General features: G+C 44.4%; 2 protein-coding genes across 5 annotated transcripts; one reads left to right on the top strand and one right to left on the bottom strand.

Moving 5' to 3' along the window:
• Window positions 1–8,077: 8,077 nt before the first annotated feature.
• MTCH1 (mitochondrial carrier 1) lies at window positions 8,078–59,829 on the bottom strand. Of its 4 annotated transcripts, XM_035121425.2 has the most exons (13): window positions 59,609–59,829; window positions 58,875–58,959; window positions 56,731–56,837; window positions 55,035–55,112; window positions 53,924–53,981; window positions 53,013–53,064; window positions 51,480–51,539; window positions 50,621–50,714; window positions 48,810–48,857; window positions 47,560–47,627; window positions 46,839–46,914; window positions 34,188–45,836; window positions 8,078–11,520 (listed from the first exon to the last, which is right to left on the bottom strand). In XM_035121425.2, exons 1-12 carry the CDS (start codon window positions 59,780–59,782, stop codon window positions 45,765–45,767), a joined length of 972 nt encoding a protein of 323 aa, XP_034977316.1. In that variant the 5' UTR covers window positions 59,783–59,829; the 3' UTR covers window positions 8,078–11,520; window positions 34,188–45,764. The 4 variants fall into 4 exon arrangements, with proteins under 4 accessions (XP_034977316.1, XP_034977315.2, XP_060133007.1 ...); XM_035121424.2 differs by lacking the exons at window positions 8,078–11,520; window positions 34,188–45,836 and having other exon boundaries at window positions 45,960–46,914; XM_060277024.1 differs by lacking the exons at window positions 8,078–11,520; window positions 34,188–45,836 and having other exon boundaries at window positions 46,816–47,450.
• A 3,340-nt stretch (window positions 59,830–63,169) lies between these two features.
• Window positions 63,170–91,613, top strand: FGD2 (FYVE, RhoGEF and PH domain containing 2). Its single transcript, XM_060277022.1, has 16 exons — window positions 63,170–63,428; window positions 70,014–70,335; window positions 72,590–72,670; window positions 73,779–73,927; window positions 74,656–74,812; window positions 76,038–76,176; window positions 81,005–81,063; window positions 81,165–81,311; window positions 83,987–84,079; window positions 84,993–85,072; window positions 85,164–85,194; window positions 85,892–85,984; window positions 87,378–87,512; window positions 87,784–87,930; window positions 89,453–89,596; window positions 90,454–91,613. The coding sequence occupies exons 1-16, from the start codon at window positions 63,364–63,366 to the stop codon at window positions 90,664–90,666; spliced, it is 2,055 nt and encodes a 684-aa protein (XP_060133005.1). The 5' UTR covers window positions 63,170–63,363; the 3' UTR covers window positions 90,667–91,613.
• Window positions 91,614–109,658: the final 18,045 nt, after the last annotated feature.

Here is a 109,658-nt window from a genome sequence, read left to right as displayed (position 1 = left end):
TTTAGCCCCCTCTTTCCACCATTGTCTCCACTGCTTCTACCACCTGACAGGGACATAGGAAACTATAAACCAAATCAGCTTATTGGTCCATCTAGCTCAGTATCGTTTACACTGACTGGCATCGGCTCTCCAGAGCTCCAGATTTTGGGGGGCATTCCCAGCACTACCTGGAGATGTGCTGGGATTGAATTTGGGGCCTCCTGTGTGCAAACCAGGTGCTCTACCACTGAGCTATGGCCCTTGCACTTCAGAGGACTTCATCATAAACTTTATTGCACTAGCCAAAGGCCATGGCATCATTCACAAAGGGAACAAATAGAAAAGCAACAATAACCACAAAAACCATAAAAACATCAGGCACTGCAGATACAATAAACCACCATCATGTCTCCTAAGAATTATTTGTTGCATACGATAGAATAGCAAGGGGCTCTCAGGTAGAATGTGCCAGCTTAAATGTCTGAATCACCTTTGCAATTGGCCGCTATTTTATCTAGTTCTTTTCTACTTCAGAGGACTTGTTTGACTAGGCCTGCTTGCATATCAGAGATATGTATTAGACTGGACCCCCCACGATAGCTGCATTTTGAGTTTTGCACATGTGTCTTGGTAGCGTGCTGCATTCATTCCTGTTTCTGTTGCATGGAACCAGGGCAGGTTCCTCTTCTCTTCAGCTGGCCCCCCTCTTGTGTTTTTTCAAAGCACAACCAGGTGCCAAAGATACCAGAGATCTGCTGACAGACCCACCCAGGAAAGATTCTGAGCAGCCCACACCTTCAGGCAGCAGCCCTTTTTTGCCTTTCTGTTTTCCATGATTGAGTACCCCTGTTCTGATAAGCCTTCTCCTTTGATGGCTGCCTCATAAGAATATTTGCTCCCGATTTCCATTCTCCTATGCTACTTGTGATTTGTTTCTTTATCTTGCTGTGTTTGGGGTGCGTGAAAGACAAAGGTGAAAGTCTCCCCCTCTTTCTTGCTCCCCCTGACCACTGTGGCCATTCTGGTTAGATTAGAAACATAGGAAGCTGCCCTTTATCAGGTCAAGTCACCTTGCCCAGAATTGTGACTGGCAATGGTCCGCAGACAGAAGTATTTCCTATCACCTGCTAACTGATTCTTTAAAAAAAGGAAAAGAGAGGAGATGCCAGGATACAGCCTGAAATTTTCTGCATGCAAAGCATGTCATGTACTCTAAGGTCCCTCTCAATAAAAAGGCCTGGAGAGTCCATTCTAACAGAGCTCTTACTTCTTGGCATCTAGCTTCAGGTGTGATTGTATGGTTCTTTGTGGGTGTGTAAATGAAGGAGGAGAGATCATTTGTATGAGTCTGATTCACAAAGCCATTTTTATCAGTTGCTACAACTGGATGAAACACGATGGTGTGATATGCCTCTTGGAGCTCAGCTAATAAGTGACTGAGCTTTCGTATCATGTGACTGTTGTACAATACGCAAAAGTATATTGCTTGATAACTGACTAGCACAGGCATCCCCAAACTGCGGCCCTCCAGATGTTTTGGACTACAATTCCCATCTTCCCCAACCACTGGTCCTGTTAGCTAGGGATCATGGGAGTTGTAGGCCAAAACATCTGGAGGGCCGCAGTTTGGGGATGCCTGGACTAGCATCTCAGCCAGGTATGTGAATATGCCTTCAACTTGTCACCAAGTTCAACCTGAAACTACTTGACAATACTGGAATGCTATAGTATGCATGTTTGGTTGGGTGACTATTCCACTCATTTCAACTGAGCTCACTTTCTGAGTAACTGGGCTTAGAACTGCGACTCTGCATCCTACCTAAAGGTGTGCATAGCTACAGGGGTACGGAGAGCAACTTAGGCTGACATAGCTACCGGAGCCAGTCTTTGCTTAGTCTGGCCCACAGTATTTGCAGCTCCTTAAAGCAGAGGTGGTGAACCTGTGAATTTTCAGATGTCGCTGGACTCCAACTCCCATCAGCCCCAGGCAACGTAGTAAACTTTGCAGGATTCGAACTTGTACATCAGAATTTGTGCCCAGTTCACTGCATCTTTGCTACTTCCCTGGGTGGAATCCAGTGTAGTGCTAATGTCCTCATCCTGTTAGCACAAGGATTTCCACTTGCATAATGGGATTTCACCCCCTCTTCTACCTGTGTGCCCCCTGTTCTGGGGCTTCTCCGGACCCTCCGCAGCAGTTTTGAGGAGGGTGTGGGACATGCATGGGGAGAAGAGCGGGAAAGTAAGAATCCTAGTGCTGATGGAACGAGGCAGTTGGGGCCACACCACCTCCAAGGATCTGCGATCATGGCCTGGTTCATAGGAGTGAGAGACCAAGAGACAAAGACTACATCAGTTCACTGCTTTCCTGCAATTCTGCAGGCAGTGAACTGTACCACTGTCTCCAATCTGAGAGAAATAAGGCAAAGTTCTCCAGTATCCAGGTGGAGCTGGCCCTTTCCAGTTGTATCTAAGGAAGACCTAGCAAGGCAGGCTTGGGGAACCTGTGGTCCCACAACTCCCCCCAATCCCAGCCAGTATGGCTGATGTTCAGAGATGTGGCAAGCTGTAGTCCACGACATCTGGAGGATCATGGGTGAGGTCCCTTCTCTTAGCAATGGCTGACTCCTAGTTTGAAGGAATAACTGAAACATTGCACACCCCAGTTCTTTCATACAGGTCTGGCAGAGATCAGCTCATCAGTTTTGCCTTGCCTGTTGGCCACATTCCATGCCACCCAGCAAAACAAGGTGTGTTGGTTCCCAAAACACCTTGTGGGGCGGCTGCAGTATTTTAGATGGATTTCTCAAATTAGGGATATATTTAAAGTGAGAGGCCAACCGCACACCTTGTCAAACCAGATGATACTGGCTCTAGCCAATGAAGAACGGAGACCAAATTGCTGGACAATTAGGTTCATTGCATGCCACATCCAGGCATTCTTTCCCCCTTCTGTATTGCTGAATGGTCCTTGCATATACTAACCTCATCATGACAAGCCACAGCTGGCCTAGCTAAGATGCAGTTGAAGGTGCTACTTGAAATGGAGGTCAGCAAATGTGGTGTTCTTTGCTAACAAGAGTTGTGAAGACGGGATGAATTTTGAAATGGCGCAATGAAGTAACATTGTGGGGGGTGTCTTTTAATGCACCTGGAAAATCCTGCTAATAATAATAAATGTTCTTCTAAAAACCATTGGTCTGGAAAATGCACTGTTTTTGCTGGGTGGTTGCTAGATTCTCTTGCGGATACATTGCTAGAGCCGTTTTGAAAAGGAGGGTTTGAACTAGGGAGCAAGTGGAGTTGCCTGCCCTGCTGAAGGCACCTGAGAAGGGGAGAGTAGCTCGTCTACTAGGGCAAGTGACTCAACAGGTGTATAGGCCACAGATCAATGGATGCTATGTAGCCTTTCCCACATGAACTAGCATCCTGGCCTCAGAGAAATGGGATAGTCAGGATTTCCTTACTGAAAAATATAGACTTGGGACCATCTTTCCATCATTTGATCAGTTGAGAGGTAAGGAATGCATGAACACTTAATCCTATTCTGCACCCAAGCAGAAAGGAAGAAGTCAGAAATCCTGTTCACACTTACTGTATATGGGAATAAGTCTCATTAAACACAGTGGGACTTGCTTCTTAGTAAACACGCAGAGGATCGTGCTGCCACTCAAAGTATAAAGTGTGTTTCTTAGTTTTGGCTGAACTTTACACGAGAAGAAGGAGTATAGCATCTAGATCAAGGGAAGTAACTGTACCACTGGTCAGACCTCACCTGGAGTACTGTGTCCAGTTCTGGGCACCACAGTTCAAGAAGGATACGGACAAGCTGGAACGTGTCCAGAAGAGGGCAACCAAAATTATCAAAGGCCTGGAAACGATGCCTTATGAGGAACGGCTTAGGGAGCTGTGTATGTTTAGCCTGGAGAAGAGAAGGTTAAGGGGTGATATGATAGCCATGTTCAAATATATAAAAGGATGTCATATAGAGGAGGGAGAAAGGTTGTTTTCTGCTGCTCCAGAGAAGTGGGCACGGAGCAATGGATTCAAACTACAAGAAAGAAGATTCCACCTAAACATTAGAAACATTAGTAAGAGCTGTTTGACAGGGGAATTTGCTGCCAAGGAGTGTGGTGGATGGAGGTCTTTAAGCGGAGGCTTGACAGCTATCTGTCAGGAATGCTTTGATGGTGTTTCCTGCTCAGCAGGGGGTTGGACTGGATGGCCCTTGTGGTCTCTTCCAACTCTATGATTCTATGATTCTAAGTAATTACTGTTGCAGAAGTGCAAAAGCTACAAAGTTAGGGAAATTTCAGTGGTTATTATAATGCTTAAACAATAGTGAAACTGTGGCATCGGCGCACTCTAAATTGCATCGAACAACGGTGTTGAATGCTAACACAACTTGTGCACTCTTGTGTCATTATGGTTTGCATGGCATTTCAGCAAAACCATGCCCCAAATGGGCATTTCCTGAGTTTAGAGTCTGGTTAATTTTCCATTAAAGTAGTGCTTCTTTCACTAATATCTGCACAGTAATGCACCAGTTGCATAATGACGAGCGAAGGTTTTTTGAGGTCACATATTCCCACCCGCTGTTCTAACTTCTAGCCAGTAGATGGCACTGATGAAGGTTGACGGTTTTTAAAAGGAAGAGGAAAAGCAACACATACTCTTGAGCAGCACCGAACAGACACCAAGCCTGTTTCTGGCACGGATCTACAGAGACTTTAACTTCTTTAATTAATCAGGAAACTCACTTGTATTTAAGCATCAAATCAAAAGTAATGCCATCTCACACTTGTGCTCCCGCAAGCTGAAAGGAGTGTAATCTTGATGGTTAATTCAAACTGTTGGGATAATAGGATTTAAGACCTACTGATCCTTCTCTTCTGTAATAACCATTAAACAACACACGCACACACCTAAAAGTGGGTTGTGCTGTGAGTATGGCATGTGCTGAAATGATCAGTCTGCCATGTGTGCTTTAGTTGAATGCTGAACAGATGCGTTCAACATGCAAATTTGGACACGTGGATTACAAATACATAGGCTACCTTTGCCTTCCCCCCTTTTTTATTCTGTAGAGCTATTGCACACTTGCATGACTGCTACTGGTGATGACTGGTTAATGGTCTGCTAGGCATCACCAATACAGTGATTAAAACGGGGGACGGGACGGGACTTGTGGCCTACTATGTGTTGGGCTCCAACTCCCATCAGACCCAGGCATGGCCAGTGGCCAGGGATGATGGGAACTGGAGTTGCAGCAATAGGGTTGCCATAGATCCAGAATTTCCTGGACATATCTGGAATGCTGCAGTCAGCAGCAGTCTCTGAGCGGAAATCAGGAAAGTGTCTGGGGAAATCCGTATGGCAGCCCATGTTGGCAGTGCTCCCCCCCCCGTTTTCTCCATAAAAATAGCTCAAAAAAGCACACACACCCCCAAAAGCTCAACAACTTTTGGGCAAAACTTTAAAAAGCTCAACAACTTTTCTGTCCAGATTTTTACGGTTTGAAATATGGCAACCCTACACAACAACATCCAAAGAGATATCAGGCACAAGCTAATGGCTTTTAAAAGATATCTCAAATACCTTTTGCTTTTCTCTTCCCATTCAATATATACACCATATTTGGGTGTAACAATAAATCATCATTATTACTATATCTGCCCTGAATCATCCACTAATGTGGCCAAAAGGAGAATTTTGGATGTTTTCACATCTATTTTAACAAGGGTAGGGAACCTGTGGCTCTTTATATATTGTCAACCTCAACTCGTTGGCCATGGTGGCTGGTGCTGGAGATGTAGGCCAGCAACCTCTGGAGGGCACCAGGCTGGGGAAGGCTGCTGCAATATTTTGAAAGGAAACCCCAGGCATATATATATATATGTGTTTATTGACCTAAGGCTTTCGACACTGTAAATCGCAATGCCCTGTGGACTGTCCTTCTGAAAATTGGCTGCCCAGATAAATTTGTAAGCATCATTCGGCTCCTCCATGATAATATGGAGCAACAATTGCAGATAACAATGGTTCTCAAAGTGAACCATTCACAGTGGGATCAGCTGTTAAACAGGGTTGTGTTATTGCCCCAATTCTATTCATTATTTTCATTGCCATGATCCTATACTTTGTCGACTGGAAACTCCCCACTGGAGTAGAAATCATATATCGAACAGATGGAAAGCTCTTCAATCTGAGCAGGCTGAAAGCAAAAAGTAAGGTTACCGTAACTTCCGTCATAGAGCTTCAGTATGCTGATGACAATGTAGTGTGCGCACGCTCAGAGGATGACCTCCAAACCATCCTAAATATCTTTGCAGACACTTACGAGAAGTTTGGCCTATCACTCAACATCCAAAAAACCAAAGTGCTGCACCAACAAGTACAAAATAACCCCTCTGCAGGGCCACAGATCAAACTCAGTGGTGTAACATTGGAAAATGTTGATCACTTCTCCTACCTAGGCAGTTACCTTTCCACAAGGGCCAACATTGATGCCGAAATCCAGCATCGCCTGAGCTCTGCGAGTGCGGCTTTCTCCCGATTGAAGTGCAGAGTGTTTGAGGACCGGGACATTCACAGGGAAACCAAAATGCTTGTTTACAAAGCTATTGTACTACCAACCTTACTATATGCTTGTGAAACATGGACCACTTATAAACGCCATCTCCAACTCCTCGAAAGATTCCACCAACGGTATCTCTGAAAATTTTTACACATCACTTGGGAAGACAGGCGAACTAATATCAGTGAACTGGAAGAAGCAAAGATCACCAGTGTTGAAGCAATGATTCTTCAACATCAACTTTGTTGGACTGGTCATGTTGTGCGGATGCCTGATGATCGTCTTCCAAAGCAACTACTGTATTCTATTCCGAACTTAAAAATGGAAAGTGTAATGCTGGTGGAAAAGAGGTTTAAAGACTGTCTCAAGGCAAATCTTAAAAAATGTAGTATAAACACTGACAACTGGGAAACCCTGGCCTGCGAGCGCTCCAGTTGGAGAACAGCCTTTAGCAAAGGTGTTATGGGCTTTGAAGACACTCGAACTCAGGATGCAAGGGAGAAACGTGCTAAGAGGAAGGCACGCTTGGCAAATCCACACCGTGATCAACTCCCGCCTGGAAACCAATGTCCCCACTGTGGAAGGACGTGTGGATCCAGAATTGGCCTCCACACTCACTTACGGACCCATTGTTAAAACCATGTTTATGGAAGACAATCTTACTCGGCTACGAGTGATCGCCAAAGAAGAAGACCACCAGAACACTAGTCAATACAGGCTGAGAGGGTTGAAGCAGAGAAGCATATTAAAGCTGCTTTAATCACAACATCAGCCTGTCTGGTTCAGTAGAGCCAGTGGCTTACTCTCAAAGTCCTGGGGGCAAGGTCTTTTTCAGCACTTCCACCCGAGGTTCTTTTTTCACTGGAAGCGTCACAGGGGTCAGCAACCTTTTTCAGCCGGTCCACCGTCCCGTAAACCATTCCCGGACCGTCCACAGGCCAGATTGAGAAGGCGATTGGGCCGCATCTGGTCCCCGGCCCTTAGGTTGCCTACCCCTGCGTCAGGGGTTGAGCCCAGGAACTTTTGCATGCAAAGATTCTACTGGTGAATGTTGGCTTTCTCCCTACAACTCCCATCAGCCCCAGACAACATGATGGGAGTTATAGTCCAAAACGTCCAGAGGGCACCAGGTTATTGAAGGCTGCACTACAGTTCAAATGCTGTTGCATGGATCCATTTTTTAAAAGGGTGCTTGTGGTTTTTCTGGAGTCAGATCACTGCTCTTTTCAAGATTTTGAAACACTTGAGATGGACAATGTGAAAAGCAGGTGCCACATTGTTTGTTTCAGATGAGCCATGAGTCTGGTCATGCTCCCCAATGTAGGAACAGCTGATCCCAGCTTCTTGAGCAAGGCCATTCTTGCTTAGCTCTGACTTAGATTAAAAACAAATAAAAGAAAAAAAACACCTGTGGAGTCATCCTAGAAGAACATTTTTATTAGGTGCATCTCAAGATCATCTAACTTCTTCCGTGTTTCTCATATTATAAGACATGTCTTATATTTATTTTTTCCTCAAAAAAACACACTATGGCTTATTTTCAGGGGATGTCTTATATTTTTCCTCCTCCTCCTTCCATGGCCGGTATTGCTGCTGTGCCTATCACTATGTCTTATTTTCGGGGTATGGCTTATATTCCTTGAATGCTTAAAAATCCTGCTATGGCTTATTTTATGGGTATGTCTTAAAATATGAGAAACAGGGTTGTCTCAAATTGCAGTAATCCTCCATGACCTAGAGCAGGGATGGGAAACCTAAAGCCCCCTAATATTGTTGCTTCAGCCCCAGAAAACATGACCAGTTACCATGGATGATCCTAAAGCTTCTGGAGGGCTACAGGTTCCTCGGCTTTGGCCTAGAGAAGTCAGGGAAATTTTGAGGGGGGAAATGTGAAATCCGGTGAATTTCAAAATATTCATTTTTCGAACTCCAAATCTTGACTTATAAATGCAGATCTTAGATCCTGATGTCAGATTTTGAAATCCAAATACCAGTATGTATTTCAACTCCCCCCCTCTGCACATTTCAAATTTTCCTAAAAACCTTTCCCCCCCCTTCATTGGATTGTTTTAAGTATCCACCGCACTACCTGCTACTGGATGTCAAATGGCGATGCCAAAACCCAAAAGTTTACTCAATAACCTGCCAAAATGCAGAGAGAGGAACTTTTGACATTTTTATTTAAATAAAAACATTAAGTTAAGGGGCGAAACCCTTAAACTTACATTGCTACAATGCCTCTGTATGGCACAACAAGCGCTCAAAAGTCTCCTCTGGGCTCATGGTTGATGGTGATAAAAGCTACTTAAAAATCTAGTGAGGTTATATAGATCAAGCACAAGAGCTGCAGAAGCGGCAAACCCCTCCTGCAACTGCGGATTGCAGGCAAATGAGAGGGAGCTGGCAGCCCCACCCTCGCTTGCCCTGCTGGCTGTGGGCATTGATGACTCCCGTTTTGCCTAAACTTGCCTCTCCCGAGAGTTGCAGGATGGGACAGCTAACACTCTTTATCTGCAGCCATGTTGCTATAGCAGCTGAAGCTGTCAAACACAAGCCCTTTTGTTAGCATTCATGGACCAGCTCCAAGCTACCCCTCCCTTCTCTCTGTCAGAGGCTTCACAAGTCTCTGAATTACACATTCTGCGGATAGGAAGGGTGAAGCTCCAGGGAGGCAGGATTGCGTGCAGCTGGGGTTTCAGCCCCCCCCCTCGCTATGGTGACTACCAATGGTGAGGTGCTTGCATGCGGCCCGGCACCAGTGAATTACCCATTTGCATACATTTAGCAGGAGAGGGTGCTACGTTCGTAGGTCACCGCTTCTGAAGCTCAGAGTCCCTTTATGGATTTTCATGACTCACGAAACAGCTTCTGCAAGCTCCATGTCACTTTGATAAGAGCTGAACTGTTGGCATAAGGTGCTGGGTATCTACAGAAAGTCTGAGGCGAGTGTTGATCTAGCCACAGACAGCACACAAAGCCGGCCACGCACTCCAACGGCAGCAAAACCAATGAGAAGTTCAAAAAGGCTCCATTCTGAATTCCTACATCTCTCACTTCCTCCTCCTCCTCTCCCCCAAGCGATGCAAAAATGCAAAGGTTTATATTACACTTGGCATTTGTCCTAGAAATTTATTGTCATATGGGTGGCTGTATTCAAACTGGATTGGCCTGGCTGGGTCCGACCAAGAGACCATCCTGTCCAGTGTCTTGTCTGTGGCACCAGCAAGATCTGGATGTGTATCAGCAAAAGGCACCCATAGCAACTGCTGTTAGCCAACCTGATTTTACCACACTTAACTGGATTGTTGCAGTGCATTCATTGTGGTGCTGTCTTGGAAGGAAAAATTAAAAAACCCTCAGTTGGTACAAAATAGGGCAGCACAATTAATAACGGGGATCCATAGATTTGGCTGTTTTTCTCCAATGTTCAAAGACCTTCACTAGCTATGAATGCGTTTCCAGGAAAACTTCAAGCTGTTGGTTCTTGCACAAGGGCTGCTTGCTTCCATACAATCCTGCCCATGCATTAAGCCTGTGGTGAACATGTGGTCTTCATGGTATCATTTGACTCCAACTCCCATCAGCCCCAGCCTGCATGGCCAATCATCAGGGATGATGGGAGCTGTAGATCAGAAACATTAGGAGACCCAAACAATCCTTCTCCCTAGGTCTCTGTTTCAACTGCAACTTGAAGCAGGAGGTTTCAATCAGGAGTCACAGTGATATGTAACAAGAGTTGGCCAGAGTTTCTTGTGCTCTATTTGTATGCCTCTGTCCTGGTTCTGAGCACTGTAGTTCCTGGTTTCCTATTAGTTATTCCTTTGGCATCATCGGGGAATCAAAAAATGAAGGCATAGAACAATATACAATCTTTAAGAGTTCCGTAATTCGCAACTCACCTATTTTAAAACATAACATAAAATGTAAGGCAAATACAATATACTTCGGCTTGTGTCCTGCTTGATGTGAGGAAAAGCTCTATGGCCAGAGGCCCAAGAGGCATGGAACAGTTTTCATCAGCTAAGATTGGGGTGCCAGTCGTGATCCCTCCTGGAGAGTTATAGTTTTGCTACAGTTACCAATGATCTGGTAAACTGCAGCTAGTACAAAGCACAACTGCTAGGCTGCTGGCTAATGTGGAAACTGAATTTGAGACCAGAAAAAAGAGAAATTGAAACTGCCAGAATTGTCTATCTTCCATGCAGGTAGGACAGGAATGAGGGAAAGTTAGTTCAGTTAGATCTACTGGTGATTTGCAGTTGATCATCCAGGAAATACTGACCCTCAATTGTCTTAACATCATTCCACTATAGGCTTGTGGCCCTCGGAAGGAAATGTGACCTTTGGGCAGAAGAAAGTTCTCCACTCACTCCTGTGGAAAAGGGAAGGAGGGAAAGCAGCACGTGAAGGACCCTCAAAAGGAAAACTCATGGTGTGCTTTGTAAGAAACAAGTTCCTGAACATAATGAGGGCCCCCTGTCATGAAAGGAGAAACCATTCTGAAGTTGAGTGCATCAAACTGTTCCTAAGGCAGATTTGCTGCTCCTTAAGGAAGGCAATAGACTGTATAGTTATCACCTGAACTGGGATGTAATCCCTCCCACAAACTATACAACCTACTACCTCACCTCCACGGGGCAGGACAGAGGATGTCCCAGAATTTCCAGCAGCTGTGGGAGCATGGGCCCGGTGCCAAAGGGGGCAAAAGCGATATTCTTCACGGCAGATGAGGGTGGATCTGAAAGGGTGAGATGACCTGACTGTCTCCTTAGGAAAGACAGTAGATTGTATAGTTAGCTCAGAGGGAGAATATGGCTCCACAACTATTCAATCTACTACCTCAGCCTCAAGGACAGCATCGTTTTGTTGATGATCCCGAATGGCAAACTCGATGGCGAAGCAATGGCAGAGGAGAACGGCGATGGTCTGGAGGCTTCAGGAAGAGGGAGCTGGTGAAGTGCAGCCTGCAGAAAGAAGAGACAAAGAAACATGAGCGCAATGTGGGGGCCTCTTGCAACCACTTTGAGGCTGTTCCTCCTTTGCTTGCCTTCCCCCAGTTCAGCTGTGTGTTTGGCAAAAACATTGGATATGTCGTTTGAAGCACATGTAAAACCCACTACCCAATATGCAGCAAAAGACATAACATGCATGAATCTATGGTATTTTACCTATCATCTATCTATCTATCTATCTATCTATCTATCTATCTATCTATCATCTATCTATCTATCTATCTATCTATCATCTATCTATCTATCTATCTATCTATCTATCTATCTATCTATCTATCTATCTATCTCTATCTATCTATCATCTATCTATCTATCTATCTATCTATCTATCTATCTATCTATCTATCTATCTATCTATCTATTCTACCCTGCCCACCTGGCTGCGTTTCCCCAGCCACTCTGGACGGCTACTGATGGGTGTTATGCAATGAAAATAACAACGGTAAATTAAAATCACTGTGCAGACAGGACTATAATCCTCATCCTTATTTATTTATGAATTAAAATACAGTTGGAACAGACCAGTGCTTTTTTCTGGGGGCATGCAGGGGTACGCATACCCCTAAACATCATATGAATCTTTGTACTTTTGTCCATTTGCTGTAATTATTCCCCCCAATTTGAACTATAAAATGGTGGTTCTTCTTGAGTCAAAATGAGAGTACCCCTAAACATTTTTTTAAAGAAAAAAAAAGCACTGGAACAGACCCATAAGCCAGCTAACGATATCTTTAAAAAGCAAAACATTCAACACTCCTCACAACTAAAACAAGATAAATTCCTAGGCAAAAGGAGATACAGACATAATTTAAAACATAACAACAGCTAATAAATCATATAATGAATGAAACCTAGACTTTGCCGCTTGCTGAAAGCTGAGCTATGAAGACCCCACACTAGCTTCCTGAGGGAAGTCATTCCAAAGTTAGGCGCCATGTTAGTATCAGTCTAATATGAATGGTAACCTGTGGTTTTCCATATGTTGCTGCATTACGGAGTCCAATAACCTGTGAGGGGGCCACAGCCCCCTTGCCTCGGAACATGCAATATATTGGTATCCTGTTAATTTTTTTATTCCAGGTGCACCAATCTCTTCCATCCCACCAGCTAATCATTGTCTAAAAACAACAAAGTTTCTCTATTAACTTGTCTTCTGGCCAAAATGTTACCACAGGGATTAGTCTTCATTGAGCATTAGTATGTGTTTGTTTTTTCTTTGTTTGTTTGTTTTTATAGAAAGGCAGGAAATATTCTGCAGGCAGAATGGCCTTTGTGCTTGGTCTCACCAGTTCAAGAAGTAGGGTTCGTGTAACATTGCTGTCAGACAAATTCAAGATAGCCTGTTTTGCGGATGAGAAAAAGTTGTGTGTGATAAAGAGCTTTTCCCCCCTTCCTTCCTTTCAAAAAAGAAGTATGACTCATTAAACATGGCACAAGTGCAGCGCAAATCTACCTTTAGCAATGGCTGCGCAAATCCTCTTTAGGGTTGCCATCTGTTCATTCTCATTTTTAAAGCTTAACCTCAATACTAGGTCAATTTTATATATGTTATATATTTATATGGGATTAATATTCTAGAGAATTATCTATCCTAATCCCTTTATTTTGGAGCTGTGAGACTACCACTCCCAGCAAGCAATGCTCTAGATCTAGGAGACTACAGTTCCCAGTCGACAACGTTATATAAAGCAAGGAGCGACAAGGGAAGCAAAGTGTCGCAATAACTTGCATTGCCCCTCATAGCAACAGCTAGAAGCTGATCCAGGAAACTTGGTTTTCTATTTTTAGTATTACAATAGGGGACAGAGGCGCCAACTGTAACAAGTACCCCGCCTTAACTGAGACTGTGCAAGCGCAGTTGAAAAGAGCTGTTATGAGGAAGAAAACACAAAGTAACTAAATAAGACCATCCGAAAGACACACAAGAGGGCATTGAACCTGCGATCAGAGCCAGACGTTTTGCGGTGGCGGGTAGGGAACATAAATTAAGTCAACATAAAACTGCAGAAGCATAAATATAAGTAATGTAATGTGTCTACAGTATTTAATTGAATCTTTTTTTTAAAGCCCCAGTAAAATTAAATAGTTAATAGGCACTCGGCATTTATTATCTCCATGCCTTTACACTCCTTGGACGGAACACTGGAACACTGGAAATCAAAACTGCATTTACTTAGTATTGTGCTAGTAAACAGAATATACTTGTCCACATTATTGTTATTTAAATGAGATCTCCAAAAGGGCTAGAGACTTACTAAAAAAAATGTTTTCGGAGCATGGGAAAAACTTTATTGTTCCACCAAGCCAACCTTTCTGACATGTGGTTTCAGTGTTTTAAAACGACTGCTTTTATTCTAATTTTTAAATGTAGCTTCTTTTTAATGTTTATTTTTTAATCAGCATTTTAAATAAACTTCTTAGAACGTCTTGCAAACCACTTAGAGGACTTGTGCTCCAGTAAACAGTATGCATGGATAAATAAAAGATACATAAAAATGATGAAAGGTGGATGTTCAGGAACAACCCTGCAATATTTTTGAGAAAGATTGTCCTTCCACAACCCTGCCTTCTAGCAATGCCCTCCTTATAGCAATGCACCTGCTGTAACCTTGAAATTATGACATAAAAGCTCCATTTCCATTCCTCTGATGGCTGCTACCTTGTACAGCACAGGATGGGTAGGAACTATGGTTGTGCGGGGTGGGGGTGGGGGAAAAGGCAAATCCAGCAGCTAAAAGAAAGTGATTTTGTTTTGCTTTATGGCCAATTGCCAGAAAAGCAGGCAACAAGGCTGGTCCCCTGCCCACCCTTCTAAAATTATTATTTCCTACTTGTTTTAGGCACACACAACTTGATGAGGGAGGAAGGGGTCCAGGAGAGCAAATGCAAGAATAATCCCAAACACTGTGTGCGCGCGTGTTGTGATAAAAATAGTGAACATCTGGCAGGAAAGAAATTCATGGTATGGACAAGGGAAATTCAAAACCCCACCCCTAATACCCAAGTAATGTACCATATATTCCGGCGTATAAGATGACTGGGTGTATAAGACACCCCCCCCCCCAACTTTTCCAGTTAAAATATAGTGTTTGGGATATACTCGCCGTATAAGAAATACGACCCGGCCTATAAGACGACCCCCGACGTTTGAGAAGATTTTCCTGGGTTAAAAAGTAACGTTATACGCAGAAATATACAGGTCTTTATTTGGCAAAGTTTAACATTCTGTACAGAAACAAGAGCTCCTCAGAATGCTGGTATCACCGCCTCCCTCTCTGTGTAGATTTTAGAGGAAATATCTGCTCCAATCTCCAGAAAGAGCATAGACCAAAACAGAATGTTGTTCTCTGCTCCCCCCCCCCTCCACACGGTCACAGCCAAAAAGTTCAAGCAGTATAACACAGCAGGGGGGGGGAGCAATATGGTTTGCAAAGACTATTCATTGTACAGACTGGGATGGTTCTCAAGATGTCATGGTTGTTTCTTTTTTAAAAAAAACCATCCATAGCAAGAAATCAGGTGCTTTGAATGCTGGTTTCATGCACATTTCTGGGGGGTGGGGGTGGGGACGGGCGGGAGAGATGCCACAGCTGTGCTTTCCCTATGGCTTGGTATCAAAGCAGCATTGTCCATGACCAGCATATCTGATCAAATGTCTTAGAATCTGAGCGTTCGCAATGCCAGAAAATGAAAAGTCTGAAAGTAGTTAAGGCAGCAATTTAGAATGCAAACAAACTTGAGCCATTGTGAAATCCTAAGCTCACTTCAAAACCGAAAAATGTTTTAGGAGACGTTTCTTAAAGCTTCAGGTGCTGCTCTGGTTTATTAAGAGAGTCTGTCAAACTGGGGGTGGGGGGTGGGGAACAAAGAACAAAATAGCTCTTTTAAAAGAGGACGCTGCTTTCAGCTTTTGTGTAGTCACAGTCCGGAGAGGCGCTGCCAAAACGATCCGGGGACATTTCCCAGAGAGAAAATTTGTGCCAGTCTCTCCTAAAATCTTTTCAGTCCCGCACAGTGATAGCTAAATTGGGAGACAACCAACCTGAAAGAAAAGAACTGCATTAAGTCAGCTGTCTGCATTCCTACAAAATGGCTGACAGTCAGCCATTTTGTCATTTAGATTTGCCTATGGAAGGCTGCAGCGGTTTGATATCCAAATTGTGTAATTGATTTTTTTAGAGAGCAGGAAAATGAAAAGGAACGAATATTTTTTAAAGTCACCCAAACTTTCAAAACATTGCAGTATTACTATTTGCACCCAGAGTACTTTCTAATCTAGACTTGGAACGATTTTATTTAAAGCACACGGTAGCATCTTAGCCGTCATGGGCTGTCTTCTGTGTGTGCCCAGTTGAAGTACCCGGATTATTTTAATTTTTTTTTTTTTTTGCTTTCAGTTAGTTTGCCAAATGCCAAGCTCAATCCTTTATGGCAAGAATGAAAGTCCAAATGACAGGGAAGCAACAAAGCGCCTGTAAAACATTCAGGAACTTTCTACTGAACAAAACAAAACCCCATTTTTATATATAAGAACTTTACTTAAAATTTGCATCCACTTCAGGGCCGTCTTAAGCATACCTGGCGCCCTGGCACCGTGGTGCGAAGATCCCTCCGGTGCCCCCCCACCCCGTTTCCCAGCGCCTGCAGCGCCGCGCCCCCTGGTGGCCCAGCGCCCTGCGCCACCCAGCCCTGCCATAGGACCGGCCCTCATCCACTTTATGCCCTGTTTAAAAGCAACTGACAGCCATAATCTGAAAACCGAAATGATTGCAAAATGCATACAGATAAAGAGATCCGGCAGTCATTAATCCACAAGCAGAAAGGCAGCAAAGATCAGCACACAACGTGTACAGCTGTAAAATAAGGTCTAGGTGCTGTAGGATAGCAGATTCTAATCTGAAAGTGACAAAGCAATATTTTGTCGGGATGATATGGAATTGGGGGAACAACTCCCATCTCTTGCGTGGGCGCAATGAGTGCCAATGCCGTCTGTTAAGAGTTTGGGTATAATCTTCGACACCTCCCTTTCTATGGAGGTGCAAGTTGCAGCTATAACAAAGGCGGCATTTTTTCATCTATGCCAAGCTAAGCAGTTGGCTCCTTACCTCTCTCACCCTGACCTAGCCACTGTGATCCACGTGACGGTCACCTCCAGGCTTGGTTATTGTAACTCACTCTATGTGGGGCTGCCCTTGAGACTGACCCAGAAACTCCAGCAGGTGGGGAATGCCGCGGTGAGACTCCTTACGGGGTCCTCGTTGCGGGATCGCATTCACCCGGTGCTATACCAGCTGCACTGGCTCCCGGTGGAGTACAGGATCAGGTTTAAGGTGCTGGTTTTAACTTTTAAAGCCCTATATGGCCTAGGACCTTCATACCTACAGGACTGCCTCTCCTGGTATGACCCACGGAGGACCTTACGGTCTTCAAATAAAAACATCTTGGAGATCCTGGGCCACAGGGAGGTTAGGCTGGCCTCGACCAGAGCCAGGGCTTTTTCGGCCGTGGCCCCAATCTGGTGGAACGCTCTGTCACAAGAGACTAGGGCCCTGCGGGACTTGACATCTTTCCACAGGGCCTGAAAGACAGAACTGTTCCACCAGGCCTTTGGCCAAGGCACAGTTTGACCCCCTCTCTCCTTCTGTTATCCTCATAGATTGGACTCTAGCCCAATGGTTGCCATTAATTTGATTTGAATTGATTTTAGAATGTATTTTAATTAATTGACTGTGTGATTTTATGCACACTGTGCTATTTTTACATGTTGTTAGCCGCTCTGAGCCTGGCTTTGGCTGGGGAGGGAGGAATATAAATAAATTGTTGTTGTTGTTGTTGCTGCAATGGACAATGGACTGGGGTGAGTATTGGCCTTGCAGTGGGTTATAGGGATGGAGGAGAAATTCAATTCAATTTGCATTTAATAGTGAATCTACCTAATTTGCAATTTCTGAGACAATATGCAATCCGAAACAAGCATCCTTTGAAATTCGCTCTGAATTTTGCAATGCAATACTCTAGCCAAGGAATGCGTGCACAAATCCATACACTGTGGTAAAGTGTGCATTAAAATAGGCACACATCAGTGAAAACTGCATGCAAAAATGCATTACATTAGAGGGAATATATCCATTTGCCAAATTGTGCATATTACACAAAATTGCATACAGAAATTAGGAGAATTTTTACACTAAAATGCTGGTGACTTTTCATGAGGATTTTTGAAAAACAACAGCAACAAACTGATGTGGAAATGTGAAGAACTCAGGTTAAGCTTGAAAAAAAATCCGAAACTGAAAGATACCAAAAACTAACAGATTTACCCATTTCTATGCTGATGACTTTTTTTAAAAAAAATAATTTTCAGCAGGGGAGGAAATAAAAATGAAGACCTGGCCATCCACACCCCTGCATGTGTTTGTTTGTTTGTTTGCTTGCATGCATTTATTTAACATGGTCATCAGCTGCCTTGATAGTCTTTTTGAAGCAGAAGGAGTGGTCTTCCTGGATGAGTGTCCATCTTCCACTTTTAGAAAGGCTTTATGAGTATTCCTGGGCTAGAAGGAGATACACATTGAATTAAACTAAACCAAGCCTTTATAGGAAGTGCACAACATGCTAAGGTTCTCATTCATTTCACTCAGCACCAGGGATGCCACAGGCACATTCCATATGGCAATAGCATGAGAAATGAGGGTAGTGTCAGGGGGAAGAACAGCAGTTCCCCAGCAACAAAGTTTTGCAATCTGGGAAAATGCAATGAGTGACATCTTACTCAGAGCAGATCCATTGAAATCAGTGGACAAGTTAGGTATAAGACTGACTTAAGCCCATTTAATTCAATAGGCCACCTCCAAATTTGATACCACCCAGTATCACTGCAACAGAAGCACTATCTGGAGGGAAGACTTCTGGTTCACAACAATAAGCAGGTGACGATTGCACATATAGAGTTGAAACCGAGGCTGGTCCTACTCAGAGCAGACCCACTGAAATTAATGAGCATGGCCAACTTAGGTTCATTAATTTCAATGGGTCTTCTCTTAGTAAACTTTAGTTGGCTACAATCCATATTGCACTAATAAATGAAACTTGGAAATGCCCTTAGAATGGCCCATTGCCATTCACACTTCGGAGAGGGGAAATATTTTCCTAACTCCGCAGGCAGCTCAACAGATTATTCAATGGCTTGACACCTCAATTCTTTAGACAAACTATGCAACTCATGCTATGCTTTAAAAATAGGAACAGCGCAAGTGAGAAATTCCCCCTTCTTTTGCTTCAGCTGTAATTCAAATTGGAGGTTAATGTGACGTTTGTAAAAACGACTCATATCAGAAACAATCACTGTATTAAGGAATATAGCAGCTGAGTTTACTGATTTACAGTGAAGTCCTGTATGTGTCTATTCAGTTCAATGCTGCTTGCTTCAGATAAGTGGGTATAGGCAGTGCTGGATTTACGTATAAGCTAAGCAAGCTATAGCTTAGGGCCCCACTTTCTTGGGGGCGCCCAAAAAAATTAAAGGGAAAAAACCACCTGGGTGTACATTTCCAAAATATAAGATAAAAAACAAATAAAATAAAACCTACATACAGTTAAAGCTTAATAATTATTTCACTATTAATATACTTCTTCTTAATTGTATTTATGTTCAACAATTACTTTGATAAAATACATATTTTGTTATGTGCAAATGGCTTTAGATACCTAATAGGTCCATAAATTACCATATAGCATATATTCAACATAAAAAACAGTGACAATTTGTTGTTGACAAAGGACAGCTGGACATATAAAGGGCCCCATTACCTTCAGTAGCTTAGGGCCTCATCAAACCTAAATCCGGCCCTGGTTATAGGTCTGCAGCTCTAAATATATTGTCACAACTTCCTTAATTACCTTCAACGGTTTTCACCATGATTACAAATTTCCATATCACTTTAACTCTTCCTGCATTGTGCTTATGATTTTACTAACTCTTCATCAGTCATGTACAAAATATTTATAAATGTAAACACAACACACATCATAGCTGCAAATTAGACCCACTCTATATACCACATACCATCCTTAATTTACTTTATTAAGTAGTTTCCCTTTCAAGAGAGTCTTTAGAATATAACTCTCATGGCACCAATATGGTTTCAGCATGCTAGATACCATATAGTGAGATAAAGTACAGTATTTTATTATTTTTACTTTTTAAACTACGAACTAGCAACCTTGATTGAAAGAGTAGCTCATAAAGTAGCTTTCTATACATTGTATCACATTTTGGAATATTTCTGGCAAACTGAAAAGTTGAGCAAAGGTACTTTTTGTTAAGCTTACACTGTGTACCTGCACCTCATAATTCAAAGCTGCTCTTATCTGGAAAACCATATTGTACTGTGACTGTCATCCTCGACTCCAACATCCTCCGACTTCCCAATCTGATGGCCTCCATATATTTCGGACTACAATTCCCATCAATCCCAGCCAGCACAGCCATGGGGTGATGGGAGTTGTAGTCCAAAACTTCTGGAGGGAACCAGGCTGAGGAGGGCTGTTCTAGCCTATTTCCTGCCATGTTTGTAGTTACTCATCTATTGTATAGAAATCCATTGTCCATATATAAAAAGGGGAAAGGCATTTCCTCTATTCCATTAAGCATTTCAAAAATGACTGTCTAATAACAGAATTGTAGTTATTGCCATTTTTTTAATGAATCCATTGTGATCTTTTAAATTTGCTTAAAGAGAGAGAAACTATATAGATAGACAGATAGATGGAAACATATAGATGTAAATACATTGCTGCTGCTAGTCTCAAGTTATCCAGTCCTTTAAAGTTTAAAACCTTTACATTAGGCATTCATAAAATAGTCATGGACCACATTCTTCTCTAGTACCGGTACCTGCTCTTTGCTACTATTGAACAGATATACATTCCTTAACAGACTCTCTACACCGAATTGTAGAGAGATGCTTCAAAATGAGACCAAGGTCTTTCCAACTGTTCTTCATATTCTCCTTGCATGACCTGTCATGGATTCCCACAATTTATTTTGGGACACACACCTATTTCTACAATATTTTTTTCTTACGTTGCTAGGTCTACTTTCCCTATAAACAACCAATAAATCATGGGCCCTTAGAAACCACCACAGTGCTTTTTTTTTTTTAAAAAAATAGTTTTCCCTGGGTGATAACATTTTTGAGAAAAAGTAGATATAGATAAATTGATAGATGCAGACCAACAATAGAACGACCATCAGCACCCCCCAAAAAAATACGGAATTCCATTTTCAGAAATGAAATAAGTTAAACCCTACCCTGTAGAATGGATAAGCACATTGCCCAACCACATATAATTGTTTACAATCCTAGCACATAACAGCAACTGATACAAGAAACATACAAGACCGACCGTTTCCCTTTCATACTGCGAACAAACCTTTCCAGCTGGTTCTAGGCACAGTCACACATTCCTGGCTGTACCGAGTACTGTTACACCGATAACACAAGAGCTCATTTTGGCAACCCAGCCTATTTGCAACACTCGGCACACGCCAAAACTACCCACGTGTGCCTCCAACTCTGATATAATTCCAAACTGGCTTTCTCGGTTTTTGTTACAGATGGTGCCATGCAGAGATGAGAGAGCTAGGTCCTAACATGGCCGAAGATAGCCAGAGAGCCACGTCCCAGCCTCTTCGCTTCCCCTTCCTGACGGAAGATACGTTGGCCAGGCGGCAGCCATTTTGCACGCCTCAAAAGAGGGAGACAAAAAACGAAAGGGAGGGGAGAGGAGAGGAGAGGGAGGCCAGGATATGAGTGTGTGTTTCGAGTTTAAAAAAATAGAGAACATCAAAGCTCCATGGAGACACACCTTCCTTTCCTGCTATTTGAACAGAGGAGCTAAGCCTAAAAAGACCAGCTTCTGAGGTTTCTAACATGCTATTGCTCCTGAAGTTTGAATCTGCTGATCTTAAAGGAGAAACACGCCTTTCCTAGGACTAGCCTACTCCTGGCACAAGTAGAAACATGACTCAGCTTATATGCCTTAGCCAAAAAAAAGGGGGGGGAATTCTTCAGGAAAATTCCCAATGGGAAGAAAGCAGGGTAATGGAAACCACCTGGCAGTGTCAAAATTTCCTGACCGGTGGAAAGCTCTGCAAATATTTCAATAAAAGCACAGTTAGGGTTCCCTCAGCAGAAGGTCTTTGGCCAGATGGACAGCACTGACTCTAGATGGCTCCTCATGCTACTTGGAAGAGGGCTTGCAAGGGAAAATCCAGTTTCATTTTAGGACCACATCATCTTTCATCAATACCTGCAGTAGTAGTAATTCATGGTTGAGCATAACTGAATTGTAGCTTGAATGTGAACACCATATCTTAACTGCTAGTGTATTCTGATGCTACAGTCTTTAGCATGCCATTCGAAGTACCGGTATCTACAATTCTATAATACAATATTGAAAGGCAATTTCTATGTGGAGAGTTGAAATCCCCATGTTGATCTTACTATGCCCAAATGGATGGATAAGATCAGTGAGATGGCACAAAACCAGTGAGGGCAGTGCCAACCTCTCATGCTTAGTTAGGACCCTATCCATGAAATGTTTCATTCCCACTACATTTTACTACTAGGAATACCAGACAAACCAGCTATCTGAAAAAGCTCAAAGCTTTATATAGAATATAATTGCCACTGGACGTGTTAAGTCCTCTAATTGTCCACTCCAAATCCAGATCATGGGGCAGAATGGGAAGCCTTTTTCATCCTGCTGACTGCATACCCTCGTGGGCAACTTTCAAAGGGCGGTGGGCCTGCGGTGAATGGGTCCAGAGTGGGCAGGGCAATGGATGGGACTCTTAGCTTTGCACAATAGGCTGCATTCCAGCCACACAAAACTCAGAGGTTCTGCAGACACTCCCTCCCACTTCCACATTTCTCCATCCTCCATCCAGACTAGCAAGAGGTGTTGTCAAAGTTCAAGGACACATTCCAGCCAGGCAAAAGCTCTCAAGAAGGATGTGTAGGGTGTGGCCTTTGGAGAGTCCTGAGAACCAGGAAGAAAGGCGTGGAGGTCAGTTTGAAGGTGGTAATCAATATGAAGCTTATGTTGTTATGGCTAAGTAATTCTTCAGAAATATTTGTGAAAGAAAGCAAATAACCAAGTTCTGATGATTGCGTAATACATGATTTTCCTTCACAACAGAAAAAGAATGAAGAAGAACTGACAAGGAGAAAGATGTTTCATTAACAGCTTATAGTTCCCCTAGAAGAGCTCAAAACTCCTACATATTGTAAGTTACAATGAACTGAAGGGCAAAATTCAGAACCATTCTTGTTTGTTGCCAGTAACTGCAAATTAAAGGCTAAATACTGGAATTAATAGAAATGTTGACCTCATAAGGTATCTGAGAGGCTATTTCTCATCCAAGATATACGAAATACTAATGGGAATTGAGCCAAAGAATCCTTATTCCTCTGCCGTTCTAGTCACATTGTTACATAAGACTAGTTGCACCAGAGTATGGAAGGGAGATGTGCTTCGCATTGAAACCCGTGTAATGTAGGTTGACGGCATCTGCATCTAGCTGCACATCCAATTTATGCATCTGGTTCACAATCCAAAAGAAATATATCCACACATGGAAGATCCTTCTACATGCTGATCTCCTCCTTGGATTTTGAGTGCTTTCAGATAGGAAAAAGCCTACAAGTTGCAATTCTGAACGCTCACTGAATATATATTTGTAAGAAAAGGCCGTAATATAACTGAATGCAAACTCAGATAAAAATATTTGCTGTCTGTTATGTCAAAGGTACTACATGCTATTGAAAATTAAAATAATTTGGTAGAAATTGGAAGTGAAATCACACAAATCTATATTTTATGCATATCCAGTTGGACTTCAAATAAGCGATGGATTTTTGGACAAATATTGTTTTAAAAACTAAAGATATTGTTGTATATAAGTTGTATATAAGTTACCATCAGGGCTGAAGCTATATGTCATGAAAAAGCATACTGTTTTGGTGAGAAACTTATTGGTAATAGCCTCGATTTTGCTGGCAAAATATTGAAGGCTGGGGGAGCTTTTGCCAACAATAGTGAAACAAAGATAGAATGTATAGCAGATTATGTTAATGAACAAGTGGACATATTTAAAATGTTTATAGGAAGGAACAAACCACATAGCAATCTCATAAATGGACTGGTGATGACCCTTTTATTGTTTGGCATGCCATTAGAGCTGATAAGAATGCTTTGACAGTAATTTGAGAATAGTGGAGCAACATTTGTAATATTTCACATGATGCTTTTATCAAATGCAAATATGAAGGCATGGTCTGTTAGTTCTCTGGAAGGCAATTCTTTCAAACCACCTTATTTAGCTGTCTTATTTATTTAGTTATTTACTTCTGCTGCTAAGGCCAGAGACATCCTTGTATAGTTAATGGCAGATTTATTATAAATGAAGAGGTGCTTGCTCTGGGTGTAATCTTTTTTTTTTATCATAGTGGTGTGACAGCAGAGCACAGATTAACTCTTAGTGAGAGTTATTCAGTAGGGCCAGGTGCCAGACATAAGATATAATGGTCCAGAGTTAGAAATGTTTCAAAGCTTGGTGCTTGGCAGAATGGGGTAGGGTGGCACTCTAGGACCAAATATCTAGTGTAAATGTTTGGGATCAAATGTAGGTTCAAATGTTACTCTGGAAGCAAGCAACTGGAAACACAGACTACTATGCCCCTCCATGGAATGAGCCAAAGCAGAAAGAAGGGGGGGGGGACAGGTGACAGGGGTGCATAAATCAGCTGCACACCGTTTTCCAGAGATGATCAAGTTATATTGGTCTCTTTTTGGGAAAAGCCAGTTAGACTTAGTTGGTGGCATCAGTTATATGGTTCATCTAGCATTCAGCAGTGAGTCAAGCCTTATAAGCAACGGTCAAGAGATGATAAGCTGAGCTGCTTTCTTAGCACATCCCAAGGAAATTTGCTGAAATCCAACCTCATAAGCCAAAGTCTGTTCAGTTAATAGCAAGGATCAGGACAGGTCATTGTGTAAAAGCTACACAAAGCACTGAAGGGAACTTAGTTCCCAGCCGGGTATGTTAGGAAGACCATGGATAGAGAGATTCAAGGCATATCTGTCTTGTTTTAATTCAGTTAGTCTCTAAAGGTTATATCCTAGATCAGGACATGCCCTGTGGCGCCTCTTCATTATTTTCAATTTCCCACCGAAAGAATAATCTCTAAGCTGCACACTTAATAGTATCTTCCCCTGCTGCAAGTACATTAACCAGGTGGATGGTGGGCCTAGTTTGAAGACTGGCATACTCACTGTGCATGAGTGGGGCATCAGTGGTAGAAGGGCATGCATGCTGCATGCTTTAGGAATGACTATTAATCTCTGTGCAGAACACATGCATAATACAACCAAATTACACAGCAGCTGCTCTGATTCCAAGGACTCCACTGCATCCCAAATTCTGTTTCCTTCAAATGAAGCTAGAGGTGGCCTGCTCCTCTTTAAGGAAAAGGGCCATTTTCAAAAGATCATAAAGAGAGTTGGAGGTGCAGGGCCTCTGTGGCTACACTTCCCCCAGGTATAAACGGCAATTGGAGACACCCCAGTTAAAGGAGCAAGACATGACTGGGCATTATGATGCGCAAGTCACTCCTGTATATATATGTTGGACATATTAAATTTGTGAATTTTAACTGTGTGAACTGCATAGCATGGGATAGATTGACAGATTGCAAGGCAACACTCTCCATTTCCTTTCCCCACATAAATGCACCATGGGAAATACACATCTATGCATAATTTCAAACTAAACAAGTCCTCTAGGTATATCAGAAATGAAATGAAATGTTATCAAAATCTTAAAAAGGATAGGGCCCTACTATAGACCACCTTGGGTTATAGATCACATGGGCAGCACACTGGAAGTCCAGCTAGGGCATGAGAGGAGATTATGGCCGCTTGAGAAAAGGACAAACTCTGTCATAGTATCTCTTCTATTCAGCACATTTTGAGAAACCAAAGCAATTGATTTAAGAGGCTGTTTACATAGACCTGTTAGCATTAGAGACATGGGAATAGGCAGAAATAAATATGTACATAAGGATGCACAAACAAAAGGAAACAGTCAAGCATCAGTGAGACAGACCACATAGAAATGCTCCCACCTGCTTTGATAAGTGAGATAGGTTTTCAATCGAGGACCTGATCCTTACTTATTATGGCAAGTTTAAGGTAAGATATGGGGATTTAGAGCATAACCAGCACTTTGCACTCCAGTGAAATATTCAGCTTATCACATTTACTTTAAATTGTGCCACAAAGGGTACATGAAAAACCAAATAAAAGACAGGGCACCCTGGTGATAATATGGTACACATTAAATACAGTGAAATAATGTTGGCAAGCGAAATATATATGTTGCAAAAGTACAGGCTGATGATAATGCATTACATACAATACTCCACTCATGATATTGCCTTTGATGTACAGTCTGACTCCCTTGTATTCACAAATAGGGATGGAATGATCTGTCGATTTTGGTTCTCTCACTTTCTTATTTTTCCATTTTTAAATGCTCTTCTCCACATTTTGTGGTTGATTATACATATTTTTAATTCTTATGAAAATTCATCAGCACCTTTGTGCAAATTTCCCCAATAAACATATTTTATATGCAGTTTTGACTGCATACAGTCATACCTCATGTTGCATCCGCTTCAGGTTATGTGTTTTCGTGTTGTGTCCTGTGGCAACCCGGAAGTACTGGAATAGGTTAATTCTGGGTTTCGCCACTCGTGCATGCGCAGAAGCACTAAATCGCACCGCGTGTGTGTGCAGACGTGGCGCTTCAGCTTGCATCAGTTCCGTGTTACAGATGGGCCTCTGGAACGGAGTATATACAGTATATCCACTGTATATACATTTCTTGCAAGCAATTTTCTCCAATATAATGCATTTGTGTGTGTGTTATTTTAACCAATATATTCATTTTTACGCAACCTTCCCCTAACATATGCATTTACTTAAGCATTGGTTGCCGAACTGCGAAGCAAAATTTGGGTAAGTGTGAATTTTGCAGGATAGCTGTGTTTTGGTTTGCATTGTTTTGGAAAGTGCACATTTGATAGATTTGGCTTCAAATAAGACCTAAACCAAATTTATCCTCCATCCTATTCACAAGTCCATTTCAGCATTACAGCAGATAGCTACCCCCTATGTCCTTCCTCTGCACCCTAAGGACAGTTTGAGCATCCTAGGAGCTCAGTCCTTGACACAATCACCAAATTAAATGTTATTGTACTAGATTTGCCTGGTAGATGAGAATGAACCAGATAACTCTGCTTGTCTTACTCAGCATAGCATTGCACTTTAGTTGTGGTGGATGGTTCAAGCCAATATTTGCACTCATGCCCAGCTAAAGTGAATTAATAGGACTAGGCTGGCTAAGCACAGCCGAGGATGCTTCAGCTATACAATTTCCTGTCCCAATGCCAAAGGCTAAAGAGATGATCAATGGTGCATTGCACACCTATGATTAAAAAGAAGGCCCACACTTATTTAGAGTGGAGCAAAGAATAACAAAAGTGTGCAGAAATAATACAAGATTAGTGGTGTGCAATGAAACTTTTTTCTTACTTCATCCCTATTATTAAACCAGGCTTTCATTTCATTTGTTAAAATCACAATCTTTTATAATGTATTCATTGCACCTACATTTGTTTCATTGTTCTATTTGTTTCCATTATACTGTTTTCTTAAAAAGAAAGAAAGAAAATGATAACAACTTTTTTTACACCAGTGGCAACAACAGTGCTAATTTCTAAGGCTTTTCTGGAGGGGTGAGTGCACTATTTTATTTACCCAGAATCCTCTGGGTGTTTCATTGCTCTGGGACATTATTGGGATAACCGCTGTAGCTCAGTGGTAGAACATCTGACTTGCATGCAGAAGATCCCAGGTTCAACCCCCAGAGTCTCCAGAGACCCCCTGCCTGAAACTCTGAAGAGCCACTGCCAGTCATTGCAGACAATACTGAACTAGATGGATTAATAACTTGGTGTAACACAGCTTCCTATGTTCCTAGATGGCAATTGCTCCAAAATCTTGCTTCTCCTACTGAGAGTTGCTATCCCCATGGAATGCTTTGGGATCCCACACTAGGGACATTTTGAGTAAATGAAATGGCAGCAGCCCAAAGGGGCTCTGGTGCCACCATGAGAGAGACGTGTAAGCCCTTCTCCCAAGTGGCACAGATGGGTGCAAATTGAATGAATGGGACTCCCAAGTATACCCATTCATTCTTCTTTGTGTTGATTTCAGAATGAATGGGAATTGAACTGAACAAGCCCTCATTTTCTTCCATTCTGAAACAAATGCACACGCCCATAAATATGCCCCTGGCATACCTGTGTTCTCCTCCTCCTTCCCTTGATGTACAGCTTAGAGTATTCAGAGTATAGCTGGAATAAGACAACAAGAGCAGCAGCATCTTGGATATTAACTGGTTGGCTATGGCACAAGCTTTTAAAGACAGGAGCTCATCAGATGCCTAAGATCTGCTAAGGGTGTGCATGTGGAAGCTAAGCTATGTAAAAAGGAAGTCCGAGTTAATTAGATGTGCAGTGACAACAAGCCATACACATTTTTGGCATCTAAATGCTAAATTGTGCATTCTGGGGTGGAAGGAAATGCAGACTTGGAAATTAATTTCCACACACGCAAAATTAAACGGGTATGCCACCTGGCTAAATGGGTGTAGTTCACTTATAAGGCTTGAGTGCTATCATACTGAACACTTGTACGTTAAGATCACACCATACATTTAAATCAAAGAAGCCCACAAACTGTGGTTCATTAAGGGTGCTGAAATGTCACCTGTTGGAAAGTGTGACAAAAGACAAAATAAATGGAAACTTTGAGGTTTTGCTGGATAAAACGTCTGTATTTCTTCATGGAAGTTCAGGGAATTTTTTAACGGTCCATGATGTATTGTGTTTTAATTTGCTGGAAGCTGTCCAGAGTGGCTGGGGTAACCTAGTCAGATGGGTGGCATATTATTATTATTATTATTATTATTATTATTATTATTATTATTATTAATAAATTTATGGACCCACAAAATGGATTTGTGCCTAGAAAAAGAAAGCACCTACTAATGTTGCCAACTAAAAGGTGTTTGTCAGCAACAATGTTGCTCAATAGTCACAAGGTGGAAAAGAGCCTATGTTAGTCTAGCATGCCTTTATAAAGAGACGGCATAGTTCTGTATTAAGCTTTACAGTCTTGTGGGCTACGCTGCATTCATTTATCACAGAGGAAATTCTAGGAGAAGTTCACCGAAGTCAATGGAGATGCTTCATGTGGGCATAAGACTAGCCAGGGAAGAAAATGGAGCAAAGATGTTAGCTATGCCGAATTTTGCTTCCCATACAGGAAATTGGGCTCAAAGCAAAGTAGTCAAAGGGAATATAACCACCAACCACTGATCTATGGAGCTATGGTGATTTCTTCCTAGAAGGAATAGGGGGGAAAATGGCAAGGGAGAGAAATGTGTCAGGAAATGATGGAAAAGGAGGTGGCAATGACAACAGCCAAGTGCTACGTAGAGCAGCCAACTTCAGAGGAGTATGAACAAGATCCCTGCCCTACCTTGGCAAGCTTGGTGCCAGTCGCTAGACCCAGTTTTTAAGCTGCATGCAAAACCAGCATTTTTGCACCTCTCATTTAGAGCACCTTCCAGAAAATTATGGGCAACCCAAGTTTTAAACTTATCAAAGGTATCACATCTGTACAGATGAATACTGTATTAAAGATCGTGCGAAACTTCGAAATATGAACTCTTCCTGCTGAAAGCATCATAGAATCATAGAGTTGGAAGAGACCACAAGGGCCATCCAGTCCAACCCCATCTATTTTGAACTGTGTCCAGTTCCTTCTGAGCTACTCCCAACTAGAAATGGGGTTGATATCTTGCTGCTCTGATCTTCCCAGCAGCCTGCCCCATCATTACCAAGCAATTTGATCAAATGGGCTTTCTTATAGTGTTGCTACTGAATGCCCGGGGGGGGGGGGGAAACTTTGAGCCTTTGGGGGCATTTGACGGGAGTGCTCGTAAACTCCAACTGATTAATGGGGAGAGTTGGAATGGTCACGTACATCACTATGGAATATATTCAGTAGTGAGTAACTAAAAAAATATGACTCCGTGAGATACAGGTGTTTGAATTTATCCTTCCTGGTGATGCTGAGCATTCCCATCATGCACCTTGCTTCCAGCTGTTGTATGCACATTCATTACTTTTGCCTGTAAAGGTCATCGTGCAGTATTTTTAATGCATCCACACAGGCTGTGTTAAGTATGACTTACATTATTTCAGCATGATTCTAAAGCTTTCATAAACGTCCACTCCAGGTCTTAAAGAGAGTTAAGAGTTGGATGGCATTGAGATGGATGTGTGTGCATTGTGAGGGAGCTGCAGCTGAGTTGCAGACCATAACATATGGAGGATACCAGTTGGGAAAGGCTGATTTAAAATATTGCATGCTACCCTTGGCCTACTTGATAGGGCAGGATATACATTCAAACAGTTAAATAACAGTGAGATCACATTCACATTGGAATAGGTGGGCTTGTGTTAACAGTCAATCATGGCAAGAGTAGTGCATTGTATCCTCTGGCCAATTTAGAGTTGAGGACATCAAAAGACAAGCTAGCTCTTGCTTCTGCTGAGAAGCAAAAGGAAATCCAGGTTCAAAATTATGGGTTCATAGCCAATGTGCAAGCTATGCTCTTGCAACAGGAATCTGTTTTCAAAATACAGTGGTGCCTCGCTTAACGAATGCCCTGCTTAACGAAATTTCCGCTTAACGAAAGGTTTCTTCTAGTGGAGGTTGCCTCGCTAGACGAATTCATTTTACAAAAAATTTGTCTAGCGAATAGCGGTTTCCCATAGGAATGCATTGAAATTCAATTAATGTGTTCCTATGGGCGAAAAAAAAAATTCGAAAAAAATTCAATGCATTCCTATGGGATTCGCTAGACGAATTTTTCATTATAAGAAAAGACCCGTGGAACGAATTAAATTCATCTAGCAAGGCACCACTGTAGAGCATTTTGATCTCAATATCCCGATCCAGATTTATTTAACTCCATGCTCAAAAAAGCACTCTGAAGCAATAAACACAACCAAAAATCCTACCGTAACAAATAATACACAGAGAGAATTTTAGGCACCCTAACTTTCAATCACCTCATTCTGGGTCCTTAAACACAACCCACTGGGTTATAAATGCTATGTGCTGATGTGCAAAGGACCAGCGATTTTCTTGTACATGAGTTCCTGCAAGCCAGAGAGGAGGAGATGTTTCCACAGGTTATGAAGGGGGATTTCTCATCAGTCCTTTTTTTCTTCTTCAAGGGGACAAGTCCATCCTCAGTGCCGGAAATCTCTCTTTCTCTCTGGCAACGGGGAGCAAGGTATTTAGAGAAACTAAGATTTCGGTACAAGGCCCGGTTTTCAGAGAGTTTGAGAAGTCATGTCCGGCATTCAATGAGAGCTCTAGCTGTGGCACTCCTGGGTCACAGAGCATTTGTTCCTTTGAATTCAACACTAGCATTTAGAAGCCCGTGCTGAAATTTCTGTTTATTGTTCCAAGGGTTTGCCCCCCATTTTGGGAGCTTTGTTAATCACAAAACATTTAGAAGGAAGCAGTTGTCTGTAAGAGGAATCTGTTACTCTCGGGGAAACAATATTCTTTTGTTTTAGACAACAGGGGCCTAAATTAAGCTTGACATAAAGAGGCCAGATTTACAGACACTAAGCACAGCCCCTGAGCTCCATTCCTTCAGTGTACGTCAGGAGGGGCTCTGTTTGCTGTGGTGGAGTCCATCAAAGTTTACACCAGTGGCAATGGAAGGGTGGTGCTACCCCCTTGTTTAAAGGACAAACCTTTAAACATGAAGTGAGGTGGGCACTGTGGAAATGCATCCCATTTTACTCTTTCCAGTTGCCTCCATGCTACACCTAAATTTCTCCCAATCAAGACCAGGTGATGATGTCATCCTTCAACCCTGAAGGATGCCAGAAATCTACCAAACGTGCACCAAATTGATCTTCCTGCCCTCCCCAAGTCCAAAATCTATGCCAGCTAAGCCAAAACAAAGAAAAATATATAAAAAGAAGCGGTATCTAAATGGTAGACACAGAAGAACAGCTCGTAAATGGTTAACATTTTGCAAAATACCAAGGTGAGGAATAACATGGCCGAACTTTTCTTCTTGAAGGTTCTACATAAAATCCCCCTCCCTGAAATTTTTTTAAAAAAAATCCAAGGGAATATTTATGCCCCAATTCTTGGTCAACCCATCTTTGCCAAATTCCATGCCTTCAAAATTAGACACTTCTTGCCACGAAAGACATTTCTTTCGACATTGTAAAGCCATACTTTCTCAGCTAAGGCTGCCATGTTGAATTGCAGTTCTGACATGATTCAACACTTTCCTCTCTGCTGCGTTGTGTGGCAAAAATCCAGGGGGGGGGAGAGAAACCCCCCAATCACCCAGCACCCCTCCTCCCCGTACCCATAATCAAAGTATTTTTTTAGAACCAGTCTAAAGAAAAGAGCCCTGATCTATGGGTGGGCAGTAGAAATAAAACAAAAACAAAAAAAACCCACCACCAGTTTGTCTGGTTTTTTTGTTTTTGAAAAACCTTGTATGTTTTAGCCCCATGAAAAGCGGGAAGGTTGCGGCAGGGAAAGGAGGATGTAGCAGTAAGCACGCGCCAGAACATTTGGACAAATTTTAAAAAACGGCATTTTCAAACATTTCTAAAAGAGCTACATTTGATTTCGTACCCGAAAGAGACGTGCCATGAAGAAGAAAGGTTTTGCCGCTCGGTAGTCGCTCTCTTTAGTTCCGATTATCTGGACAATCATCAGGAAAGGTTTTCTCCCCCCCCCAGCAAGGCCAGTTTGAGTGAGACAGCCCCCACCCTGCATTCCCTTTCCCTTCTCATAGCAGCTCAGCGCCAAGAAATGGGCGGTGCCTGCATGCCAGGCTTCATCCGAATGAGACGCCAAGGCCGACAAGAGGCTGGCACAAAGGGAGGCTGGCAGGAATTCCAGCACTTGGAACCGTTGGTTAGCATGCCCCTGGGACGCTCTCGCATTATTAACACGGTCTTTAAACATACTTTTAAAAAAAAATTATATAAAAAAACACCCCACAAAAAAACCTGGCCAAACACTCGTGACTTTTCAGGAGCTAGTTGCATGGAAAGTTTTGCAGCTTTTTGTGGGAACACCCTCCAAAGGGCCAAAAATGAAGAACAGAACAACCCCCAATCTCACCTCACCCACACCATGAACCACCCTCTTGCTTTCCCAACAAGCATTCCCTGGTCTCCCCAATGTACGCACGTCAAATAAATCTTGGCTCCTACTGTCCTGAACTCGGGATGCTGGTGGCGGCACAGTTCTTTAACCCAGCCAAAAGAGATAGAGGGCGGGAAAACAAAAACACAAGACCCCACCCACCCCCCACATCATCTTAGTTATGCAAGAAGCATTTTCGCTTTTGTGAAATGCCTCATTTGCCGATTGAAAAATGGAGCTAAGAGACAAAAAAAAAACACCAAAAACCGAAAACGGAGGCAGGTGAGGATGGTGTTGTTTTTTTTAAAGAGAGAGAGAGAGAGAGAGAGAGAGAGAGAGAGAGAGAAGACAGAAAGAAAACCAACCCACCGGGACATTGCAGAGAACAGACAGGCCCCCACATTTTCCATTTTGTCCATGCCAGTCTTAGAAAGAGACAGAGAAAGAAAGAAAGAAAGAAAGAAAGAAGGGGGCAGAGTGAATTGCTGCCTCGTTCGGAAATGGGCCTACAGCCACTTCCCACTTTGGAAGCCTCAGCAGTCATTCTCTCGCTCGCTCTCTTTGCGTTCTCCCTGCCCACTCTGGCTCGGCTGCCAAGTCAGAGTTGGCACAGCTTCCCAGGCAGCGCGGAACAAAGCCCTCTCCCATCCCTGAACAGGCACTGACAGTAAGCAAAGTGACAGGCACATCTTCTGCATGTTAATCCAAACGGAGAGGAGAAACTGACGTGAGAATTCAATCCCTCAATGCCTATCTCTATATAGATATAGTCGTGAGAAACAAAAAAGCCTCTATCAAGCCTGCTTGAAAGGATCCTTAAAACAGAAAGGGGGGAAAAAAATACAGCTAGCTGCAATAAGGATTGGAGAAGGGAGGGAGGGAGAAGGGGGGGGGAGAGAGAAGGATTTACCCACCAGCACCCTGGCAAAGAAGGCGGCTTTGCATCTGTTGTACCTGTTCCTGTTGCCTTCCTTGCCTTTTGGATTCGTGACAAGAGAGAAAAGTCGCCTCTGGTGGGTTGCTCAAAGCTGCGGGTCTGCAGCCCTGTGCAGGAAGTTGGCACCGATCCCAGGTAGGACTTTACTCCCACATTTCTACCCTCCACCTCCTTCCTCTCCTTCCCCTCCCCTCCCCTTCTCCTTCTTTCTCTCCACCCACCCACCATCTCCCTTGGTAAATCCCCCCCTGCTCTCCCTCAAAGCCTGTTCTTAACTTACCTCTTTTTCCACTGCACCACTCTGTGTGTGTGTGTGTTTGTGTGTGTGTGTCTGTGTGTGTGCGCGCGTGGCTACATTATGGATCGATCAGATGCACTCAGCACCCTCCAGCATCCAAGCCAAGAAACACAAACACCCTTTAAGGGTGACCTGGGCAGCAAAGACGGCAACAGCTTCCTGCCTGCACTGGCTCCCCTAAATGCCTGTTTCAACACATGGAGTTGGGCAGTGGTTGGGTTAATTCCCCCCCCCCCGTGCTGCCAAGGAGACTGGACAGAACGCAAGGGAGGGGAAAAAAAACTCCGAACTCTGTACAGGGCAATGAAAGGAAAATGTTGAGCTTCGTGAAACTCCTAAATCCAATCCCCCCTTCCCCCCTCCTCTTTTAATACTGCCCGGGCTTCTGAATTGTTTGAGCCCACAATTGAGAGGGAATGTACAGTATAGACTCCCTGCGACTGGCAAGAGTCTTGCGGGGGGGGGGGGAGAGAGAGAAAGAGGAGGAGAGTTCTTACAATCAAACAGCGAGAAGAGCAAAGAGAAATTAACATCCAATTAGTGCCGTGTTTAACGAAGGAGACAGAGGCAGCCGTTGTTTTATTGCCCTGTTCTTTTCTTTCGGCTCTGACAGGCAGCGCGAAAGGCACCCCCAGATCGTGGTGACGTCATTTCCCACCCACCCCTTGCTCCTCGTCCAAGTTTCTCAGAGGTTGGCCATCACGTTTGCTGGAAAAGTTAATTATATTTATGGCTGAGCTTCAAAAAAAAGCAAAAAAAAAAAGCACACGCTCTTCTTTCTCTTCGGCGAGGAACCCAATTTTTTAAAAAATAAAATGGAAGATATCAGCCCTCTTTCTCTCTTTCTGTATCTCTCTTTCTCTCTGCTTGCCTGTGTGCCTTTGCTTGTTTTCCTGCTCACTCAGCTTGTAAAAGTTTGAGCTGTGTGACACTCTACTCGGCCTCCTTTGGCAGCGTGACAAGAACTGCTTTGGTGTATCAAAGAGAACAGGCAGCTTTTAAGGAAGAAACTCAATTCAGAGAGATTAAAGAATTATAATGTTTTAATCAAGGGAGAGCAAGAGGATGAGTGGGAGGCTTTGCCTTACATCTGGATCAACATAAGTGGCCCTCTAAAGGCTTGCAGCAGCAATTTGGAATTGGGGAGGGCGGTGGGGGGAGAGGGAAAGAGATGAACTCAGAAGCAGGAATCCAGCATTTATAGTCTCCCTCTTTTCCTCCCCCCTTTTCTTTCTCCCCACACACCACATGAACTCTGTGGGCCGCTGCCTGAAGGAGACGAAGAGACGCCATGATGGCAAGGCCTTTGTATACTGCCGCGGGATCCTACAGCACGCTCAGAAGAGACTCTTGTGCTTTTGTAGTTGTGGAGAAAGATTATTTCCTACCACACAGTAGACCCCTTGCCCAACATGGCCACCTTTCCACTGCACCCAACTGGGAGGAATCCAGCTGCTTCCTTTTTACCTCAGTATTATAGTGACGTATTCCCTCCTACCAGGAAGGACCCTCCGATGAATAATGGGAGACGACATTCTCAAGCAAGGTGCTTTTAACCTCGCAACAACACCCCGAGCTTTCCTTTCTCTCTCTTCCCCCTCCGCCCCCTAGTTTTCGCCTCTTGAATCCTGTCCAAACTGTTTGGAACTGGATTTTTCCAGCTGCTGGAAGGAAAGCAGCTGAGCTTAAGAGCAACCTCCTTGGGTCCCGACTGAAGTCGTTTTATTCCCGTGATGTCCCTTCTTGTGCTCGAGTAACGGCTGCCATTTCAGGCTGCAAGTCTAGGCTCAAGTGGAGGCCTCTGAAGGTAGGAGTATATATCCGGGGCTAAAAAGAATCTAATTGAAACATACATTGAAAATGAGATTTATTCTAAACTGTAAAGCCAACTTGAGTATGTTGGCAGGAATGCAGTATATAAATAAACAGACCGATCTTTATTAACAAAGGAAATAGTATGCTTTTAGAACACAAGAGTAGCCCTGCTGGATCAAACCAAAGGCTTCTCTAGTCCAGTATTCTGTTCCCACAGAGGCCAACCAAATGCCTACTGGGGAGACACAAACACAGTAGCATTTCTCATGTACTTCTATAAGATTTGCCCCATCTATTTCATTAGGTCAATGAATGGATGGATCAGTCTGTATCTATCCTATACCTCTTTCTGGTGTGTTTATTCAGAAGACTGTTCTGTCCTGTTTCGACATCAGTCTATTATATTTCTACCTAGCTATCTATTTATAGTATTCTATTTAATTCTCTCAAAAATGCATTTAAATAGGTATCTAAAAGAATATGCGTTTTGAACATATTGTCTCACGAAACACACCTTTCCGAACACATTTCCTATCAAACCACACATTTCAAAGCACATTTCACTTGAATATGCAGTTTGAAAATGCATCTTGAGCCTAGGAATCGCATCAGAAATTTTGGAAAAGTATAAAATCCAAAGACATCTGGGTTCCAGTTCTCACATTAGTGTGGGAGGTATAGATTGGGACTGTTCATCATCTGAATTTGCACAAAACGAATTTTTCAAGCATTCAAACTACCAGTGCAAAAATGAACCCTGTTTCAATTCCTTACTGCAGATTTCATTACGATGAAATTCTAACAACCCTCAGAATTGCAAGACACCATATGATATTGGAACTGAACAGTGGGGGAACCAAGATGGTCATTCGTTTTTTGCCTGAACATTCGTTCATTTATGTAACTTGAGTCTTGGCTTGCAGCAAGTTCATGAGGTACACAGAGATGGAGCATCCATTGAAATGTATCTTTTTAATAAATTTGTATATAGCTTTTCAAGAAAGAAAACATGTCCCTAGAGGCATTTACAAGCCAAACAACAGATGTACAATAAAATACAATTTAAGAGCATGAGTTAGGAACATCTCCTGACAGACAGTAGGGCTACTGTTCTCAAAGAGAAAGGGTACTGGGAGAATGAGGTGCTGATGACTCCAAATTAGCACTTCAAACCTTCCACATCAATCTTGGGCAGGAAAGAAAAAGAAGAAGCCAGCAGAGCTGAATGCAGATAATATAGATTCAAAGCTCTTATTGCCCCATGGTACGCACATTCATTTTCTGTGGGCCACCATGATCTCTGATCAAATATTGTCTTAGGTTTTCTTGGCACTTCACACAGTACCTGGGAAAAGCTTCAAATATCCCCAGCAGTATGGTTCATATTATGGCAATATATTTAAGACAAATATCATCACACTAATCTAGCAATGCCTGGATAAACTTTGGAAGCATTTTGAAGTATACCTTTAGATAGACAGACAGACAGATAGTTATTATTTGTGTCAATATGTTAAAGGATCGATACATATTTTTGCAGAGAGAAAAATGTAAATTTTCCTTTGGGAGAAAAATCAACAGCAGCACAAGTTTGCCTTTGGCCCAGACTTCCATTTACTGATAATTTCACATTAGGGATGGGAAGAATTTTGATTCAATTCACATGGAATGGCAAGCCTACCTAATCTGCACTTCCTGGAGCAATACCCAAACCAAAACACGGCCATCTTTTCGAAATTTGCATTTCTCTGAATTTTGCAATGCAGTTCTCCATCCAAGCAATGTGCACAAAAAAATGCCTATATTGAGACAAACTGCATTTAAGTGCACATGTTAGTGAAAGTGACACACAGAAATGCATTTTAAAGGGAAAACTGTTGTGCAAAAAATGTGTACATTCAGTAAAACTGAATAAGAAACTAGGAGAAATTTGCAGTAAAATCTATTAAGACGTTGATGAATTTCATAACTTGTTTTTAAAAGTTTCTTTTTAAAAACAAAACAAAACACTGAAGCATAAATATGGACATCTGAATTTAAGGCTGGAAAAAGAAGAAACCGAGAGAATCAAAAAATAGGCAGATGAACCCATCCCTACTTGACATTCACATTGACCTGGAATACGAATTCCTTGCCTTCCAATTCCCTGCTCCAAGGAAAGGAGACCCTCTAGGACTGTAGCTTAGCTAGCTGTCTGCCCTGCACAACTCTCTCCCCTTCCAAAGCCAGCCATGCCCTTCAAGCTGCTCAGTGGGAATGCAAGGCCTGACCCCACCCCCTCTAGCTGGGCTCTGCTGTCTTCTTGTCTACGTGCTGCCTGCTTTGGCACAGTACAACAGGAGCAGAGAAAAGCAAACATTCCTATCGCTCTGGGCCAAGGGCGTGCTCCACAGCTTCAAGAATGGTTCCTCTGTTTAGCAGTGCGTCATCTCCACACACTAGTTCTGCATGTAGAGCAGCCTCCATAATCTTGGGAGCACAGGTAGGAGGCGGCAGCTCCAGCACACCTTGCCGGAGCCTGAGGCCCTAAAAAGGCCTCGCTTTCCCCGCTGTTTGCTTAGAGCAGCTTTCCTCAACTTGGTGCCCTCCACACAGTTCGGGCTATGGCTCTCCTCAGTCCCAGCCAGCATGGGCTGGCCGCAGCTGGTGAGAGTAACAGTTCCAGCCCCCCTCTGGACGGCAGCAGCTTGGCAGCCCCTGCTCACAGGAGGGCTTCAGAGCAAAAGAATCCAAGCTTCAGCTGAAAGCTGTTTGCTTCCAAAAAAGATTCCTGTTGAATGCCGGCCCTGAATAACACATCAGAAATTTCTGCATATTCAAGTGTTCGTCAAAACATTTGAAAGCACGGCTTGACCTCTAATGGCATTTGATTTCAGTCGCTTGACAGTTGTTGTTGTTGTTTAGTCGTTTAGTCGTGTCCGACTCCTCGTGACCCCATGGACCAGAGCACGCCAGGCACTCCTGTCTTGCACTGCCTCCCGCAGTTTGGTCAAACTCATGTTCGTAGCTTCGAGAACACTGTCCAACCATCTTGTCCTCTGACGTCCCCTTCTCCTAGTGCCCTCAATCTTTCCCAACATCAGGGTCTTTTCCAAGGATTCTTCTCTTCTCATGAGGTGGCCAAAGTATTGGAGCCTCAGCTTCACGATCTGTCCTTCCAGGGAGCACTCAGGGCTGATTTCCTTAAGAATGGATAGGTTTGATCTTCTTGCAGTCCAAGGGACTCTCAAGAGTCTCCTCCAGCACCACAATTCAAAAGCATCAATTCTTCGGCGACACTGCTTGACAGTGTCAAACAGTAATTAGCAACTGGGACCTGCAACAAAAGGTTGCAGCATGGATGTCCTACCAGCCAATCAGCCACACCGTCTTCCAGGGTGGTTTATAATATTTTCCCTCCTCCATGGTTCCCCCCCCCCCCCCGCCAGTGTTCTGTGGTCATTCAGCTTTGGGGGGGGGGGCGTTACATTTTCTTCCTAAAAGTTTTGTAGGATTATTTCCTCTTGTGCATGTTGACCACATAAACGCTGGCATTCAAATGAGTTTCCCAGTAGGTATGAAGGTATTTGATAACTACTACAGTGATTTCAAGTAGACGAGAGAGTTTAAGGCAAGATGATCTAGAATACCTTCACAACAGGAGCTACACAACATAAGCTCTTTTAGCGTCACAAAGACCCATAGCTGTGATAGCTATAATCCGAAAGCAAAGGTATCAGCCAGATCCTACAGATTGCACATGTAGTTACTTGCACCCGACGCCTGTGAAGCAAGGCAAGTCCAACTGGTTCTAATCGTGAGCCTGTGACCAGAGGCTATCTTCCATTTTACTCCCTGCATTGCACTTAGAACAGCCTTGCCATGGTATCTGGTAACCGACAATATTTGGCATTAGCTGGCAATGGAGACAGCTGGAGAGCTGTTTTGTGGTTCATACCTTCCAAAAAACAAAAGCAAACCGCAGCATACATACTGCCACCTTCTCATTGTAACATACTTGATTTTTAGGGTAAACATTTCAGATCCAAATTAAAGAGCATCAACATTTGAAATTTAGGCAAACTTCAGACGTTTCAGCTTTTTATCTGAGAACTAAGGTTTCACGACAAATCCACCAAGATCTGTCTTTTTGCATGGTTCTCAGAATTAAGAAAGCTGCTCACTTGAAATAGACATCTCAATGGCTCTGATCTTCAGCAGTCTTTCCACCATGTGGCAACAGAAGCTCATTGGGTGAAAAATTCATTGCTGATAAGCTTATCAACACGAATGCTCCACTAATGGGTCATCTAAAGAGGGGCTCTGAGGATATGGATGCCCATAAATGGGACTTTTTAAAAGCAACTAACATTCCCCTGTAGACTGATCCTTTTTTTGCAACTATATTTATCTATGCCAATTAAAACCATAGCTTTCTTTAAAGGTCAGCGTACGGGCTGGAGATGACCCAGGAATCTCCTTTCCTTGGACTCTGATTGTTGTAAACAAAAGAGCTGCAAGCCACCCACACGTGCCACAAATGTTCTTAGCTGCAGCTTCCTGCAAAACAGCAGATCTGCATCATGCTTGGGGGTGAAAGACACACACACACACACACACACACACACACACACACACACAGAGAGAGAGAGAGAGAGAGAGAGAGAGAGAGAGAGAGAGAGAGAGAGAGAGAGAAAGCCATTGGCTGTTCAGGACAATATGCCATGCACTCAGAGGCACCAGACGGAAGTAGCTGCCAGAACCAGATATAAAAGGGGAAGGAAGCAGATGCAAAAGGGGAGGAGAGGAGGGGGCTGTCCCTGGGGGTAGACTGTGGAAGGACGTGAAAATGGATGGGAACAGACGAGAAATTTGTATAACAGGAACATTCACCTACACAAGCCCCTGCAAGGCAGACTTTTTAACTGGGAAGGGCTGATCCATACTCCCCTTCCTCTCCAGTGAATGAATTTTAAAAAGGGAACGTACTGAGCAGTTTCATAAGAAGAAATCCCTTTGAACACTCAGCACCGAACCACTTCAAGTTAAAAATAGGAGATGGTTGGCACGCTACGTACTGGCTAGAGGTACCAAATTTTTACAGCCGGCTCTGTTTGCCCTCTTTCATCGGAGCCAATGTATTGTTTTAGTACTTCCAACCCCCTCAAACCAGAAAAGCTTGTGCTTGTCTGCCCACCAATGCACAGCTGGATTTCTAGTGAACCGATGTAGTGCTGACCCAGAGAGAAAAGGGTCTTTCCCAGGCTATTTTTCCAAATTCTTGATGGTGCACTGCAGTGTGACAAGAGGAGCATAGAAGCTTATTATGCCTCAGAAGATATGATCCTCAAACAAAGTACCCTAAGCACAATCACCACAAAGCTATTGGAAAGTTCATTAACAAAATCTGCATGTAACTGGGGAAAGCAAAGTTTGCTTCATATACAACTACATATATAAATTAGCAACTTTACTAAAGGTTGAAAAGTCACCCTGACCCTGTCACTGCTGTTGAGATCTTACTTTTTATTAATAATAATTTAGTAGTCAGTTGTACAGCAAAACCACTGCCAGAAGCCAAATGTCCACCTAATCTAATATACAGTCTTTACCAGATCTCTAAACAAACTGAACTATGAGTTGCCAAAGCCTGGGATCTAGTGAAAAGAGGATGTTTCAGCAAGGAAGACAAACTGGAGTCTAAGATATTCAATTGAGGCTATTGTCTAGGATAGGGGATGGCAAACTGTGGTCTGTGGACTTCATTCGGGTGACCTGATTTGTAGCTGAAGATGGGAGTTGGCACATCCATCACACTGAATATTGTATTTTTATTGAGCCTTTTATTTCATATACTGTATATTACAATTCAAATTCCTACAACAGGCAAAAAAAGTAATTAAGTGGTTGACCAAGACCCTAATCAATTTTGAAGTGGTTGATGGAGAACCACTGATCTAGGAGAGATGTGTAAAAATCTCTAGGCCAGGTGATATGAAGGTGACTTGTACCAAGTCAGACCATGGAACATATAGTCCCATATTGTCTACTCTGGCTGGCAGCGACTCTTTTAAGGTCTCTGAAAGGAGTCCTTCCCAACCCCGATACCCATGTTCCTATAAATCAGAGGTGATCTCCAGAGGTTGCTGGACTATTATTCCCATCAAGTCCAGCCAACATGGCCAATAGTCTTAGTAGGGCATAAATAAGGAAGGTGGGTATGCGAAAACTGACTTACTGAAAGACATACGAGTACAGTGGTATCTCGGTTCTCAAACATAATCCATTCTGGAAGACTGTTCGAATTCTGAAACATTCAAAAACCGAGGTGCAAAGGACTGTCTGCAAATTCAATTGAGAAAATTGAAAAACAAGCAGCGGAAGCTGTTCGACTTCTGAGGTGCGTTCGAAAACAGAAGCATTGACTTCCGGGTTTTCGGCGTTTTGAGTTCTGAAACGTTCGTCAATGGAGATGTTTGAGAACTGAGGTACAACTGTATTTTGTTGCCTTTGCACAGAAACACTGTGGTGCAGAGTGAACATTTCATTCTAGTTTCATTGTTCTGATTGGGTCTGACCATTAGTCTCATTTGAGCAGGGTGGACATAGCACATAACCACAATGAGTGTTTTTTTTTTGTGTGTGAACATTTTAGATTTAAAGACAAACAGACTAGATGGCTGAGGTTTACAGTCCTTGGGTTCATGCATAACATTAAAGAAGCTCAAGGGAAGTCATTTTCCACAGTTTTATTTCAAAGTGAATTCAATTAACAGTTATAAAAACAATATCATGCAGTTTTATGGTAAAGGTAAAAGTATTAAAGTGAGGGTGGGGTCAAAGGGATAAGGTAGCAGATATTTTAGATACCACAAGAGCCTCCCACATGTACTAATAATACATGTACAAATATGCTATACAGGACAAGATCTCCAAAGCATCAAGACAAGTATCTGTTCAAATGACAATGTTTGGAAAGTAAAAGATTTGGGACACCTTTCTGGAAAACAAATGACCCTATTCCTCCTCTGAGGAATTGTTGCGGTTCCTTGGATGCAAGAAGCAAGACCAGGCTCTTCCTGGGCTCCCCAAGGATTTAGAGTGGGGAAAAAAATCACAAGACATCCATATCATATTTCACTGTATGACATTACAAAATTAATGCCCTTCCTTCTGACCCAGAAAGAATTCCCAGGCATTGCAGAAGCCAGCACAGATGCATTTGGAATTATTTAGTAACACATACACCACTCATGCACATACAACAAAGAACTACGGTAACAACACAGCAAATGGAATGGGGAAAGCCTATGTACAGCAGCACTGGAAGGGAATAAAGCCATTTTGTGTGTGTGTACAAATAAGCCCTGATCACAAACGAAGGAACGCCTCTAACACTTTTACTGGACAAGGAGTTAGTTGCCTTTGGAATCCCAATGCTCGATTTTCACTCCCTCATCACCTAGTTTCCTGGGTTTCCAAACACTAATCATTGAACTTGAGTTGAGCCAGCATGCTACAACCACATCTTTGCCGAAATGAAACACTACTTTAGTGCAATTCACAAATAAACTGACCTTTCTTATATACTATTGTGGCATACAAGATCTAGTAGTTTAAAAGTTGCAGAACCAAAGCTAGCTGGACAACCACATTAATTGACAACCACATTAATTGTCTCAAGCTCAGCACCAATTCACAGAACTAAAGTGTGGTGAGAATATGAGTTTAGCAGAGAAGTCTCAAAATTGTTGGTAAAGTAGATGCTTTGTCAGGAAGATAATTTCCCAACATTTGTCATGCTACTGCAAAGATGCAAAAGTTGGGGAAGCAGTCTGAACTGCTGAACTGCTGAACTGGACTGAAGTGTCAGCCGTGCTTGTGGTGAAGTAGCCACACGACACCCCCTTGACTGTGAAACTGATCTAATGAAAGACTGTGTTAACCAGAGTCAACTCACATGAACGTCTAAAGCAGAAATTAGAAAAACTAATCATGGCCCAAATTCACATGATCAGAAGGCAGCCATAGCTATGACAACCAATGTGCAAAAACCGTTCTGTTCTACACAACAAAGCTACAAGTCCTTAACACGGCAGCCTTTCTTGCCCAGTGTCATCTCACAGTGGGGAAATAGGTCTAGAACAGCAAGTCTGACAAGCTTATTCACATACAGGTCAGCACAACAGAGAAAACATTTCCTTTATTTGCTTACATGCTACCTCAGTTTGGCCATGATTCATCCCCCAGCAGCACCCCCTTGTGTGCCACTGAATCCTACCCCAGAAGGTCCCCTGGCTTCATGAGTGGCAGAAGAGCCCTAGTGTATACATATAGTATCCACATGGGCCCCTGTGGATCCCAGACACTATTAGTGCTATCTGTTTCTTCACCAAATGCTATACCCACCAATCAGGTGGGCACTGTTGCCATTCTAAGAGAACAAGGGAGGCATTCATGGTGAGTTCCAGCACCTCTTTTTCTAGAAAAAACAGCACTGGCTATACCAATTCTGGCTTAAACATCTCATTAGTGAGCAACACTCAGCTCAGTCTTAATAATAATAATAATAATAATAATAATAATAATAATAATAATAATAATAGTTATACGCCGCCCATCTGGGTGGGTTTCCCCAGCCACACTGGGCAGCTTCCAACAGAAAAATAAAATACAGTACTCTATTAAACATTAAAAGCCTCCCTAAACAGGGCAGCCTTCAGATGTCTTCTAAAAGTCTGGTAGTTGTTTTTCTCTTTGACATCAGACGGGAGGGTGTTCCACAGGGTGGGTGCCACTACCAAGAAGGCCCTCTGCCTAGTTCCCTGCAACTTGGCTTCTCGCAACGAGGGAACCGCCAGAAGGCCCTCGGTGCTGGACCTCAGTGTCAGGGCAGAACAATGGGGGTGGAGACGCCCCTTCAGGTATACTGGACCGAGGCCATTTAGGGCTTTAAAGGTGCTTGTAGTTATGTCCCCTTAGGAAATGTATCTTCCCTCTTAGTGTTCAACACCCCCTTCCCATGCTCAGGTGCACAGGTTGTTCAAAACCCAGATAAAATTGATTACTCTTATGTGCCAACTTAAGAGAAGAACCCCATGAAAAATCTGAGAGATGCTATGTTAAACCAAGATTCAGCTTTATGCATGTCAGTGTTAGGAAATGAATAATACTGCCACTTATGTTTTCTGTGCCTCTCCTGAATCCCAAGCATGAAAAATATTCTAACACCAATTGGGATTTTAACATGTAGGCTAGCCAATGAGGCAGAGGCCAAAGCTGACAGAGCTAAGTTTAGCTTCTCCAATTTGTCTAATGTTTTTCTGGTCCACAGACTAATGCAATAATGGCTATTCTATTTTACTTGTCTAATGATGGCACCGAGGAGAGACTGCAACCAACTGAAGTCTCGGCTGGTTTAGGCAGTGCAAAGAATGATGTAAACAAACTTCTCATTGTGTCCCTGACTCCAGAGAGCTATGTGCATGCCAAGCCTTCAGAAGCTATAACCGTTCTCCAGTAAGACTGTCCCTTTGGACATTAGGCTTGGCAGGCACTGAAAATTGCCCCTGCCCCACCCTGACTGGCAAGATCAGTTGGCAATTTAAGTCAACATGGCGCAGTTAGGAAGCCAGTCCAATTTGCTGGGGAGAAGATGCTCTTGCTCTTTCACCTTTGACTTCAAAATTAAAAGGAAAATGTCAAAGCAAGCATTTAAGGTTTCTTCTACAAGAGTCTAGGTTGACCTCTTTCTCCCAGATGAGATTAATCAATAAGATATGCGGCTGGTGCAGATGCTCTACGAAAAAGTAGGCTGGAGCCTCTGAAGAGCTGCCCCTAGGGAGAAGAAGACAGGAGAAGCGTTGGAAACCAACATTTAAAAGAGCTGTCATTTTAAAAAATTTGTACAGTGGTGCCTCACAAGACGAAATTAATTCGTTCTGCGAGTCATTTTGTATTCCGAAAATTTCGTCTTGCGGTTTTCCACTTTAAACAAATCAAAGCAAATTAAAAAATGCAAAAAAATCGTCTTGCGAAGCACGGCCATAGAAAAATTCGTCTTGCGAGTCAACAAAAAGATCGCAAAACGCTTTCGTCTTGCGAGTTTTTCGTTGCGCGAGGCATTCATCTTGCGAGGTACCACTGTATAGTAAATAAGGGTGCTGGATGCAGCAACAGCAAACCAGGAGCAAAATACAAATAGTAATCCCACATATGCATTCATTTTTTCCTCTTACAGTGGTACCTTGGTTCCCGAAAGGCTTAGTCGTCGAACAAATCAGCTCCTGAATGCCGCAAACCTGGAAGTGTTCCAGTTTGCGAATGTTTTCCAGAAGCTAAATGTCCAATGCAGTTTCCGACTGAGTGCAGGAAGCTTCTGCAGCCAATTGGAAGCCATGCCTTGGTTTTCAAACAGTTCCGGGGGTTGAACAGCCTCGTGGAACGGATTAAGTTCGAGAACCAAGGTACCACTGTATTTTATACATGTCTAGGAAAACCCTGCATAAAATTACTATGGTGTAAAAGGACAAACACCAAATCTCACAGGAATAGACTTTCCTGGGAAGATTATCCTTACTGATGTTAGTCTGAACAAGATTTTAAAGATTATGAAAACACAAAAGAGTAAAAACGGCAGGGGAGTTGGAGGTGATATTTTGCTTCTTCTGTGGCTAAATTTGCAAAGGCAGATTTGCAAAAAGTTAAGAATCACCCACTTCTGTTCAGGACAAGAAAGGACGCAAGCTTCTGCCATCCATCTGTACAGAGGAACTGGTCAGGAACCAAAGCTTTACTTCCCCTGGCTAAACTCATCTCAGAGTAAACACGGCTGCTCACCTGAGCACTGAGGTGCCTCCAGCACTGAATCCAAGAGGAAAACACAGGGGTGCGTGGAGGGAGGCCAGCAAGTAACCTATACAAAGAGAGCAGTCAAGGAAGAGAACAAACTGAGGGCGAGAGAAGCAAGCAATCAAGGTGTAAACAGGAACCAACATCATTATTGCCTCCAGATGCTCTCATTTATTCAGTCGCAACAGACACAAATATATACAGTCCCTGCTCTAGAAAGGGGGCAATACGCAACAGAAAACCAAACCCTCTCATTGTTCTACAAGCTGCAGAAACTTTACAAAGGCTAGAGCAAAAAGCCACCAACTTAACTCCCTCTCCTTCAATGACCATGAACATTCACCAACTTGAGAGAGACACAGAGGCTGTTCACTTCATGTTTATTGACCTAAAAATGCTGGCTGGCTAGCAAAAATAACTGTGGGCTATTTCCACATATACACACAGCCAAGGTCTTGTCTTTCCTCTTGGTTCCTTCAGTGTGCATCATCTCCAAACACATCAGCCTGAAGTCCGTCTGTCCCAAATCAAGTTTTTAGGTGCATGCAGGGATGCGAGATCGCGATTTTTCATGCTGTGTATGCATATGTCCAGGCTAAGCTGTTTAGTATAGAAAAATATGACTAGAATAAGTAGTTCTGCCAACTTACTAAGTTTTCATTAATGACGCTGGATTGGGGGTGGGGGAGGGGAGAGCGAAATCACATACCCACAATTGTTCACTGCCATGAGATCTCCCACAAGAAGAAAGGGGTACGTCAGCATGCTCACAGCAATCTGAAACAAAGACATATCCAAGGCTTTCCCTTCCATACGGCAAAGCGAGACACTGTCCCCCGCCTCTCCCCCCAAAAAACCAATGAGCAAGAAGCCTCATGCAACAAGACAGGACCAGCATATTTTGAGTATGCAGAGAGAGAAACTTTTTCACCCGAGGCAGCTTAACTGTCAGTTATGTAGAAAAGCAGCATAACAGGCCCCAGATATACATCAACTGGCAGGAAGAACTGTATCTGAAAGATGCTTAACAACAGAGCTGCACATGCCTGTATTACACGTGGAAAGAGATCCATTTGCATTAAGGATAAGTTATGATGACAGCTGGTTTCCCCACCCACATATTGCATTTTATTAATTGTGGGTTTATTCAAGTCTGGTTTGGCAGCATGACAGTTTCTCGAGCCCAAGGAGAATCTGGGTTGACCAGCAATTTTTTGGCCACTCGCCAGTTGCAGTTTCACAGGACTTACAGGTAGGAGACTTGGGTGTTTCATCTAACTCACCTCGCCTCAAGCAGGCCAGATTTTTTTAAGTGGCCAACCTGTGGCATAAGCACCACCGTTAGTGGAGCAAGAGGCAGTGACTGTGGGAGCCAGTACAGTGGTACCTCTAGTTGCGGACTTAATCAGTTTTGGGGTGCAACTAGAGTGCCTCTTCTGCACATGTGCACGGTGCGATTGAGCGCTTCTGCATGTGCGTGAAGCACGCAGATCGCTTCTGCGCATGTGGTGAACCCGGAAGTAAACACTTCCAGGTTTGCCGCATTCGTAAGTTGAAAGTCCGTAACAAAAGCGGAACACAACACGAGGTATGACTGTATATGGGAGTGAGCCAAGTCTATACAGCCTCCCTCCCTCTGCAAAGCTATGCTGATGAGAAGAGGGCAGGAGCAGAGGCCTGGGATGGGTTACAGCTACTACAGTGTGCAATAATGCCTGTAACAGCACTGTTTCATACTTTGAGGCACTCTTGCCAAAAAGGTTGCCAGTTATTGCTTTAAGTCAGGATCCATAAATCAACCGTTCAAACCCTGAGATCTGAAGTTCCCAGTTGCTGGGACTCAGTACTTATACAAAGTCATACATGGGTGTGCACTGATTTCCCTAGAACAGTGGAAGAGAGAAGGAGAACAAGTCATATGTCTACCAATTCCCCCAACAGGCACAATCGCTTACATACCCCCATCACAAACTTGGTGTAGCTTCGTATCACAGAGGCTTGGCTGAACTGAAACAAAGAGAGATCAGAGGTGTCTTCAGGCTCAGACCATCACACACATTGAGCGACTACAAGCAGATCACCGGTTATCAATAAGGCTACATGGAATATGCAAAGAGACTGGCCTAGTTCTAGATACAATCTAAACCAGATCTGAGCTAACGCGGGCAGCAACAGCTTTAAATTGACAAGAGGATGTAAAAATGTTACGAGAGACATTGCATATATCTTTGTAAATCAAGAAAATCTTTAATAAACAAAAAACAAAAAACTGACAAAAGGAACCTACTAAACCAGGTGTGGGGAATGTTTGGTCCTCCAGATGTCACTGAACTACAAGTCCCACCAACCCTGGTCACTGACCATGCTTGCTGGGGCTGATGGAAATTGTAGTTCAGCAGCAGGTCGAGGGCCAAAGGTTCCCGATACCTGCACTGAACTGAAGACATTGTAAACACAACTCCACAAAGACTACTGAGTTGTTAGATAAGTACAGGCAATTCAGCTTCCTCTTCTATGGAAATAACTTTTCCATAGTTACACTCCACCCGTCTTAATATGCGATACCATGTCCCCAAGGGGGAAAAGACTTCATGAGCCGTATTAACAAGCAGCTCCCAGCAAACAGGTCAGAGTTTTGATATTTTCTTAGCCCAAATTAGCATGCTGCAAACTAGGCAAAAACTGAATATGGGGAATCAATGATGCTTAAGAGAAGCCATGTGCACTGAACAGAAAAAGTTGGCTAGAATGTGGCAAAGGCACTTCTTGGCTGCTATATGGTGATGGCTTGAGCTTGTAAAGTTTACAGATGAGCAGATCAGTATTGCTGGGTGGGGGAGGTTCATGTTCTTTGCTGAGATTTATCAGCTACTTAAAACCATGCTCAATTTGAGCTGTGGAAACAAAGAGAGAGAGGCCTCACTAACAGATGACACCCCTCCCCCTTTAGTTCTGCAAATCAAGGCTTCAACCTAGGTCTGAATGAGTCGTTGAAAATGTCCTGCTTTCTCTCTCTTCACACTTTTGCTATCAAAACCTAGCATGTTTTATTTCAGCTATTAGCAAGTCTGCCAAGTTCTTCCAACCTATATGTTTCTGTGATATCAGTATTAACTAGTAGTCCCTAAAGCAGGGGTGGGTTAAACCATGAGTAAAAGGTAAAGGGACCCCTGACCATTAGGTCCAGTCGTGACTGACTCTGGGGTTGTGGCACTCATCTCGCGTTATTGGCTGAGGGAGCCGGTGTACAGCTTCCAGGTCATGTGGCCAGCATGACAAAGCCGCTTCTGGCGAACCAGAGCAGCACACGGAAACGCCGTTTACCTTCCCGCTTGGGGCGGCACCTATTTATCTACTTGCACTTTGACGTGCTTTCGAACTGCTAGGTTGGCAGGAGCTGGGACCGAGCAACGGGAGCTCACCCCACTGCAGGGATTCGAACCGCTGACCTTCTGATTGGCAAGCCCTAGGCTCTGTGGTTTAGCCCACAGCGCCACCCGCATCCCTGTTAAACCATGAGTGCCAGGTGCAAAATAGTAGCTTAGTCAGGTGGACATATACTAAGAAGTCCAGAAATTAAAGGATAGTATCAAAACCAAGTTTAGAAGTCCTTCCATACAAAAACCCACTCCTGGTTTTCTCCCAAGCATTCTTTTTCACAAATCTGGTGCGTGTGCGTGCGCACGCTGATTCAGGGCAAATCACCCAGAGATCCACTATTGCACTAAACCAACAAGCAACTCAACAGGATGAGAAACCCCACCACTCACGTTGTCATCCACTGCGTAGGTGTTGATCAAGTGAGCCAGAAGGTTGCAACACCATAGAAAGATGACATCACCTAGGATATGAGGAACTAAACCGCTAAAAAACCAAGAAGGGAAATTGGATAACAAAGACTTGAGTTAAACTACAAGAGTTTTGTGGCTATTTAAAACAGAACCGTTGCCTTTGAAAAAGAAGATGCAATTTAGACAAAAATCTCATCAAGAGTTTCCAGAAAATGTGGTTAACCCCTACCCTGATACAAAGATTCCAATCCTCTAGTTCTGTTAATTCAAAAGGAAATCACTAACTCATTCTACATGGCATTCTACAGCACAGATGCATTTTAGAAACCTCAGTGCTGATTAAAAAGTAATCACAGATAAAATAAGATTTGTTGATCTCCTTATTGCTGTTTTGACCAAGCCATTCCTAGTAATTATTGCTGCTTAAGTAGTAAGTCTGGGACTCCTTCCAAAAAATGCCTTAGGCTCTGACTTAATGCAAGGAGGAGCTCCAAGGCTGAGGTGCTGCCTATGAAGCCCCAAGTCATTTGCTTTTGTCGGTTTTATGTGATGTGCAGGAGACACTACTGCCTGGTCACAATGGGCAGCAATTTATCTCTGCTATGTACCTGCAGAGTTTTAGAATTCCAAAGGAGTATCCTATTTGGAGCACCTATGCATTGTCTGATAAAAAAGGTTGAGTGCAGAACTGAATCCTAAGGAGTGTGAACAGCAACCTCCCGTTCTGCTGGCAGATGACTGTTTGGAATTAAGAGCTGGCCCAGGGTGTGGCAACTGATCAAAAACAAAAGTTTCAGATTGAGTACGGTTTACTAGGAATTCAGACAGACTCACGTACACAAAGAATCCCATCAGCCCTTCTTCCTTCCAAATTGTCCTGATGGAGCTGAACACGCCCCTGTTGAGAAAGAAAATGGTTAAGACTCAGGGAAGCAACTCTCCCACCCCTCTCCAGTCAGCAGCACATTTATGCAGCTGCTACTGGCAAGCTTCAGCAGGGGAAAGAAGAATCGTCTTCCTCTCCTTGGAACAAACCAACTGCTAAACGAGTGTTATGATTCCAGCACAGAGGTGGACAACCAGCGGCCCTTGGCCTAATTTCAAAGCCCTCAGCAAGCAGCAGTTCATACCTCTGGCTAGGAGTAATCTGTTCTTGGCCAGGGAGGAAAAGGGAATGAGGAAGGGGGTTGGGAGGGAGTTAAGGCTCTGGCCCTGCCCACAGCCACCTTCAGTCCCCCTCATGCAGCCTCCAACCAAATACCCCCTCTTCAGAATGCATCCCCCCCCCGTCTCTCTCTCAAAAAAGTTTCCCATCACCATAATAAAATAACAGTTTGCAGCATAAAAATGTCCAGCAGGGATGAATCAAAGCATATTAATAGCACATATGTGCAATTCAGAATACTCCTACTCACAGATACCTAATAGTCCTGTGATTTTTTTAAAAAAAATCCTGACCTGGGGACAAAATAACCCTAAAGAGGCACCGAGCCAGCCTCTCTCAGATGGGCATTCTACAACTGGGGTGCCACCACACAGAAGGCCCTCTCTCCTTAGTAGCCCCACCCCCACTTCACTTTGCTTAGTGTAGACACCTTCTTCAGTAGAGTCGCTGAAGAAGGAATCAAGGAATCTTGTAGTCCTACTTTGGAACAACTGCAGTTTCTGGATTATTTTTGAAGGCTGCTGTGTATATGCTGCATTGCAGTAAGCTAAGCATGAGGTTACTGGGAGTTGGGTAGCTGGCAACCAAGCTATCTCTATTCAGGTGGAACTCTCTCCTAAGAAGTGTGCACAGCCTCCATGCTGCAGATTTTTAAATGAAGCCTTAAAAGCCATCATTTACAAGCTGCCTTTTGCCATTTTTAATCTTTTTTCAGAATAGTTACATACTATAGCGCTCTTTAGTTGTTTTATTAGTCTCTGTAACTGTTTTAGATGGTCTTTTTAATAACTATTAAGGCTGCTGCCTTTGCTAGTTTGTGATTAGAGTGCTGTATTTATTGTGTTTTTACAATATTGTGAGCTTTCTTAAGTGGAGTATGTCCCCCAAAGCATCATATGCATGTTTTTATAGAAAGCAAATAAATACTTAAAATTGCGACAGCATAGTTGCACTATCTTAAATTTTGGCACAAGGAGACCATTATGAAATTGTATTGATGTTTCACCTCCTTTTTGTCTGAAACAGAAGATGCTGAAACACATAAAATTCTAGTGGGACAATGGATATGTAGCGTCAAAGACACAGTGGAGTATGAGGAAGGACGGGGAGCTGTTCTTGCTGATGCTCCTTGGTTTACAGTGAGCAAATAGTTTATCCAAGACTATTATTCTCAGATTCAACTCTCAAAGGGCAGAACGATCTCACCTGTACTTCACTTCCCGTCCTACGAACTGGACCATACAGCGCATTGAAATTACTGCAGGGAAACAGAGGCATTTAAACAACTGCGGTTGCAAACCATTTCATCACTTCATCAGGATCTATCAAGCAGTACATGAGGCACGAAATCCACCCCCCAAAAATGCAGCATTCCATCAGTCACAGTTCTTAGTTCATGATGCTTAACAGAGATATAAATGCATACCTCCCTAGCAGCAAAAACCCCAGGAGAGCATTGTGGCTCCTTAAACATTAGCAAGTTGCATAAGATTTCACTGATTATGGGGAACCTGTGGCCCACTTGATGCTGCCACACAACATCCCAGAATCCCTGATTACTGTCCTTGCTGGCTGTGACTGATTGCAACTGTAGTTCATCAATGTCTGGAGGGCCACAGGTTATTCATCCCTGCATCAGAATCCACCCTGTCAGATGTATGAAATATTTTCATCAGTTGTAGAGTGAATATCCCTCTTACACTTCGGCACATGCACCTATTATTATGTAAGCTGTAGGACCAAAATGTCATGAAATGGAAAAAGTCCCAGTCTTTTATAAGCAGAGTCAGATTTACGTCAGCAATCATTAGTGACAGCAAACTTCCTTCTCTATCAGTTTTAACACCTGAAAGTGGGGTGTGTGTGTTTTCTTTAGTAAGTAAGAACATCTCAAACAAGTCTGACTCAAGGTCAGGCTCCTGTCATGGCTAGGAATATTTCCCCCAATTTTCTTTAAAACAATTGCTTCAAGAGACAAACTAAAAGCTAGTCTTTCTTTTTATCAAAATGTTTATACTACTTGATTGTAAAAAACAAAACAAAACCCCAACAACCCTCAAAGTGGTTTACCTACAAGGTTAGAAAGAGATTGAAAGACAGCAGACCACACAACTCACCATGCAGTGGATGAGAGATAACCCGGGATACACACTGCATCATCATCTCATGGGAGGTCTGAGAAAGAAGGTTAAGCAGAGTGCAGTATGAGAAATGGCATGACTGCAACTCATCACACTGTCCTTAGGACTATGTTGGGAAACCGACTGCTTTTAAGTATTTTAGTTTTGCCATTTGAAAAACAAATCTGGGGGACTACATGGAAAGCAGAAATTCCCAGAGTCTCATTACCTCAAGCCACGACCTGCCTCCCACATATCTTTATTCTGATGTAACTGTATACGAGATAATTCAAGAGAGGAGAGATTGAGAAGCTTCGGTAACACAAACAACTTGACCTCAGAGGTATACCCATGTCTGAAGGCAAATTTCTGCTTTCTTTGAAACTTTTCAAGCCTCACAACATTATATATGTTGGAAGACCACTTTCAGGTCTTTTATATTCTCATTATGCCATTTTTGAAAATTGTGCAGCAGGCTCCTACTTGAGCAACAGAACTTCTCCCTTCTCTCCTCTGCAACCCTCCATCTCAAAATCTATTCCAGAGCATTGGGGGACCCTCTGGAGCAGATTTTGGGTCACACAAGGGGAGGAAGGGAAGTCCCTTCCATCAGTGTATTGTGCAACACTGGATACAACCAATTGGTTGTGCAAGTGCAGAGCAAATTCTACAATGGCAATGGAACTTCCCTTCCCTCTACCCACTCACCTGCTGAATGCCCTCTGCAGGTTCTCTCTACCCTCTGAAGATTTGGGGGTGGTGTTGGAGAGAATTCTATTGTGCTCACAGAAAATGTTCTGCAATCATTTAGTTAGATTAAATCCATTCATTTTAATTTTTAATTTCTTGAATGGCAGAAGAGCCAACATCTTAAGAAATCAGGCTGACCCCACGTTTGCATTTTCAACCTTTCCAATCTTCTCACAGCGTTAGCCCATGGCAGTTTTCCAAACTAGGTCTAGCCTTACAGGAAGTTAGGGAGAAATGAACCATGTTAACTTTCCTAGATTTATTAGAATGCAAAGTTGCAAAACAGCGTTGCTTCCCCCCCCCCCAAACACTAGGTAAAAGATTAAGTAAAGAAAGATTGCTTGATAATGGGTCCCACCTCTTTTGCCACTTTCAGGAGGGACGTTTTCACATCATCCTTGTTAGAAACATGTTCTATATCCTCCAAAGGAAAAGCCTAAAAGACAAAATGGAGAGACATTAAGCTCACCTTCCTTCAGAGACTTTGCTTTGATGAGCAATGACACTCGATGCATCTGCTATTAGGGGTGTTCCCAAGGCTCCCTATTCCTCAATTCTAATAAATAATATAGCTGGGGGGAAATGGGGGAGGAGCTCAGGTGACCATACATGAGGGGGGGTCACCATGTGACGCAGATTGGGTTGAAAGATAGTAACTTGCCCAGTGAGCTACACTCCCATCTTTGCTTATCCCTTCCTCCTTAAGGAAGTAGGAACCATGTCAGTTCATTAGCCAATCTAGATAAGTGTCTACATGGATTGGCCACAGCTGTCCAGTGCTTTCCCAGTCCTATCTGGAAATGCCAAGAATTGAACCTGTGACGTTTTGGATGCAAACCACGTGCTCTGTCACCAAGCTATGGCCCTTCCCCAACTTGCTTCCCTTCTCTCTACGGTCTTGCTGCAAGGGAGCCAGGTTTTGTGTGTGTGTGTGTGTACAACTTTTTCTGCCTCAGAGAAATGGAGAAGGAAGTTGCTTTCCACTTTGAAAACACCCAGCTTGGAAGCATGCATTTGTCTCCTGCTCATCACCCTGTGTCTAAAGCACCATTAGCAGGAAGAGAATCAGCATGAGGAGGCCCAGACTCGAAAGCACTGAAGGAGCATGAATGAGCCTCTCTTCCCGCTTCCAAGCAATGCACAGACGGGAGGGAGTGGCAGCCGGCGCAGGCTCCCGAACCATAGAGCTGAATCAGGCAGTGTTGAGCTTTCGGAGCTTTCCTGTGCACAGCAGGAGGGGACGGAATGGAAGGCAGCCAACTCATCTTGGCAGGAGACAGAGGAGCACTCCTCCCATCCTTAATGAGGAGCTGTCACTGACGATTAGAAAAGTGAAATCAACAGCCCCACTGTCAAAGGCTGAGCAGGCCAAGAAGTGTCAGACTAACAGGCTTTCGCAGGAAATAAAAGGTCACTAAGAGAGGATCAGCACATCATTATTTTAGGGAGGCTGAAGGCACTCAAGACATTCCTAAAGCAGCCTGATGGTGACTTAATAATCAATTAATTTAAAATATGGTCCAAGAGGGCCATCAGTGTAGGACCGTAATAAAAAAAAAAATGCTGAGGATTCAGAAAATCGTTTACAGAATGAAAAAGGGGGAAAGTTAAAAGACACGCTCAGAGGGCCTCCGTTCAGCATAAGGCCAGCAGCTGCTGCTCTTTCAGCTCAGCAACTCAAGATCTTGCAAAGGATTTACTGCCTCTGGTTGAAGGAAAGGGGCTGTTTGCTACAACCAGAGTAGTGGCAGTTGCTCTTGAACAGGCACCCCCAAACTTCGCCCCTCCAGATGTTTTGGACTACAATTCCCATCTTCCCTGACCACTGGTTCTGTTAGCTAAGGATCATGGGAGTTGTAGGCCAAAACATCTGGAGGGCCACAGTTTGGGGATGCCTGCTCTTGAAGCTCATTCCTTCTCACTCCATAGTGGTGTCAGCTGAGACTTCTGTTGTAATGAAATGCTGACCTTTCTTTTCTTTTCTTTTCTTTTTAAAAAGCCATTCACAACTAGCCTTCAGTACACCAAGTGCAGAGAGGAAACTTGAACCTTACCTTCTTTACTCTCCCTCTGCTTATGGTGGATAAAGTGCTAGAGAGGATTCGAGGAGCAAGGCCACGGAAAAGGCCCCTTTTCCCATCCACTTCCACAATGTGTCTGGCTAGGAAATAAACGATTGTGGTGTCACATCATCGTGGTCGTCAGTCTTCAGAAGCTCCAACTTGCAGCTGACTAAACATCTACTTGGAATAACACGTCTCAGGGCATTAGACTATCCACTGAAGATCCCATTGTAAAATGAGAACCCTGACATTGCCAACTAAATCTTTCTGCCTACCTTAAAGAGTTACACTGGATTTTACTGGGCTAGGTCAGAGTGTGAAGATTCCTTTAACTCGTGCTTAGCTGTGTTGCCTCCTTCCACCCCAAGGGGTTCAGGTTATAATCTGCAAAACGTTTTGAAAGGAATTGCAGAGCCTAAATTATTACAAGCATCAGATGGTAAGACAGAGAGGAAAAACTCAAATGTGCTCCAAGTATAGTATAATGCCGTGGTTGTTTGCTACAGTGGAAATATAAGACTAATTCCACTTTTCCAACCCTCAGGTTGCTGTAAAGAGGAATTTTTTCTAGCTGTATTTTTTTTTTCAAAAGAGAGAAAATGTTTCTGTAAGAGCACACCTACAAAGTGATCTTCATTAAACAGCTGTATTATCTAGCTCTTCAGTTGATTGTCATGCTTCACACAATAAAACAATCACAAAGAAAAGCATTTTAAAAGCTTCTATAGCAAAAAAAAACACCCCAGATTCTAAGTCACAGTATGGTGGCTCTATATACCATTATATATATATAGAAAGCAAGGGGTATTATAGATTCATGCAGTGATGTCTCTCTACATGCTATAAATGTGTCTGTCTTTTAAAATTTTGTTTTATGCAAAACAGTTTGCTAATGAATATTGTTTTAATAGGTGCCAAACATTTCTCTAAGGGAAGCACATAAGTGGTATGGCTGAAAGTAGCAAACTAAATCCTCAACAATCATTCCACTACTCATAGTAACACTTTCATAGCTAATAGCTGTTATAACAAAATGATTTATTTTATAATTTGATTGTTTTATAAAATGTACACACTGCTTGATTGCAAAACAAACAAACCTTCAAAGTAATTTACAAAAAGGATGAAATCCTCATCCATCTAAATGGATGTCCCAAAATCAAAAAAGGCACAATAAATTAAAAAGGGTTTTCTGGCCTAACACTAGATACGTTGCTGTTGTTTTTCCTGTAATTTTGTTGGAATTGACACAGAGTGGCTGGAGCAACCGAGTCAGATGGGTGGGGTATAAGAAATATTATTGTTGTTGTTGTTGTTGTTGTTGTTGTTGTTGTTGTTGTTGTTGTTGTTATATTATCAGCATTATTTATATAAGTAGATATTATTCACACCAAACTGCACTTTTTGCAGCATATGCAACCTTTTCTAAGTCAATAAGGACCAACAATGATTCCATACAGTCTAGACAATACTTTTTTTCCTGTTACAAAATGACTAGCAATATAAATGAGATAAAGAGTGTTGGCCTGGTTTGCATGCAATACTAAGCCAAACCATGGCTAAGTGTGTGGGTACTTACTCTAAAAATTACAGCCACTTTGTTCTTCCCCCAGTCCTGCTGCTGTGCTACTCAAAATGAAGACATGGTTTGGCTTAGCATTATATCTGAACTCAGGCTCATGGTTTGTCTGGAGTGGCAGCAGCAGCAATTTTTTTACTGCAAGTACCTTCATATGCATGCATTCATGCTTAGATACAGTATGGCTTAGCATTACATGCAATTGGGCCACTGCCTACAATATTTAAAAGGCAATAATGCAAATTCAGGACATGCCTACTAAGGTCTACTGGAGAGTACTTCCAGTTTCAACTATGAAAACCTAGTGCACCATACAATTTTAGCTATCACTTTTTTGTTATTGTCTGTGATCATTGCAAATCAAGATGATCTGAGCAGTATTCCTCCTGCAGCATCTATATTCTCATAAAAACCAACTTTGTTCACAGAAAAAAAAGAACAACTGATTTATCACAGCACTATACTACTGTTGACTTATCCATCATTTCTAAGTTTTGTATTATCCTTATTCAACTACTGACAAACTTTCCTTGGATTTTTATTAAGGTATGCTCACCATATGTAAAAAAGCCAGGTAGGTAAAGTACTTTTCTTCCCAGCAAGTTTCTCCCGACAGTTGGAGGAAGAGGTTCATGCCCAACCTTTAAAAGAGATACCAATCAGGCAACATCTGCTTCTTGCAAGAATCCAGTGTTCTTCTTTCATAAGTTTATATCCTATATAGATGGTACATTTCCCCATTTGTTCTCAGTTTCTTACTCAGTTTCACCAACCCCAACCCTTTACTGAATTAAAAGATTTACAGGCCCGGTACCTCATAGCTAATTTTAGTTTTGTCTTTTTGCATTGTTCTAACCCACTCTGAATCCTTATGGTGAAGGGTAAACAATCCAAATAATCTTCATGCACACACCATTTTTAGTTGTGACAGTGTCATTTTATACAGCAAATGGCACAGCAACGTTCTTTACAATATCTAGGTAAATTGCAAAAAGGAGATTAACCTCATTTATGAGGTATTGACCCTCCTCCACCTGTTGCAAGGGGTCACACTTACCACAAAACCCGGAAACCGAGCCCTAATTAGGCACAGCCCCAGTAATTAAGATGAAGGCTACACCTACTTGCCCAGGGATGCCCGGAGGCACATCCCAAGATAAACAGCAAATGCCAATAACTCTAATTAATTTTCGGGCCCTGCTTCGCAACTACCAAATTTTGGGGGTGCCTGCTCCGTCAGAGGCCCAGAGAGACTGCCCACCCAGAACCGGCTTTCGGATGCGACCGCACCTGCACCAGCAGCTTCACATAGAGCAGAGGGTGGCTCAAGGTCGTGAAGCCGGCGCTCAAGGCTACGAAAAGGGCGTCGGTCCCCTCCGCCGGTCCCGGCCCCATTCCTGGCCCAGCGGCTGCGGGAGGTACCCCAGGGCCCACCGTTACAGCCGCCATCCCCTCTGCCCCCATCCAACAAGGGAACGCACTTCCGCGTACAGCTCCTTGCCCTCGTCACATGACCGAGCCTTTCGGTCACCGGGCATCTACGTCATCACATCACGCAAGGGGAAGGGCTGCGGCAGAGAGAAGGAACTGGTGGCTTTCTTGCATAGACTCAGAAAATTGTAGAGTGACCACGGATACGATAACTTCCGGGTTCGTTTTCATGCTATCCCCCCCCCCTCCTGGGTCGGACTTTAGCGAACAGTGAAAACAATGAACAAGAGTTTCAAGAGTTTTTTTGAGTTAGAAGCGATCCATCCAGGAACACCCAGGAAAAAGGGTCGTTTCCTACTTCAGATGTTATTTCATTTGAAAGAAATGTGATTTTAAGCTTTATTTTTTAGTGGTGAACCCTTAAAAATGTTCTGCTATTGGAGTTCAGGGAGGGAGAGAGCCTTACGAAAGCGAGGCTTTCCGCCGCCAGTACTGCAGTTTGAGTGGCCTTTCTGCGACCCCCGCTAAGCCCCCTTTCAACGCTCAGTTGCGCTCGGAATCCGTCTGATCCATTGTCTGCATTAGAAAACGCAGAAGATCCGCCTCTGAGGCCACCGCTTGCCGTGTTTGCCCAGGCACGGATCCGGGATTCCGTGTTTGTTTTCTGCTCGAGCCGTCATTTCAACCCAAAGCGGGGAGGGATATGGCGCTCGAAGTGCACCCCGAGGCAGAGAACTGGGGAGCTATGGAACCATTCGAAGTCTAAATTTCCCTATCTTTGTAACCATTGGACGATACCATTGTTGTGCAGAGGGGAGAGTAGAAGGCGTCGGAAGCGCCAGGTTCTTTCTTAGGCATGTTTCTTTCTAGCAAATACCTAGTGGAAACGAGTCCAAGGGCGCCCTTGGGCGACAGGAGCTCCCAGCTTATTAAGGGGGCGGAACCGTTTAAAGCTGTTTAGGGCGATAAGCAACATAGAGATAGCAAAGAGTAGACGCCCCGCCGTTTTGTTTGACAGTCTCCATTTTAGGCTCCTCGAGAGGTGAACATCTGCTGCATTCGACTGGGCTTTTTTTAGGGTGGTTGGAGGGACCGTTTTTGGTGAAGGAGAGCATACCCATCACACACGCACCCCATGTCTGTCTTTGTTTTAACACAGTCGTGGGATGATTTTGGTTGGTTGACAGTAGAATCCTCTGCATGTCTACTCAGGTTGTCTACTAAGTCATGCTGAATCCGTGCAAATGGGCATAGGGTTGCAGCTACAGACACACAAAGCTTGTCAGAGTGACTGAGTCCGTCAATCAGGAATAGTGAACCCCCGTGCAACTGCTCCACTGACCGTCTCTGCCTCTTGACAGCTTTTGGTGTGTGAATTCTTGCACTGGAATCCTAAGAAGAGCTGTCCTGGATCAGGCCAAAGACCTGTCTCAACTAGCATTCTCTCCTCACAATAAACCAACCAGATGGCGATGAGAAGCCTGAGCACACAACCCTCCTCACTTGTGATTCCTACCAACTGGCATTCATAGAATCCTAGAATCGGAAGGGACCACGAGGGTCACCTCGTCCAACCCCTTGCAATTCTGGAATCTTTTGCCCAACGTGGGGCTCAAACCCACAACACAGATTAAGAGTCTCACACTGTAATTGACTGAGAGAGACCTAGAAGCTCACCTGGAACGTGGTGGGGCAGGACAGCGTGGTGGTGAAGTCAGGGTCGTGCAGACACAGTGGCCCGGATGGTGTGGTGTGGTGTTTTGGGGCGCAGATTGGCTATGCTCATGTGTCAACAACACAGCGCTACCGAAGATTCGCTGGATCAAGCGAATCGCCGATCTTGTGCAGTATCCTGTTTTCACAGTGGCCAACCAGATGTGCATGGGAGGGCCCATAAGTGGGATCTGAGCACAACAGTGTTCTTCCTTCCTCCAGTTTCCAGCAATTGATATTCAGAAGCATACTACTCTTCTGAACCTTTCCTAGCTCTTCAGTCTCCCTCGTAAGGTGCACTGACCAGAAATTTACAGTCTTCCAAGTGTGCTGGTACCACAAATTTGTACTAGCAGCTGTATTTATTTCATCACCAAAGACTGAAAACAGGACAGGTTCTTAAAGTCTTTTTAATAGAGTTGGTGTAAGTCAGTATCTATACATCTCACCCTCATATTTGGAGATCATAATAAACATGGACAGGGGCAGTTGTCCCCCTCCCCCAATCAATACAAATCTGAGGTTCTGTCCCCCTCCCAACAAAAGCCTGCCCTCTAATAAAAATCCTGGCTGCGCGCATGATAATAAACAGTGGTTTATGGCAATCTGCAATTTGGGGAGAATGTGTGGGGCTAAATTGCAGGGAACTTGGAGATCACTTGCCATCTAACTCCACCTCATTCCTACAGCTTGCTAACTTGATATGCAAGAGTTGCCACTCTGCCTCAGCCTGCAGAAATGGATGTGATACTGGTCTACATTGCAGGATTGTTGTAAACTATTGTCTACCTCAGCATGCCTTCTATATCCGCAATATAGGGGAAATAATATTGGACAGTTTACTTCTCCCTTCCTGTCCTGGTGCAAAAAAACATTGGCAGAGCACTTTTTAAGATTAAAATAAGAAAATAAAAATCTCAAGTTTTCCTCACATAGGAAGATCTGAGTGAGAAGGAGCATGAAAACCTGTCTTCTCTGGTGTGTTAGGTAAAACTATAATACTTCTTCAGATACTTATAATAGTCCTGAATTTTACAATTGTCTCCTCTGAGCAGTAGCTACTTTTAGTCCTTTGAGAATTCCTCTCCCAGTGGTGTTAGATGGAACCAGGAGGTTACGTCTGTAGAGTAGGCAATTGAATTGCCAATTTATATACAGTACTGTACAGTATGTATTGTCTATAGCTGTGAATTGCCTAATGTTGCATATGCTGGAGTAGTTGTATGGAGCCCCCTGGCGTTCAAATTTGTCAAGCACAGGATACTGTGAAAATACCTTCTAGACTAGAGCAGCCTTCCTCAAATGTTTTGGAAAACAAGAGATAAGCAGCAAAATCCTGAAAATCTTACATTCTACATATGTAATTAGTTAGTTCTGTTGCAACTAATTGTAGTTTCTTTCTTTCTTGCATTGCTGATGGTGAGAGGTGGGAATTGCAAGTTGAAGTTGTATTGCAGCAGAAAATATTAGATACAGTGCACGACCGAAACTAGAGTCAAGGCAGAGCCAGAATTAAATGAAAAGACCACTTCCAATACATTTCCTTAAAAAAATAAAATCATATACTTAATAAGAAGCCTACATTCCTTGCATACCCTCGTAAATCTTGCTCATTTTCTGCCAACGTTCTGCTTTTCAGTACTTCCTCATATTTTTTTTCCTGTTTATGGTAAACCAGAAGGGTTTCCCCCCTACATACCACTGAAGGCACCAGTTTGCTTGCAACTGTTCAGTAATTTGAATATTCTGTCCAGTGGTTCAAAAGAAATTATTCAGAAATACCTCAAGCAACAGAAAGACTGAGCTGTGAAAAAAATCACAGTGCGTCCTTGGTGTGGGTTCTGCTTTGACCATTACTTCAGAGCGGCAAGTCCAGTTTCAGACTGACAGGTCTCAGTACGATGGAGGAGCAGAGCTATACAGCCACCTCTGTGGTTAACCTTGTGGATGCATTTGAGAAACTCAGGTACAATAAACCCCCCCCTCTCTCCCACCCCTGGAGATGTTATATGAGAGATAAGTTTTTTAAAGAGCAGAAATCGTGTAAGGACCGTTTCAAGTAGCATGGTGTGTGTGTGTGGGGGGGGGAAACCCCTATGATTTTGCTGTTTACTGTATTTAATTCTGATCATCCTTTGGCTACCAAATTGCTAAATTCCCCTGATTCCTGCCTCTGGCAGAGAATGTGCCTGAGTCATGGACACTGCAAAGCTCATTCAGAGTCACTCCCAGAGACATCAGTGCCAATCCAAATTGTCACCTGGGAATGTGGTCTGCAGCCACACACCATACTGGGAAGTGTAATGAGGAATTTGCAGCCACACAAGCAGCTTTGCCTTTGCCGTGTCCCACAGAGACAATCATCCAGGGTTAAGAAGAAAATTCAGACCTTGTGGACTTCAGGGTAAAAAGCAGTAAAGTATTGTGTCAGATGCTACAGGCTGTCCCAGCAGGATCCGTTTACTGGTTGTATACTACTACTTTGCCGTTGTTGTGATGCTTAGCTGTTTTAAAAAATATTCCTAATAAATAATAATAAATAAACAATGGGGTGGCTAGCCTGTTTGGCTACATTTGTGAGATCTGGATGCTGGAGTAGGTGGGCTATTGGCCTGATCCAACAGTCTCTTATGCTATTCTTATGTTTCCCCACCACCACCCATCGTCTCTGACCATTGGGCATGCTGGTTGGGGATGACTGAATCCAACAATATCTGGAGGGCAACAGGTTCCACATCCCTGTTTTAAAAAGGTCATTTAAACCGTTCTAGATGGTGTTGCAATCCATGCAATAATTCTGACAAGTTGCTGAAGTGTGGAAGCTTTGCCCATAAGAAGCAGAAATCAATGTGGCTGGGTTTTACTCTTTATTTTCTCATAAGTAATACAAGCTGACTGTAAGCCGGGGAGGAGTGCTCTCCTTCTGTAGCCCAATCTGCTTCACTGCTGGCCACAGAGGGAGCAAAGCCATTTCCTCTCCAGCCAGTTGGGCCAGGAAACCTCAGTGCCCTCCCTGCCTTCTTTGCCAGCTCAAACACTCACCTAAATGGAATTCTATGAGCTTGTCTGCACAGGATGCTGTGGGGTGAAGGTACCCTGGACTCAAGCCATGGAGGGTTTCAGATGTGACAAGCAGCACTTCGAATTTAACCTGGACATGTATTGGCAACCAGAACAGCTATTCCAAAATGGGAATAATATGTCCACACATCAGTGTTTCTGGGAGCACCTTTGCTCCTGCGTTCTGCACCAACCTGAATTTCCAGAGGCCCTTCGAAGGCAGCTGCATGCAGAACATATTATACAGTATCCATGGCACCATTGCATGTGTTACTGTAGATACCGGTACCTCTGATCTACTTATTAAATGGCTACACATTTTTGGCCACAGCTGTTCACTGGGCATCCAGAGGGGCAGCCTGATCCAAAAAAAGCCGCCCCCCCCCCAATTTGCCAAGTTTTTCTGCACTCTGACAGTTCCGCTATACATTCATCCGTTGCTAACATGACATTTCAGTGCTAAATAGGGAAATCGGAGCACAGGTTTGTACAAAATGAAGAAGGGGCATTTTCTAGTAAAAGCAAAACAAATTAAGAACAAGCAGAAAACTGCAGGGGGATTTGACCCCCATTGCTCTCAAGAGCCCTGGCACTCTGCAGTGGCTCAGAGAAGGAAGGGATTTCCACGTAAACCCTTGAAATGCCGCATGCCTTCTCCTGCTGATAAATCTGGTGGCTGGACTCTGCACTATTTGTCAGATGAAAAGATATCAGCCTAATTTATACTTTAATGGATTTGGATTTTATGAAGACTGCCATCTGGTTGTCTTTTTGCAGCATCCTGAGTCCAGCTTTGCACTTTGTTTTAAAATAAAAAGTTGGCATCCTTCTTTTCTATTATACCTCAGCATTAGAGTTACATTGCAAACTGGCATGATTTCATCATGCAAATATAAGAATACACACACACACCATGCAAAGGACTACGAAACAAAAGCATATGTGAATGCCCCTTGTAAAATAGTCCTGAGAGTTGATGGGAGTGACGCCATGACTTCATTGAGCCTCCTTTCCATCTTCCTGGCTTCACATAGCTTACAGTTGTAGCAAGTGGGAAGTCCTGGGGAAGCTCAGCGGTATGGCATGTGCTTTGCTTGCAGAGATTCCAGGATCAGTCCTTGGCTTCTTCCTTCCTGAAACCCTGGAGAGTGGCTTCCAGTCAGTGTCAGCAACACCGAGCTAGGTGGACCAATGGCCTGACTTGGCAAAGGGGCATCCCTACTCTCCTGCCACTGTTTTGTTGCCTGATCTCAGTGCCACACTCCTTCTCCTTCTGTGTCTCCCTCTCCTCATGTGTCAAATGAAACAGGGGGAATTGTGCTTCACTGTGTGTGTTACTGTGCTTCCTTAGCATCCTGTGAAGCTGCTGTTCCTGTTTATTAGTAGTATACGCAGAGCAAGGAGACTCTAGTCTCCCTCTCAATCTGTGTCTCACAAAGGAGCAGTCAAAAGCTGGAACAAAAGCAGGACTGTTTGTGGGTGTTCTTGATTGCATGGAAAGGTTCAGGGATAGAAATGGCTTTGGCGCTTCCTGCGGGATCCCCTGCTTTCTTGGACGCGGCGTACCCACTACCTCTCTTGCTTCCAGTTCTTTGCTTTCCTTATACCAGTCCCACCTTACAGTTTGACTGTCACCTTCACTTTCAAAGAACTTGACCTGGTGGAACTCTTAAGGGCTGAATTCGTAAAGTAGAACCCTTGAGACTCCCAAGACGAAATGGTCAAATGCTCTGGAGCTGCCTTTGGCTGGGAGCTTCTTTCTTCCAAGGTAAACTGAACAATAGGAGAAGTTTCTCTGAGGGCAGCAGGGAGGGGGGGGGGAGATTTCTGCGGTGCTTTTATAGGCCCTAAGCAATTTGATATATGCCAGTCAGTGGGAAGAGGACTCCTTTTTTTTTAAATGTAATGTGTGTGATATTACTGTGATATTTTTTTCAAAGTGTAAAAAACCTCCCGAGCATGAACTTCAGTCAATCACAAGTGAATCATAGAACTGTAGTGTTGGAAGGGACCACGAGGGTCATCTAGTCCAACCCCTTGCATTGTAGGAATCTTTTGCCCAATGCGACCCTCAAATTAAGTATCTCATGCTCCATCAAGGGGAAACTGAAGGAAGCTTACACCTTGAAGAAGCCCATATTTCCATAGACTAGAAAAGAGGAGCTTATTCCCCCAGTCATTTAATGAAAACTGTGTGTCTGTATTCAGACACATGTAGGTCTCAGTCAGCAATCTCTCTCGGTTGCCAGGCATCTTGCCTTGAGAAGTGCCTCTAAAATCTCTTGGATCCATTTTCTTGAGTATACACCCTGAAATTAAATCGCCAAGATATATTTACACCCGCAGCGTATCTGCTTTCAGCGCTGTTGTCATCTCCTGGCAACTATCGTCCTTTTCAGATCTTCTCCACACTTTTACGGGATATGCGGAGGGAAGGGTGGCTTTTGCCCATTGGCCTCACTCCCTGACCTCCCGCGTTCAGGGGAGAAATTCCGAAAAGCTCCTCCGTGCAATGACAGCTATAAAGGAACGTAGGCTCTTCAGGCAACCTGCCACCCTACAAAGCCATAGCTCTGCAAAGGCTCATTTCAGGCTTTCTGCTGAATGTGTGACGGCAGGAGGGTGAGGGCAGCGGGCAGAAAGAATCTGCCTTCTTCTCTGGCCCCACAACATATGCTGGGGTCTCTGGGTGGGGAACATGCAAACACTCTACCAGCTCCTTCCCTTAACTTGGCCCTTCCATGCGTCAGCCCAGAGGGGGTTGCCCCTTTAGCAAGACTGCTGCCTCTGGTTAATCTTGAGCTGTGGCTTGTTTTGGAAAGGCAAAACTTTGCTTCGGAAGAGGAAATAAAAGCTGCCTTTTGGATACATGAGGAAGCTTAAGGATAGTTATGACGGCTGATTGTGGAACAGAAAAAAGGATGTAGCCTTCAGTAGCTACTCTCAATGTAAATGCGGAAGAGACTTCCTCAGCCCTGCTCTAGGGCTTGTGTATCATACATTTTAAAGCACACCCCCTCCCCACCGCAAGAATCCTGGGAATTGTAGTTTTTAAGGGCTCTGTGAGGGGTAAATTACAGTTTATTTATTTCATTTATATCCCAACTTTTTCTCCAAGGAACTTTGGGTGACATGCATGGTTCCCTCCCTCTTCATTTACTCCACACAACAACCCTGTGAGGTAGGTTAAGTGGAGAGGCAGTGACTGACTGGCCCAAAGTCACTCAGTGAGCTTCATGGCTGTGTGGAGCTTTGAACCCTGGGCTCCCAAGTCCTTGTCCGACACTCCTAGTGTTTCCAAAGCTTGGGTTTCCAGCTGTTGCTGGACTACAACTCCCATCATCCCTAGCCAGTAGGTCAGGGTGATGGGAGTTGTAGTCCAACAACAGCTGGAGACCCAAGTTTGAGAAACACAGCTCTAAGCACTACACCACCCTGACCCTTAATGTGCTTTAAAGTATGGTACGTACACAGCTTTCATATGTTGATTTGGTCTACAAGAGGCACAAGCAGTTCTATGAAAGAGAAGACAGGCAAACTGTTTTTTGGTTTTTTTAGCTTCTCGTGGGCCAATGAATTGGTGTCCAGTGATACACTGTTCACATTGGTCCCCATACAATGGATGCAAAGCCTTTTTGTATCCATTATGCATCTATGCCTATCGTGTTATTCACAGGGCTGCAAAGTTTATCAAATGATTAGCAGTACCCAGCCACGCGTTGCTATGGCTCATCCCTGTGACTGCCCCCCACCCCACCCCATCCCGACCCATGACCTAACCCGATCCCGTCCTCCTTCCACTCCCCACCCATGCGAGTCCGCACCTCCACTCAGTCCAGTCTGCAAACCTGAGCTGAGCTGCTTTGGAGAGGGAAGCTTTTCTAGCTGCAGTACCTGTGGTGTCGTCGCTAGAGGGTGATGTTTTGCAACCTCTCCTGTTCCTGTTTTTTTTGTTTTTCCCCCAAAAAATTCTAAAAAAAACCGTGTTTTTACCTGTGATAGGTGTGACACATGTACAATCTAAGTTTATACAAACACTCCCATATTGGACTGCAACGTTTTGTCAAAATTTCAAATCATTCGGTCAAGCAGTTTTGGAGCAAGCTGAGCACACACAACCTGGCATTTTACATTTTTATTTATATAGATTAGTGATTTAGGCTGCAGTCCTATTACCCACTTACTTGGGAAAGTGAATTCAATAGGACTTACTTTCTGGTGTAGGGTTGCACCGTTAAAGATTTTTGTAGGTACCAAAAAAAGATGCCCTTGATTAACTGGGTGCAGATTTTTGAAAATAAATGATGAAATCCAATGTCACATGGCCGGACTTCTGCTTATGTTGTGGGATGTCCTCTTTCTGACCTCCTGCCTGTAGCCTGATGCCCTGAAAATCTGTTCTGATGCATTCCCCAACCATCTGAAGCAAATTTTGTGTGTGCGTGTCAGCTGCAGGAGAAGGAGAGGAATGGAATGGCCTGTTTGCACAAGAAGAAGCCTGTTCCACTTGTAGGCAGATCTCACCCATTATTTTTTAAAAAGAAAAACTCTGCAGATAGCAAGCACTTCTCCTTTTCTCTCAGGTATGATAGTATGCCTCTTCTAAGTTGATGCCTGCTATGATATATACATGCATTATCAAAAAACAAGCAAACCAAAAACCACCCCAAAGACAGCATTAAAAATGTTTGCAATCAGTGCATCAATCAATGAATCAACTCAAACTTATACGATTAATTTCTTTGATTGGGTGACTTGCAATCTTAGTTATTCAGCAACAATTGCTGATGCTGTTGTGTAACTAAGGACGGAGAGCTTTCGTTGCTGTCTCAGAAGTCCCTGTTCCCAAGGGCCAAAACAGATCATGATGTGGGAGGCTAGAGATCTCGGTTGTTGTTGTTTTTTGCTTAATTTTTTTTTAAGTTCTGTTTCCTGGATGCAAACTAACTCACCCCCTTACCCCCCCCCCGCTACGGGTTAGGTGGGAAGGAGGAAATAGGCAGTCACTATACAGCTGCCTGTATTTAGACATAGGTAAAACTGTCAATCCTAGTTTCTTTCGGTTTCTCATTTTTCCAGTCTAAAGTTCAGTTCCACACGTTTTTACAAAAAAGTCCTCATGAGAACTCACCAACATTTCAGTGTTAATTTCTCCTTTTTGAAAGGCAATTTTGCCTCCCACGTACATTTTAACGCAGTATATTTTCCCTAATGTTTACATTTCCCCTTTGTTGTTATGATTTTGAATGTTATTTTCAGTGACATGAACACTTCCTGCACCTTAGTGGATGCTTCCATTACAAGGCTGGAGAACAGCACTGCAAAACTGAGAGAGGTGCAACTACTATTGATGGTTTGGTCCCCATGTTGTCTCCGAATGTTTTGCTTTTGCTTTGGATCTCACCACACAGACTGCTTGGCTGTGCACTGCGTTTTGCAGAAGTGGGCTGAATAATGTCATTCTAAAACTGCTTGTCTTTTCTGCGGCTAGAGCTTGCCCGAGTCCTAGCAAGGAGCAGATCCTTCCTCAGTCTGGGCCCTGCTTGAGAGCACCGAATCTCATGGTCTCCTACCTGCTTCCACCTGCGACTAGCGGAAGAGCTATGAGCGAAGCCAAGGAAACGCCTGTACAGCACAGCCAAATGCCCTGCCGTGCAGAATCAGCGACGGAGCCACGAGAGGCTCCCAGAGGGCTCACAGTCAAGTGTCTCAGCTCTTTTCGCGGCAAGATCAGTGCAGGCAACTGGAGGATTCCACAAGATGCAGACTTCCAGGCAAGCCTCAGGACAGACTCCAGCAGCAGCGAAAACCAGGTCATTAACCACCAGATTACTGTTGTTGTTGTTGTTGTTGTTGTTGTTGTTGTTGTTGTTGTTGTTACAGATCACATTGAGTAGGGGCAATGTTCTGGGCAACTGGTGCTGTCAGGCAATGAACATCTAGAATGAGGAATTATCTCTTTATTATCCAAAGTAGACTTAGGAAACAGCATGTCTATCAGCCCAACCCCTCTCAGCTGTTCCTAGGTGTGCACCCAATGAGGCAGTTGCAGCAACAGAGAGGCCCCATCCACAACCTAAGATGATGTATCTCCCCAAGCAGGTGCAGACTGCCTACGCACAACCGTTTTCTGCACCTTCTGCTTTAGTCCTCTTTTGGTCCTGGGAGAGATTGGAGCTGGAGAGGTGGGGGCAGGAGGAGGAGGTGTGGCAGCCAGAGGTGCCGTATTGTGCCCAAGATTGGGGGTAGGGCGTCATGCATTGTGTGTGAGAGACGTCATGCATGCACCGCATTGTCAGGAGAAGGCCGATAGCAGAGCTCAGTGTGGCATTATTCCTCTCTTGAGCTCAGGAGGCCTCCTCTCAATATTGAACCACGCTGGCCTCCTCTGCCCTCTCAATATTGAGGGGGCTCAGATATTGAGGAGGCCAAAGACACCTCCACCCCTGGGGGTTGGCACACCCGTGAATCTACACCCACCTGACTTATCTTTCCCTCTCCCTGCACCTGTTTTTCACGCTCCAATCCTGCAGCTTCTCCTGCCTCTGACTCTCATCTCTGGGCTGTTGCAGGCTCCCCCAGATCCCTTCTCCCAAGTCAGTCTCCAACCCCGCTTCTGCTAGTGGCCACTCATCACTTTCCAGTCACCAGTGTCCTGACAGCAACATTACGAGGGCCAAATGCCAGGAGCGAGTGGGTCAAGAAGCCCGAAAGAATGCAATTTTTTCCTTTGTGCAGTTGACTCGTTTCTACAGCGGGTGGCACTGTGGTCTAAACCACTGAGCCTCTTGGGCTTGCTGATCGGAAGGTCAGCGGTTCGAATTCGCGTAACGGGGTGAGCTCTGGTTGCTCTGTTCCAGCTCCTGCCAACCTAGCAGTTTGAAAGCATGCCAATGCAAGTAGATAAATACCGGTAGGTACAGTACTGCTGCGGCGGGAAGGTAACAGGGCCGGCCCTACATGTAGGCTGGGTGGCGCAGGGCACCATGGCGCCGGGCAGCCAGGAGGGTGCCGCGAACTGCACCCGCCCGCTGGCCAGCTGGTCCGCCGCACAGCTGCGCCCACCCGCCCACCGCGCTGGGAAATGGGGCGGGAGGGCGCCGGAAAGATCCGGCGCACCACGGCGCCAGGGGCGTTTAAGACGGCCCTGAAGGTAAACGGCGTTTCTGTGCACTCTGGCTTTTGTCACAGTGTTGTGTTGCGCCAGAAGTGGTTTAGTCAGGGGTGAGCAAACTTTTTCAGCAGGGGGCTGGTCCACTGTCCCTCAGACCTTGTGGGGGGCTGGACTATTTTTTGGGGGGGGGAGAATGAATTCCCAGCCCTCACTGCTGGCAGACGCATCGCACTGTTGTTGTGCCCCCCCCCATTTGTTCTCCCACTCCTCCTCGGATCCCTTTTTGTTGTTGTTGTTCCTGTTAGCCAGAGATTGTGTTCAGCGATTGGTCTGTTTTTCAATTTGCTGAGTCAGTGGATGTTTCTGATTGGGTGCAACAGGTTCATTTTTAACCCTTTCTGTGCTTTTTTTGGCGCTTTGGCAGACTATGTCAGTGCTGCGTGTTAGTTCCAGCGAATGTATTATTTGTCATTTATTTCTGTTCTCTTCCCCCCCCCCAAAGTGCAGCAGCTTTGGGGCATCCCCCCCCAAAAGCAAAGCAACTTCCAAAACTTTGGTCAGCAGCTCCCCCCCAAAAGCTCAACAACTCTGGGCACTTTGTGATAAATAAGGGGTCTTTGGTTTGGTTTGGTTTGGTTAAATAATTAGTTTTTGGTTTATTAAATACAGTTATATATTACAATTATACATTTTTGTTATTTAAACTATAAATATTTTGACACACCAAGCTCAAAAGGTTGCCCATCACTGACCTAGATAGACCAATGGCAGGACCCTGTATGAGGCGGCTTTCTATGTTCCTATGAATATGCATAATTTTGTACACACACAAACACAGCCTTAGTTAGAGAACCCAGCCCTACTAATATGCAGTGCCAGGAGAGCAGGATCTACTCCATTGGGCTCATGCTGAATGCTCCACATGGTCAAACAGTTTCTCTTTATACACACAGGAGCCAGAAGAGAAAAAAATAGCTTTGGAGCTCCTGCAAACAGAGCAGGCCTATGTCAGCCGCCTTTACCTCCTGGATCAGGTTGGTTTTATACGGGCAACAACAGATTTATGTGCTTCTGATAGACACACGGTTGCGCATGCACACACGGGTCGGCACTGAATCCGGAAGTATCCCTAAAACGTCACTGAAAGAGTGGAATGAGGGCTAGGCAGAACGCTTTACACGGGTTCAAGAATGTGCAGGGGGTCCAGAATGTAACCCCAGTGCAAAATGAGGATTGTCTGTAGTTTACTTGACAGGGGCGTGCTGAGTAATAGTGCTTTTCCCCCCCCTTGAAATGGGGGTGGTAGACCAAATATGTTTGGGAACCTCTGCTCTAGAGGGACAGGTGAAGGAAAAGTTCACTTTGGAAAATGGTGCATATTGGAATAAAAGTGCATGAAAAAGCTGGTGAATTTTCAGAGGTTTTCCTCCTCAGTAAGATCCCCGAAAATACCCTGAAAGATAGAGAGAATATTTTTCTTTACGCATGCGCAGCAGCTAGGATTCTGTTAGCTCAGAAGTGGAAAGGGGAACAACTTCCAACAATTCAGGAATGGCTAATCAAATTGGTAGAATTTATGAATTTGGCAAAAATGACGGCGACAATCAGAGATATATCGAAGCAAAAAATAAAAGCTGAGTGGAGATATGTGGAAGAATTTTTGGAAAAAGAGAATATAAAAACAGATTTAGTGATATGTTTGAATGATATAAGAGGGGATATAAATGTATATAATGTTGGTGAAGGTACGGATATGAAGGTTCATAGAGAAATAGCAAGTTAACGAGACTATATAAAGGGAAGCGATATAAAATTGATCAGAAGTGAATTTTTAAATGTTTTTCTTCTCTCCCCCCCATCTTTCTTCTTTTTTGTTTTGTTTTTGTTGTACTTTTTTTAGTATCCTTTTTTAAAATGAAATGTAAGACGTGTAATTCTCTTTACTTTTTTAAAAAATTGAATAACAATTATTTTAAAATGAAAAAAAGAAAAAGCTGGTGAATTTTCATGAGAACTTTCCTTTTTTGTAAAATAAATAAATCACAAGCTGATGCTGAAATGTGGGTGACTGAACTTAAGGCTGGAAAAACGAGCAACCGAGAGCAACCAAAACTGACAGCTTTCTCCATCCCTGGGTTCCAGGTGTTTTTCTCAGAGCTGCTGAAGGAAGCCAGGAGTGGAAGAACATTCCCAGAAGAGGTGGTGAAAATGATATTCTCCAACATCTCATCCATTTACCAGTTCCATGCTCAGTTTTTCTTGCCAGAGCTGCAGAAACGTATGGAGAACTGGTGAGTTATGGTAGCCATATCCCTTTCCCCATTGCATTCCTGGAAAGGGAAGTGTGGGGGGTGAAGGTTTATGCAACTGAAAGCAACTGCTGTATTATTTGAAGTCTAGAATCTGAAAAGATACCGTACAAGAGGTCTGTGGGAGGGTCACTTTGAGTTAAAACCTTAATTCTTCATCCCACCATGAAATAGATCTCTGTTATCGGTTGTGCCATCTGACAAAGGACTAATCTTGGTGTGAAACAATAGATATCTTTGTATTACATACTTCCTTTGTCTGCAGAGGGCACTTTGGCAAACATTTACTTATATAGAACAAAGAATTGCAATTATATGATGAAGGGCAATGCGGAAATATCTTAGATAAGTAAGAACTAAATCAGCAGTACTTCTCGCATCTATCTGTTTGTCTTCCTGTGATGGGAGGACGTATGAGGACAATAATTTCACTTCCTAGCTTTTTTCCTTTTTTACTGAAGACGTTAATAAACAGAGACAGCCAGCATTGTTTGTGCTGTGATATATTGTTAAAACTGGGTAGAAGCTGGGCAGCATCCAGCAGGGACTCCTGCAAATGTCACAAACCAGTGCTAGCGATACTTGGGCATTGCAGTCGAGACCAGGGATAGAGGCAGGCAGGCATTTCCCAAAGCATCTTCCCTGGACGGTTTTGGCTGCCTTTCCAGAGATGCTAATAGCAGACCTGTTCTCTTGGCTTCTGCCTGCAGGGGTTCCAATCCCAGGATTGGGGACATCATCCAGAAGGTAGCCCCTTTCCTGAAGATGTATAGCGAATACGTGAAGAACTTTGACAAGGCAGTCGAGCTGATCACCACCTGGTCCGAAAAGTCCTTGTCATTCCAGGAACTCATCTCAAGCATTCAGGTGAAAATTATTTTGCTATTATTTCATAAAATGTTTATACTGCTTGTTTGCGGTTGGGGAACACATTGAAGTGGTTTACAAAAATAATGAAAGAACGTCATTCTCAATTAAAAAACAGTTAAAAAACAATTTGAAACCTTCAAAACACAATTAAAATCAATGATAAGTCAGAACCCCCCCCCAATAAAAACACATGTCAAAATTCTATATATCTGGACAGGCTCCCTTGAACAATTTTATTTTTTTATTTATTAAACATATACATATAAGAAAAACATTTTTAGCAGGCTCTGACAATAGGCAGGGAGTTTTGAAGTGTGGGTTCTGAAAGATCAATTCCTTACAAATGCAGAGTGAGTATTATGTGATATCTGCAGTAGTCCCAGTTCTGCAGACTGGAGCAGTCAAGAGGGTATATATGGAGTCAGATGACCTTCCATGTAAACTGGTCTCAAGCTGTTAATACTAAAAGTAACACCTTGAACTTGGTCTTGTAGAAATGGTCTCAGAGCTTATCGCACAGTAACCTCCCCCCCCCCTTTCAGGGTAGCTTCTATCATGGAGGCCATCCACGCCATGGCTATGTACATGTATATATGTAGGCATTTTCTTCTCCTTGAGAACATACTGGAAGGACACTGCCTTCTCCATCCAGACTAGCCTTTCTTCACCCATTTTGCCTAGCCTGGTGACTAATGTCTTCTACACCAATCTTTAGCCAGCTGCTCCCAGCTGGGATAATAGGCTCTGTAGTTCTTTCTGTGCTTCTTGGTGAGCCCTGTACCCCGGGTCTCAAAAGATTGCGTTGGTCCCATGTCTCACATTCTCCCTGAGACATTAGACTCCTTCTGCTGCAGTGGCTGGGAATTTCTTGCTTCCAGAGGACCTCAAACATTCCATCGCTGTGCTGTAGAAAGACTTGAACCAAAGCATTTAATTTCTTCCATCTGTTACACCACCAAGACATGATCGACAAGCCTTCACCCAGCTGGTGCCCTCCAGATGTTTGGCTTACAACTCCCATCAGCCTCAACGAGCCCAGGGGTTGATGGGAGGTGTAGTCCAAAACATTAGGAAAGCACCGTGTCGGTGAAGGTTGTGGTAGATGGTCATCTTGGTTTGTGAAGTGGTGAGGCCAGCCAAGTATCTGTAGTTTAATGTTTATACATTCATGTCTATGATGCCTTCTGCTTTCTCTTTCTGCTATTGTTACTATCCTGAGCAGAGACGGGAGATCTCAGCCAACTTAACCTTGCAGCATCACATGCTGGAGCCAGTACAGCGAATCCCTAGATACGAACTCCTTCTGAAGGATTACATACGAAAGTTACCTCCAGAGGCACCGGACAGAGAGGATGCACAGAGTAAGAGCTCGTAATCTGGGGAACTGGGTTTGCGTCCCCACTCCTCCACATGCAGCTGCTGGGTGACCTTGGGCTAGTCACACTTCTCTGAAGTCTCTCAGCCCCACTCACCTCACAGAGTGTTTGTTGTGGGAGAGGAAGGGAAAGGAGAATGTTAGCTGCTTTGAGAATCCTTCAGGTAGTGATAAAGAGGGATATCAAATCCAAACTCCTCCTCCTCCTCCTCCTCCTCCTCCTCCTCCTCCTCCTCCTCCTCCTCCTCCACTTCCTCCTCCTCCTCCTCCTCCTCCTCCTCCTCCTCCTCCTCCTCTGTCATTGTGGGCAAAGAAGAAAGTTGACAGAGGAGTTGTTTTGTTGGAGGAGAATGTCCTTTAGCAGTGACACACACGTACCTACTAGCTGAGCGATTCTAAGGCTTTCATACCAGGGTTGATTTGAAATTCCCCTGCTAGGCTTGTGCCTCCCTTCTCCTGTTCAGTGCCATGCAACTGCTAGAACCTTGGGAAAGTTACAGGTAGGTAGCCGTGTTGGTCTGACGTAGTCGAAACAAAAAAGAAAAAATCCTTCCAGTAGCACCTTAGAGACCAACCAAGTTTGTCATTGGTATGAGCTTTTGTGTGGAGATCAGGCAATGAGCTTACTGCATGCATTCCATTCAGGGCTAGACTTCCGTTGCTTTAAGAACTACAAAGATAGAAGGTCCATCAATGTGTCACTGACATCATTGTTTCAAAAACTCCCTGCAGCTCCTAAATATGATCCTGGTTCACTATATCTTTTTTATTACGTATGCATATATACGTGTAATTACTTTTACGTTCCCTCTATATATGTAAGCAAGGAGAACAATCATCCAGTTAAAACAAAATTAAAAAATTCCTTCCAGCAGCACCAACTAGAGACCAACTAAGTTTGTCATTGGTATGTAGCTGAAGAAGTGTGCATGCACATGAAAGCTCATACCAATGGCAAACTTAGTTGGTCTCTAAGGTGCTGCTGGAAGGAATTTTTTTTTTTTGTTTCGACTACGTCAGACCAACACGGCTACCTACCTGTAACTAGAATCATCCAGTTAATTCATGCATCATATATCATATATCAAAAGGGGCTGATGATATTTATGCAATCGATTCAATTCAATATTCAAAAACCTGATCACGCCTAGGCTATGGGTTACCCAGGATCTCTCCATCTTCACATTTCCTTATTTAGATTTATTCTTCTTGTTGTTGTTGTTGTTTAGTCGTTTAGTCGTGTCCGACTCTTCGTGACCCCATGGACCATAGCACGCCAGGCACTCCTGTCTTGCACTGCCTCCCGCAGTTTGGTCAAACTCATGTTCGTAGCTTCGAGAACACTGTCCAACCATCTTGTCCTCTGACGTCCCCTTCTCCTAGTGCCCTCAATCTTTCCTAACATCAGGGTCTTTTCCAAGGATTCTTCTCTTCTCATGAGGTGGCCAAAGTATTGGAGCCTCAGCTTCACGATCTGTCCTTCCAGGGAGCACTCAGGGCTGATTTCCTTAAGAATGGATAGGTTTGATCTTCTTGCAGTCCATGGGACTCTCAACAGTCTCCTCCAGCACCATAATTCAAAAGCATCAATTCTTCGGCGATCAGCCTTCTTTATGGTCCAGCTCTCACTTCCATACATCACTACTGGGAAAACCATAGCTTTAACTATACGGACCTTTGTCGGCAAGGTGATGTCTCTGCTTTTTAAGATGCTGTCTAGGTTTGTCATTGCTTTCCTCCCAAGAAGCAGGCGTCTTTTAATTTCGTGACTGCTGTCACCATCTGCAGTGATCAAGGAGCCCAAGAAGGTAAAATCTCTCACTGCCTCCATTTCTTCCCCTTCTATTTGCCAGGAGGTGATGGGACCAGTGGCCATGATCTTGGTTTTTTTGATGTTGAGCTTCAGACCATATTTTGCGCTCTCCTCTTTCACCCTCATTAAAAGGTTCTTTAATTCCTCCTCGCTTTCTGCCATCAAGGTTGTGTCATCTGCATATCTGAGGTTGTTGATATTTCTTCCGGCAATCTTAATTCCGGCTTGGGATTCATCTAGTCCAGCCTTTCGCATGATGAATTCTGCATACAAGTTAAATAAGCAGGGAGACAATATACAACCTTGTCGTACTCCTTTCCCAATTTTGAACCACTCAGTTGTTCCATATCCAGTTCTAACTGTAGCTTCTTGTCCCACATAGAGATTTCTCAGGAGACAGATGAGGTGATCAGGCACTCCCATTTCTTTAAGAACTTGCCATAGTTTGCTGTGGTCGACACAGTCAAAGGCTTTTGCATAGTCAATGAAGCAGAAGTAGACGTTTTTCTGGAACTCTCTAGCTTTCTCCATAATCCAGCGCATGTTTGCTATTTGGTCTTTGGTTCCTCTGCCCTTTCGAAATCCAGCTTGCACTTCTGGGAGTTCTCGGTCCACATACTGCCTAAGCCTGCCTTGTAGAATTTTAAGCATAACCTTGCTAGCGTGTGAAATGAGCGCAATTGTGCGGTAGTTGGAGCATTCTTTGGCACTGCCCTTCTTTGGAATTGGGATGTAGACTGATCTTCTCCAATCCTCTGGCCATTGCTGAGTTTTCCAAACTTGCTGGCATATTGGGTGTAGCACCTTAACAGCATCATCTTTTAAAATTTTAAATAGTTCAGCTGGAATATCATCACTTCCACTGGCCTTGTTATTAGCAGTGCTTTCTAAGGCCCATTTGACTTCACTCTCCAAGATGTCTGGCTCAAGGTCAGCAACCACACTACCTGGGGTGTACGAAACCTCCATGTCTTTCTGGTATAATTCCTCTGTGTATTCTTGCCACCTCTTCTTGATGTCTTCTGCTTCTGTTAGGTCCTTACCACTTTTGTCCTTGATTATGGTAATCTTTGTATGAAATGTTCCTTTCATATCTCCAATTTTCTTGAACAGATCTCTGGTTTTCCCCATTCTATTGTTTTCCTCTATTTCTTTGCATTGCTCATTTAAGAAGACCCTCTTGTCTCTCCTTGCTGTTTTTTGGAAATCTGCATTCAGTTTCCTGTATCTTTCCCTATCTCCCTTGCATTTTGCTTGCCTCCTCTCCTCCGCTATTTGTAAGGCCTCGTTGGACAGCCATTTTGCTTTCTTGCATTTCCTTTTCCTTGGGATGGTTTTCGTTGCTGCCTCCTGTATAATGTTACGAGCCTCCATCCATAGTTCTTCAGGCACTCTGTCCACCAAATCTAAATCCTTAAACCTGTTCCTCACTTCCACTGTGTATTCATAAGGGATTTGATTCAGATTGTATCTTACTGGCCCAGTGGTTTTTCCTACTTTCTTCAGTTTAAGCTGGAATTTTGCTATAAGAAGCTGATGATCTGAGTTACAGTCAGCTCCAGGTCTTGTTTTTGCTGATTGTATAGAGCTTCTCCATCTTTGGCTGCAGAGAATATAATCAATCTGATTTCGATGCTGCCCATTTGGTGATATCCATGTGTAGAGTCGTCTCTTGTGTTGTTGGAAGAGAGTGTTTGTGATGACCAGCTTGTTCTCTTGACAGAACTCTATTAGCCTTTGCCCTGCTTCATTTTTAACTCCAAGGCCAAACTTGCCAGTTGTTCCTTTTATCTCTTGATTCCCTACTTTAGCATTCCAATCCCCTGTAATGAGAAGAACATCCTTCTTTGGTGTCATTTCTAGAAGGTGTTGTAGGTCTTCATAGAATTGGTCAATTTCACTTTCTTCAGCTCCGGTAGTTGGTGCATAAACTTGGATTACTGTGATGTTAAAAGGTCTGCCTTGGATTCGTATCGAGATCATTCTGTCATTTTTGAGATTGCATCCCATTACAGCTTTTGCCACTCTTTTGTTGACTATGAGGGCCACTCCATTTCTACTACAGGATTCTTGCCCACAGTAGTAGATATGATAGTCACCCGAACTGAATTCGCTCATTCCCTTCCATTTTAGTTCACTGATGCCCAGGATGTCGATATTTATTCTTGTCATCTCATTTTTGACCACATCCAGCTTACCTCCATTCATGGTTCTTACATTCCAGGTTCCTATGCAATATTTTTCTTTACAGCATCGGACTTTCCTTTCGCTTCCAGGCATATCCGCAACTGAGCGTCCTTTCGGCTTTGGCCCAGCCGCTTCATCAGCTCTGAATCTACTTGTACTTGTCCTCCGCTCTTCCTCAGTAGCATGTTGGACGCCTTCCGACCTGAGGGGCTCATCTTCCAGCGTCATAACTTTTATATGCCTGTTGTCTTTGTCCATGGAGTTTTCTTGGCAGGGATACTGGAGTGGCTTGCCAGTTCCTTCTCCAGGTGGATCACGTTTAGTCAAAACTCTCCACTATGACCTGTCCATCTTGGGTGGCCCTGCATGGCATAGCTCATAGCTTCTCTGAGTTATTCAAGCCCCTTCGCCACGACAAGGCATTGATCCATGAAGGGGATTCTTAGCACATATTAAAATATCAGTCCGTGGCACCAATATAATTTTATCATGGGGGCTGTGTGCACAAGGGGAAATACTCAAAGGCACACACAGGGCCGTCTCAAGCAGGTCGGGCGCCCTGGCGCTGAGGCACGGAGATCGCTCCAGTGCCCCCACCCTCACAGCGCGCAGCACGGCTTCTGCGCGGCTTCGGCGTGAGCGCTCCCCCTGCCGCCCTGGCGCCCTGGCGCCCCGCGCCACCGGGACCTTACCTAGAGCCGGGCCTGGGCACACAGAGCACTCCTCCAGTGCTGCCACAGCAAGGAATATAGGTGTGCAAAGGGGTTGTGTGAGATAGCCCTGAGAGTTTAATGTTTCTCTGGTGTTTTTGCAGAAGCTTTGGAAATGATTTTCACTGCAGCTAAACACTCCAATGCTGCCATTGCAGAAATGGTGAGTGCACTGACCTCATGCAAGTGACTTGCAGCCAGAGACCTTTGCAACGGAGCTGTTTGGTCCGGGTCTTGTTCATCTTAATTCTGATGGTCCTGCAGGAACGACTCCAGAACCTTTGGGAGGTGTATCACAGGCTGGGGCTTGAAGACGACATTGTGGACCCTTCCAACGAGCTGATAAAAGAGGGACCCATTCAGAAAATCTCATTCCGGCACAACAACACAACAGAGAAATACCTGTTTTTGGTGAGAGATTAATCAGGTTGGGGGGATGGCAGGAAGGGAAGAGAGCAATCTGTGTTCTTTTGCACAACTCAGAGAAGTTGTGCAGCTGTTTGGATAAAAGAAAGAAAGAAAGATATATATAGGAGCTTGGAAAGATAAGTAAAGGGACCCCTGACCATTAGGTCCAGTCGTGACCGACTATGGGGTTGCGGTGCTCATCTTGCATTATTATTATTATTTTTAATATATTTTTTATTAATCGTTTTGTCGACAAACATACAAAATATAAAATACAGATACAAAAAACATCAAGATACAAAATACAACAATACAAAAATCAAACAACATATAACAGAAAAATATATCATTTCTCATCCATTTTGATATTCATTGTCTTCAGGCTTCCCCAATTCCCTACTATCTGATTTTCATTTTTATAAACTTCTATAGCAGTTTCTAAATCATCTTTCTTACCCATCATGTAATCCCTTTACCACTTCAAAATTAATTCATCTTCATATCATCAACCCTAATTTCTAACTTTCAATCTTCTATTATCTCCCTAATGCCTTAACCTCTTTATTTTCCTGGATATTCAAACTCTAATTATCAAATACCTTCCCTATATACATTTTAAATTTCTTCCAATCTTTTAAAACTTTGTCATTTGTCTGGTCCCGGAGTCTTCCTGTCAATTCTGCCAATTCCATATAGTCCATCATTTTCATTTGCCATTCCTGCATCGAAGGCAAGTCCTCTTTTTTCCAATATTTTGCTATTAAAATCCTAGCAGCTGTGGTGGCATACATAAACAAATTAACATCGTCCTTGGGAATTTCTTCCCCAATTATTCCAAGCAAAAAGGCTTCCGGTTTTTTCAAAAATGTGTTTTTAAACATCTTTTTCAATTCATTATAGATCATTTCCCAGAAGCCTTTTATCTTAGGGCATGTCCACCACATATGGTAGAATGAGCCAACATCCTGCTTACATTTCCAACATTTGTTGTCGCTTTTGTGGTACATTTTAGCTAACTTGACCAGCGTCAGATACCATCTATACATCATTTTCATCAAGTTTTCCTTCAACACCGTACAAGCCGTAAATTTCATACCCTTCTTCCACAATTTTTCCCACTCCGACATCATCACATTATGACCCAGATCCTTGGCCCATTCAATCATAACTGAGCTCATCTTGCATTATTGGCCGAGGGAGCCGACGTACAGCTTCCAGGTCATGTGGCCAGCATGACTAAGCTGCTTCAGGCGAACCAGAGCAGCACATGGAAACGCCGTTTACCTTCCCGCTGGAGCGATACCTATTTATCTACTTGCACTTTGATGTGCTTTCAAACTGCTAGGTTGGCAGGAGCAGGGACCGAGCAACGGGAGCTCACCCCGTCGCGGGGATTCGAACTGCTGAGCTTCTGATTGGCAAGCCCTAGGCTCTGTGGTTTGACCCACAGCGCCACCCGCGTCCCAATATGCAAGTTATGCCTACAGTGTATAAAGTGTACAGTGTATAGGGAAGGGCAAATAAGAAGAGCCTTGGCTCTGATTCCCTACAAAGAAAGGCTTAAAACTCCTGAGACTTTTTCATTTGGAATCAAAGGTGACTGAGACTGTGAGAGAGGCTTATAAAGCCTTATGCATATCCACATGGGAGTAAACCTCACTGGACGCAATGAGACTTGCTTCTGAGAGTAGGCATGCACTGGATTGCACTGAAAATTACGTGCAGTGTGGAGAAAATAGATTGGGAAGTTTCTCTCCTTCTCTCCTTATGCTGGAACCTGGGAAGACAGTCAGTCAATGAAACTGATTGGCATGAAAGCACTTCTTCACCCAAATAATTTTTGGAATTTGCTGCCTCAAGATGTGGTGGTGGACATTAGCTCAGATGAGCTGAAAAGGGAATGAGACAATTTCATGGAGGATAATTTACTCAGTGGCCACTAGTTGTGAGAAGTGAGGTTACAGGGAACCTGACTGAGAGCCTTCTCGGTAGTGGCGCCCGTCCTGTGGAACGCCCTCCCAGCAGATGTCAAGGCAATAAGTAACTATTTTACTTTTAGAAGACAACTGAAGGCGGCCCTGTTTAGGGAAGTTTTTAATGTTTAATGCTGTACTGTTTTAATATTTGGTTGGAAGCTGCCCAGAGTTGTAGTCATGGTGGCTATTTGAAACATCTAGGCTTAGAGGTGATATGTTCATGAATACCATCTGCTGGGGGACGGACGGACGACAACAGTGGAGTAGGACTATTGCCCTCCTGCCTCTGAAGTGCATAATCCAAATGATAATTGTATTCTGATTTTCAAGCAACCAGGGAGAATGTGAAGTGTGCCAGTAATAAATCCCGCCCCCCTGCAGTAGCCAAGTACCTCATTAGCTGATGGAAGTTGGTGTACAGAACATCTGGAGGACATGTAAAGGCTGGCAAAGCCCTATGTGATACATGCACTGGATTCTTTCTTCACCCATTGGTGGCAACAATTCCTTCTTCCCTTGTTCAGAGTGGTTCATATTCTGAAGTCTCTAGCCATCAGAGGGAGAGATTAACCGAGACAAACCATTATTATATTGGCTGGTTCATTTCACATTCGCTCTCTTCCTTTTGCCCTTCTTTGTCCAGACTTGATGTGCCCCCCTCTCACCAAGGCTTTATCCTTTCCCACCTCTTGTCTCTCTCAGTTCAATAACTTGCTGCTGTACTGTGTGCCAAAAGTCATCCAAGTGGGCGCAGCATTTCAGGTGCACAGCCGGATCGATGTGGAGGGCATGAAGGTCAGAGAATTTCATTGCAGGTTATTCCCTTTAATTATACTTGTGGGGTGGGGGGGTGGGGTGGCCCTGCCCCCATATTTTTCCACAGGGTGGCCACATCTGGAGAAACATAGAACAAAAATATAACAAGCAGAGCAGGAAGCAGAGTACAACCCCCCCCCGAAATACGCATATGTAGGAAAAAAATGATAAGGCGAGGAATGCAATGTGGTGCTAAGGAGATCACTGTCTCAGTGCAAGCATTTCTGCTTGCTTGATGGAACAATATTCCCTCTATTCTCCCTGCACCCTGTTCTGGCTGTTCTCCTGAACCCCCCTCAGCCAATTTGGGGGTGTTTGTGTGTGCAGGGAGGAAAGCTGCCTTGTGCTAGCAGACGTTTTTGAGTGGGCTTTCATCTGCAGGAACAGCTAGTTGAATCTGGCCCATGGTTTTATAAATGCTACCCGAGGAAGGGTATGGCATATATCTGAATATATTGGGACATTTAAATATTTACATGCTTCAGGTGAGCTGTCCCCATTTCCCGTCCCTGCCAAACTTTTGCATGTGGATTGGTTCAGGTGTTTGCTTGCTGCTCTCTTCCCTTTGATTTGTTGATTATTTACTTACTCAGTTTGTAGCCCACCCCTTCAACTTCCAAAAATTACCAGGACAGCTCACAGAACAATGCATGAAAAAAATAAAATTCACTGTTTGTGTGCGAAAATATCCAACACTTGCGTTACTCAGAGTAGACTCATTGAAATCCCAGGTTACTTAAGTGAGAGGAGCAGACCCCTTGAAAGACCCAAGTAACTAAAGTCCATTGATCTCAGTGGTACGGATGTAAATTGAATGTGACAGCAGCGGAAGCCATCAGAGAAACAGCAGCAGCACATCAATGCTAATTGTTTTACTTATCTGGACTTGCAGGTTCGGGAGCTGAATGATGTGCAGTTTCCTTATGCTTTCCTTGTATCGGGGAAGCAACGAACTCTAGAACTGCAAACCAGGTAGCTGATGTAGGAATGTTGTCCTTTCTGATTCTCACACAGGGTGATGAGAACTATTCTTCTCTAACAGGTGACTTCTCTTTCTACGCAGGTCCCAGGAAGAGATGAATGATTGGATAAAGGTAACCCATGCTTCTACCCTTTACCCTATGTCAAGGTCCTGCCCTGTGAGAAAGGCAAAGTGTTTGCCCTTTTAACAAAACCGATGAAATTGTAAATGATTATTAAAAGAACTTGCTGGGAGGAAAAAAGTAGGTAACGTTTGTTATGGGGACAGGGAGGAGGGGGAGATCTTAGCACCCCTTGACTGCCAGTTCCCCACTCCCATACTTCAGAAGCTTAGCTGCCAAGTAACCCGTTTTTCGCGGGAAACCCCCAGATTTTAATCCTGGAATTCCCCCGGATTTCCTACCTGCCAGGGAGCCTCCATTTTGGGTGCCACTCTGACCATATGTGGGCACCGGAAATAGGGCAGAGCGGCACCGGAAGTCACTTCTACGCATGCCCGGTGGCCATCTTGGTGGTGGCTGCATGGCGGCGGCCATCTTGTCTTGTCACCAAGATGGCCACCGGGCATGCGTAGAAGTGACTTCCGGTGCTGCTCTGCCCGATTTCCGGTGCCCACACATGGTAAGAGTGGCCCCGGAAGTTGTGTAGAAGCAACTTCCGGTGCCACGCCGCTGCTGATCCCGCATTTTTCAGCGGGAGACTTGGCAGGTACGTTCAGAAGTGAGTGGGGCAGATGTGGGTTCAACCTGCCACTTTCATGTGGGGCTTGAGCCTCAGAGCTTTCTTTCAACTTCTGCTTTTCTTCTCCAGGCCTTTGAGTCTGCCATTGACAAGAAGGAGAAAAGGAGTGGGACCTTCAAGGTGGCAATCCAAGGGCCGGAAGCCGAGATGCAAGATTTAAGTGTAATCCTCCTGACTGTACTCACTCATGGAATTATAGAATCATAGAACTGCAGAGGTGTCCAACCCTGTGCAATCCAGGAACCCACAGATAAAGAATCCCTGGGAGATGGCTGTCCAAAACCTTCTGTGAAGGACAGTCCACTACCCTCTGAGGTGGTCCATTCCACTCCTCTATTCCTCCTCGTGTCTCCACCTCACTTCTAAAAGCATTTCCTGTATTATTTTAATTATTTCACAAAATGTACAGATCACTTAATAGAACAAAAGACCTCTAAGCAGCTTGCTTTATGAAGTCATTTAAAAATAAATAAAAGTAAAAATACAAAAAAGCACAAATATAAAAAGTTACATGAAAAATGTAAGATAAAATGGGTAATATTAACACTTTTGTCAAAAATGACATGCTAAAATGACATGCTAGGTAGGCTTGCTGGAATAAAAAAAGTTTTGAGCCAGTGCTAAAAGCAGTACTTGCCTGCCTAATAGGAAGACCATGAGTGAACATTCTGAAATCTGCAAAAGGCAAATGGAAAGTGTGTGATGATTGGAGGATAAGACAGAGGAGTGGAATGTGCAGGAAAGAGGTAATTGTACTTAACAAGGCTCTGGCAATGGTGCTAAGCAATATGGAAGAGGCGTCATACTTGTCTATGTCCTGGACCCTATGAGCTGTAGCCATAATTGCCTTCATTGCCAGAGAGTCCATCTCAATGGTTCTTTGATTATATATATACATAATATAATTTTTTATTTATACCCCACCCTCCCCGGGCAAGACCAGGCTCAGGGTGGCTAACACTGAATATAAATACAGTAAAAACATTAAAACAACAACAACAACAACAACAACAACAACAAAAGTTGATTAAAATATAAGTTAGAATACAGTTTAAAATGCAGCTTAAAATGCAGCCTCGTTTTAGTGGTAGCCTATAGATCAAATCCTATAGATCAATTCCAACCCCCTTCACACAGTGCATAGCTTAATTGTGGAATTCGCTCCCACAAGACGTAGTGATGTCCCCCAACCTGGATTGCTTTAAACGAGGATTAGACAAATTCTTGGAGGATAAGTCCTATCAATGACTACTAGCCACAATGGCTCTGTTCCACCTCCACTGTAGGAGGCAATATACCCCTAAATACTAGTTGCTGGGAATCATAAGTTGCCGAATGCACTGTTGCACTCAGGTTCTGCTTGCATTAGGTTGGATTTTGCTTCAGACAGCAGATCCACCCCTGCCATTATGCTGTTGCCAGCGCTGCTGACATTGACTTGCAGGCTTCCCATAGAACCTAGTTGGCCACTGGGAGAACAGGATGCTGGAATAGATCGCCCTTCGATCATATACACCAGGGCTCTTTGTGTTCTTATGGTCTGTTTTACCCCCAGCATTGCCAGTTTGATGAGCTGGGCAAGCGGGCTCCTCAGTGGATCAGGGACAAGCTGGTGACCATGTGCATGCGTTGCAAGGGCCCGTTCAATGCTATCACACGCAGAAGGCACCACTGCCGGGCCTGCGGCTATGTGAGTACACCTCCTCTGAGTTCCTTTGGGTAGGGCAACCACATGGAAGGGCCTTGGGACTCCATGTTGGTCTAGGGCCAGTCCAGAGAACTGATCCCAAGAGCGACCATGCTTGGTTCAGCTACATCTGGCTGCTGGTGGTGGTGGGGACAGATGCTGAACTCTTCCAGTTCTATGTTCAGCTTTGGTTCAGGTCTTGTTTAAAGAAGAATGGGCGTTTCCTCTGTGAATCTACCCTGCAGCAACCCTTTGGTTCCTCTCCTGGAGGCAGGTGGTGTGTGGCCGGTGCTCTGAGTACAAGGCCGAATTGCAATACGACAAGAGTGGGCCCAAACGTGTCTGCATGGAGTGCTACATCTTCCTGACGGGGCATTTGTTGCCTGACGAGCGGCAGGCAAGGCATAAAGGCATCCTGGAGGTGAGGAGGAAGCAGAGCTTAGACGTCTCCACCCTCTCCGTCTCAGTCAATTGCCTGCCCCATTTCTCGCCTTTCCTTCACTTCAGCCATGGTTGGGTCACCTGTGCTGGATTTCCCCCTTTCAGTCCATTCAGGTTGCACCGCTGTTCCTTATATTAGCCAAGTAAAGTAAGTAGGGGGAGATGCTTACACCTAGTGGAATGGGACAAAGCACTGGAGTGTCCTAGCAAATAATGGCTCCCTACAAGCACTTGCTCATTGCGCCCTACATATTTACTGCCAGAAATAGCATGGAACCTGGTTGCCACAGAAAAGGTGTGAAGTGGAGCTGAAAGGGACTCTGTGAGAGGGACTCTGTCCATGGTACTGAAGATTGAAAAACCAATAGACTACTAGACCTCCAGCTCCAGTTGACACAAGGCACTGAAGGTTTTCTATGTATTATTTATTTATTGCATTTATATCCCACCTTTTAATCCTTGGAGCTCAGTGTGGCTTACATAGTTCTCCCTCTCCTCCTTTATTCTCCACAACAAGCCTGTGAGGGAGGTTAGGCTGAGAGGGATTAGTGGTCAGAGGGAGAAGAGGAAACCGACTCGGAGGAGGAGGTGTCAGCAGCAGGAGAGGTGACAGGATTTAGTGAATGTGGAGAAGCCATGGCAGAGAGCAGTTCACACTCTGGTGCTGAAGCATATGCTGGAGGGAAGGTGGCCAAGAGGCAGAGTAGAGACAGGCTGCAACCATCTCCCCTTCCCACTTGTCTCCTAGAACTCTCAGAGAAACGAAATGGGCAGAGCAGAGGGTGGTTGTGTGCAGACACAGCCTGAGACTGCGGGGGAAAGACCCTGGAGAGGAGGAGTCCTAGTGGGCACAGGGAAGGTGGGGACCTTCAGTCCTTGCAACTGCTGCATCAGGGCAAGGCCTCCTAGAAAGGGTTGCTGAGACCACTAGGCCTGAGCTGTGGTTGTTTCCTTGAATAAAGAGTTTACTTCACTGGCCCAGGGTAAGTTATTGCTTTGTTGATGACCTACGCCTGACTCCAGCCCTGACAGGTAGTGCCTGGCCTAAGGTCACCCAGTGAGCTTCATGGCCAAGTGGGGAATCAAACCCTAGTCTCCCAGGTCCTAATCCAACACTCTAATCACTGCACCACCCTTACATCATGTCCCAGAAAGGAGTGAAAACAGCCATTCTCCCTGCCTGTTTTATCCATCGGTGCAACCAGGACCAGTGTGGAATTGACTCACATATAAAAAAACACTGTGGAAATGCTTTTCTTAAAAAAATGTTTTGAAAAACAAATTGAATTTTGCATAGCCCACTGTCACCATCTAGTGTCACATTTATATATTGCACTTTATACCACATTTAAAATGTTTTATCTGCAGCTGTGTAGCTGAGTCCCTGAACTGTTTGTTGTGTTCCATTCTGTAGTTCGCATTCTATAGACACAGGAGCCAGTAGGAGCCTCTGGGCTAAAGAGCATTAAGGGAATGGTGTGGTATTTTTGTTTAATTGGCAGAAAGAGTCTGCAGAAATATCGGGGCAGAGCCTGATGTGCAGTTTCCTGCAGCTGTTGGATAAGAACGGAAAGGGGAGCATGCGTGGCTGGTTTGTGATCCCACGAGATGACCCTCTTGTGCTGTACATTTACGCTGCACCCCAGGTATGTGTGGGCTTATTGAGAATTTGTTCTTGTGTGGAAGCTCAGATGGTTCAGAATGGGCATGGCTAACCTTTGGCCTTCCGGATGTTGCCAAACTACAACTCCCATCATCCCTGGCCATTGGCCATGCAGGCTGCATCTGATGGGAATGGGAGTCTAACAACACCTAGAGGGACCACACTGGTTCTCCATCCCTTGAGGATACTTAACTAGGGTTGCCAGACTCAATAGAGGACAGGACTTCCGTGCCTTTAATTGCCCTGCTCTCTTTTGAGTCTGGAAACCTTAAAGAGAAACCAGCAGACCCTTTGTTTAATTTCCAAGCAAAGGGTCTGCTGGTTTCTCTTTAAGGTTTCCAGATTCAAAAGAGAGCAGGGCAATTAAAGGCACAGAAGTCTTGTCCTCTATTGAGTCTGGCAAACCTATACTTAACTGCCAGGATATCCCAAGCTGCTGTTCTGAGTGCTCAATACACAGGCCCACCATAAACAGAAGCAGAGGCTCCCAACTCTTCCTCTGGCAATTCCTGATAGGAGAAACATTGAATGCAAAAATGGCTAGAGAGGAAAGGCTTAAGCAACCGCTTCCCCTGCTATTTCTCTGCTTAAATTACAGCGGCCTCTTGAGGCTGCCTTTGGTAAAAACCAAGAAATAACCACATTGGTGGGAAGATGCATGCAGCTGCATGCCATGAATAGTTTTAGTCCTTAAACATTGCAAAACCAGCTTGTGTTGACAACAACCCCTTTGTTAAACAGGGAGCAGCTCTGGGTTGGTTTTGTGGAGTCAGTTTGGAACATCTGGAATTGCTTCCTTTTGAGCCTCTCGTCCTCCCTCTCTTCCCACTTGCCTCCCAGGACGTCAAGGCTCACACTTCCATCCCACTGCTGGGCTACCAAGTCAAAGAGATGCCCCAGAACGACACCCGTCACATCTTCCAACTGGTGCAGTCCAAGCAGGTCTATACGTTGGTGGCGGAGACGGAGGAGCTGAAACAGCGGTGGATCAAGGCCATCACACACTCGGCTCGTGGGGAAGAGGAGGAAGACTCGTTTGATGAGCTGGAATGAATGGAGCCTTGCTGAGAGGCTGTTGCATATCTTGAGCCGCCATTTCAACGTCTGTAAAATGAAAACAGTATTTGGATTCTTTTTAAAAAACTATTTTTTTTCAGCTGTAACTTTCCAACCAGTTTTGTAAGTCACAGTATTACCGCCTAGCTCAGTTTTCCCTAGTTTGCTTATGAGCCTGTCACGTGGAATTGTGTCAAAAGCATCACTCAAGCCACACACAGTACATTGTTAGAACTGGAGACCTGCCAATATTTGCAGATGTGTCTTCCCATTCACATGCTCACTCACACACCTAAACATTGTTGCAAATGGGATTTCCTATATGCACCTAGGCTCCCACTAATTCCCTGTAACCTGGTCAGCAAAACTAACATCTTTCTAAGGATGCTGCCTTGTACCTCTTTATGCTGCAGAATCTATATGCTCCTTTCCATCTCTGCCACATAAAGAACAGCAGTCTCACCTGCAGATGCACTAAGAAAGCTTCCATTAGGCTGAGGGGGGAATGGGGACAGTGAGAGAAGCTTAGACTCCCCCAGCTTGTGTCTACCCACGAACGTAGGTGAGTTCTTAGGTCCATAAGAACAGAATGGCATAAGAGGAGCCCCGTCTCATCCAAAAGCTCATCTAGCCCAGCATCCTGTTCTCACAGTGACCAACCAGTCTCTCCCTCCCGTCTCCCAAAACACACACAGAAATGAAGAGGGCGGAGCAATGAGAGAAAAGATGACAAGGCCTTGAGCTGCTTGGGAAGAAATCGGGAGAGGAGCCTTAGAGAGTGGTCCTCACAACTGCCTCACTGGGGCAAGACCTACTGGGATGGGTTGCTGGGACCACTAGGGCTGAGCTGTTTTGTTTCTTTGAATAAAGTTAACTTCACCCACACCAGTGTTTTTTATTGCTGACCTGCTTTTCACGCCGGCTCCTGACAGACTGGAGCTACAACATGAAAAACATGATAAACTAAGCATTTCTCTGGGGCATGCCATACCCACAGCAGTGCCCCATCTGAGGAGTGCAGACAGGGCAATCCTCCCCCCCCCCCAATAATTGTTATTCATTTTCCAATATTCACAAAAATAAAATCACAAAAAACAAAACAAAAATAAAACATGAAAAAGAAAAACACAACAATTCTTACATTTTTTACTTAACATTGTTGACTTCCTCAATCCCCCCCCCCAAACTGGGTCCATTTTAAAATCTCAATTAAGCAATTTTCATTTTGTGTCTTAAATCTTTCAACACATTTTATCGTTGTTGTTTAGTCGTTTAGTCGTGTCCGACTCTTCGTGACCCTCATGGACCAGAGCACGCCAGGCACTCCTGTCTTGCACTGCCTCCCGCAGTTTGGTCAAACTCATGTTCGTAGCTTCGAGAACATTTTATCATTATGACAGGGCAATCCTTTATGTCACCTGGTCCCAAATTGTTTAAGGCTTTAACTTAAGGCTCAGTTAGCATATTGGAAGTCAGTGCAGCTTCCTCAGTGGGATACCACAGTCAACAATCTCGCCTCTGCTTTCTGCACCAGCTGCAGCTTCTGGGTTGGGCCTTAGAGAGTGTATTGTAGTCTTCTTCTTCTTTGGTGATCACTCATAGGTGAGTAAGATTGTCTTCCATGAACATGGTCTTAACAGTGAATCCATAAGTGACTGTGGAGGCCAATTCTGAATCCACACGTCCCTCCACAATGGCGACATAGGTTTCCAGGTGGGAGTTGATCACGGTGAGGGTTTGCCAAGCGTGCCTTCCTCTTAGCACATTTCTCCTTTTTGTCCTGAGTCTTAGCATCTTCAAAGCCCATGACACCTTTGGTAAAGGCTGTTCTCCCAATGCCAAGACCACAGTGGCCAAGCTATCTTTGTCCAGGAACTGTAGCTGTCTTACCAACCAAAGTGGATAAAAGTCACTCCTAGTCATCAAGGTTGCCTGTGCCTCAAGTGACAAAGATGGATCCAGGAGCACCTGCAGATTCAGCTAATTTGCCCTCAGCCAGCTCACCACAGCACCCAGAGACTGGTCCACAGCCTGCACAACTCCTCCAGATTCATATGTTGTAGTGAAATAGAACTGTGCGTCATCTAACACTTTGCTCCAACTCCCTTCATGACCACATGCTTCACATAGATATTAATAGCACAGTGTCTTGTGGCACGCCATAACACAGGTGCCAGGGACCTAAAGAGTGTCTCCCCATCACTGCTCCCTGAAATCGACTCAGCAGGTAGGACAACAGCCACTGTATGGCAATGCTCCTGACACCCACCTTGCAGAACCAGTCCTGGAAGACGCCCAGGTTGATGGCATTGAAAGCCACAGAGAAATCAAGCAGAAGAAACAAGGTTGCGCTCCCCTTATCCATCTCTTTATGAAGGCCATCTATTAGGACAGCCAAGGTCAATTTGGTTCTGAAGCAAGGTCTGAAGCCAAACTGATATGGGTCTGGATAATCAATTTCATCCAAGACCACCTACAGCTGCTGTGTCATGACCTTCTCAATAGCCTTCCCATATATATTAGTAATTGGTTGCTAACTATTGCAGATTAGTGGGTCCAGGAGCAAGTGCACCACATTCAAAGTAGGGGTCACCACTATTTCTCAATAGCATGCTTGCAGCTTACAATGGAAGTGCAATGATTGGAAAGCACTAGGAACCCCTGGTTTGGAAGTCCTGCTTGGTGGTTTGAAATATACCACTCCTACCATTTTCTGGCACAAGTGTGGCCACGTGCAACCCCCCCCCCCAAAAGCAGAGCTCGGGTGCAGTGTCTCTCTATTGCAAAAATGATGATGGCTGAGCAGTAATGCACATCTTAAAGACTGCACGTGGTCAGTCTGAGAGCCACCAGATCATCTAAATTTAAGTGATATGTTTCTAGGGGAAATGGCTGCTTCCTACACCAGTCATATACAGGTGTGTGTGTCACTTTTTGTGTAATTTGTGCATTGGCTTCCTTATGGATTATCTAGCTTATTAATAATAAATCCAAAATTTCATATCTTTGGCTTCTGACTTATTTCCATGCCCCCTTTAAAGATTCAGCCAATTTTGAATCCTCATCTTAAAAATTGCTATTGCATGCCTGCTGGGGAGCGGGCAGGCTGGTGAGGCCCCCTAGATTTAGAGTCCCTAGGCTTCAACCTACTTAGCCTATACATAAATCCGGCACTGGCTGTGCTTGTTTTCTCTAGCAAGAATCCTGTGATACTTTGACTACTTAGTAATTTACTGGAGATTTCTGTAATTCATATTCTGCACACCAGAGGGTAGTATAAGATATGGAATTGAGAAAATGAAGAAGACAAGACCAATTCCCCCCCCCTTTTAAAACTGAGATTTGGGCTTGAAAAGCCCTAGTAGTCCAGAAGAGAAAGTAGAAGTTTAGTGGAGGATGCATCAGCCAGTATATTAAAAATATGTGTTGTGTATTGTGAATAAGGGCTCTTATTCATGTTACAGTGTTAAGGGTCCAGGGCACAGAAAAATCTCAGCTGCTGAAGGAAGTTCTCAGTTGGTGGGGGAGGTTGTAAAGACAGGCTTACTTAATGGCAACATTAATCCTGTGCTGGACACTCAGCCAAATGCCATCATAAGTTATTGGAAAAAGTTGCCTGCACACATGGAAGTATCATAGATATCTCTATATAAGGTCAGTCACTCCCAGTGTGAGCAAGAGTAGGAAGCAGCTCTTGGCAATGCATTTCTGTGCATGGAGCTCAGAGAGATGCACATTTGTATCAAGGCTGCTGTGAGAGGCAAGTCAGAAGGGCAAGGAGACAGCATTTAAGAAAGATAGTCCTTGCCCATCCACCCAATGCTGCACAAGGTGGGGCAGCAAGTTGCACCCATAGCTGCCAAGTACCCCGTTTTCCCCGGGAAACCCCCCGTTTTTACTTACCTTTTCCCGGTGGTCCCCCGTATCACTTCGTCTCCCGTTTTTCTCCGTTATTTTCTCCTGCTGGTGGCCATTTTTTTCTTTCCGATTTGCCCTTCTATGGGCACCAAAAATGGCCGCCGCCGGCTTCAAAAGTCGCATCTACGCATGTTCGGAAGTGCATAGACGCGACCTCCGGTGTTGGTGACGGCCATTTTTGGTGCCCATAGATGGGCAAAGCAACACCGGAAGTTACGTCGACGCAACTTCCGGTGTCACACGGCTGCCGGTCCCGGATTCTGCAGTCCGGGACTTGGAAGGTAAGGTTGCACCCCTCCTGTCAAGACAAGCAGCATAGCAGCAAAGGCCAGTCAAGAGATTTGGGTGCCTGAGGCAGGAAATCCCACAAGCACCTCTGCCTACCCTGGCAGCAAAAATACAACAATGGCCTTTCATCACACCTGAAACCAGCTGCTTCACAAGGCCACCTCACCTAGTGTTAGGACTGGCCCTCTTCCTGTTATAGCAACTACCGGTAAGAGGAAACATGATTAGCCCCCAACCAATGCCCAACCAGAAGAAGGCTTAGCTCTGGTGCCAAGTAGTTGCTGTGTCTCTTTGCTTTGCACCTCCATTTAGGGTTGCCAGACTCAATAGAGGACAGGACTTCTGTGCCTTTAATTGCCCTGTCCTCTATTGAGTCTGGCAACCCTACCTCCATTCCTGTATACTTTCCTCAAACGCTTTTGGGGCTCTTCCAGACAACCTGCTTATTGAGCATTCATCTCGATTTGTTTGCGGGGAGATTAGACGATGTTGGCTACGTAATGAGCATTTGTTCGGGCTTGCTTGCAGGGAGGTAAGACAACATTGCATCAAAACAAATGCCGTCCCATGCTTTCCAGTTCATTTCCCCATCACCTTCCTCATTGCAAAATATTTGATCTTCTTTTGGGGAAGCAGGTTTGTTGTGCAAGGCCTTCCAATTGCACAGGCTGCCCATATGCTACTGGGACAGGTTGCTTTAATCTACAATACCCTAGGGGACTTCCTGATCCCTTATATCTCTGCCTGGTCACTGAGGTCTTCACTGGGGTCACTGTAAATGGTCCCCCATGGCTCAGATGCATGGCTCTATCCACCAGGAGCCGTGCACTCAGTATTGCAAGCCCAATTTTATGGGACTGCCTTCCAGATGAGGTCAGACAGGGCCCCTGACCGTTGAACTGCTAGTACCTACTGATTATTTTTCTTTATTCCTTCAGGCATTTTAATTCTGAATTTATCACTGTAACAGATTTTTAGTTTCCTTTCTATTGGCTTTCTTCTTCACTGCTTGGAGACCATAGTAATTAAGCGGTATGTAAATTGTCAAAATAAATTTAAAAATTGCTGAAATATAAAGCTGCAATTGCACAACCTGGATCTGGTGGTATGTGACTGAATTCTACCCAAAAATAATGATAGTCTGGAAGTGTCCATTGTTTCTCTGCTCTGGCCACTCCTAGCATCACCCTAATGAATTTGTAAAACATGTGTAAAACAACATCCTTTAAAAACCAGGAAAACCCCACTGGGTGCTGGAATATCAAACTCTGGAATTCCTTCTCAACACCTTCTTGGCATCATCCTGCATTTAAGAGATGAACTAAACAAGACGGCAGTCAAGCTGTCATTACCCAAATGGGCCTCTGATCCTAACAATAGACTTCCCATGGGCATAGCCGGGGGGGCAGGGAAGGGCAGCTGCCCCCCCTAAATCAATAAAAATAAATAAAAATACATAGTAAACTGAGGTTCTGCCCTCCCCCCAACAAAAATCCTGGCTATGTCCATGAGACTTCCTGTTTTCCTCAAGCTAATAAAATTGAGAAATTGCTTCCTAGTCTAAGGTCACCCTGCTTCTATTTTTATGACCATTCTCGGTCTTCCCATTGTGACCTTCAGTTCATTGCCACAAGCTGCCTTCCACAGAAGTCTCATTGTCAAAAAAAAAAAAAAAGTGGGTGAGGAAGGGTCAACCATGTGAAGATGAGGTAGCAAAAAAAATGAAGCTCAAGCCAAAACAAAGCCGAATTTCACATCCCTGGGGTAGCATGAAGAAATATCACAGAAATGCTGCAAACTGCCCTGAGCTACAGGACTGGGCAGGGAATTAATTAAAAACACATCAGAAGAATTAAGTTTTGAATCTTCTAGATGGAAGCTGAATGAATATGGACCATTTTAGAGCTCTGTTGATATTGAAGTGCAATTTTGTTTAGAACTGGCTTTGGTTAATACAGACACACATACCAGCAAGCTTTCCACCACCCAAATACTGAATGACAAATTGATACTGAATGACATTTGCACCCCTCTACACCCCTCTACCCCACAGCGGGTAGAGATTGCTAAGATTGTGAAAGAACGAAGACCACAGAAGAACTCTTAGAATAGATCTCCATCATTTTTGGAGGAAGCTCTTAATTTTTATGCAGCCATTCAGACAGGAGTGCCAGCTTGGCCCCATAACCGTGGGTGCCCAGAGCCATGGGTGCCACACAGCATGCATGGCCCTGGCACTGAAATTTGTGGGTGCCTGAAATTTGTGCCAGTGCCCCAGGGAGTTGGCACCTATGCATTCAGATGAAGGTCTGGTTAGAAAACCAAACTCCTGGATGGTGACCACAGGTCTGACTCTGTACAGGCAGCTTCCTATGTGCCTGCGATGTATAACGTGGAGCGAATGTGTAAAGTAGGTGAAAGGGCAAGAATGTCTGGTGTATTCAGGGCACAGCTTGAGTCATCCTGATCTCTTCCTGAACTTCAAAGTCCTCGTTTTCATTCCAAGAACAAGAACACTCGTCACCATCATGCTGTCACAGGTTGATCAGCAGACACTTGCCCTGATCATCCCAGGCCCCTTTTGCAACTGGGGTACCAAAGTTCAGTTGTGTCATCATACCTGGGCTCAGTCCCTCGGACAGCAGAAGCTGCAAGCGACTGGCTTTAGTAGAATCGGGGAGAACAGGTTTCTCCCCAGAGGGGGCGCTAGCAGCCAGGGCTGCTTGTTTACAAGCTGGGAACGCTTAGTCCCTCACCAGATCAAGACCTGTTGACCCCAACCAGATCAGCGAGGAAGATAAGACTCTAGGACACGTCTTCATCAGTGACTTGTTCTAAAGGGAGGCAATTCCTTTCTCTTTACTCTGATGGGAAACTCATGTAGGTGCCCAGTATAAGAATACACAGTATTATTATTATTTATTGCCTTTAAAGCTCACCCTTTTCTCCAAGGAGCTTCAGGTGGCACACATGGTTCTCCTCCTCCTCCTCCTCTCTTGATCCCCACAACTCTGTAAAGTAGGTTAGGCTGAGAATCAGATACTGTACTGACCCAAGGTCTCCAAGTGAGCTTCATGACTGAGTGGGGATTTGAACCCTGGTCTCCCAGGTTATAGTCCAACATTCAAACCACTACACCATGCTGTATCTCTAGTGCAAACGGGGGAAAGGCGTAATTATTTGACAGCTACTGCAAGGACCTGACATAAGGCAGAGGTTAGAAAACAAAGACCTTTTTTCCTTGTTAAAGCAGAAACTGAAAAATCCCAACAAGAAGTCCAGTAACTTCCTATTCTCAAGAATGAAGAACTAGAGGCCATTTACTGGAATTTCCCCTTCCCTCCCCCCCCGCCTTTTCTCGTAAACTCTGACCAAAATATGTTGTGAAACCCGCATAGTGATGCAGAGTCACAATGGGGAAGTGGGATCTGCCCACCCATTGATAAATCCAGAGCTGGGGTGAGTGGGATTGTCATGTTACTTCTTCTAAAAGCAGATGACCATGATCTTTATTTTCCACTGCAGGTCAGCATTATTTCAGCCCCAGTGCAGACTGAGCTTGCTCACCTGTTTATGTTGGACTTATTCTGCCTATATAGACGATGACGATGACGATGACGACGACGACGACAACGACAACGACAACGACAACAAGCAGCTCCCCTAAGTTCTCAATAATACTTGCAACAACTATGTTAAGTCAATCAGATTGAGTATGGTTAGAGATGATGATGAGGGACACTTTTTTATTTTTTATTTATTTTGCAGAGACTGACCATGCAGTCTTTCCCCATGATCACAAATATGTCAAAATATGCAGGATAGGCTGTGCAAAATAGACACAGTTTATAACTTCCAAACCAGAGCCAGCAACCAGCTTGACACATACACATGCTGTCCATGAACGGGGGGAATCGATAATGTTTGCATGGGCTGAATTAAGCCCGCAAGCGGTTGTGTGGATAAATGCTGGAAAGGCCTTTGACACCCGAGAAGTCTCAGAAGTGGAAAGCAAAAGGGAAATGTGGGTCAAAATAAGTGGGACAAGTTTCACTTTAAAAGCTGTGCATCCGCAAATGCAAGAAGCCGTTTCTGAGCACAACTAGGATTCACGAAACCATACACAAGTGTTCCTAAGTATAGATTCTTGTGTGAATTACTGTGGGTGGGTGTTTGTCTCGTGTGTGAAGGTGTATTTCTTTTACGTGTGCAGTTGCTGTTCTGCCCTTGGAGCATCTCGATCTGTGTTTATTATCACCAGCCTTTCTCTTGATCCTTCTTCAGACCAGCAGATGGCGCCGGTTTGTTTGTTTCAGTACTTCTGGGATATGGGACAAACCCTTGGGCTACAGTAATGCTCCAGATTAGTGAGCATTTCTTCCTCCTGTCACTGCAACCCAGGGAACAATGACAGTTGTAAACCAAATATTATACTTCTTATATTGCTGCTTGGAGAATCTGGTCAGATTTGCCTGGGAATACCCTACTAAAGGGAACGCCCTACTAAGTACCCTACATAAAGGGCGAACTTTATGGCGGTTATAACCAGCAAGAAGGACAAAGCCTAGGAGTGATGTTCCAGGAGAGCCTTCACCCCCCCTGGAGGCCTCCTGGTGTTGTTGGACTACAAGTCCCATCAGCCCCAGCCAGCAGTAGGGGAAGAGTAAGAGTGAGAGGAGGACTCAGGGGCCATTTAGTGTGGAAGGAAGAGCATCTCATGTAGAATGTTTCACCTGGCTGATGCTTCAACAGCAACATGTGCTCTGGCATGAAGAAGAAGAAGAGGAGGAGGAGGAGTTTGGATTTGATATCCTGCTTTATCACTACCCGAAGGAGTCTCAAAGTGGCTAACATTCTCCTTTCCCTTCCTCCCCCACAACAAACACTCTGTGAGGTGAGTGGGGCTGAGAGACTTCAGAGAAGTGTGACTAGCCCAAGGCCACCCAGCAGCTGCATGTGGAGGAGCAGGGATGCAAACCCGGTTCCCCAGATTACGAGTCCACCACTCTTAACCACTACACCACACTGACTCTCACGATGTGCTTATGCACGTTGCCCTTTGTTACATTTAGGTTGAGTGACACATCAGTCTGAGGTGGTGGATGCTGGAGTGAGGGGCAGGGAGGTTTAGGAGGAGTGGTGGTGAGATGTTGGGAGGAAAAGACAGAGCCACAGGTGCTATGTAGTCTTCCCTTTCACCCTCTAAGCTAGCCTGCTGGCCAGGAGAGGATACCATCCTGTCACCAGTGTGGAAGTCAAGTTCAACTACCGGTTTAGCTGGCTTCTATACAGGTCATGGGAAGGCACCGTTTTGTCCCTTGCCTGCAAAAGACCTTAGGATGGTCTTGGTAACGAGTGACGTATATTTTACATTGACCCTTATTTTACCTTCCAAGGGGAGGCTTTTTCTGTGCCATGTACCAGAAGATCAGCAGACTGATGCTGGTGGTACTGCATCATTTCTGGCCCAGCTTCATTGACACATCCAGCTGGACCAGTTTTGCCACCCCAGGGGAGCAGTGGGTGGCGCCGTTCCCAACAGTCCTACACAACAGCTTCTCATGCTTGACCCTGTGCATTTCCTTACATCTGTGGCTGATTTGCTTGTCCCTCAGTAAACTTTAGAATCAATTCAAGCTCTCAGATGACCTGTACATCTCCAGATCTAGAAACCCACTGCTACCTTAGCTTCACTCCGTGTGAAGGAATTCCCTAGCAACAACAGTCAACTAGTTTCCACACCTCTTTGCACATGCGATTAAAAGTATCATCTTGTTGCTTTTTCTTCCTGGCTGTGGCAATACAGTTGCTATAATATGCTACTGTCTTCAGGTCTATTTATTTCATTGTGTGTCTGTCCAAATGGCCCAGGATAGTACAGTTGCATTTTTGTGTCTTTTCCACCCTTGTGAAATATGCACATGTACAGAGTACACAAACATACTTTTTGTGACCCTGCTCTCCTGTTGCCCATGCAGAAGTCTGTATCATGCCTTCAGAGATCAACACAGGGCTCTTCCAAATTCATGGGCATAGACAGGATTTTTTGGGGGGAGGGGCAGGCCTTTTGTTGCCCCCCCCCCGAAACTCAGTTTGCTATGTATTTTTATTGCTTTTTATTGTTGGGGGGAAGCTGCCCCTTCCTGCCCTCCCTTGGCTACGCCCATGTCCAGATTACCTATTTACACATAGCTTACATGACGATTAAATAATTTCCGGTCTCTATTGCGCATTCCATTCTGATTTGTTTGTTGGAAGTTATATGCCCATGAACATTCACCCTGCGTTTATTCTTATTTGCTTCTGGGGAGTTTATTGGTCTTTCTGTTAGTCATTCACCCATTCCATACTTTTAAGCACATTTCCAAGTCACTTTCCTAACTGCAGAAAATCCATTTCCTCTTCAAAGCAGATTTGTTGCATTAGGGCAACAGAGTAGCTGAATCCTTTTCAAATGTGCAAGTCTAAATTTCCCAGCAGGCGCTTTAATCCCTCCCACAATACCCTGAAGGAACCCACAATGTCTATTTGTGACTGGTCTACCAGTTGATCAATGTCCCAAAAGAATGTTAGGAACCAACCTCTAATCCTGGTCCTACAGAGAAATCGGGCTGGCCCTGAGAAGGAGGTGGGCTCCTTCCACTCTTTATGAGCACAAAACCCCTATCATCAGGGACAACCAGGAATTTGGGGACTTGCATTCTGCTGGAGTAAGGGAACTTCCTGCAGCCAGAGCAGAGAGAGGAGAGCAGCTTGGACAAATGTGTGGCATTATGGCAGCTATTGAAATAACAGGCTTGGGCATATAGCCAGTTACTTGGGGGATGTTCTAGGGGGGCCTTGGACACACGCACCCCTTGACAGATTTCCGTTCTGCACTCCCTCAAACCACAGCAATGGGCCCAGACCAAACAGCTAGAGCAGGCATCCCCAAACTTCGGCCCTCCAGGTGTTTTGGACTACAATTCCCATCTTCCCCGACCACTGGTCCTGCTAGCTATGGATCATGGGAGTTGTAGGCCAAAACATCTGGAGGGCCGCAGTTTGGGGATGCCTGAGCTAGAGGGCCTGTTTCTGAGACCCACAGCATCTCATCCTGTATGAGAGCTATGGGGCACCCTACCCCCAGATCTACTTATCTCTTTGAGCTATTACTAATTGTGTTTAGTCGTCTTTGAGAGGATGGCAGAGAAACAAGATGATCATGTGAACGGTGTCTCAATACTTGCTTCTTTTCTTATGGGGCACCCTCCAAGTAGTACATCAAACCCATCTCCCCCAGGCCTAGCTTGGAAGTATAAAGATGTGAGAGCCATTGTGTACTTTTGGTTTGTTTGCTTTTAAAGTCGTACAACCATATGAATGTAGAGTTTAGGATATAGGCAAAGGGCTTCTCCATTCATCCTCAAAGATGTGCAGACAGTATTTCCCAAAGTTAGTTTCCCATTTATTGTTGGTGTTTGTGTGTGTATGCACTAACCAAAGGCATCAGTATGCCACCAGCTCTAGCTGGCTGGCAAGTGGCTACTGATGCAGACACAGGGCCTTGATTGCTATTGACCAATTTGATCCAAAGCTGCCCTCAGGCAGAAGGGCAGTTGTGGCACATATGGAAAACTTCATTGCAGAGGTTGCAAGCAGCCCTGCGTCATGCTGTAAAACAAGGGATGTTGAGGGATGCAATGCCTCATCTGGAGATTTGAAACTTTATGGGTCCTCTAGAAAGAGCTATCGGCACTAATGGTTTAGAATATGGTAAGTTTTCTCTCTTGACCCCATGTTTATAGGGGGAAGGGTGAATGAGATCCATGAAGGTCCTGAGTGAGAAAGCTTTATTCAGTAGTGCAAGAGAGGGAAAACAAAGATTCCCAATGGGAGGCCAGCCCTCTCATTAGGCAGAGTGGGGCAACTGCCCTAGGCGTCAAATGCTCCGGGGTTGGATGGAGCTGCCTTCTTGCCCTCTGCTGGAGGATAGAAGTGTGTGCCACCCTGCCTGTCCCGTGGGCCTCCATAACAAGCCAACTTCTGTCAGGCGTGGTGGATGACACAGTCTCCTTGCTACTACAGTCATACCTCGGTTTGAGTACTTCCAGTTTAAGTACTCTGCAGACCCGTCTGGAACCGATTAATCCACTTTCCATTACTTTCAATGGGAAAGTTTGCTTCAGGTTAAGTACGCTTCAGGTTAAGTACAGACTTCCAGAACCAATTGTGTACTTAAACCGAGATAAAGGTAAAGGTAAAGGGACCCTTGACCATTATGTCCAGTCGTGACCGACTCTGGGGTTGCGCGCTCATCTCACATTATTGGCCGAGGGAGCCGGCGTATAGCTTCCAGGTCATGTGGCCAGCATGAAAAAGCCGCTTCTGGCAAACCAGAGCAGCACATGGAAACACCGTTTACCTTCCCGCTGTAGTGGTTCCTATTTATCTACTTGCATTTTGATGTGCTTTCGAACTGCTAGGTTGGCAGGAGCTGGGACCAAGCAACGGGAGCTCACCCCATCACAGGGATTCGAACCGCCGACCTTCTGATCAGCAAGCCCTTGGCTCGGTGGTTTAAACCACAGCACCACCTGGGTCCCGAGATACCACTGTATTAAGGTAAATTCCAGCTACCCGTCCTGTCACCTTCTGCTTATAGAGTGGATGGAGGTGTGGGGTTGCTATTTTGTCTTTCACTCCAGCCAGCAAAATGTCTTGGACTGGCCTTGATTTCCAGCAACTGGTATTCAGAGGCAAATTCTAAGATACCAATCCCCACCCCACCCCTACACCTGGGCCAGTGCACTTTCAGAGAGAGTTTATGGAATGTAATTCTACACGTAGTCACATTCATCATCATAGAATTCTCCCCGCAGAGCAGAGACTAACTGTCATGACTTACACAATTCATCGGCTAACCGTGAGAAGCCTTCGTTGACTTAGGGCATGATATAGAGTGTCTGCAGCCCAGGGACTTTTAGGGTGGTAGGAGCCGAAAGGGTCTCAGGGATGTTTCCTCTGTGCATAGAGGAATTCAGCTTTAGGAGAGCTCTCCAGTTTTAGATCACAGCCTCTGCAATAGCTTTTTATCCATGAAAAACACATCAAGGACAAACTACACATGAGAAGCATCATGTGTAATTTGGTCCGCTTAGGGTGGGAAATCATCGCAGAAACAGAACGGAAATAAAATCCTTAGCCATAAACAGCCATGTTTTTTGTTATACCCAAAGCCCAGAGGAGGGGAACTACGACTCCCATCATCCCTGACCATTGCCCATGCTGGATGATGGGAGTTGGAGTCAAGCAACATATGGACCAACTCTCCATTCCTGCAATGGCCATGGTGGCTTCTGCACCATGAATCAACCAAGCTGGTATCCAGTACATCATCATGGTAGCATGCTAGGTGCCAGCTTCCTTACACCTAGTCTGGCAGTGGGGGGGGGGGGAGCTGAAGTTGCCCCCTCCCTAAGAACTTTGGTAATCCTGACCATCATCTGTCATCAGCAATAAATAGGGATGGAGGAGAAATTTGATTCAGTCCACATTCAAAGGTGACTCTATCAGATTTGCACTTTTCAAAACAATATGAGAATTGAAATAGAACCATCCTTCAAAATTCATACTTATACAAATTTTGCAATGCCATTCTCCAGTCAAACGATGTGTACAGATATGTATTAAGTTCAGGATAATTGCTTGCAAAGTGTCCACACCAGTCAAAACTATGTAACAAAGACGTGTTTGTCAAGAGAAATTCACACTCACTAAAACACTGGTGAATTTTCATTTAGACTTCATTTTCATTTCCCATTTTTAAAAGGCTGCAGAAATACGGAGAGCTGAATTTAAGCCCAGAAAAATGAGAAAGCAAGAAAACTGAAATGGGTGGATTGTTGCATCCCTAGTGGCAAAGCAACCTCTGCAGCCCATGGGCTGGATGAGGTTCCAAGATTTTGCTGCCTCTGCTGGTGCTTGAAACCCCTCCTGGGGGTGGGGGAATACGATCAAGGTGGGCGATTTTTGCACTGACTGCAGTACAAGCCTTTCAAGTCCCAGCTGGAGGAAACCGGCTGAACGGTAGCTAGTTGCCTTGGCAGCTCCTTTGACAGCCTGTTTTACGCAGCAAGAGTAATGCAGAAGTTCCTGCTCAGAGTATAAAGCAGGCACTAAAAATATCCCTGTGTGCAAGAAGCTTCCCAAGGAGGCGGCAGCCGCGTGGCAGCATCTCTAATGAGCGAGCCAGCGAGGAGTTCATCCAAGGACAGGAGAATGTTCCCTGCCTCCTCCCTCTCCCACTCCTCTTTGCTGCTGCATTATCAGGTGCTGCTGGCTGGCTGGCTGGCTGCAGATCACTCCAGCACCCTGAAAGGGATGCCAGCTGCATTTGTGAGCAGGGAGATGCAAAGGGAGTCTTAAAAGATGGTTTTGAAATGGAGAGAGAGAGAGAGAGAGAGAGAGAGAGAGAGAGAGAGAGAGGAAGGAATGTAGCGGTGGATTCTTTCTACATGTGAGAAGGAGGAGAGGGTTCTGTGATCTATACATAGCTGCAGAGTTGTTTCTCTTAATGAAAGCAATGAGAATACAAGCCACGTACAAGCCGTCTAAAGCTGGCAGCAAAGAAGTGGGTCAGATTAGGCATTAGGGCTGTGGCAGTGTAACAGATCTAGAATGAGGCTCCCTAGAACTCGGGCTCATGTTTCCAATGGGGGCCAAGGTGGTGCTGTGTGCAATTGGCAATCCTGTCCTCACAAGTACAAGAAGCGGCCCTACCATTTGGCAGAATGAGGCAGCTGCCTCAGGTGTTGGGTGCTGAGGGCAGGGTGGTGGTGGCAGGCCCTCTGAAGCCATGGGCTAGGCTGCTGGATATGGTACCACTTCCAAGTTGATTCACAATTCGCCTACAACGCCAATCAACTTCTGTACATGGAACTGTGGCGCAGTGGGGGGTATCTTGTTCTTCCTCATATCTCTTGGGCCGAAAGCTAAAAGTAGAAATTGGTACTGGGTACAAGACTCTCACCTCTCCCCTTTTAAAAAAGCAAGCTTCTACCCAGAACTCACCATGAACGCCTCCCTTGTTCTCTGATTATGGCAATGGCACCCACCAGAGAGGTGCCAGAACTGAGTCCCAGTGAGTTCCAGCTGAAAAAAAAGCCCTGGATAAGGTTATCAGAATCTTCTTGCTATGTGGCTACGTTCGACCTCCACTGTTGGAGGCAGTATGCCTCTGCATACCAGTTGCTGGAATGGCCTTCAGGCCCTTTTGTGGGCTTCTCCCACACATCTCATTGGCCACAGTGAGAACAGGATGGTGGACTAGATAGGCCATTGGAAAGCTTCAGCAAATTTCTTTCTGTGCTCTTAAATGCTAAAGATCCATGCTCTCTTTTGCATCTGACCACCCTCGAAATACATTATGTGAAGCAAGCAAAAATGGGACACGTACTTAAACTGCACAATGCATATTTACAAATGGACATCACAAAGATGGCACTAAGACAACATTATGCTTTGGGCAATTGGCCTTCCCTTTTGAGTGACTTCCCTGCTGATAACAATCACCAACATTCAGGTTTTTTTTTGGGGGGGGTGTCATTTCTTTCCCATTATGGCCAAGATCACGCATACTTGTTGGAAGGGACAGTTTCAGGGACTTTCTCCGAAGTCCATTTTACTTGAGACAGCAACTACCTGGTCTCCATAACCTGAGGACAGTCCAATGCTATCAACCTTCCTTCAAGAGTTGAAAGACTGTTAGGCATATGGCTGCCTATTGCAACCTATTGGGAAGGACTGGGGGAAATACCCACTGTGCAAGGCTGACAAAAAGTTTCCTTATTGCCTTACTGCCTTCCCAGTAACCCTTTACCCAGATGCCTACCAGCTTATTGCTCCTGGCAGCTGCTCAACCTGTTGAAAAGGTTCAGCTCTATTTGGCAATGTCCGTGGGATGCACATGTTACACAACGATCTTCTAGGTGGGATGGAAGGGTGCAAGGAGGGAGGGCAGAACCAGCCCAAGGCATTTGGGTGCCTGAAGTAGAGCAGCAAATGTTGCTCCACTTTCTCCATAAGTCAAGGTGTAAGCCAGCCAGCATTGGGTACACAAACCGGCTGCGGTTTGCCAGGGAAGGTCTATGTGGTCCTATGTGGAGAGGCTGGGGATTGAAGCTGTGACTGTGGGTGGAGGGAAGTAGCAGCAACTTACCCTGTTCCCTTCCCACCTAACCTTCCTCCCCTGTGTCTCCCCAACCTGGTGCATTTCTAGCCGATGCACAGCAGCCTTTCGGTGACTAGCCTGTGTGAGCTAGCTGTGGTCTAACGCCAGAATCCACAGGGACAGCAGCAAGGCTGGCCAAAGGTTTCTGGACCACGGACAGCTCCAAGGTTGGGCTCCAATGGAGGCTTTTCATGCCTCTACCTCCAGACTAGTCCTCCAGGCTCCACCCCCTTGTGGAGAACTTCAGAGCCTTAAAGGCCCAACCCTCTGGCTTGATTCTAAAATGGGAATATGGCTTCCCCTGGGGAATCCTGGGAGCTGTAGTTTGTTAAGGGTGCTGGGAACTGTCACTCAGCGAGGGATAAGCTGTGGTTCCCATGACATTTTGAGGGAAGCCATGACTGTTAAAGTGCTTTTCATGTGGTGCTGTGAACAAATAGAGTGGGTGTGACATAAGACTATTTCTAATACATTTTTTGAATTGTTACTGTTCATTTGATATGTTGTGGGCCACTTTGGGCACAGTTTTGCGGGGAAGTGGCATACAAATAAACAGATGGTGGTTTCATGTGACCCTTCTGCAGCGAATACAGGCGCCAAGTGGCATCCCTGGTCTCTGGAGCTGGCACAACATGGTCACACTATCTCATTCCAGCTCTTTCAGGGCCTTGAAATGCACAAAAGGGTTTGGATTCCGCTCAGAAGAAGAAGATAAGCTTCCCTCCCTCTTCCTGTAATAACATCACAATTTGGCAGCGCAGTGAGAAGGCAAGGGCAATTCTCTCTGGGAAGCTGCCTTTCTCCTTGGACGCCCCAGAGCCCTTTGTGTCAATGTGCTGAATGGCGCTCCTCTCAAATTCTGTCCCTGGCACATCAAAGCTCCCGCTCACCCATGCTCAGCTCTCTCTGCCGCCCACCGCACCAAAGGCAGCCCCAGGATGTCTGTCCAAGTCTTGCCTGCCTTGGATGGAATAGTGGCTCCCCTTTCATCTGGGGTGAGCCGCCACCATGGAGACGGATGGCTCCATTCAGGGATCTTGTATGGGGAAGACATGAACTGGCTGCCAAGGCTCTCGTGCTGTTCCCAGGGAAGGCAGCTTCTAGAAGGGCTGTGAGCTCCTACCTCTGTGCCAGCATTCCCTGTGGTGAAAAGGGCAGGAAGGACTAAATGTCATCCACTAATCCCTTAAAAAGGCAGGAACAGGGAGCTTCCGATGTATTTGATTAGATACATGCTGGCCCCGTCCTGAAGTTGTGTAACAGTACTTCCTTATTTAATCCATTCACACAATAACCCTGGGAATGCCAACATTCCCATTATACAGATGGGGAGCTGAGGCCAAGTAACAATGATACCCAGATACAGTGGTGCCTCGCTTAACAAACGCCCCGTAAGACAAAATTTTCGCTTAAAGAAAGGATTTTTCTAGCGGAGGTTGCCTCGCTAGACAATTTCGTTTTACGAAAAATTCGTCTAGCGAATCGCGGTTTCCCATAGGAATGCATTGAAATTCAATTAATGCGTTCCTATGGGCAAATTTTTTTTTTAAAAAAAAATTCAAATCATTCCTATGGGATTCGCTAGACAAATTTTTTGTTATAAGAATAGACCCGTGGAATGAATTAAATTCGTCTAGTGAGGCACCACTGTAGTCAGGTGGGCTTCCATGCCCACGACCAATACAATGCAAATCTTTATTATGGCCATAAGGTAAAGGTAAAGGGACCCCTGACCATTAGGTCCAGTCATGACCGACTCTGGGGTTGTGCGCTCATCTCACATTATTGGCCGAGGGACCGGCGTATAGTTTCCAGGTCATGTGGCCAGCATGACAAAGCCACTTCTGGCGAACCAGAGCAGCACACGGAAACGCTGTTTACCTTCCCGCTGTAGCAGTTCCTATTTATCTACTTGCATTTTGATGTGCTTTCGAACTGCTAGGTTGGCAGGAGATGGGACCGAGCAACGAGAGCTCACCCCGCCACAGGGATTCGAACTGCTGACCTTCTGATCAGCAAGCCCTAGGCTCAGTGGTTTAACCCACAGAGCCACCTGGGTCCCATTATGGCCATAGACCAGCATAAAAGGGTGGGATGCAATCATTTAAAATCTGAAAAGCATTTTGGAAAGGTAAAAGGTATTAAAACAGAAGGTAAATATAAAAGTCTATAAGAAGTTAAAAGAATCTAAAAGAATCTAAAGGAAGGGATAGGAGCATTGGGCGGGTGTGAAGTAGCATTAAAGGTTGATATATGAAAGACTTTACCAATTTACAGAGCACACTGAAATGTTCATTAAATCTGGTTTGTGGCACAGGTCATCCTCTGATGAATTTTGAGTGCTGCTGTGCAGAATCTAGCAACATTGTATGTTGAAGCAGGATTGGTACCTAAGAGCAGCAGAGAGGTATAGAATTGCCCTGTATGCCCTGGGTACTTATGAAGTAGTGGGGAAATCAGGGTAGTGCCCATGACCAAAACTCTGTCCCCTAATTTCTATTGGCTCTCCCTCCATGAGCCAGTGATGCCAGGACATTGATCCTTCCAGAGTCCTCCACTCTGTGATGAACAG

This window comes from Zootoca vivipara, chromosome 7 (genome assembly GCF_963506605.1).
Source record: "Zootoca vivipara chromosome 7, rZooViv1.1, whole genome shotgun sequence".
NCBI classification, from domain to species: domain Eukaryota; kingdom Metazoa; phylum Chordata; class Lepidosauria; order Squamata; family Lacertidae; genus Zootoca; species Zootoca vivipara.
The sequence above is the reverse complement of the archived record's forward strand: the minus strand, read 5'-3'. Positions and strand labels throughout refer to the sequence as shown.

Bases quoted from the DNA above. Each gene is read 5' to 3' on its own strand.
- MTCH1 (XM_035121424.2), bottom strand. From the start codon at position 59,782: ATGGGGGCAGAGGGGATGGCGGCTGTAACGGTGGGCCCTGGGGTACCT. The intron at 55,113-56,730 runs GTAAGGTTCAAG...TTTGTCTTTTAG, and splicing joins GCAGAGGGAGAGTAAAGAAG to GCTTTTCCTTTGGAGGATAT. The intron at 51,540-53,012 runs GTGAGATCGTTC...CTTTCTCAACAG, and splicing joins GGACGGGAAGTGAAGTACAG to GGGCGTGTTCAGCTCCATCA.
- FGD2 (XM_060277022.1), top strand. From the start codon at position 63,364: ATGGAGGAGCAGAGCTATACAGCCACCTCTGTGGTTAACCTTGTGGAT. The intron at 72,671-73,778 runs GTTGGTTTTATA...CCTGGGTTCCAG, and splicing joins GCCTTTACCTCCTGGATCAG to GTGTTTTTCTCAGAGCTGCT. The intron at 84,080-84,992 runs GTCAGAGAATTT...CTGGACTTGCAG, and splicing joins TCGATGTGGAGGGCATGAAG to GTTCGGGAGCTGAATGATGT.